Source organism: Ctenopharyngodon idella, chromosome 15 (genome assembly GCF_019924925.1).
Source record: "Ctenopharyngodon idella isolate HZGC_01 chromosome 15, HZGC01, whole genome shotgun sequence".
NCBI classification, from domain to species: domain Eukaryota; kingdom Metazoa; phylum Chordata; class Actinopteri; order Cypriniformes; family Xenocyprididae; genus Ctenopharyngodon; species Ctenopharyngodon idella.
Genome location: NC_067234.1, coordinates 31,463,831 through 31,570,476, shown reverse-complemented (window position 1 = coordinate 31,570,476; position 106,646 = coordinate 31,463,831). Strand labels below are relative to the sequence as shown.

Genomic DNA, 106,646 nt, shown 5'->3' with positions numbered 1-106,646 from the left:
CACAGGCAATCAGACTGCTTAACTCCAACCAATAACACCACAATCGGCACATCCCACCAACCATGCACAGCACTTCATCATTTACACTGGACTCTGACTCAGCATTATTCTGCACCCATTTGCACTAGTGCCTACCGTACCGAACTGCTCACCACGTACATCCTCTACACAGTATCAGCCCACTGACCCTCATTTTAAAACCCTGCCATTCCTGACCTCAGAGGAGAGACAAGAAATCTATGACAGAGTGGTTGCTGAGGTTACAACCCTTCAGGTTGTTACAATATGGATGGGCTGGAGACAGAAGATCACAGATAAGGTATTTATTGAACACAAGCAGAGGTACAGGTGACAACAGGTGAGTATGCAGATGCAGAGGAAGTGATAGATGAATAATGGAATGATAATACTGTCCTTTGTGGTTTGCAGGAATGGTTGCTGGATGATAGCGGTAGCTGAGTAGAGACGAGGCAGACAGACGACACTCACACACGGACTAGAAACACAGGAGGTAACTTGGAGACACAGGATACAGGTAAGTAGTACTGGAAGTCTTTGAGGTAAGCAAAAGGTAAGTTCCTTAATGCGAACGAGACCGGACAATGAGAGTGAGTGCGTGAGTGTCTTATATGCTGGTACTGATTGGTGAGCTGATGAGGTGCAGGTGTGCGTGATCAGTACTCAGGAGATGGAGTGCACTGTGACTGGTGGGTGTTGGAGCCTTGCGTGTCTGTGACAGTGTTGTTGCGTAGAAACCATGAGCGTTCCTCAGGATCGTAACCTTCCCAGTCCACTAGGTATTCGAGCTGACCACCACGGCGCCAGGAGTCCAAGATCTCTCGCACCTCATAAGCAGCTCCGTCGTCAAGTAGAAGTGGAAGGGGGGGCTCGGCTGCAGTCACACCAGGCTCTGTGGAGAGAGAAACAGAAGGGTGGTGAGGTTTGAGAAGAGATACATGGAATGTGGGGTGAATACGATACTCAGGTGGAAGTTGTAGTTTGTAGGTGACCGGGTTGATCTGCTCCAGGATGGTGAATGGGCCAATGAACCTGGTACTCAGCTTACGGCACAGTAGGCGCAGTAGGATGTCTCTGGTGGACAGCCAGACCTTCTGTCCAGGTTGGTAGGCAGGAGCTTCGGAGCGATGAAGGTCTGCTGTCATCCTGCGCCTCCGGAGAGCACGTTGCAGTTGATGGTGTGCTGAGTCCCAGACCCTCTCGCTCTCTCGGAACCAGTAATCCACAGATGGTACATCTGAGGGTTCCCCTGACCAGGGGAACAGTGGGGGTTGGTACCCGAGTACGCACTGGAATGGTGTAAGTCCGGTAGATGGTTGGCGTAGGGAGTTCTGTGCGTACTCGGCCCAACCCAGGTACTAGTTCCAAGAGTCCTGGTGGCCATGACAGAAGGTACAGAGGAAGCGGCCGAACTCTTGGATCTTCCGTTCTGTCTACCCGTTCGATTGTGGATGGTATCCAGGTGACAGGCTGACGGTCACACCTAGGAGCAAGAAGAATGCTTTCCACACTCAAGAGATGAACTGTGGTCCCCTATCCGACACAATGTCCTCCGGGATTCCAAAGTATCAGAATATGTGATTGAACATGAGTTCAGCGGTTTCCATGGCAGTGATAAGTCCTTTCAAATGAATCAGACGACAGGATTTGGAAAATCTGTCTACAACCACAAGTATACAGGTATAGTCATTAGAGGCAGGAAGATCAGTGACGAAGTCTACTCCTAGGTGTGACCATGGTCGGTTGGGAACGGGCAGAGGAAGGAGCTTGCCGGATGGTAGATGGCGCATTCCCTGCATCCCTGCACATACTTTCTGACACAGACATGTTGGGCCACCAGAAGCGATCCTTCAGCAACGAGAGGGTCTCATTGACCCCCGGGTGGCCAGTGCCAAGTGAAGTGTGCGCAGAGTGAATGAGTGGAGTGCGCCGTGTCCGGATGATGTACTGCAAGCCAGGTGGACAACCCGGCGGAGTGTTGGTGGAGGCATTGGAGGAGGGCAAGGTCTCGGTAGACCAGGTGATGGGACTGACGATGACCTCTACTGGGAGTATGGGTTCAGATTCCTCTGTATTCTCTTCTGGAGTGTGAAGCCTTGACAGTGCATCAGCCTTGACGTTACGGGATCCAGGTCGGTAGGAGATAGTGAAGTTAAAGCGTGTGAAGAACAAAGCCCAGCGGGCTTGTCTGGGATTGAGTCTTTTAGCTGCTCGGAGATACTCAAGGTTTTTATGATCTGTTAAGACCAGGAAGGGATGTCTGGCTCCCTCCAGCCAATGCCTCCACTCCTCGAGGGCCAACTTGACAGCAAGAAGTTCTCGGTTACCGATGTCGTAGTTCACCTCCACGATGAAGGGTTTGTCCGGGTCTGGATGGACCAGGAGAGGAGCGGTGGTGAAGGCTTCTTTGAGGGTGTTGAATGCTTCTGTGGCGGCTGGAGTCCAGGACAGAGACTTGGGCTTGTTACGGAGGAGGCTTGTGAGCAGGCTGGTGATGGAGCTGTAACTTTGGATGAACCGTCTGTAGAAGTTGGCGAAGCCAAGGAAACGTTGGAGTTCCTTAACAGTAGTGGGTGTGGGCCAGTTCCTGATGGCTTCCACCTTCCCCTAGTCCATTCGGATGCCACTGCTGGCGATGTTATACCCAAGGAACTGCACTGAGGATTGATGGAAGGAGCATTTTTCGGCTTTGAGGAAGAGCTGGAATTCTCTCAGGCATTTCAGGATCTCCGCAACGTGACAGCGATGTTCGGCCATGCTCCGGGAGTAAATCAGGATATCGTCTATATAGACCAGAACGAACTTGTGGAGAAACTCCCGGAGCACCTCGTGTATGAAGTCCTGGAATACGGAGGAGGCGTTGACCAGGCCATACGGCATTACAAGGTATTCGTAGTGTCCAGTGGGCGTGACGAAGGCGGTCTTCCACTCGTCCCCCTCACGTATCCGGATGAGGTTATGCACGCTGCGGAGGTCCAACTTGGTGAAGACAGTGGCACCACGGAGATGTTCCAGGGCCGCTGGGACGAGAGGAAGTGGGTACCTGAACTTGACGGTGATGGAGTTTAATGCCTGATAGTCTATACAAGGCCGCAAGCCTCCATCCTTTTTCGCCACGAAGAAGAAGCTGGATGCAGCAGGGGAAGTCGATGGACGGATGTAGCCTTGAGCCAGAGCCTCCTTGCTGTACTCCTCCATGGCCTTCTCCTCCGGGATGGACAGGGGATAGATCTTTCCCCTGGGCACTGACTCACCCGGAAGCAGATCGATGGCGCAGTCCCATGGCCGGTGTGGAGGCAGCTTGGAAGCTCTTTTAGGACAGAAAACGTCGCTGAAGGGGGCGTAACACAAAGGAATGTCCACTGAACGTCTCTCCATGGGACTCTCGATGGATGTGGTACAGACAGGAAGATGATTGGAGCTTGGAGAGCGTGGAACAGGCAATGCAGAGAAACAGTCTGGGAAGCATGTGTCGCCCCACTTCAGGACTTCACCAGTCTTCCATGAGATGATGGGATTGTGCTGCTCCCTCCAGAACCAGCAAATGAATGTTCTCCACATGAAGTATTCCGACTTGAAGCAGTAGTGGTCCAACACTACGATTAACATGTCTTCTGCTGACAGGTTTTCTGGTTATTGAGTGGATCTGGTAGGTTGATGGCGTTGTCTTGGTCTTGAGGTTGAGCTGATGGCAGAGGGTGCCAGAGATTAAATTTCCTGCTGACCCAGAATCGAGGAGTGCGGTAACTGGAATGGAGATATCAGCAGCAGTAAGTTTTACAATAGTGGTGAGTGGTTTCATGGTATTAGAAGAGGGGAAGATGGCACTCACCATGGGACGAGGAGGACGAGTTGGGCATGCGGAGATTACATGCCCAGGAGAACCACAATATAAGCACAGATTCTGGGTCAGCCTTCTCTGCCGTTCTGTGGGAGTCAGACGAGTTGACTCAAGTTGCATGAGTTCGTTGGCTGGTTCTGGAGGGCTGACGGATTCTGGTCGGCAGAGGGAGGTGTTGAGCTGTGACTGACCCTGGTGCTCTTCAAGGCACGACTGCATACAAGTGGCGAAGCGGATGGAAAGCTGGATAAACCGTTCAAAGCCGATGGTATCCTCGTATGCAGCGAGATGCAACCGCACTCGAGGATCCAATCCCTGTCGATACGTTGTTAGTAGCGCTTGTTCGTTCCATCCACTTCTGGCAGCGAGAGTTCTGAATTGCAGAGCATATTCATTCACAGACATTTTTCTTTGCTTCAAATTATAAAGTTTCTCACCAATGGACGACAAAAGGCAGGTTCTCCAAACACTTTCTTGAAGTGGTCAACGAAGCTGGAGTACGACTGGATCACAGGGTTTTTTTGGGACCAAATGGAATCGGCCCATTGAAGCGCTTTACCATTTAATTGTGAAATTAAAAACGCTACTTGTGTTCGGTGGGGAATAAGTGTGGTTGCATCTCCAGGGCCAGCGAGCATTGCAGGAGGAATCTGTTGCAATCCTCCGCCGAACCAGAAGTGCTGGTTGGTGGTGGCTGTGACGGGTGAACGGGGAATGTGCGACGCAAAGCGTCAACCAGGTTCTGGAACGGATCGGGATGGCTCATGCTTGTGTTCCGCTGTTATGGTCCGGTCTTCTGTTACAGTATGGACGGGCCGGAGACAGATGATCACAGATAAGGTATTTATTGAACACAAGCAGAGGTACAGGTGACAACATGTGAGTATGCAGATGCAGAGGAAGTGATAGATGAATGATGGAATGATAATACTGTTCTTTGTGGTTTGCAGGAATGGTTGCTGGATGATAGCGGTAGCTGAGTAGAGACGAGGCAGACAGACAGACGACACTCACACATGGACTGGAAACACAGGAGGTAACTTGGAGACACAGGATACAGGTAAGTAGTACTGGACGTCCTAGAGGTAAGCAAGAGGTAAGTTCCTTGATGCGAATGAGACCGGACAATGAGAGTGAGTGTGTGAGTGTCTTATACGCTGGTACTGATTGGTGAGCTGATGAGGTGCAGGTGTGCGTGATCAGTACTCAGGAGATGGAGTGCACTGTGACTGGTGGGTGTTGGAGCCTGGCGTGTCTGTGACACAGATAAAGAAAAAAAATTAATAATATTGGCAGAATATATTCTAATCCACTTACGAAATACCATTGCTCTTCTAACATTGTAGTCATATTGGTAAGGATTCATTTAAAATGAACAAAATTAACTATTATTTATTATTTACCAAAGATCAATAATAGACACACCTTTTTGCTGCATAATTAAATATTTATTAAACATTTATTATCTCCCTCTGTGTGTGTATTCTACAGGAAAAAATGAGGCAACAGACCATCTCTGAGGAAGCTCAGGAACATCAGGAGGAACAAGGCTGTGCTGAGGAGGAACCCAAAACCCCTGTCACACCAGCCAAGAAGCCACAAAGTCATATGGGCTAACAGACTTGCTTGGTCATACTTATAGTAATGTTGAAGCCTTACCAAAATCATTATCTTCCATAGTTGAGGAGGAGATAAAAAGATACAAGGAATTCACACCATTGGCACTCACAGAAGACCCACTAAGCTGGTGAAAATCACATGACCAACTCTATCCTTTCCTGGCCAAGCTGGAAGAAATATGCCTAATATACCTATCCCAGGTACTCAACAGCTTTTCAACGGCTGGAGACATTGTCACAGCACAAAGAAACACTCTGCCTTCAAAAGCATGTTGATCAGTGTCACGAATGTGGCTCCCTCGCCTCCTCCTCCGCACCACCGGAGGGAGCCATCACCCGAATATTGACTGTTCCCATTCGGACTACGTTTCCCATAGGCCCTCATTCCTGGGACTGATTGCGCACACACCTGCACCCCATCACGCTCACACTATTTAAGCCACACACACACACTCACCGCGAAGTCTTGATTTGCCCCGGTGATCATTTCTGAGCGTTTTCTTGTGGACTGTTTATTCTGTTACTGTTGGACTGTTTACCCGTTGTGATTCTCTGCTGCCTGCCCTGAACCTTGCCTGTATACTGGACTGTGTTTGCTTGCCGCCTGCCCTGATCTCCGCATGTGACCCGATACTGTTTGTCTGCCGCCTGCCTCGACCATTGCCTGTTCCTGTTTATGTCTTTGCCTTTGCCCCTGTCTGCCTTGGTATTTAATCTAAATAAAGCTGCAAATGGATCCCCATTCTGCCGACCCTTCATTACAGAAGACTTCGCCAAACAGCGATCCAGCAGCAATCATGCAGATCTCCACCGAGCTGTCCGCCCAGGCCAACCAGCTCGCGGTACATCAACACCAACTGAATCGATTGACTTCTCTTACCGAGGAGCTGGTGAGAACTCTACAGAGTCTTCGATTCGTCGCCGCCGAGGCCGCCACGCCGCTGCCAGCGACTCCCGCCAGCCAGGCCTTCACGGCCGTTCCCGCCGTAAATCCACGCCTCGCACTCCCAGAAAAGTTTGACGGAACCCCCGCGAGATGTAAGGGTTTTCTTCTACAATGCTCGCTGTTCATCAATCAACAACCCACTCTCTATCCCACCGAGTCCAGTCGGATTTCCTTGATCTGCTCTCTGTTGACGGGACGAGCGCTGGATTGGGCCACGGCCGTATGGAGAGAGGATGGATCTGTATTTCCCACCTTCTCGGCTTTCCTGCAAAACTTCAAAGAGGTCTTCAACCATCCTGAGGGAGGCAAGAGCGCGGGAGATCAACTGCTGTCGCTGTGTCAAGGTAAAAACACAGCCGCCGAATACGCTCTCAGCTTCCGAACCCTCGCCGCACAAACAAACTGGGTTGAAGACACGCTGAAACTGTTGTTTCGCAAGGGACTGTCACTAGAGCTTCAAGCCGAGCTCGCGTGCCGCGACGAGGGAAAATCACTCAACAACTTCATTGAGCTGGCCATTCACATCGATAATCTCCTCCGGTCTCGTCGCTCAGCCCGTCTGCCCACTCTGACCACTCCCACGTCTGAACCCATGCAACTCGGATACACCCCGCTTCGTCCAGAGGAGAGGGAGAGGAGACGACAGCTTCATTTGTGTTTGTATTGCGGCCAAGCAGGCCACGTCAAGATCAACTGCCCCATCCGACCCAATCCATCCAACCCGAAAGCGATGAGTCCTCCACTCTCCACCGACTATCCCATCAACTGCCTCAAAATACCCATTCAAGTAACAGTGAATGATCTATGTATAACTACGCACGCACTTTTGGACTCCGGGGCTGCGGGTAACTTCATGTCAGACACATTCATCCGTGAACACAACATCGCATTAACGGACTGCAATTCTCCATTGACAGTGGAGGCGCTAGATGGGAGACCCATCGGAGGAGGAAGGATAGCGCACATCACCGCTGAACTCACACTGCAAGTGGGAGTACTTCACCAAGAACGCATCCGATTCTACGTAATTCACTCACCCAACAATCCAGTTATCCTTGGTCTCCCGTGGCTCAGAACTCATAACCCGCTCATTTCCTGGAAGGAGGGCCAGATCGTTCAGTGGGACGCCATCTGTCACGAGCGCTGTCTGAAACAGCTCACTCCCATACCAGTCCAGGCCGTCTCAGTTCACGAGCCCAACCCTGACGAGCCCGACATTCCCGCTGAGTATGCCGATCTGGCGGTTGCTTTCAGCAAAAGCAAGTCGACCGAATTACCTCCTCATCGTTCCAGTGACTGCGCCATCGATCTGCTTCCAGGTACCACGCCCCCCAAGGGCAGAATATTTCCCCTGTCTCAACCAGAATCAGCAGCTATGAAAGCATACATTGAGGAGGAACTGGCCAAGGGGTTCATCCGACCCTCGACATCTCCGGCAGCATCTGGCTTCTTCTTTGTCAAAAAGAAGGATGGCAGTCTTCGACCCTGCATAGACTACCGTGGACTGAACGATATCACCGTTAAGTTTCGTTACCCTCTGCCATTGGTCCCCGCAGCCCTGGAACAGCTAAGGCAAGCCAAGCACTTCATTAAACTAGATCTCCGGTGCGCTTACAACCTGATTCGCATCAGAGAGGGTGACGAATGGAAGACGGCCTTCTCCACTGCCACCGGCCACTATGAGACTCTTGTTATGCCGTTCGGGCTGTCCAACAGTCCCTCCGTCTTCCAATCATTCATCAATGACGTCTTTCGGGATATGCTTAATCGCTGGGTCATCGTCTACATCGACGACATCCTCATATACTCCAAAACCTTCGAGGAACACGTCCAACATGTCCGGGCCGTTCTGCAGCGGCTCATCCAGCACAAATTGTATGCCAAAGCGGAGAAATGTGAGTTCCATCGTACTTCTACTTCATTTCTGGGCTATGTCATCAGTCAGGAGGGGGTGGCGATGGACGACAGCAAAGTAAGGGTGGTGCTGGAGTGGCCGCAACCACACACACTGAAAGAACTGCAACGATTCCTGGGGTTCACCAACTTCTACAGGCGATTCATTCGAAACTTCAGTGGTATTGCGGCGCCTCTAACTTCCATGACTAAGCGACAAACCACACGCCTCTCCTGGACCCACGAAGCAGTGCACGCTTTTCAAGCTCTGAAGGAGCGGTTCACCTCTGCACCCATTCTCCGCCACCCAGACCCAGAACTCCCATTCGTGGTCGAGGTCGACGCCTCCAGCACGGGCATCGGGGCTATGCTCTCACAGCGCCAAGGTAATCCAGCAAAAATGTACCCGTGTGCGTTCTACTCCAGAAAGTTGTCGGCAGCAGAGCGCAATTATGATGTAGGCAACCGGGAGCTTCTGGCCATGAAGGCGGCGTTGGAGGAGTGGCGCCACTGGCTGGAGGGAGCACAACACCCATTCACCATACTCACAGATCACAAAAACCTAGAATACCTCCGGTCTGCTAAGCGTCTGAATCCTCGGCAGGCAAGATGGGCCATGTTTTTCACCTATTTCCAGTTCACAGTAACTTACAGACCCGGCTCAAAGAACGCCAAAGCAGACGCATTATCTCGCCAGGCAGAGGTGGTGGAGCGGACGGAGAGTGAAGAGAGCATCATCCCTGCAAAACTGCTGCTCGCCCCAGTCCAGTGGGACATCATGACCGAAATCTCACAGGCCAACGAACACACCGCTCCACCACCAACCAGTCCACCTAACCGCACTTTTGTCTCTGTGCACCTCCGCAATAAACTGCTTCATCAAGTTCATGATTTCCCCAGCTCAGGCCATCCAGGCATTACTGCCACCCTACACCTATTACAGAACCGGTTCTGGTGGGACACCATGGTAGCAGACACCACCCAATTCATCAACCAGTGCACAGACTGTCAAACTTCCAAAACTCCACACCAAGCCCCAGCAGGGCTATTACAACCGTTGCCCATTCCACAACGTCCCTGGTCCCACATAGCCATCGACTTCATCACTGACCTCCCTGAATCCCGTGGCCACACCACGATCCTCACAGTAATCGACCGTTTCTCCAAGGCATGCCGACTCATACCACTGCCCAAGCTGCCCACGGCGTTCGAGACAGCAGAGACCCTATGCAACTTCGTCTTCCGTTTCTACGGTCTGCCAGAGGACATCGTGTCTGACAGGGGTCCACAGTTCACATCCCGGGTATGGACAGCCTTCTTTAAACAGTTAAACATCAACTTCAGCCTCACCTCAGGATACCACCCAGAATCCAACGGACAGACCGAACACATGAATCAAGAACTCACCAGATTCTTACGCACATACTGTCAGCGGAATCAATCAGAGTGGAGCCGTTACCTGTTGTGGGCCGAGTATGCTCAAAACTCCCTGCGGAAACCGGCCACTGGTGTTACACCCTTCCAGTGCGTCCTGGGCTTTCAACCGCCTCTCTTTCCCTGGTCCGGGGAACCGTCCAACCTGCCATCGGTAACCGAGTGGTTGCAGCGAAGCGAGGAGACCTGGGACCTGGCCCATCATCACCTTCAACGTGCTGTGAGAAGACAAGAAATACAGGCCAATCAACCCTGAATACGCCGTGGGGCAGTGGGTCTGGCTGTCAACGAGGGATCTGCGCCTAAGACTCCCATGCAAAAAACTCAGTCCCAGGTTTGTAGGGCCTTTCCAAATTACTAAACAAATTACCCCTGTATCTTTTCGTCTTGACTTACCTGCTAACTACCGTTTTTCTCCCACTTTCCATGTGTCGCTGCTGAAACCCTCTGGTGGTCCGAGAGGAGAGCCGGAGGGAGCCGAGGCCCACGACCCCCCGCCCTTGATGATCGAAGGCGAGGAAGCCTATCAGGTTCGAGAGTTACTCGATTCCCGGCGCCGGGGTAGAAGACTACAATACCTAGTCGACTGGGAGGGGTACGGCCTGGAGGAGCGATCCTGGGTCAATGCGGATGACATCCTGGACCCATCACTCGTGGACGAGTTTCACCGAGCGCATCCGGAGAGACCGGCCCCTCTACCACGTGGTAGACCCCGGCGCCCGCTTCCTCGCGTCTGGAGCCGCTCGCGGGGGGGGGGCTCTGTCACGAATGTGGCTCCCTCGCCTCCTCCTCCGCACCACCGGAGGGAGCCATCACCCGAATATTGACTGTTCCCATTCAGACTACGTTTCCCATAGGCCCTCATTCCTGGGACTGATTGCGCACACACCTGCACCCCATCACGCTCACACTATTTAAGCCACACACACACACACACACTCACCGCGAAGTCTTGATTTGCCCCGGTGATCATTTCTGAGCGTTTTCTTGTGGACTGTTTATTCTGTTACTGTTGGACTGTTTACCTGTTATGATTCTCTGCTGCCTGACTTTGAACTTTTGAAGCCAGGAGTAAACAGTAGGACATTTTATTTACTTTAATTTAAGAATATTTTTTTTTATTATTATTATTTCAATGTAACATTTTTTATTTTAATTTGAAACTACATGTGTTAGATTTCACTTTAACATGCAATTTACTTTCAAATCTGAATGGGGCTGCATAACTTTTTTTGTTATAAGTTGCATTGTTCTAAATACCTGTAATAGTACAGTAGTCCATAAATGTTTGCATTCAGTTAAGCTGAACTAGACTGTAATACAAACAATTCAGTTTCAGTCAGTTTAGTCAATCAGGTGCTTGCAACATTTATGACAGTGTTGGTCAGTATATCTGCTTGACAATACCATTTTGTTGCAATAAAAAATTAAGGGAGATGAACAGATTGAGAACTGTATCTCATTAGATAAACCAGATGAAGTGAAAGTGACGTGACATGAAGGTAAAGTATAGTAACCCACACTCGGAATTTGTCCTTTGCATTTAACCCATTCATGTTGGTGCACACATATTAGGAGCAATGAGTAGTGAACACACACACTGCAAACCTCATTCGCTGACATTGAGTGTGGAAGAAAGCTGATTCATTCCCTCACCCACATTTTCCTGCTGGTATTGAGAATCATACCCACGACCTTCGGGTTATAAGTCTGACTGTTTAACCATTAGGCAACAACTGCCAATGTGGTCAAAGTTTTCCTTTGGGGACATTTCCATCACAATAAATCGCAATGTGTTATCACAATACTTAGCATATCACAAAAAGTTTAAAAACGCAATATTATCGCATTGTTGGGCCTCTGGTGATTCCCACCCATTGTTTTCCCCATGTGTTCCTTTGACTTGTTTTTCATTTAATCATTGTTTTCACTTGCATCTCTATTCAATTGTTTTACATTGTTCTTACTGATATACAGTATATTTCTTCTAAAGCCTTAACTGGGATTTTGTTTTTTTCTCAGCAAGAATGTTCTTTTAAAAGCTTTGTTATACTACCAAAGCTACTGGGCAGCCTTGAAAGACCTCAACCTTTCATTACTCAGCATCACAATAAACAACCAAGTTATAATTTTAATGTTATTTTAACAATAGTTATACAGTGACGGAAAATAAAACATCAAATGAAAGAATGAAAATAACATTCAAAGAATGTAAGGAATAAGCTACTAAATGATTTGTGTCAATTAACAGAAATGTCTTAAAATTTGCCTGACCTGTCAAAAAAAAAAAAAAAAAAAAAAAAAAAATCAATAAATGAATGAATGAATAAATAAATAAAGATGATAAAAATACAAAAACTAAACTGAATTTTAGCAAATTTACAAAAAACAGCAATACCATATAAAAGATAAATTAGATTTGCTCACTCACGGTTGAGAACAAGCAGTATGATGCAAAGAATAGCCGTAATCAACAACACACTGGTTGACACCATTATTGTTCCATGGCCACCCAGCTGTTTTCTTAAAGTCATCAAACAGTCATTTACCACACTGTGACCTTTTATAAAGGACAAGACATTAAGATAAAAATATAGTAAATTTAATACATAGATTAGATTCACTGCAACATTTAAAGACGCTTAAATATTTACATATTACTAGTGCCTTATAAACTGCCGTATTTGTTCTAAGAACATTCTACATTAAACATCCTAAAATGATTGGGGGTCTAAGTATGAACACTTACCTGCAGCTAGCTTTTTAGTAGGTTCAAGGTAAATGTCAATTTTGAAATTTCCTTTGTTTTCCTCATTTTCTTCATCAGGCTCGAAAACTGGGTTGCAGAAAACATTCTATGAAAGTTAAAACAAAGGATTAGTTTAGAAGCAGAACTGAATATTGAATAAATAACAAATACATACTACCATGGCTACTACTACTACTACTTTCAATAATAATAATTTACCTCATATGCACCTTGGCTCTCAGTTGAAATGTCAGAGTCCATCATCTTTGAGTTTTGAGAAACCATTTACATATGTTTAGTTATCTGAAATCCTGAGGTAGGCTATTAATTCAGTCCATTTGGTTGTGATAATGAGTGAACTTATCCATAAAAGACAATACCTGGACATGTTTTAAAATGTAAATAAAAAAAAGTTGTTTTTAAATCCATTGAGTGTGTAGATTGTTTTTTGTTTGTTTTTTTGTTTTTTAATTTATCAAATCAATTTATTTTAGTTTCTTTGTAATGCTGTAATACTATGGTCCAACATCCTGTGTTAATGAAAGAAAGTGGTGTGGTATTCAGAACTTTCTTCCCAAATATTCCTAAAGCCAAGTCAGCTGAGAGGATTGAGCTCCGTAATAATCCTCTATTTTCTACACACATCTACACACATGCCCAATCCCCACCACCACCATCACCACCAAACACCCACCCTCCCAGATTCGCTGGCTTCCCCCTGCTCTGCCCTGGCTCCCCGCTCTGCCTACTCTGCCCTGGCTAAGCCATGGCTCCTTGTTCTGCCTCAGTCTCCAGACCCACATTCACCTCACGGGCCTGGTCCTCCATCCCTTCCCCTGGTATGTCTATGCTCCACCACCCACCCAGACTTTTCTGCTGTGGAGTGCCTGGAAGCCACTTTTAAGGGCTCTGTTTTATGTTCCTAGGCTGCATTCCACTCCAAATTTTGGTGCCCTACACTCACAAACTTCCCTCCGTCTTGTGGACTGGGACGTGCGTCATTGCTTATGTTGCATGAGTGCCCACTACATAAGGAACTTGTACATAAGGTTTAAATGGAACTCACTAAGCCCTAAGATCACTTGGAATTCACTATGGAGCTGATTTATTATTTAAACCCCTTTTTTACTTATGAATTTGTTGTATGCATCATTCTATGCATATAAGTTGTTGGAGAAAAAACTAAAATCCTATAAGCTGTTAGAGAAAAATAAAATTACACACAAAAAAAAAAAAATTAAAAAGTATATTCGATTGTTGTGGAATAAACAGAAGTTCAAAAAAATATTTATTTTTGTAAATCGTGAAAATGTATGTAAAAAAAATGTGTCCCACATTTTCATGTCACTACCGAAATAGTGTATGTTTTAGTCCATTGGCTGAGACTGATTTTAACCACACTTCTACATTTTTGATCAGGAAATATTCCTCTCATATCCTCTCTTTCATAGTAAATAGGTCCATCATTTTGAGTTAAATGTGTTCAGAAGTCTGAAAATCTGTGTCTAACTTTAAGGAATGTCACTACCAAACAAATTTTTTCTGCAATTAAGCAAACTTTTTTGGGTGTTATTACATAAAATTTAGTTTTATGTGTGTACAACTGTTCAGAACTGTGTTAGGTAACCATGTGCTGATTAGCATCTTTGAGCTAGGCTCAAAAGTACCTAAAATTGTCACTACTGAAACATGTGGTGAAGTTTTGGCTGTGACATCATTGTTTTGGGAGTGACAAAATAAAATAATCCTTTATTTAGGGGGAAAAAAACAAAATTTTATTACAGTTATGTAAATCATTAGAATTTTAGTATGTTTTAGTATGTGAGAGTTAAAATTCTGTAATATAATGTGGTCACTACCAAAACATTATTGTCAGTACCAAAAATGTGCAGTCACAACCGAAACATTGGATGTTTTGTCAAAAATAAAGCAGCGGTGTAGTCTACGTGATAAGCAGGTATACGCCGTATATGTAACCATCCAATAAATCACAATAAGCTTTGTTGCTTTTGACATGAAACAAAGTCTCATATGTCAAATTCTGCCCATTTTACTATGAAAAAAAAAAAAAAAAAAAAAAACCATAAATACAGTTTTGGCGCTCTTCAAAGTGGCGTGCTGTAGATCCTCAGTTCAAGAGAAGCTGCAGCATTAAGTGCACGTGAACTGATCATCTCCTCTGTTTAAATACAGAGTGAAATAAACATGAATGAACATCTGAAGGTATGTTAAAAGATACAGTACAACCTACCGAAATCTGTATCATGCCTTGTGTAATCACTCAATCAGTGTTTCAACCGTGGAAAGACATTAATAAAACAGCTTGTAAACAAACAAACGTAACGTCACATTTATCTCAGAGCAAACATATTCAGTGACCATAAACTAATTAGTCAGCTAGAAAAATGAACTCTAGAGAGAAGCATTTAGTTAAATATATGCACCATATTACATATTAATTAAAATTTTTAATGTTCTTCAATAGCCTATATAATGCATGTTTGAATAAATCTGTCAGATTCAAATTGACAGCCACCATTTAAATGTTTATATTTCAAAACGAATTGGAGTAGCAATCATTTTAAAGTTAGTAGGCCTATTATAACTTTATTATTATAAAACATTCCATTAAGTGTAATTTAAGTTTGTATACAAATCAGTTCATTTTAACCTTCAATATTTATGTAGTACCAACTGATTCCCTTATATTTTACAGCATTAGTTTTTTTTTTTCTTGATAAAATTTGCCATGAACTGTACCTGATATACAGTATATCCAAAATAACTGATATCGAATCGAATTGCAAGCTTGTGAATCAAAATGCATAACTATGATGACAGACTGGCAGGAAATGGTGCAAAACAGAAAACAAAGTCAAACAGGATGATACTGTGACATCATACCCTGTCAACCCTCCTGTTTTTGCCGGGAGTCTCCCGTATTCCACACCCATCTCCCGCCCCCCTCCCGTTTTGTTATTTCTCCGGGAAACTCCCGTAATTTGTATGGCCCAAACCTCGTTATATGAATAATCACATATATTCCAAGGTTATTCCAATCAAGGCAAGCATCACAATAAACCTCACAAGAATTGAAAATGGGCTACTTTCCCATAAACTGGAGTGAGATCATAGACATCACGGCTCTATCGCGATCTTTCCTGGCGTTCTGTGTTGCGTGAAAGTGCCATCAGTTCAAGCAGAGTGCACAAACTGATCATCTCTTCCACTTTACTAGTTACAACATGAAATAAACATGAATGAACATCTGAAGGTATGTTGAAAGATACAGTACAACTTAACAAGTCCATATCACATCTCATGTAATCGCTCAATGAGTGTTTCAACCGCGGAAAGACGTCAATAAAACAGATTGTGAAAAAACATTTACCGTACCATTTACCTTCGAAAATCTGTACAGTGTCCAAAAACTTGTTAGTCAGCTACAAAAATGAACTTAGAGAGGAGCATTTTGCTAAATATATGCATTATAGGCTATTGCATATCCCTTATATTTGTACTTGACATGTTCTTCAATATTGAATGTATGTTTGAATAAATCCGTTTTATGACAGCCACCATTTAAATGTTAAAAAACCAGTAGAAACATAATGAAGTCATTAAAAATGTATTATAATGTTGTTTTTAAAACTTCTTTATGTTCTTTATATAGCTTACAAATCGATTAATTTTAACCTTCAATAATATAATGATGTACCAACTGTTGCTCCTGTATAGTTTACAGCATTAGTTGAGATATATTTTTTTCTTTGAGGAAATTTGCCATGTACTTAACCTTATAGGCCCCAAATTAATCAATATTAAATCGAAGGAAATCAAATCAAAATCAAATCGCAAGCTCCTTAATCGAAATCAAATCCAATTGTGAAATTTGTGTCAATGCCCAGCCCTAGTGTCTATATATATATATTTTTTTTTTTTTTTCTTCTAAAATGAACATTTTTATTAAGCTTGTATGTTTATGTTAAGTTATTTAACTTTAATGGCAATGAAAGGGACCTATTAATTAATTTTAAAAGAGAAATTACTGAACCTAAACATACAAGCTTGATAAAAATGTTCATTTTAGAAGAAAATTTCAGATGGCACTTAGAGGCTTTTTTTTATAACTTGAATCAAATGTTGTTTTTCCCATTTATTTTCTTGTCAGAGTGCACCAAAATGCTTCGTTTACATGTTAAAATCACAAAATTTTCTCACGGGGGACAATTCCCCCAGACCCCCCTACAATTATTTAGTTTGTCACCTTTTTCACCTCTTCTGAGTTTGCAGGTCTGATTTTTACCTAGGAAAGTTGTATTTACGATAATTCCAAGAGCACGTGAAGGCAGCATAAATCACAAACGGCACAGAGGGGCACACCGGCCATTTCGACCTTCAGTGTAATGTTAATGTATGTGTAATGTATTTACCCAACACCCCCCAAAATCTGTTAAATATTAAAAACACAAAACAGATAATCAAAATCTGCTATGTCAAATAAACTTAGTAGTAGCCTAATTCATAGTAGCCTACATGGCTCAACTTTTTAAGCACCTTCTCAAAACTGTTCTGAAGCAGTCTTTTTGTTTATGTTTGTTGACAGCAGAGATGTTCACGAGTCTTTTATCTGGAGTCCGAGTCAAGTCTGAAGTCTTTAAGCTGGAGTCCGAGTCAAGTCTGAAGTCTTTTGTCATGAGTCCGAGTCGAGTCTCGAGTCATTAGGGGAAAAAAAAAAAAAAAAAAAAATCTCATACTCAAATCCTATTTTTTTATCCCAGTTGTATTATATAGACAAAACAATATGATCTTTCTATCATCTGTTTTGTTTGTAATAAAGGTCCTAAGATGTAAGGGATAATGTACATCTAGCTTAATAATAAAAACAATCGCCCTGGCAACACGAGTAGTCATTTTCAATACAGTCGCTAAGCGGACGCAAGATGGCGCCACCGAGTCGGTTTGTTATACAGCAGTTTGCTATGCAGCTTCGTTGTTATTGACGACAGTCATTATCAGAAAATATCAAACCTCGGAATGTTTAAGAATGTCAATAGAAAACTGTATGCTGTTTGTGATACCTTAAAATATGAGCTTTAAGTAATAAATGGATTAACATCTCTTTCTCTCTCTCTCTTATGGACACATTAAGAAAGAGAAAAGATGCATATACGAAAAGATTAATAAAACGTTAGGTTTAAAAGCTAGATTTTTATTTATTTTTATTTTTGTTCATATTTTAACAGGCTGGCAATCCAAATTAGCCATGCAGCTTCACCACAGTATATAGTTAGCTGTTTGAGTTAATGTGACTACCTTTGTCGATGCGATGTCTCATATAATTTGATGTCGTCGTTCCGGTGTCTTTAATTGTTTTCCCGCATTCTGTGCATCTAGCCGATCTGACATGATAATAAACCCAAAACAAAAGAACATAAGGCACGGTGGCTCCCGTCATGGTTCATGGGACTCTTAAGACATTTCGGAGTTTACGCGCAATACACGGACATACGTAATCAGATTCTATGACAAGAGTCCGATCTACCACGACACGTAGGGAAATATCTGTGACGCAGGTATTAAAAAAATATTCAAACACAACACAAATTCTTGATTTATTATATCAGTAAGGGCAAAAGACTTGAGTTGTTTTTAAAATATGACGACAAAATATGAGTCTTTTGTGTCGAGTCGAGTGAAGTCAGAAGTCATTTCAGGTCGAGTCCGAGTCAAGTCTGAGTCTTTTAAAATGTGACTCGAGTGCGACTCGAGTCCGAGTCACTAACTTGAGTGCCCATCTCTGGTTGATAGATACTGCTATAAGTCAAATGGCCATAATCTAAGTGATAACAAAAATAAAAGAGATCACCCATTACACAGCCTGCTGCTCATTCTGCATAAGAGTCCACTGGCCACTGACAATGATGTCGTGGAGGCTATGTCGGACCCACAGACACATTTAATGAGGAAAATTAACATGCACGTTTTAGCCATAAGTTTCGTCTGAATTGTACGTGTTTCAACTTTCACATGTAAATGACTTGTTGCACTTATGATAAGCATGATCGGCATCAATTCTAGTAGGCTACAACGTAATTACACATTCGAAACAGTTTGTTTGCTTTGCGTTGTTCCGTCTCACATGCAACCTCAGAGGGAGAGAAATTCTCTGGTAACGAACAGAAAAAGAATCGATAACGTCAGAGCTTATCTTATGCAGGCTAATATAATAATTTAGCCGCTGGGCTCGTTACCAGGATTTGGTACCAGTGCCTACCTGTAGCCTAAACTACAGCTGGTTGAAGGCTCACACCCTGTTCGCGTGCAGGTTGATCCGCGTAAAGCCCCGGGTATACTTAACTTTCCGCGCCTGGACGTGTCTCGCGTATCTTTCAAAGTATAGTAAACCACGGATGCGCGCGGATGACCGAGTTCGACACATGAGCAGTACAATTTTTCTATACTCTTTTTCTATTTACCAGACATCGTGTCATCAATGGGACATTCGCTGGGCAGGATCGGAGAAGAAAAATAGTGCATCCACCATTGCAACATAGTTCAGAAGATACACCAAGAGAACGGGAATCAAAAACAATGGAGAAGGCATGCTTCTGAGTTTACTCGTCTTGTTTTTGAATCGCTCCTTACACACTCTTCTTCTACAACTGTGCGTATTGACACCTAGTGGACTCTTCTGTCCTGCTTGCGCATGCGCCGTCCGCACGGTCTCGAAATTTGGGCTGCACGCGGACGGGGTGTCCGGCCAGCAGTGAGCCCTCCGCATAACGTAATTTTCGTCGAACGAACACGGACGGCCAAAGTATACCTGGGGCTTAAAACAGGACATGTCCGAGTGACTTGCGCGCTTGAAAACAGCAGTCCACTAGATAGTGCACACGTGCCAAATGCTTTTTTCTGAGCTCACGGCCAAAGGAGTATATTTTGAAAGGCTCGCACGCTCAACTGTGTGCGAGATGCAGCGGAACGCCGAAAATGAAGTATACCTGGGCCTTTATGCCGGATGAATGGGAATCTGCTTGCCGCAAGAGGCAGCGTCACGTGTTCACAACAATGCTTACCTGCTCGCAGATGTGCCTGCCTATTAATTGGCAGCACAATTGGCCGATTAATTAAAAAAAGTCAAAAATCGGCCGGCCGGCCGATCAACAGGTCTACCTCTAGTCTACACTATCATACTAAACAGCATTTGAGTGTGTTGAAAGTTATAATGTTATTCTATGTTTTAGTTTGTTGGCTGTATGAGACTAGCAGTAAGCTAGATCAACATTAGAATATACTGATGATAACATTTATCGTGTTGAGTTACATAACATTGATTCGTTTTATGTACATTTGCTCACCATCTAATAAAGCACATTCAAGAGCGGTGTTTCTGTTAAGTCAAAGATTTGTCGTAAAGCTCTCGCCATCTCGAAAACGCCATGTCGATATTGATCCTTGTTTTACTTCTCCTTTTGTCTCAAACTCTGCTTGCCATGGTCCATAATGTTTGAACGAAACAACAACAGCGTGCCGCTAGACATTACGCAGTTGTTCACGTCTGTTGCTATGTTTACTATGGCAGTACAAGCGGAAACCAGGAATTACACAGATATTACGTCACTGACAGATGACAAGTGACAAGGGATGGACACTATTTAAAATTGTGAATTGCTCTGAATTTAAAAATCTTGGAAACATTTAGGATAATTTAAGTACACAATTGAACAAAATATATAATACTGTGTAAGTGGTTTTTGGATATTTTAATACAAAAAATCTTACATATTGTACCTTTAAATGTGCATTGAAGATGCCAGCTAATAAAACCTATGCTCCAGGGACCATATTCAGATAATATCTAAGGCTAAATGTAAATCTTAACTGGCTGAGTTAGATGACAATTGACACTAAACAGTAGAAAATCAGTCATTCTCATTCTCAAATGTCATATAATAAATTGACATGTTGATAACACACACATGAGCAGTCTATCAGAATGCTCTCAATTACATGTAGCCTAGATCAGATGCATACTATATGCATTAGTGAGTGTGGTGGTGCTTATGGGGTGTCACTCTGGGACGGCTGAGTATGAGGCTGGGAGGGAAAAATCACAGTATACTCACTACAAAAAACTAGACTACACTGAAATAAAGTATATTGACATAGAACCTGGAAGTGCTGAACAAAAACAGTGTATGAAAATGACACAGAAGTGAGGATATTGTTGAAAAAAAGTTATTTTTGTTTTGTCTTTGCGCATAAAAAGTATTCTCATTGCTTCATAACATTAAGGATGAACCACTGCAGTAACATCGACTATTTTAACAATGTCTTTACTACCTTTCTGGACCTTGAAAGTGGTGGGTAAATTGCTGTCAATGGACAAGTCATATACTGTACCTCTCAGATTTCAACAAAAATATCTTAATTTGTGTTCCGAAGATGAACGAAGGTCTTACGGGTGTGGAACGACATGAGGGTGAGTAATTAATGACAGAAATTTCATTTATGGGTACACTAACCCTTTAACTGCACAATTACTAGGAATGTGTGCCTTGGATATTATACAATTTGCATACATAGAAAATTTGTGGGGGAAAAACACATTTTTCCAAGATGTTTCCGACTCTGGCTTTGAACCAGTTATGTAGAATGGCCCATATATAGCACTTGTGTTTCCCTTGTTCTTTGTCAGTCATTGGGTGTATGTGTTTGGAGATATTGCTTCAGTTACTCATGTTCTCCATGTTCCCTTGTTTTGGTTTGCTTTTGGCTTTGTTTTCATTAAAGGTGCAATATGTAAAATTTCTGTCCGCTAGAGGTTGCTAGAGGCCTATTCAAAACAAAGGCGTAGCTTGATGATGGCAAGTTTGAGCGCGGAATCTTGGGACATGTGGTCTTCACCTCACAGCCGGTGGAAACAATCGGGATAGGACTCGGAAAGAAATCATGTTCATGGATGCGATTATTAACGTTACTGTAGTATGAAGCAGAGCAGGACCAAGTGTTGTGGGAGCTGAACGAGGCCGCTGGAGCGACTGCGCAACACACGCCTCACGAGCAGCAGAACTTCTATTATGCCACAGTCACCGCCGCTGCTTCCGCTTTTCCAGTCATGAGTATGAGGTAACACAGCTCTGTCTATCATATTAGATACATTTGAGAGTGTTGAAAATGATGTTATAACGTTACTCTGCGCGTTCACTCGTCAGCTGCTGTGAGACACTTGTTTGTGACACACTGCAGTGAGCTAGATCGATTTTAGAATATCATATTAAATACTAGATGGCTTGTGTTGATAAATGGCATGCAATTAATTTTAAAACATATTGTATGATGGAGAAAATTCTGTATTACTGTTACTAAAAATAAAGCTGCATCTGATTATGCTATGTTAGCTACTTGACAAAATAGTGTTTTTCTCTGAGGCATGGTAAAGCATGGTACTCGCAAAAAATCAAGAAAATTAGATTTAAACCATAAGACTAAACGTGTTGAGCTATATAACAATAATTAGTTTTCTGTCTATAAATGTAACCAAACAGTTGTTCCCATGCCTATTAAAACATGTAATATATTAAAGCGTCTTTGGTGTTTCCATGGTTTTTACAAAATAAAACCGGAAACCGATGGTAACGCGGGTATGACGCAATTGACAGGCGACTCCTCACACGTCCTAGAGCCTTGGTTAAAATTACAATTTACTAACGATTTACAAATAGTTGGAAACATGTGGGATATTGTAAGTACTCAAGTGAACAAAATATATAACACTGGCCTAGTGGTTTTTGGATATTTTACTGCAAAATTCTTACATATTGCACCTTTAAACTACTACTCCTGCACTTAAATCCTCCGTTTCTGTCTGCCATCCTTGCTCCCCTGTATAATAGTATACATTACTGTACTACTGTAACAATTTTAACAATATAAGTGTAATACTGACAATGCAAAATGTATATAAACCTACTGATGGGATTCCTAGAAGTGTTTTGTGTTGAGCACATCTCTGTGTTGTTGGTTGGTAGACATATCTCTTCATTTGACTTGTGTAAACAATTGGGAAAAAATTATTTCTATTGATGAGCTGAATCAAATGCACACAGTACACTTTTTTAATGACCGAAAGCCAGTAAAAAATAATTACCTGTTATACCGCACATTTAAAGCCTGTTCAAAAATTATTGGACTTCTTATTAGGACTCTTTCTACTATAAGTGAACAGCAAATGCTGAGGTTGGCTGGCAGGATTTTACAAGACCCTTCACATGTCTTGTTCTCTGTCTTTGAGTGGCTCCCTTCAGGGCAACGGCTTAGCTGCCCAGACTGTAGGACACAAAGGAGAAGGCAACATTCGTTCCTAAAGTGGAGCAGCTTTCAAATTCTCAATCTCAATCTCTGACCGCCATGCTTACCATGTCATGATTTTTTTTTTCATAGTATTATACTTTTAACTGCACATAGTTATATACATATATATATATATACACTATATTGCCAAAAGTTTTGGGACGCCTGCCTTTACGTGCACATGAACTTTAATGACATCCCATTCTTAATCTGTAGGGTTTAATATGGAATTGGCCCAACCTTTGCAGCTATAAGAGCCTCAACTCTTCTGGGAAGGCTTTCCACAAGGTTTAGGAGTGTGTTTATGGGAATTTTTGACCACTCTTCTAGAAGAGCATTTGTGAGGTCAGGCAGTGATGTTGGCGAGAAGGCCTGGCTCGCAGTCTCCGTTCTAATTCAGCCCAAAGGTGTTCTATTGGGTTGAGGTCAGGACTCTGTGCAGACCAGTCAAGTTCCTCCACGCCAAACTCGCTCATCCATGTCTTTATGGACCTTGCTTTGTGCACTGGTGCACAGTCATGTTGGAACAGGAAGGGGCCATCCCCAAACTGTTCCCACAAAGTTGGGAGCATGTTGTCCAAAATGTCTTGGTAAACCGAAGCATTAAGAGTTCCTTTCACTGGAACTAAGGGGCCAAGCCCAACCCCTGAAAAGCAACCCCACACCATAATCCCCCCTCCACCAAACTTTACACTTGGCACAATGCAGTCAGGCAAGTACCGTTCTCCTGGCAACCGCCAAACCCAGACTCGTCCATCGGATTGCCAGACAGAGAAGCGTGATTCGTCACTCCAGAGAACACATCTCCACTGCTCTAGAGTCCAGTGGCGGCGTGCTTTACACCACTGCATCTGACGCTTTGCATTGCACTTGGTGATGTAAGGCTTGGATGCAGCTGCCCGGCCATGTGCTCGCTCTGTGATTTTACATGGCCTACCACTTCATGGCTGAGTTGCTGTAGTTCCCAATTGCTTCCACTTTGTTATAATACCACTAACAGTTGACACTGAATATTTAGTAGTGAGGAAATTTCACGAATGGACTTATTGCACAGGTGGCAACCTATCACAGTACCATGCTTGAATTCACTGAGCTCCTGAGAGCGACCTATCCTTTCACAAATGTTTGTAGAAGCAGTCTGCATGCCTAGGTGCTTGATTTTATACACCTGTGGCCATGGAAGTGATTGGAACACCTGAATTCAATTATTTGGAGAGGTGTCCTAATACTTTTGGCAATATAGTGTGTCTGTGTGTTTATATATATATATATATATATGTGTGTGTGTGTGTGTGTGTATATATATATATATATATATATATATATATACACACACACACACACATATTTATTAATTTCCTTATTTTATATATGGTAAGGACTTGCATTTTAGATATTCGCTTGTTGTAGAATATATGTGTTTATTTAATGTGTGGTGCTTTTGACATATATTGTTTATCTTACTCTACGTGACCTTGTGAATTGCCCTTCAGGGACAAATAAAGTGTTTGAAATTGAAATTCTCAATCTACTGATTAAGGTGGCCACAGAGAATCTTCTCAAATTGGGTTGTACTCTTTGTTCTGCTTGCCTTATTGTCTTTCTATGAACAAGAACATGGTCTATCAAAGTTTCCCAAATTTCATCTTTCATCATGAAATTACATCTGAAGACCATTTTTATTTCAGAAATTATGTTCCCTGGGACAGAAATTACACACTTCGCCTTTAAGACTTACCGAAATTGATTATTTTATAGTATTTCCCGGAATTGCATTAAAAATGTTAATGTTTAATCACTGCTCAAATACACGTTACAAAGGTTCATATTGGTATTTCACCCATATCTGAGAGTTAAAAGGAGTTAGCACTGATCATGTCAGTCATGCACTACACTACTGCATGTATCATCACTTTTTTCTTGTACATCTCTGTATCTGAAGGTAAGTCCCCTATAAGAGCATTTTTCATGCAAAGTTTGACAATGATAATGTGTTCATCCATGTCAGAAATATGAAGAAGGCCTGTAGCTGAAACATCTGTTTTTGGCACTTTGTGGCTGTTATTATGTATTAAAGGGTTAGTTCACCAAAAAATAAAAATTCTGTCATTAATGGACGATTTCAAAACACTGCTTCATGAAACTTCGAAGCTTTACGAATCTTTTGTTTCGAATCAGTGGTTTGGACCGTGTATCAAACTGCCAAATTCACGTGATTTCAGTAAACGACGCTTCGTTACGTCATAAGTGTTTCAAAATCCATGGTTCACGTGACTTTGGCAGTTTGATACACGCTCCGAACCACTGATTCGAAACAAAAGATTCGTAAGGCTTCGAAGCTTCATGAAGCAGTGTTTTGAAATGACCCATCACTAGATATTGTTGAATAAAGTCGTTATTTTGTTTTTTTGGCACACAAAAAGTAATCTTGTCGCTTTATAACATTAAAGGGTACCTATTATGTACCCTTTTACAAGATGTAAAATAAGCCTCTGATGTCCCCAGAGTGTGTATGTGAAGTTTTAGCTCAAAATACCCCACAGATCATTTTTTATAGCATGTTAAAATTGCCAATTTTTGGGGGTGAGCAAAAATGCGCCGTTTCAGTGTGTGCCCTTTAAATGCAAATGAGCTGCTGCACTCAGCCTAAGAGGGCGGAGCTCCAAGAGCTCGTTTTCCAGTGTCAGGAGTCAGTCAGGACGCACTATAATGTCAAAAACTGCAAATATATGCTGCATGGAGATAGAACAGGTATAGTTTCGTTTAATTACGGTTATAACTTATATTGTCTTCTTGTTTTTATCCACTATATTAGTACAAGCCTGTTTACTGATGAGTTGTATAATGTTTATTGTACTTCACACAAAATATGAAGCGTCTGTTTTCACTCTGGAAAATCACTGTAAGAGCTTAATAAAACAGTGCAAGTGTGCATTAAAATATTATCCATACACTCTCTCTCTCTCTCCCTTGCATTATCATCAACATACATAGCGAAGTACAAAGAAACACTCGTTACAACTAACAGTAAACAAATATATAAAGGCCTTTTCGGGTAAAGAAGCCTTTAAAGGCTAAATAAACTGGTAAACTTTATATCCATAAATCAACTCCAATGAACTGTAATAAAGTGCTCTCACCTTCATTACTGCCGTATCCAGTATCACTCTGGAGGCTGTAAATTGGATCACAAACAGTTTGTACTGATCTATCCTTGAGTAACAAATTTTTAGCACAACCTCTGTTTTGTATTGTCCCTTTGTATTGACATTCGTTCACAAAGCAGTCCGGTGTGAAATGATTTGCGCAGACATAAACGAATTTCGGTAGAGTTAAGGGAGTATTTTCTTCGAAAACAAAATGAATCCACCTCGTCTTCAGCGGCTCAGATTTCGGGAGTAAATGGAGGGAGCTATGTGGATTATTACATCCAGCTACAGAACACCTAAAAAGCTTGGGAGACATTCTTGTCAGTGCAGCAATGGGGGACTGCGTGCAACTGGCTGTGAACTCACTCAGGGCGGTTCTATGTTAAAACGGCAGCGTCTGTCAACATTCGTGGGCAGGCCTGTGGCTAATGTGACGTCACTTTGCCAGGAACCTGCAAATGGCTTGTTCTGAGACACTGCTTATGATTTATGGGGATTAAAAAAAGGAATGGTTGGATTTTTATCATTATAGGGTGGTTGTGTGCACACACTGCCAACACACATTTATGTCCAAACACCATGCAAAAGTGAATTTTGCATAATAGGTCCCCTTTAAGGTTTTTAGCAATGTTCTCACATGAACTGTTTTAAATATGTCTTTGGTAGTTTTCTGGGCATTTGAAAGTGTTAATTATCTTGCTGTCAATGGAGGCCTCACTGAGCCATTGGATTTTATCAAAAATATCCTAATTTGTGTTCTGAAGTTGAACAAAGGTCTTTTGAGTGTGGAACGACATGAGGGTGAGTAATAAATGAAATAATTTTCAATATGTAATCAATGACAGAATTTTCATTTTTGGGTGGACTAACCCTTTAAGAAGTATTTATGTAAAAAAATTCCCAGAGTTTTTTTTTTTGTTGTTTTTTTTCCAGATGATGTCAAAACTCAATTAACAATTTGGTTGGTTGGCATAACTTTCATATATTTACATATTTCTGAAATGATGCACAAGTGGAAAGATGCACAAGTGGAAAAGTGCAAGTTCTATGTCAAAGACTACATTTACATGCACACCATAAAGTGGTTTAAAACCTGAATGTTTGCGTTTTCATGCACTGTGTTAGCAGAGTACTCTTAGGGCAGGGACACACCAAACCAACGCTAAAAAACTAGCACTGATAAAAGCCGACTGTGTTGTCGCCTTGCGTTTTGTTAGTTGTTAGACTTAGAAGTGTTGGATTATCAGATAATGTAGTTCTGTGGTTAAATACTTATTTAAAGGGAAGAAATCCAGTGTGTACAGATTGAAGGTATTCAGTCAGATTTAATGGACGTTGTGGGGAGTCCCCCAAGGATCTGTGCCAGGACCGTTATTATTTACTTTATATATAAATTGTCTTGGTTTTAATATTGTTAATGCAAGGTGTTATTTATTGTACGGCCCCTTCCAAGCAGCAATTTTTGGGCTGTTTACAATCTGCCTTTGACATTATTCAAGCAAGATTTTGTGCTTTGAAGCTGTTCTAAATGTTGAAAATCTTTATGATATAAATGCTGCAGTCACTGTAATTTCTTCAACAAGAACATGTTATCAAGACATGCAGAGTCAGAGCGAGGGTTTAAACTTTTATTTTGAAACCGCGGTGAACATTTAGAAACAAGTATTCTCATATGTTAGCGTAGGTTTATATATGATCGCACTATGTTATGCTATATTATCATCTTTTAAATTGTTTAATATATCGTGAAGCCTTAGAAAACGGTCTAATTATGATTTTACTTTTTATTTAATATTTTGGCGAAATCAAGCACTCAAAATTAATTGAGGAATCGTGAAATCTGGCTACAAGTATCTTTACCATGGTTCAAAATCCAATGCATATATTAAAATATTGAAATTATAGCTATGAAAAAAATGAATTAGTATCAAATCAGGCAGATGCGTTGGTGGTGGTAAATCCTTAACGTCGTTAAACACGTTTAATTAATCTCACCCATTAACTACAGTAGTCAAAAATATAAAGTTGATGTTTGTGAAAATACCTAAAAATGATGCACGTAATTAATCTTGTTTTCTTTTTCGCTTCTCGGCGCCAGAGTGCTGTTGTCAGTGTGAGGTGGGGGCGGGGCGAAGCGGGAATGGCGTGTTGCCTACAGAATATTAGTTTATTTATATATTTAGACTTTTTTTTTTTTTTTTTTTTTTTTTTTTGAGCAAAGGCGGTGCTCAATATTTAACAATATAACAATATTCAATATTTCTCTGTTTCAGTGCAATCAGAATATGACTATGACTATGACTTAAAAGAGTCCAAAAACTGCACCACATCTGAATCCATCATCGGAGGAACAGTGGAGTATTCAAATGGCGGTGTTGTGGGTAGTCTGCTAATTTATCACTGCAGGGATGGATTTGAACCTTATCCAATCACCCAAAAAGTCTGCAGCTCTGATGGAGAATGGGAGCCTAGGGTATCCAGGGTCAAATGTGAAGGTAAACTTTAAAGAGTGAATATGTTTATTTACTATATCCCATACAAGTAAATTATTGGATACAAGCTTGATGAAATATGTGTGGGCTTTGAGACTGAAAACATGAGGTTTGTTACTTTCATAGCACCAACTTTTGCCCAAATTGCATCAAACTTTAAATGCATAAGAATTGTGCCAAAAAAAAAAAAAAAAAATCAGAAATGGTATTTACATTTTTCTTTGTTTTCTTTACACATCACATATCTCATATTTCAAGCATGATTTTCACTGACACAGTTGTCTCTCTGGTTGCAAACTATAGTGAGTTTTAAAAAACGTATTAATTTATTACTTAAATTCTTAATTGTGGTGTAAATAAAGCCACAACTATGGGTTTTTTTTTTTTATCATCTATGATCACTTAAATTTCTCAATTGATGTGGCCAGAGAGCAAGGAACATCATCCTCATTTGTATTGTACACCTGAAACTAAACTGGACAGCATAATCAAGCCGACATTGACAATGGTAATAAAGGGAACAATGTCATGACTGTATTGTAGTTAGACCTAGTCTACATTGTAAAAAGATACTATGTATACCTTCAATAAAAAAAAAATAAAATAAAAAAAACAAACATATTTTTCAGTTCCGTTTTCATATTGCACTGAACTAAAAAATTAGCTTCCAGTGTCATTTAATTCTAGGATTACTATGAATTGAATCTGTGTATTTTAGAAACCAGTGATTATGGAGATTATGAGGAACCACAGAAGAACTGCTCTTTGGAAGTGTCCATAAAGGGAGGAAGTGTGTCCTACTCCAATGAGGGTTTGGAGGGAAGCGTGCTGACCTATCACTGCAAGGCAGGACACTACCCTTTTCCGGCAATGCAAAGAGTCTGTGACAGAGATGGCCACTGGTCAGCCATGAGACTCCCAAATGGAAAGAGAACACACAATGCCGTGTGCAAGGGTACATATATACACATATGCACTTTTTTTACTCTTTGCTTAACCCTGGGTCATCATTCTTTTTAACACTCTGAGTAAAAACAAAGTTTCAGACTTTTATTATGTATTTTAATTGGGGGTTAACACCACTAATGCTGGGGTATAAAACCAAGCTCTAAAGCATAGGATCAGAAATATATCTGTCCAACTCATGTGCAAGAGTCATTAATTAAATAGTCTGCATGCTCTCTTTGTCCAATCAATAATACTGATAAATTTGCAAATATGAATTTTATGCTGGAATTTACAAATGTACAGTTTTTAACCACAGTATATATGACTCTCACCCACAGGTGTTAAACTCTAATCAATTAAGTTCACTTTACATGTGATGATTGGCCTTTAGCGATAACACTTGCTGTTAATGAACATGAGTCTACTGAAGGAGAGAGGAAGAATATGGACAGAAAAAGAAAACAAGATTGAAGCAGACTTACAGCCACACTTAGGCTGGCCACACACTAGACGATTTCCAATTTTTAACCGATTTTAAAACTGTGGGAGACCACAGACATAAGGGCAGTTTCAACCGATTTCTAGCATTTTAATCCTCCGAATGCACACACTAGAAGATCCGTCCGAACCGCGAGACCACACACCTGTTGACTGTTGTAACATTTTCACAGTGAGACAAGATCTCACGGAGACTTGCGAGATCAAACGTGACTTGAGAAGAAAAGCAAATGGAGGACAATCGACATCTTCAGCTGGTTCTCCTGACGAATATGGGTGATCTTCTTTCTCAATACTCCACTTACATGGTATGTTTGTGGCTGGAAAGTTTCATCTAGAAGCACACAACATCTGGTTTGTGAAGTTTGCTCACTCTCATTGGCTATCGCGGATATCACGTCAGAGGCAGCCTGATCAAGACAAGATTTGGGATCGTGCGGGCTCCGACGTGTTCGGGAGCAGTAAAGTAATAGTAATGACACCACACAATTGAGGATTTTTTGGACAAAAAGTCAGTTGTGAGAAGCCTCGAATCAGGCCAGAACATTTGGTGTTGCAAATCAGGCCCAAAATCGGGCTTAAAATTTTCAAGTGTGTGGCCAGCCTTAGATGGAAATCAACTGCAAATAAAATACACTTTAGATGTAACTAATTAAAACTCTTAATTTCTCTGAATATGATTAGTAGAGGTTTAGCTTTATTGAGCGTTGCTAATGTTGTTTCATTGAACATTTCATTTGACATCACCATTATGGTGATTAGTGTTACATTTCATTGAGTACCTTGATTTTGATTAATAGTGCGAGTCTCAGTACTGGCAGGAAATCATTACCCACAACGAAGTAGAGATGGGAAGTCTGGTTCTTTTTCATGAACCGGTTCTTTCGGACAGTTCGTTTCAATGAACCGGCTTAAAAAAAACCTATCACCGGTTCTTTTACGTCCTCATGTAATGACGTCATTTCTATCTTTCAGGTGCATGAAAATGCATTCAAACACATTCAAATAAATAATGTGTAATCATAACTTCAGTTAAATAATAATAATCATCATTGTTATCTTGGATAAGTATCTTGCATTTATGTTTTGCAAAAGCACACAATATACAGGCACATGGTGTGGCTTAAAGATATAAAGATATATGTCTTAAAGATATAAAGTAAATAAACTAATCTTCATCAACTTTTTACAGAAACCATCCAGCTCATAAAGCTTAAAATATACTGTAACGTGCATACTGTCCCGTGGCTCCTCCTCCCGGCCGCCGGAGGGAGCCGTCACCTGAGTTTTGAGCTACTTCCCTCTGGACTACGTTACCCATAGGCCCTCATTCCTGGGACTGATTGCGCACACCTGCACTGCATCACACTCACACTATTTAAGACGCACACACGCATCCATACACTGCGAAGTCTTGATTTGCCCCGGTGATCATTACTGAGCGGTTTCCTGTGGCTTGTTACGCTGTTATTGTTTGGACTGCTTATCTCCTGTGAACCTCTGCCGCCTGCCCTGAACCTTGCTTGTTTCCTGGATTGTGTTTGCCTGCCGCCTGCCCTGAACTCTGCCTGTAGTAAGACCCTGAATCTCTGCCGCCTGTCTCGACCTAAGCCTATCCCTGTTTACGATACTATCTTGCCCTTGTCTGCTTTGTGCTTTGTTCTTGCAATAAAGAAACTGCAAATGGATCCTCACGCAGTTGGCCCATCATTACACATACACAATAGTAAATAGTAAAATTAATTTGTTTTGACTGAACAGTTGCATGTTCATGTTAAAATGTTGTTTAATAAAACTAGTTGCATTTGCATTTTCCAGTGCGTTTTATTTGTTATTAAATAAACGTATATTTTGCCAAATTTACCCCCTCATTCAAGTCCTCGGCCCCCCTGTGCTCATAGTATCAGCACAGAATCAGTTATCCAAATGCAGTGCTACCACATATGCTCGGTATCTCCAACTCATTGGTTCTCAGTATCGAACATGTCCGAAAGTTTGGTTCAGACTCAGAGATGGTGCTATCAGAGATCGTATTATTATAGGGAGATGAGAGGGTCTGTATCTCTTACCATTGGAGAAAGCGTAACGGCTAACTTAATCACGTGCGGCACCTCTCAGCCTATTGTGTCGCCGTTTGTGTTCTGAGCTCAGAACTGCTGTTGACAAAACTAAAGTCAAAGCATGTATCAAGTATATTTAATATGTTTCTACTGTTTTGATTAACACATTATAAACATTTTAAACACCTTGGCAAAAGTTTATGGATTTATTTAATCTTAGAAATTAAATAAACTGTTCCTGAAAATATCATGCATTATTGATAAAACATATAAATGTATGGTTTGACAGTTTTACAGTCCATTCATTGTGTTTCCAATCTTTAAAATAATAGGCCTACAGTAATTGTGAGGTAAACATGTTTCCAACATGGTTTATATTGTTACACTTTATGTTCATCCTTCTGAAGAGATTACATGCATACATAGCTCATCGGTTCATCGGTTCTCAGTATCGAACGTGTCCGAAAGAAGCAGTTCTCAGTTCTGTACTGGTAATCGAGAACCGTACATTCGGTTGTACAGGCATGCTCAGTATCAGCTGCTCGTTCTCATCAGTTCTCTCAGCACAGCATGTCTGTTCATGCTGTGTGTTTGAGTTACTGGAGTAACTATATAATCCGGGATATTAGTTTATTTACTCACATATACGCACTGTTGTGTGTGTGCACTTGGATGGGTGAAATGCAAAGCACGGGTTCCGAGTGTGGGACACCATACTTGGCCACACGTCACATTTAACTTTTTTTCAATTTTGACTATTAACTAAATATTAACTATGACTTTTGCCTCAATAAACTCCCAATTACTGCTTCTTAATAGTTAGTAAGGTGGTTTTTACATTTAGGTATTGGGTAGGATTGTAGATGTAGAATATGGTCATGCAGAATAAGGCATTAATGGGTTAGTTCACCCAAAAATTAAAACTCTGTCATCAATTACTCACCCTCATGTTGTTCCATGCCTGTAAGATTTTTGTTCATCTTCAGAACACAAATTAATATATTTCTGATAAAATCCATTGGCTCAGTGATGCTTCCATTGCCAGCAAGATAATTAACACTTTCAAATGCCCAGAAAGCTACTAAAGACATATTTACAACAGTTCATGTGACTACAGTGGTTCAACCTTAATGTTATGGAGCGACGAGAATACTTTTTTGTGCGCCAAAAACAAAATAACGACTTTATTCAATAATATCTAGTGATGGATGATTTTAAAACACTGCTTCATGAAGCTTCAAAGCTTTATGAATCTTTTGTTTCGAATCAGTGGTTCAGAGTGTGTATCAAACTGCCAAAGTCACGTGATTTCAGTAAACAAGGCTTCATAACATTAAGGTTGAACCACTGTAGTCACATGAACTGTTTTAAATATGTCTTTAGTAGCTTTTCTAGCTTTCCAAGTTTTCTAAGAACGTTTGAACGGGGCAATTTTTTTTCTTTCTTTTTTTTTTCTTGTCGACTATATATAAACATTTTTTATGTAAAATATCTTACTCAGGACAGTACTAAATAAAAAATAACATGCATTTTCTTATTTTGTTCAAATAATTCACATTTTCACAGATTCTGCAAGTGGTTCACATACTTTTTCTTGCAACTGTATATATATTATAAATTTGTAGATATTTTTAATTAAACATTTGTATAATTAAAAAGAAGAGTTTAAATTAATACTTTCTTTTTGGCCTGATTAACCAAGCTCTTCATTAAAGTCCTACAATTTAATAAAATAACATATTATACAGACACTTCATATTTAATGATGATTTGTTAATTGCATTTAATAGATTACACTTTCAGTAATACAGTTGCATTTGTTTTGACCAGGAGGCATCATCTGTGGGGCATTCGAAACAATCATTTTGAGATTCAAAGTTTCAAAAAACTTAATTTCTCTCATGAATAGTTGTGATGAAGTGGGCAAATACTGCTTCTAATGTATATATCGTTTTGCCGGATTTTTGCTTAGACATCAGCACTTGTTATACAAAACCTAACAATGTTTGTAGACAAATCAAAAGATCCATGCCACAATTCATGCTGGATGCCATTGTTGAGTTTGGCACTATGCTGGTACCCAGCATGCATATTGTGTTTGTTAAAACAGTTGCAGTGGCTGAACTAAAAATATTTCACCATAAATCAATGTCCAAGTGCCCTACTGAAGGGAACACTGATCACCAAATGGTGACTTCACATTTTAAACATTCCATATTAACTCTAGCTAGATTTAAACCTCAAACTCTAAACAGCTTTTACACCCAGACTTGCTTTTAATAGGTGTCACTGTAGTATTAGGTTCTATACGGTAACATAATATTGCATTAACCAGGTGTGGAACTGATATTGGGTGTGTTACGGTATTGTGGGAAGTTGAATAAAGAAGTCATCAGAAGTTATGGCTGGCTGTTGCATCGTCCTCCATTAGAAAGGTTGTCGTTGTACCTATTAAACAACAGAACAATCACTAATGGCCAATCATCACTTGTAATGTAACTTGCCTGGATAATTCAACATTTAGCACTACAAAGAGTAGATCAAGTGTTAGTTTTTAACACCTCTGTGTGAGACTCATATTTACACCATGGGTGATCATTTAACACAGCTGATTTTGCTGTGCATGAATCCTGAAAACCTAAGATTAATTCCTCACCCAGGGTAAAGATTAAACTGTGTGAAACATGGAAAAAAAGATAACCTAAGATTCTGTTAAGCCAGGGTTAACAATTTTAAGCATGAAAAGCTCTACAGACTGCTTGTTTGGCTTCCACTTTAAGCACCCATGTTTCTGTCTCACTCTTAGAGATTCTTTGCCCTGCTCAACTTCAGCTTGACAACGGGCAGTTCTGGCCGAGGAAACAGTGGTTCAAGTTTGGAGAAAAACAGACCTTTTCATGTCATGTAGGATTTGATTTGATTGGATCTGCTGAGCGGAACTGCACTCAGTGGGGTGGATGGACTGGTGCAACACCAGTGTGTGATGACCAGTGTAAGCATTTATATTCTTTTGGATCCAAACATATGCAGAACATGCTAATCAAGTTGTATGTTGTATTACAATTATTTTTTGTCATTTACTCTTATTTGAAACATTAAATGGTCCCTTTTATGCTCATTTACAGGTTCATTTTGGCACACTTTGGCTTTGTAACTCTGCATATTGTTTACATGCACAAACAGCTATATTACTCACTAAAAGAAAGGTAGAATTAAAAAAAGAGCAATAGGTCCCATTTAAATAGGTATCATTTGTGATTTTTCATCCTTATTGAAAAAAAAATGTAGTATATAAATTATAAATGTATGTTTCATGTGTTTCTTGTTCCAGCTGAAGACTGCAAAAACCCAGGCGTTCCTCCAGGGGCCTCACGTTCTGGGGAACGCTTCCGTATTGGAGACAGAGTGCGGTATCTGTGTCAGTTAGGTCTGGATATGCTTGGCCCATCTGAAAGAAATTGTTTAGATTCAAGGGAATGGAGTGGAACAGAACCACGCTGCTATGGTCAGTCAAGGAAACCAACATTTTATTTACACAATGCAGTGGGAGTGATTCAATGTAAACATATATATATATATATTTTTTTTTTTTTTCTCAGCCCAGTACTCATTTGATCAACCAGATATTGTTGCTCAGGCTTTAGGAGGATCTCTGACTGCAGTTATGGATGTGTCACACCCTGACTTCAAAAAGAAAGGTGAAAAGAGAAATTTTTGAAAACATAATATTCTTGAACACAAGTAAGGAACATTAAAGGGATAGTTCACCCAAAAATGAAAATTTAATGTTTATCTGCTTACACCCAGGGCATCCAAGATGTAGGTGACTTTGTTTCTTCAGTAGAACACAAATGATGATTTTTAACTACAACTGTTGCGGTCTGTCAGTCGTATAATGCTTGTCAATGGGAACTCCATCTATAAGAGTAAAAAAAAAACATGCACAGACAAATCCAAATTAAACCCTGCGGCTCGTGACGACACATTGATGTCCTAAGACACGAAACGATCGGTTTGTGCAAGAAACCGAACAGGGTTTAATTTGGATTTGTCTGTGCATGTTTTTTTGACTCTTATAGATGGAGTTACCATTGACATGCATTATACGACTGACAGACCGCAACGGTTGGAGTTAAAAATCTTCATTTGTGTTCTACTGAAGAAACAAAGTCACCTACATCTTGGATGCCCTGGGGGTAAGCAGATAAACATTCATTTTTGGGTGAACTATCCCTTTAACCTTTGTTTGTTGTTTGTTTGTTTTTATTGCACACTAGGACAATATTTGGGTAGGACTGTTAGGGTTGAAGAAGGTCGGCTGAATGTTTTCATCCTTTTGGACACATCAGGAAGCATTTCACAGGAGAGTTTTAATAAAGCAAAAACTGCCATTACTGAACTTGTCCGTAAGGTTTGTATTTGTAAAATTGTATTTTTTTTTTTTTTTTTTTTGCAAACTGTACAATTACAAAAAGCTGTAAATTAAACAGCTGTAAATTAAACATGTTAATATACTTATTTAAAATAACATGATAACTCATTTAATAGGTATGTGTTCTCTAAAACAGCTAGATGTAAATGGACAATAACCATGGGCCCATGCCATAGTGGTTGCTGAACAAACTCAGGGTTACGGGATTAGTTTCGAGTTGACAAAACTCAGGCTTTGTGCTGCCTTAACATGCTATCAGAATTATCATAAATATAAAAGTTTCCTAGTCAAGAATTGGACATCAATGCCCTCTCAAGTTGTATTTACTATTGGCAACGATTGTTGCTGTGACTGGTATTCTTTATTCGTTTTTTCCACAACAGCAACATAGACTTGTCTTGTCGTTAAAGTAGTGCATATTTACATATATGAATAACCATTTGAAGTGCAATGTATGTTTCATACATAGCAAAAATAGCATATAACTGAAATTCCAGCAAGCTGATTATCTAGATGGCGCTGTGAATGTTTATATGGTGGACAAGAATGGGATGCTACATTTTATTAAAACATAAATACGTATCTTCAATAATTTTTGGCTTTAATAAGATTTCACCAATAAATAGGCAAGAATAAATCTGGTGTCCTCCATGTTTCTTGTTCTTTCCAACAACAAAGCATATGAACGCGACAAGCTTGTAATCATGACTTAAGAAGTGGGGAGTCGAAAATTTCAAATAGCATGTGAAGGCAGCATTAATCCTGAATGGAGCGTGTGCACATGAAAGTGCAAAAAGCTAATTCACTTATTGTGAGATTGTTCTGATATGTATATATATATATATATATAGTTTGTCAAGGTGGGTTTTGTCACTCCTTTTGTGCATCTCCTCTCCTGTATAGAGAATGCACAGACGGTCCTCGCTAACCCAGCTGATGCCTGGATTATAACCTTATTCTCATCAAGTATTCGAGAGGGTTAAGTAGATTCTTAGAAATATCAAATAAATCGACTGCCTATCGGTATCAGCAAATCGACACTACCTGTCTTCTGTGTTCTCTCAGCTTGGCCATCCACATAAACCAATCACATTTTGATGATGCAGAAGACACAAGCCTATGGGCTTCAGCATCACCACCAGAGTGATAGATTCAGAAGTGTCAAGAAACTATGAAACAGTGTATATCAAAATAAGTATAACATGGAGGACCAGGTTGTAAATCAGTGAACCTCATTCAGCAGTTAAAGGATTAGTTCACTTCAAAATTAAAATTTACTGATAATTTACTCATGCCCATGTCATCCAAGATGTTTGTCTTTCGCATGACCTTCCCAACATGATTACGTAATGTGTGGCGCATCGCAGAGCTAGGGCAAGATGAGCATTTGTGGTTAAAAAGAATATCATTTTTAATTTTTTTTAGAAAATGACCGATGGTTTCACTAGATAAGAATCTTATTCCTCGTCTGGGATCGTGTAGAGCTCTTTGAAGCTGCACTGAAACTGACATTTGGACCTTCAACCCGTTGAACCCCAGTGAAGTCCACTATATGGAGAAAAATCCTGAAATGTTTTCCTCAAAAACCTTTATTTCTTTTCGACTGTAGAAAGAAATGCATAAACACCTTGGATGATATGGAGGTGAGTAAATTATCAGGAAATTTGAATTCTGAAGTGAACTAATCCTTTAACACAGATATGAGAGCTATGCAAAAGTCTTATAACCTGTGGAGTCTCTCTCAGGTTTTGGTAAAATAATATTTATACAGGTTAAAGTAGGGTACAATCCTCAGAGTGTTTATTAAACCTCAGTTCCCTGAAATTAGGGAATGAATGAGACATTGCATCAGTAGCTGACGCTGTAAGAAACACCTTTCTCTGAAAACACTGAAGCCTTTCTGAAATACAGAAGTGTAAAAGAGTACCTCAGGGATGACGTGTTTTTGTATGCAAAACGCGGAAGCGAGTTAGCATTTTAGGACTTCTGGTTCCATTGCTCTAAAGTCTATGGGTTTTTTGAATGGGTTTTTGCTAAATCGCCTGAAATAAAGTCTGTGGTTAACAAAGCCTCTAAATATTTTCACGTTTTGATCTATGACAAAAACACACCAGTTATAACCTGCTTGTGATTTTTTAAACCTTTATTGTGTCTTAAAAACGGCGGTTGCTGACAAGTTGCTAAAAGGGACTACTTCCTTTGGTGGCGACTTTAGACGTCATCATGACAAACAGGACATTTGGACAGCATTTCTCATGAAAAAGTGGAGAAGTATTCATACACAGTGCAGATCATAATCAGCAAGCATGTTTTTAAATAAAATTGTTTTTTAAATAAAGTTTGAGGAAGCTTGGTGGTAGTGACGTTGATCCGCGACCATGGTGTGCTGTAGTCCGTTTATAGCCTACTGTTAGCTTTTTATATCTGACGACTTTATTTAGGCTTCAAAATGTTGTGTTAACTTGTAAAGATTATCTTGATAGACAAAACGTGTAAGTGTCATAACCCTTTGTTAAACACAGAGCTTATTTTTTGCGATTTTCCAAAAGTCTATGGGAAAAATGCATTGGCTTTCGATCGAGGGAACCCGTGCGCCGCTAACTTCCGGGTTGGCCTACAAAAACACGTCATCTCTGAAGTATTCTATACACTGGCCATGGCATTTGAGAGTGCCAGCATAGGCTGGACATTGAAATGAACCAAATGAAATGAGTTTATTTCACTCAAATATTACTGAAGGTTCATTGTGCTCAACTCTTTTCCCGCCATTGACAGAATTTTCCAGCAATCCATGTTTTTACTGTTATACAGTAGGGGGCGCTATTACGCATCTTCTGAAAGAGTACAGAATCTCTGGTTCAAAACACAGGTGAAGAAAAAGCTGAAATAAGCAATAGAAGCATTGCTGACGCACATGTAAACTGTCTAATGTTACTGAATGAAATGTTGAGCCCATGAAGAGATACAGGACTGTGAAGGTTTGGGGTATTGATGGACTCGATCTACTTTTGATCATCATTCTGAATCCATTCTGGATGAAGCAAATGACAAAAACTTTGTTTTTGTTCAAAATGTTGATTTTTTTATGAAACATACCCACATTCAAGTGTTGGTTAAAAAAAAAAAAAGTGTTTTTGCAAAAGATTAATATAGGGAGAGATGTGTTAGCATTTAATCGAAATAGTAAATGTACACAAATCGAGGGAACAAATTAGTAAATTGTGCGCACGATTAATCTTTTTTTTTTTTCTTGCATGTCATGTGCGGGGCTCCGTAACATCAAAATAACAGTTAAGGATTATTTATATCTCAGTCTTTGAAAAGGACTGCACTATTTTTTAATAAAACTTGACACTCAGATTTTCCATAGTGTGGGATGAGTGTTTGAACAGTAATAGTGCACTTATAAAATTTCAAATTCATATTATAGGTAAATAGTCTAAGAGAAATAACTGCCGATTTCACATGGGCCACAAAAAAATGCCTGTACATTTGTTCTGTGCGCTACTAATTGAATAGGCCTGCTCTGCATCACTGCTTCTTATACACACATATATAAATAATTCTTTAATTTCCCACCTCTAATTCTAAAGCATAAAACAGCCATTATGTGTTTGAATCAAAATAAACTTTTGTGCAAAAATAACATTTTGTTCCTCTTCCAGCTGGATAGCTATGAAGTCCAAATGAAGTTTGACATCATCTCATATGCCAGTGAGCCCAAAGAAATAGTGTCCATTACAAGCATGGAGAGTCATGATATGCATTACATCTTGAAGAAATTAAACGAGTTTAGCTACCAAAGTATGTTTGTTGTAAAAATGTTTGTTTTTAAAATTTTGAACCATGTGCATTACTATCTTTATTGTAGCTTTCTTACTCCAGTTTCATGAATTTTATATTTCATTTCAGGCCATGGGAATAAGAAAGGCACCAATCTGTATAAAGCCCTTGAAAGGGTGTACAGTCAGCTGGTTTTCCTCAGGGAGACCAAGAGAAATCAATTCAATGAGACTCAGAACGTCATAATCATCGCAACTGATGGTAAGACTGACCAATATATACATATATAAGACGGAACAATATATACATCAGTGTAGATGCGGCATGTGGATACATTTCTGTAGATGTGGCAGTCTTGTTTCTCAAGAACAAGATTGCCACATCTTGGTTTAGGGATACATAGGGATACATAGAATAATGCAGTGTTGGGGGTCCTCCAGGACCAGGGCTACATAGTGTATGTCATCAAGGATGCCTCATTTCAGAAAAGTAACTATTTCATTACAGTGTAAGAAAGAAATGAAAGAAATTAGGTCTCACTAGGAATAACAATAAATTTTATAATGGTTACTTTTCTGAAATGAGACATCCTTAATGATGTATGTGGCTGACACATGTGACCTCAATCTGCCTTAAAAGGGTAGTTTACCCCCCACAAAATGTAAAAATCATGTCATCTTTTACTTATTCCCCTGTTGTTTTAAACCTGTATGACTCTCTTACTCACGTGGAACATAAAAAAACATGGGAATCCAAACATCATTGGACTCCACTGACTTTTATTGTATGAATGAGACATTTTTCAAAATATCTCCTTTTTTGTTTCACAAATTATGCACAAAATATGTAAATGATAACAGAATTTTCATTTTAAATTTACTATATAACATTACATATACTGTAAAAACACTCAATGTTCCTAAATATGAGCTCATCATGATTGCAGATTTTGTATGTTAAAGTAATAGCCAGCATTTTAAGCTCAAAAGTTGTGAGTAATTTGAAAGCTCATTGAATGATGTACTTCTTTTGCTTTTGTTTTTGTGTATATCCAGGCCACTCAAATATGGGACTCAACCCACAAAACATTTTAGCTAAGATCCGGAACTTATTGGGCTACAAACCCAGCAGTGTAGACCACACTCAAGAGGAGCTCCTGGGTTCGTCTTACTCTATCAGACTAATTTGATATTAACCCTGTTTTTCTTCTCATGTAATATTGCTCAAATTTCAGTTTATTTTGAATCATTATAACTAGACAAATATCTTGTTGTCTGAAGAGGTTTCACCACTCATGTTGGTGTTTAAATGGTACAAGGTGGACCTTAACCATTCACAGTGTATCTTGGTGAACCTTACCTCCCAGCAAGCAATAACCGTCATTTCATCATCTCGGTTAACTATAGACCCGATGTAGTCCGGCTATGAGTAATCTAACCAAAATAACCTTGAATTTGGTTACATGTCGTTTTTGCCAAAATAACTCGCGAGATGTATCATATTCCATCATGTAAGCAAAGTCAACAGTGATTACGAGGTGTTTGGTTTCATATCTTTGACATGTTCTATGCGTAGCCTGTGCATCTATTCTTGGGCTATGGTTAGACATCTATTAAATTTTTACTGACAGCCCAAATTTTGCCTGGTTTTAGCCTGGATGTCAGGGCTGTGTTTGGATGACAATTAGACATCTTTTAAACGCAAAATTGCTTGCTGGGCTTAGAGGTCTGTGCGGGATGTATTTTTCAGTTCCACTCCTACAAGATTATGTCCTGCTCCCATCCACTTCTCCAAAAGTACGTTAGAATTTGTCTGCTCACGCCTGCAACTTTCACATTTTTTCCAGCTCCCACCCAGAAAATGCAGCATGTACAGGTCTACATAGATATTTAATTTCTGCTCTTGTAGGATTCTGTCCTATTCCAGTGCCATAGGCTATTTTTTTTTTTGTTTTTTTTTTTTCAAAAACTCTGATTTAATGGAAAAGTCAATTATCCTGTGACATTGACACAATGAAGATTTTAAACCCTGAAAACAAAAATAGCACAAAGCTCAAAATTAACAAGTCCTAAAATTTACAGTTGCTAACATTGGTTTCTGTGATGTGCAACACAAACATCTCTGTTAAAATCTCACAAGTTTGTAGTTTAGTGTTTCATGTTCATTTAACTCACCTTTACCCTTCCCTTTGTTTCCCTTCATTTCAATTTGATTTGTAGCATTTCTGATTCTGTTTATATGAACTCTAAAATTTGCAATCCGACTCACATTTGCAAATGCATTTATATGTCCTTAACAAAACATAAGCACATATGCAGTGTCCAGTCGCCACGTTCAGAGAAATAAAGTCACAGTTAGTATAATTGTCATTTTTGCCATGAAGATACCTTAAAGGAAAGCTGAAAGCTGTCAGAGGAGTTTTTTTTTTTTTTTTTTTTTATCAAATAAACAGTTCAGTCTCCTCCACTGACCAATTTGTAAGATGTAAATAAACACATGCATGTTTAAAAGTATGCACTGTAAAAAAAATAAAAATAAAAAATAAAAAAATTGGCGAGCCAGAAAATGTCTGTTTAAAAACAGAAAAATACTGTCAGAAAAAAACAAACTGTAAAAAAAACCCAGCAATTCTTATCCTATAATTACTGTTTATTACTGTAATTCTACACAAAATCTCCCTATAATCACATAAAATCTTTTTCTTTTACATACATTAATTGTTAGAATACAGTCATACACCTCTAAAACACATCACTGTAAAAAAAAAAAAAAAAAAAAGGCAGCTGTGGTTGCCAGAAATTTACTGTAAAAAAATATGGTAGCAACATTTAAGTTTTACAGATTTAACTTAAATTTACAGGGGGAAAAATTTCATTAACTATATATAATGTTAATTTACCAGGTACTAACATCTGTTTTGTACCTTTATAACACACTGACAACCACCAATATCAAATGGTGATGAGAAAGTGATGAATCAAAGCTCATCACAAGCAGCTTTTCCACAAGCTGAGAAGGACAATATTAATATATAGAAGGTGCACACAGTGTCATTCACACACACACTAAACACCATCATGGTAACACACGACAATAAAAAATGCAATAAACATTAATTTAACAACATTCGACATAATATAAAACCCTAATGTACATAATTAGAAAAAACTATTAGAAAAACTAAGAAGAAACAGAGTTGTTTGGGAATCATTGGGAATGCCAATTTTACATTTTTTTTTAACTGTAAATTAAACAATGACTTGTTCTTTTTCACTTCCAAAAACTGTAAATTTAACAGCATTTTACTGTAAAATTACATTAAACGTTCTGTTAACAAATGAACAGTCTTTTACCATTAAAAACACAATAATTTTTTTTACAGTGTATGTATACTATTATTTAACCTTTAAAAACCCTCACTTTAACCAACACATTATCCTTAATGCTAAGAAAAACATGTTGAATGACTGCAGATTTCTGTAGTTATAGATTAATTTCCATTTTTCTATTTTTACAGAAAAAAAAATCTGTAAAATATTAATCAACATTTTATATAAAATTATACATTATTCTGTAAAAACACAGAAAAATTCCTTTTAAAAAACAGAAATTTGATGCCAAAATACAAGCAATTTTATGTCAATTAAAATTATAGCAAATATCTGTAAAACAACAGGCATTTCATTGACAAAACGGGAAAATTCTTTTAAAAAAATACAGACCATTACCTGTAAAATGACATTTATTTTTAACAGCGTGTAAACAGAGATCTTGTTATAAAAGTCCTCTGGTAAACACACATCACAGCACTGTGTATGTGTGCAAGCTATTTTTGAATATTTTTGAAGATCGTGATATTCACATGCTAAGCTTTTGTCCTGTTGATCAGATTATTTAAGGATTACACCACCGAATTTCGAAATTTCATTCGAATCAGTCTTAATCAGATCAGTTGAGGTGTTTACGTGAAGGCTTTTCTATCCGATTGAGCAATCAATCTGATCAGCAGATTATTTGGGAGCATGTGAATTATTTGAGCTACATTATTTCCTTGTGGGTGTATTTTGTGTAGCAGTGTGGTTGTGAAGGCCTTGATCTAATGTTTCAGAAAATACAGTCTAATATTTTGTTTTTCTTTTTTTCCCCTTAGTTTTACCAGTTGTGTGCATTTATATGTTTCACAGATGTGTATGTGTTTGCTGTCGGAGGAGAAGTTAACAGGAAAGATCTCACAAGCATTGCCTCTTCCAAGAAAGATGAGCAGCATATTTTTGTTTTGATGGACTATACACAGCTCGGATCTGTGTTCAACCGAATGATCAGTGAGTAATCAGATATCAGAGAACCTCTAGGGTCCCCCAGTTGAAATCGTTGTCCGGCGACTCTGGACAATTAATATGTTTATTTTCAGTTTCAATCTGAATATCTTTTCTCCAGATATATTGTCCCAAAGCAGCTTTACTAATAATAGTGCCTTACTGTACAAATCAGGTGATTCTGCTGTGACGAAGTGTGGAGTGGCACAAGAGGAAGCGGAAGAGGAAGAGTCTAAAAACACTTACACCAGACCTTGGCACGTCAATCTTCACTGGGTTGGTAAATTCATATCAAGAGTTTAACATTTTAATAAAACTTGAGATAAAGACTAAAGTGCTTTTTTTTGTCATCCAGGGACCTAAAACATGCAGAGGGTCTATAGTGACTAAGAGCATGGTATTGACAGCTGCACACTGCTTAATGAAGGTGAATGCAGATGAATCTGTATCAGTTGCCAGTGCTGCTGACATAACAGTTCATCATGGTAAGAACTGTTGTTTTTGCCAACAATTTTATGAAATAATTCAAGGTAACTAATGCTACTCAAAGAGAATCTCTTATAAAGTCAGCTTAAAATAAAAGTCAATTTGAAGAAAGTTTTAAAAAGTTTTTTTTTTTAATGACGTTCAGTAATGAATTTGACCAGGAACAGTACATTTGGTCAACTCTGAATTTATGTTGATTTTACCTTGTCATGCACAGGAGCTAAACTTCATTTACTATGCTTCAATTCTCTTACAAAGGTAATGGTGAAGTTAAAGCCATGGACTTGATACTTCATCCACAGTATAATGTGAAAGGCCTTAAGGACAAGAATGTAAATGAGTTTTATGATTACGACATTGCTCTGATTAGGATGAGGAAAAACATTACAATATCATCGCAGGCAAGGTATGATTCAACTTCTCTTTCCCTTGGATATATATTTAGATGCTTGCAGCACTTAAAACCTGTTCTGATGTTTAAAAAAGGGATGTGGAGAACAAAAATATACTGTCATTTCACAGTAAAATGTTTAATAATACACTAGTGTAGTGTGATTTTTATCATGTGTGCTATAAATAAATAATGTAGAGACTCGAACCAGAAACAGTATTCAATGTCATGGCTTAACAAGCAGACTGCTTTGGAGTTCTGCCTTGCCAATTAAAGGATTAGTTCACTTCAGAATTAAAATTTTCTGATAATTTACTCACCTCCATGTCATTCAAGATGTTCATGTCTTTCTTTCTTCAGTCGAAAAGAAATGAAGATTTTTGAGAAAAACATTCCAGGATTTTTCTCCATATAGTGGACTTCACTGGGGTTCAATGGGTTGAAGGTCCAAATGTCAGTTTCAGTGCAGCTTCAAAGAGCTCTACATGATCTCAGACGAGGAATAAGAGTCTTATCTAGAGAAACAATCGGTCATTTTCTAAAAAAATAAAAAATTCTATACTTTTTAACCATAAATGCTTGTCTTGCTCTGTGATGCGCCACACATTACGCAATCACGTTGGAAAGGTCAGAAGTAGGCAGAAGTACCGCGGTAGGGTGAAAAACTCCATCTCATTTTCTCCTCCAACTTCAAAATCGTCCGACATCGCTGTTTTACCTTTTTTTGTAAAGGCCGTTTGACAGTGTCTTTGCTCGTTCGCTTTGTAGACACTGGATCGGTACTTCCAGCTACGTCACGCGCGACCTTTCCAACGTGATTACGTAATGCGTGGCGCATCGCAGAGCAGTGCAAAACAAGCATTTGTGGTTAAAAAGTATAAAAATTTTTTTTTTTTTTTTAGAAAATGACCGATTGTTTCTCTAGATAAGACTCTTATTGCCTCGTCTGGGATCGTGTAGAGCTCTTTGAAGCTGCACTGAAACTGACATTTGGACCTTCAACCCATTGAACCCCAGTGAAGTCCACTATATGGAGAAAAATCCTGGAATGTTTTCCTCAAAAACCTTCATTTCTTTTCGACTGAAGAAAGAAAGACATGAACATCTTGGATGACATGGGGGTGAGTAAATTATCAAGAAATTTTAATTCTGAAGTGAACTAATCCTTTAATAAATTACATCTATACACAGGCCCATTTGTTTGCCTTGTACCAAATCATCAAACCGGGCTCTCAGAATGGATCCAGACGCGACATGTGATCAGCACAGTGAGTATTCATAAAATTCAATTAATATATTGTTATGAAGACATTTATAGTGAATAATATTGAATTTCAAAACACACTAAAACTCATCATCTTTAGCTAAAAGATAAAAAAAAATTCTATGATAAAATGAATGTTTTGTGTGCATGACCAGAGAGTACCCTGCTCCATCTGGAAGAGACTCCGGCTCACTTCATCAGACAGGGAACTGAACGATCAGACACCCACATACATGGTGGTGCAAAAGTGAGTGCTGTCCTTACAAAATCACAACACTTTAATGTTTTTGTGCCTTTATTAGATAATGCAGTGTAGATGAGTCAGAAAACAACAGGGAGGGGAAGGGGGGAGGACCTTGAGCCGGGACTCACAGTTACAGCTTCTTTATACACTTACTGGCCACTTCATTAGGTACTCTTTGCTAGTACCGGGTGTACACAAATAAACTACCAAGATTCCTCACAGATTCAGAAGATGTATTACTCTTATCTGTATGACCAAAAATGATGGAGTATTTTAAGTGCAAGTGATTGCACCGGCGCCTCCATGTTAGCTGTCATGCAGTAATCTTTTTCACTCGCACAAACACTTGAATATTGCACATTTTTCTAGGTTAACATTAGAGCGAGTGGCCATGTAAAGTTGCAACCACTTACATGTTTCAAATGATAAGCCATATTTGAGGTCAATGAATGAGCAGCTGTTAACGATCTGTCACAGACTTCGTGACTTTGCCACTTCCTGTGGATTTTTTTCCCCCTGCGACTAATAAAATTTTTGGTCGACTAATCCTCTTCTCAATGACTAATGGTTAGAGTGATTTTACCTGACTTGTACTCATTCAAACTTTCTCATGAGCTATTGGTATGATTAGTGAAATGATGTTAGCTGGTCATTTTGTTCCAGGGCCAAAAAAAAAAAAAAAACAGTGAAATTTGGGTTTTTGTGATAAAGTGAAGCTTTTTGCAGTTATTTAAAATGCACCTAATCACTTCGCACAATAATTTAGAAACAATGTGAATCAACACCACAAAAATTGAAGCAGCAAGCGTTTCTTTGCACAGAATTTGTCACAAAACTTTTGGCTATGGCTGTACATAGACCAGCAGTTAAAAATTGCACAGCCAGGAAGTAAGAACACATCCACATATTATCAAACTGGCAAAATAAGTTTCTATGGACTGTAGGACAGTGACAGACTTATGTTCAATAACATGGAAATAAAACAATAAATTCACTTGTTATGCAATTACTTGTGATCCATTTGATTAATTAATCAGTGCATCCTATAATTTAGTAAATTATATGAGCAATATCACACTTGTAGCCGTGCAATACGGCTGTATATCAGCACGCTGTGATTACCTACTCAACTGTGCTATGGGTTCAAGTGTACTACAAGTGGTAACTAAACACATTTTTTAATACAAAGATAGTATGTTAAAAGCACATTTTAGTTCATATTCATGGTGTCTCAAAAAAGCACAGTTGAGTACACTTAGATGTTCTTAAGATTATCTTATGAAGAATTTTTAGTATATTAAGTTCAAAATTAGTGTGCAAAAATAGAGCACTTTAAGTACATTATGAAAGTAAAATTGTTTACAAAAGTCCCTTTCAATTTAAAAGTCTCTTGCGACTGACTCATTCACTTGTAAAGTTTCCCGCCATCTAATGGCGTATTAATGTAACTTTCACTCAATCCGTATTATGCACTAATGGACGCTTTCTCAATACAAATATTGTTTATATAAAATAATATTTATTGAACAACCATATTTAAATTAACAACAATAGCTATTATAAATGACAATAGGAAATAAACACAATTGTACAATTCAGTCAAATGTACAAAAATATAGCCTTAAAATTAAATTATCAAATTTAACATAGCACAATTCGATTTGCTCTGGAACAAGTAATAGATTAATAAGACCAAAGATTGCCCGTTTTATGTACCCAAAATCTCACGTTTAACTACTATAAGAGACATCGCCAAATCCATGAAGCACTGGCCGAGATGAAGCTGTTCTCGGCGGGTATACGAGCACTGAACGACCACTGATGGCCTGGAGCTCACATCTCCGAAAGCGTCAAAACAAATTGTAAAATAGGTGCTATGATTAAATATGAACCACATATTTCAGGTGTAAACAACTTCAATCTTGCATAAAACTCTTAAAACTACAGTTTGTGGTACAACAAGTGTAGTATTTATAAAAAATATAGTGGATTTGCTCGGCCGCCATGACAGTCGCTTCAAGCAGAGTGATACAAACGGTGGAAAGGTAGGAGTGCTGTTATCACTAGAATATCGCACGGCTCTCAGCCAATCAGATTCGAGAACCAGAAAGAGCTGTTGTATAATTATGTACATCATAATATAAAACTTTATTCCACAGAGAGGTGAATGCATAAAGAAAGCAAGATCCACCTTCCCTGAAAACAGCAGCGCATCTCTGTCAGAAGTGATCACAGACAGGTTCATGTGCACTGGAGGAACAGAGAATAACAGACATAAAATGACTTGCAAAGGTTTGGTTGAAGAAATTAAATATATATTCATATCTACACACCAAGATGACACATAATGAGTGTAATTCTTTGCAGGGGATTCTGGAGGATCTCTCTTTCTACGTAAGAGGATGCGATATTTCCAAGTGAGTTCTTTGTAGTTTATTTTCAGATTTCATTTGTCTTGATAAAAAGAGAGCCCAGAGGTGGAAGTTAAAGTGCACTGCAAAACTTTTTGTCTTAATAATACATTTAATTGAGAAGCAAAAATTATGTAAGATAATATTACTTGTTTTTAAAGAATATCTTGATATCACTGGCAAATAATAAGAAATTTCTAGGATGATTTTCCATTTCATTCTGACTTTAAGCATAGACAATTGTGTTAGATTTATGTTTGAATCAAGGGAAAATATTTATCACCAGGATAAGTGAATTATATAGACGTAAGTGTCTTTAAGTGTGAATATGTACATGGCCTAAAGTGATGTCTGGCGGGGGTATTTGTTTTTAATGACCCTACAAGTTCAATTAAACCATCAAAATATGAGGAAAATATTTTATATATTTTTAAAAATATTTTAAATGAGGGAAGAACAAAACACTAAACTTGGTTAAGGTATTTATCTGACAAAATAATTTGTCAAAAAAGCAAACTACAGCTACAGGTTTATATTACTATGCAAAAAAAAAAATGCATAGAAAAACTGGAAGAGACTGGAAAGAGCATACATAGACTACAGCATAATCAGTTATTAATATTTCTTTGGTTGTCACTTGTTTTTGCATGTGTTTATAATTTCTTTGTATGATAGCCTGGTTAAAAATTACGTCTGCACAATTTGGCATTTTTAATTGCATTATCATCACAAATAAAACAACTGTTTCCAAGCACAACTATGCAATATGCTGATGTTATAAAGTTATTTTAATGGAAAGTGTGAAAAACAACTCACTTTTGGGGCCAGCGGTTTAGACATTAATGGCTGTGTGTTGAGTTATTTTGAGGGGACAGCAAATTGACACTGTAATACAAGCTGTACACTCACTACTTTACATTGTAGCAAAGTGTCATTTCTTCAGTGTTGTCACATGAAAAGATATTTTTAAAAATATCTTTTATATTTTAAAATATTTACAAAAATGTGAGGGGTGTACTCACTTCTGTGAGATACTGTAGGTATTACAAGGAGAGGGTGACTTATGAGGACATTACATGTCCCCATTTTTCAAAAGGCTTATAAATCATACAGAATGAGTTTTTGTGAAAAAAAGTACAAATGTGTACAGTTTTCTGGTTTAGGGGTAGGTGTAGTGTAGGGCGATAGAAAATATGGCTTGTACAGTATAAAAACCATTACGCCTATGGCATGTCCCCACAATTCACAAAAACAAACGTGTGTGTGTGTGTGTGTGTGTGTGTGTGCAACGGACGAAGGCCAGTATGAGCTGTGTGTAAGCCTCACTCCCCTGATCTTAAGAGGCACTCTAGCGACTAATGCTAAAGACTGTGGTCTTTAGCCTCCTTGTTAGAGCCCCCGACTCCCATGCCAGAGGACCCGGGTTCGAGTCCCGCTTAGATTGGGCGGTTTGAAGAGGAGGGGTTACATGTGCATATGTATGGATACTGTTTATAATGAGATTTGCTGAACATTTTTTTTTTTTTTTTTCAGTAAAATTTAGCACAGCACACAGCATTGTATTCATGTGTTCAGTAAGCTCCATCACAAAAAAAAAAAAGGCATAAAAGCCTCTCTTTTTGTATCTTTGTGTTCATTCTTAAAAATGACAGTGTAAACACCAAGGGAAGGATTAAGTGTATCTTTTTTTTTTTCGGTCCGGACCAAAAGAACCAAACAAACTCTGGTGCGATTAGACTGAAATATGAATGCAACACGGACATCTAAGGCCCTACCAAATGGTACCCTAAACCCTCACGGTCTTCCTCTTACTCTGCACTTTCGTGACATAATGCCACATTGACTGCTGGGTAAAGTCTCCAGCGTAGCTCGCAAACTTGTGGGCTCAGCTGAAGTGCACATCGAGGGCGCATAGCGGCCACAAAGGGGGCGCTCGCGAGCACCCTTCTGAAACCTAAAATGGACTGAACAGACACGCACACACGGCAGCCATAAGACCGAAAGTGCATAGAAGCGTGCCATTTGAGATTCAGCCTAAACAAACCAAAAACAGGACGGGATGTCACAAGATGTGACCCTAAAAAGGCCAGAATGCTCCAGTATATCTGGGCAGCATCCGAAATTGCATACTTATTTTGAATAAGTACTTACTGTGTGACTATGAAAAAAGTATGTTCTATATATGAATGTGTGTAGTATGAATGTAGTCCAGACGTACTACATTCGACATGTTGTCAATATCATGTGATCTACCAGCGTCAGTTGCGTCGCTTCACTGCCATTCACAAATCCACTCCCGTGGCCTCAATCTCACTGGAAGTAGTGGGTCATCCGGTATTTTTGCCTACTCTTTTATGAGTACTGTGATTTCTGACATTCTTCTTTTGTCACATACAATTTTTCGCTTACTATGTAGTAGGGAAGTATGTGATTTTGGACACAGCCCTGTTTTTCCTCATCATAGGAGCTATGTTGCCCATTACAGTTCAGTACAGGTGTTTAAACCGCATCTTCTTGAAGGAGGTCTTTGTTTGAGTGTGACGGAGGAATTCCTGCCTTCTTTTTCACTCTTTTGCACATTTTCTAAGCTCTTCACATGTTTTCAGCTGGTAAAAATATGAGCGCATATAGCCTAGCACACAGCATTGTTTTGGATGTTTCGATAAGTTCAGTTGTAAAATGTCATAAAAGCTGTTTCTTTTTGTTTTGTATTTTTAGGGTCGGCGTTAAAAATGGCAGTGTGAATGCTAAGAGAACCAAGACTATATGTTTACTTTTTGTGCGGGGTCCAGACCTAAAGAACAAAGGGAACCAAACTACAAGTGTGAACAAGAGACTTCTCAAGTCATTTGTCTTCTGTTATTCTCTCACAGGTGGGAGTCATTAGCTGGGGCACTAAGCAGACATGTGACTCGAGGACGGCTGTCAGAGATGACCGGCCTCTAGACGCCCGGGACTTCCACATCAGTGTGTTCTCTGTGATGCCCTGGCTTAAGCAACACCTTTACAAGGAGCTGGAATTTCAAGCTTAGCATAGCGGTGCCGACTGAAACACAGGAATGCGTAAGAAACTATGCAGATTTGACTGAATGTTTTCAAAGTGCATGGTCTATGAGTGAGCTAATTTGATTTATTAATAAATAAAAACAGATAATTATCTCATTTATGGTGGCATTTTTTTTTTTTTTTCATAATCCCGTTTGGAAGATTGTATTAGGTAATTGCTTGACCAGAGACAATACAAAATCTAATATTCTGTCAGGACTGTTACCATCAAAGATGATAAAGAATTAGCATACAGTTTGGGTTGGTGGTGTAGATCTGTTCTGGGCAAGAACTTCCTGTCCATCAATGTGGTGTAGAATGGATAAGATATAACTGCTAAACAGAACCGAAGCAACAAAATGTATTATAGATATCATTTGAGTTTTTGATGACAATAATGTAATGAAATTAAGGAATGTCAGAGGCCAAGTACTGAATAAAAGTTAAAATATTAGCATCAATTTTCTTTGCATTTTTTGAGGTCTGAAAACATGGCCTTTTTTATTGTATTAAAAAACTTACCAGTTGTCATTTTCTGCAAATAAATGCTCTAAATGACAATAGAGTAATAGAATAAAACAAAAATGTTTATTTTACTCAAACACAAACATATAAATAGTAATTCTTGCTAATTGTGCAGTGGTCTCTTAAATGCCAGCGTTTATTTATTTATTTTTTTTAAGTTTCTAGCCATTGCCCCCAGAATGTTGTATGAATATCTGAACATACAATATGTCAAAAAATGAACAGAGTAGGGGTGGGAGAAAAAAAATCAATCCATCGATGCATCGCGATTCTCTCTCCAACGATTCTGGATTGATTCTGAGAATTTCAGAATCGATTCTGAGCTTAGTTTTTATTCAGATGCACAATGACGCTGAGTGTGCTTTAGAAACACCCGGATTCTGCTTGCTTCCAATTCCTTACACACATACACCGCTCGAACCTTCCGTAAAATAATCTTTCATAAAGTTCGGAAAGACTAAAGCGAATTAAAGCGACATTCGCAGTCTTCACTGCGCAGGATGCGCTGCACAGGTCTCACCCGTCGGTAGTTTCCTTACAAATGCTCTACAAATGTATCATTTGTGTGATTTGGAATGCAGTGGTCTTATATTTAAAATATGAATCTCTCTTACAGAAGGCTGCTTTCAATTTCAAATGCTGACGCTTTGTGAAGAGTGCTCGCGCATGTAGCTCTGCGCGACTCCATGTACTTGCGTCTCAAAATGGTTTTATGACGCAAAAAGAATGTAGCCTAAACACAGCCAGTTTTGTCTTAAGGGATTAAATGGACTGGATAAACCGCATTACTTATTGTATTTCAAAAGAGATCCGTGCGTGAATGCAACTTATTAGATCTCCTGCTGTCTATGATGTAACAATCAAAGGACAGTAAACACGAGAAAGAAAACGTTCAGATAATCTTAAATACTGAAAGCACTCTTTGTTTATTGCTTGCAATATGTTTCGTTGCTCCTCTTTATTACTTGCTACTTGCTTGGATGTTTTGATATTAGTTTCAAATTCTTAATTGTTTTAATTATTTTTTTTTTTTAAATTTGTAATTATTTTAAAAAGTATGCCTACTTATAATTTCTTATGTAAGAATATGTAAATGTAAGGATTTTAAGGTTTTTAAGTCAGTAAAGTAATTAATTAATTAATTAATGGAAAAAAAAAAAAAACAGATCAAGAATCGTTTTGGAATCGGATCGTGACTCCCACAATCGGAATCGGAATCAGATCGGATCGTGAGGTGACTAAAGATTCCCACCCCTAGGAGCCTCTGCTTTTAAACAAAAAGAAAACAGTTTATTCTCGCTTCACGCATTCTTTTTTTATCAACAATTGAATGGGGGTAAGTTTCAGAAAAAACATTTTGAACAAAAAGCTGAGAAAATTGCAAAAAACAAATAAAAATCAAAAACTACAATGTGCATAAGCAATGCTTCTATCATGTTTCTGCTTTTTCTTTACCTGTGTTTTGATCTAGAGATTCTGTACTCTTTCAGAAGATGTGTAATAGCACCCGCTACCATATAACAGGGAAAACATGGATTCCTGGAAAATTCCATCTATGGCGGGGAAAAAGTTAATATAAGCCTTGTTAACCACCGAAATTACCTGGAACAATTTGTCCCAGGAACTTTTTTCCCCCCAGACCTGTTGCTGTCTGCTTTTCCATCGCCAAGACTTTCCAGTTCCCGCTGGATTTTGTCCTCCGTATATAAGCTTAATGAAGTCTGAACCTCATCGTTGGTCCATCAGTTATAATTTTTAAACTCCATTGTTGGTTTGAATAGCAAACAACTCTTACTGCACGCACTGCAACAGACTTAAAAAAAAATGGTGGTTGAAATAAAATGCTGAGTGGAGTCAACCAATCAGCATGTTCAGTGCCCAAGTCCTACCCCCTAATGTTCTGGAACTTTGAAAAAGTACTGCCTAAAGAGCAGGGACTTTCTGAGGGGGAAATTTTTACCCGGAACTTCATTTAGACCCTGGTCCCTGCGGTCGAAACACCCCGAGTACCACCCCAAAGTCTCCCTAATTCATGGAAAAAGTTCCTGCAGTGGAAACATGGCTATAAATAGATAGATAGATAGTGTAGAGGAATTTTTATTGTTTATCATTTATTTTCTTGATCTATAAAATTATGCATTGAAATTTGTTTTCTCTCTGTCTTATGTGACATTTAAAACAGCTTGTTCAGTGGGAAATTACTGCTTATGCTGTTGTATTTTAAGAAGCACTTCTGAAACTAACAAAGGAAGCGAGGCAAAGGTGCAAATGTGTTTATCTAGACAGCTTGGAGTTCAATGATGCATCTGCTAAGTTTTAGACCACTTTCTTTTTTCTTATTCTTCTGATCCGTATATGGTAACATGCGTTATGATTGGTTTGTGGTAACAAGGAACAATAATAGGTGTATATAAGACAGCCAGCACTGTGTGAGGGTGTTCTTCTCTGTAGAACTCTGTATCTGCATTGAACAACCTTCTTGCAAGAATAAAATCAACAAAGACATTTCCTGAGTGTTTGGTTCATTACATTCTCACCACTAAAGGAATAAAGAATTTTTCCACAACAATAGATAGATAGATAGATAGATAGATAGATAGATAGATTCAAATTCACACCCATAATTTAAAAGGAGACAGCTTTTCAATTCTTGTGAATTTTACGGTTACACATACAATCAGCAGACAAAGCAGCACTCCCAGATTCTTTTCCTCTTCTTTGACCCACTTCTTTGTTGTTTGTTGTGTGGAAGGTGGTCGATTAGCTCATACAGTGTGAAGATGCAGAAGGAAATCTCATCATAAGCCGTCTTTGTGCCGTTCTCAAAAAGGCAGGCAAAGACAGCAACCGCTGTGGCATCAGCAGACATCAGCTCAACATAGGCCAAGTCTGAGTATGCACTAGGGCCTTCATATATGATCCACGGTCCTGACCAACTGTCTGAGTCTCGAGGCAGAAGACTGAGGTAAACACCCAGGTCACGGCGGGCATTCAAGCATGTAGGGTGAGTATATACCACCCATGTTGGAGGGAGGAAGTTCTGTGAAGAGCTCAGAGCTGGGGATATGCTGACTGCCAGTGGGCTGTAGATGGACCTCAACTGTCTCAGAAAGTGTTGGGATTGGCTGAGCTGGTAGACTGGGGCTGGAAATCCAATCACACTGCCATGGCACCCATTTTTTGGCTCCACCAGTTTCGGCACCAGCTGGCCGTCGTGAAAAACAGTTCCATTATCAAAACTAATGGCCTGCACCCGGCAACCTGATACACTTCGGGCATTGCAGTACAAAATGTTGACTCCATCTTCCTGATCTACCGACACCATCTGACACTCCACGCTCTCTGGCGCAGACAGCGCCTCTCCAAAATGCCACACATTTCCATGCGTGTCACTATAAAAACAAAACGAGTGTGACGAAGTCTTGCACTTCCTGCCGAAGCAATTTCTGCAGTCAATATGGTAGGTGTAGGCAGGGATTATTAGCCTTCCAGATTTTAATTGGGTTCCGTGACCTGGACCCACAGCAAAAGTGGCCCACTCTGCCAGCAATAAAACACACACAATGGTTTCTAAATTATTTTAAAACCTGACATCACGTTAGTGCAAAATATCAAACAAAGTAGTGTAAATGTGATAATTAAAGGCCAATTCACACTGCACCGACTCTGTTGGGTTTTGTCGGATCAGTGTGTTACCCCTGTCAGATTCTAATGGCGTCTGTCAGAGCTTGTTTTCGCCAATTGAACACGCTGAATCTGCGTTAGGATGTCTGGGAAGTGACGTGCTGTAATCTGGTGACTGTCGCATTGGTCTGCGTCTGTCAGTGCAGTGTGAATTGACCATATGCGCGGTTACTAGGGATGCACCGATCCGATATTCAGATTGGTATCGGCTTCGATACTGCCATTTTTGCCGAATCGGGTATCGTCCAGTATCCAAATCCGATACTGTGCGTGTACTATTCTGTGTTATTGTTAAGCTCCACAAAAGGCACAAAAACATTAAAAAGCACCATAAAGTTTCTGTGCACTATATTCCAAGTGTTCTGAAGCCATTCCACAGTTTAATTTGAGGTACAGATAAATATTTAAGTCGTTAAATTAAAGTTCACGTAAATGCCTCCCTCCGCTGCGGCTGTCAGTCATTCTCCATTCAGCATTCAGACTGTGTGTCGCATTCGGTTATGACAGTCAACACACTGAAACTCTTCAAGATTAATCAATGTTTCTATTATTATATTTAATCAAGATACCGGTAATACAATACGCATCAATATATCTTCACTTTTTGCTTTGAACTTTTCAATGCGAAGCGCTGCCGCTGCGTGATGTGACTCCATGGTGCTTCTAGCGCATCATTCTGTACACGGGATGCGCATAAGCACTTTGTGCCGCTCAGTATGTGAGCCGTTCATATTATAATACTTTTGCACAATGAAAGATTGTTAATAGCATTTGTTTTGTTCTGTCCTATCTATCATATGTTGCTGAATCATTTTAATTTTTATATTTTAATTATAAGACATTTAATAGCTTCTGATTTCGTCCACTTTCATGTTTATTCACAAACTTACAGGATAAACAAATAGGCCTAGGCTATGCATTTATTTATATTATGAACAGAAAGTATTATGAAAAAAAAAGTTAAACAAAGTCTGCGTCACTTTTCAGTTTTCATCTTTCATCTCATCTCAACACTTTTTGAGGATCGTGAGTGAACACGATCATCTCTTCCTCTTTACTACTTTACAGAAGTAAATAAACATAAATGAATATCAAAAAAATATGTTGAAAGATACAGTAGCTTACCGAATCTGTATCACGCCAGTTCAATCAGTGTTGTAAACAATATCACGTATACCTCAGAAAAGCCATTGGTTGACCATAAACTTATAGTCAGCAGCAAGAAAAATAAAACAAACTTTTTAAAACAAAATGGATTAGAAACTTAATTATGTAAGCATAAGTATTATAATATAATATATAATAAAATGAACAAACTGGGTGTGTGTAATCAAACGATCGTTTTCATTTTATTCTGGAGACTGAACTCGCGCTCTGCTTCCACACTGGAGCGCACTCACCACCAACTGGACAGGGGTGGGAATTACAGTTACAAGTTACATAATCTGTCAAAATGACGGACAGGCTGCAGATTTTTTTCCGTCACTGCTAAAAAAAAATTCCATCAATGACGGAAAATTTTCGGTTAACGCGACCTTTGAGATTATATATTATATACACGCCATACTACCGCCGGTGACACTCCACGACCGCGGTGGCGCGGTTGTCATGCCGACCGTCACAGCCCTAAGTGAGGCATACAGTTTATTAGGTAATACTGAATCCCAGGTATCGGAGTCGGTATCGGAAGCGAAAAAGGCGGATCGGTGCATCCCTAACGGTTACTTCCTGGTTTTTGTTAAGCCAGCTTGGGCATTTCCGGTGAACTGTACTCGCTGTACATCGACACAAAATCATCAATGGATGACTTTTAATGCTGTATTTATATTTTAATGCAGTTATCACACTTGCCTAATTTGCCAATAAACCTGTTTTATTGATTGCAATAAAGATTAAGCTAATGAATACGTTTGAATAGGAGGTAACACTTTACAATAATGTTCATTAGTTAAACATTAGTTAATGTATCAACTAACATGAACTAACCATGAGCAATCCGCTTGTTAAGTCGTGACGTAAGGAACACTGTTTCCGGGTCCAAGCCTCGACTCGTTTCACTTAAGAATGTCATCTCGATGGCCGGTTATGAGCGCTATTTATTCATAATAAACATTTAACATTTTAAAAAGTTAAAAATGTAAAATACTTACAGTCTACACAACAGTCTCCGTGCTCACAGCATCACCGACATTAATATTTTAACAATTTACAAAAGATGAATCACTGTCTGGCCATCTGGGATTTTGTTATGGAGATAAATGTTATGATTATAATTTTTTGTTAGTATTACACCACATCGTGTGTGTATATTAGCACCGTTTGTTGTTTTCTTGTAGTATGAGATAGAGCGTTTGGACCCGGAAGCGCTGCCGCGTGACGTCAGACTTAACAACTGAATACATTTGTTGCTGTATTTGTTAATGTTTGTTAACAAAATACAGAAGTTCATTATTTGTTCATGTTAGTTCACAGAGCATTAACTAATGTTAACAATTTTTTTATAATGTATTAGTTATGTTGAAATCAACATTAACAAAGATTAATAAATGCTGTATAAGTGCAGTTCATTATTAGTTGAATGAAAAATGAATGAAAAATGTTTATTTCGGTTGCATAACATATGAATATATGATTTACTTACATAAAAATATAAACAGAATCAACCGAAAAGGTGTAGGCTGAAGCTAATGTACTTAACTAATGTTAATGTACTTAGCTAATGTTAACTAATGTTAACACTTAAAAAAGACATTTAATACCACTATAACCAGCAGGTGGCGGCAGAGTAGCATTTATTTGTGTATATATTTGCCATTTCCTGTAATAGTTTTTCACTCAGTTTCACTTTTGAATAAATATTAAACATTATAAAATCACTAGGTTTAAAAATAAAGATCAAGGTGAAGTATGAAGAACTCACAAAATCTCATGAAAAACAATAACTGTTCTTGTGAATTACACAGAGAGCACCGCGCTTCTCTTTATAATCACCGAAGCTGTCAGTCAGTGCAGCGCAAGATCAGTGATTTCAGCACACTTGTGAAAACTCACATTTTATTCAATGAATTTAACTAAAGTGCACAATAAATATTTAATTTACAGTTTGTTGACACTTTTTTCACTCAAAAGAGTGAACGTGTGAAAACTGATGGTCACATTGAATTTTGCTGAGGAGGAACACTGAGGTATGTCTTTTTTTGTCGTCTTATGTTTGAATAACTAAATTATTTTCTTCACCACTGGCATCACCAGAAGAAATTTAAAAAAAAAAAAATTCAAAACAACATTTCACTGTTTACAATCTCACCAAGGTAAATTTCACCCAAAAATGAAGATGTGAAGCATTAATTGAACCAAAATGTATAGCCATTGTGTTGAATTCATCCAACATGACATTTATTGAATTACGCCCAGTTGTGTTACACAGAAAGACTGAAATTTCATTTTTGGGTGAACTATACCTTTTAATCTGGGATATTTTAATATTGGCTTTCAAACACACACATAATCTTTACGTATCTGGACAGAGGAATATGATCAGACTTTACCTTTGATGGTGTCCCCTATGAGTGTCCTGGTAAGGTCTGTAACAGAGCTCCAGGTGTCCCCTTGGTCACTGCTAGACACATAGCAAAGACGTGTCACGTTCTTCCCTGTAATTAACTGGTAAGACTCAGAGGTGTGACCCAGAACAGCGATGAAAAACAAGAAGACGGTGCCCGTAAACTCATCATAAACGGGGCAAGGGTTCATCGAGCGGTAGCCCTCCAGTCGAGCACTACTCAACACCTCCATGTCTTTCCACTGAGGAGAGAAATAAGATGCTTTTTTTGATTATGAAAAAACATATTCTATACATTTAATAGTTATAACAGTGTTGACATATGTTAGAGCGCATCTTACTTCCACATAGTTTTTATAAAAAGTGCCTTTGCGCATGACCAGCAGATGTGCTTGAGCGTCTGCCGGAGTCAGTCTCTCCTCACAGAAGGCCAAGAAACAGCTGGAACGAGGAATGTAGATCAAAGCAGGCACACGGTACGTAACTCCACTCGGCTCCTTTTGGAAAAGCACGGATCGTGCTGGGAAGTACTGAGACCCCATAGCCTCAAATAACTAAAAATAAAAAATTAGTTCAGGTCAGTACCCTTTTTCATCCACCAATTCAAACTTGAATGCAACATGACTAAAAGCGAACAGTGAAGTGTCACATGAGTCATGAATAATCACATCACGAATATGCAGAAGCTACAACGGCGAAGGAAAAGATGTTCAGTGCATGGTGGCTTACACTTGCTTTTTTGTGCTTGACAGCTCCTGCTTGCCATCTGATTTTCATAATGTGGAAATGAGCAGCTAGGACATTCTGCTGAAAATCTCCTGTTTCACTAATGACCTGAAGTCATACAGTCATTCATTTAAAACCAAGAAAAAGCCTTCCTAAAGTCTTCCAACTTTTAAGGAAGTAAAGTTACTTGGTGATAAAGAAAAGTGCACACACACACAAAATACATGCAGAAAGTGTGACAGTCAGTGAGGACTATTGTGTTAAAAGAAAGACAGTTGGACAGTGCAACAGAAAGCCCGGTTCACGTCAGCATTTTTACAAAACGCTTATTCTGGCTTTTAACTCAACTCACAGCTGAAAAGCGAAGCCTGCCAAGCTTTGTAATGGTTCTTTCTTCACAACAGTTTGTTCATTACAACCATAGTTAGTATGAAATATACAAACACAACATTCCATAAGAACGAGATGTTCACTTACTGTGATAATTCTTAATATTGCTGTAATAATTCCAATAAATATACAGAAAATGACTGTCTCTTATTATGAGGACAAAAACACACTCATGTCTGCAAAATCCACTTTCTGGTGTGGACGAGCACAAGCTGTTTCACAGACTTTTTCTTCGGTAATTGTGTTAAACATTCAATTTCTCAAAAACAAACCATTTAGCTAAAAGAAATCAATAAATACCAGAGGACAAAAAGGGTACTTACAGCAAACAGGCAGGATACACGAGAGCAGCGTCGTGAGATGATAAGGGTTAGATACGAGGACGTGTGAGATCAAGTGCAAGTGTGTGAAAGTGAGCGTGTTAGTTTGTGACAAGTGCACTATATAGCACAGACTTGTCTATTACATGGTGATCCATTCAGTGCCATGTTCGCTGTTTGTGCACTGACCTAGAAGTGGGCTTGACTTGTCAGCAGAGTGAAGCAGACAGAATGAAAAATAAAAGCCAATCCAAGATTGCATCTGTACATTTATTCAGCCTGGGATGATTTGTTTTATTTGGGGGAGATGGGTTGGTTAGCTATAGGGCCACATTCACAACGCTGGTTGTCAGTTTCTTGTCACCTTATCACTTCATTTATATAGCACCATATATTTACAAAATTGTTCAAAGGTGCTTTACAATAATACAATGAAATTAATTACAAACATAATAACAATAATGTTATAGTCCCCCTGTGGTGAAAATGTTTTTAATGTTGTTTATATGTGGTGTTTTTAATATGCTTTAAGACAAACCATGTGCAAATTCATAGGTCAACACCATTTCTGAGTATTTTCTCCTTAAAACTGCAGTAAACCAAAGACAGTCTCAAACCTGCGGTTTGTGACATCACAAACTACCTTGTAACCAATCACGTGAACGTGCCGGCGGGTTTTAGCATATCATTAATAGTGAACTAGCATGGGAGTCTCGAGAGAAGCCAGGTTATCCCAGTATTTTCTATTGATCTGAAAAATCTTGTAGATTTAGCAATATAACGGGTGAATGATGTATATTACGATGTTATGATGAACTATATGCCTTTCTCCACTGATGTTCTGAGTTGTTCAAAGCATTTGTAAGGATACAGATTGTTAGAAGGCAGCTGTCTGACTATGGTGAACGGGAACATGGTTTATGTAACATTAGCAACACATTATTAGCTGTTTGATAACATAGTCAAGCAAAAGGCTAATCATATTAATTACCGTCATGTGTTCGATATTTTAAAGAGCAATACCATTGTGCAGTGTTTACCTCAGTAAGTTGACCGAGTGGATCTCTTGAGCTTGTGTGAGTGAGTGGAGGTGGAGCTAATTTGCATATTCATTGATCCACATATATTAAATGCGGCAAGGGTGTAGAGTTACATTCAAGCTATTTTAAGGCATGAAGATTTTTTTTCACAGGAAAAAAATGTTGAAATATGCCATTTTGGTGATCAAAGATGAGTTTTAAGGGATAAAATTATTGACTACAGTGGGACTTTAAAAAAATCAACAATTCACATAGCATCACATGATACTGCAAATTTAAACTATAAAATAACCTGACCAACAAAGAAAATGCCAGGAAGAATTTTTTGAGTTTAGACTTAAAAATAGATGGAGTGGGTGCTAATCTAATGTGTAGCGGTAGATTGGGATTTTTCAGTCTGGCTCCTGGACGGAGTGATTAAAGGGTTGGTTCACCCAAAAATGAAAATTCTGTCATTAATTACTCACCCTCATGTCGTTCTACACCCGTAAGACCTTCATTCATCTTCAGAACACAAATTAAGATATTTTGATGAAATCTGAGAGGTTTTTTTATCCTTTCTTGAAAGCAACAAAATTAGCACATTCAAGGTCCAGAAAGGTACTAAAGACATTGTTAAAACAGTCAACATGACTGCAGTGGTTCAACCTTAATGTTATGAAGCAACAAGAATACTTTTTGTGCAAAAACAAAACAAAAATAATGACTTTATTCAACAAATGTGTCTCTCCGTCTCTCTCTGCTACGCTATTTTCATTGCAGCTACGTCTGAATGGCAGTATTGGTCGACGCCTCTTCACGTGAGCAGCACGAGACATGCGTGTGATACTGATGCAGGAGCTGACCAATAATGAGCCGGCGTTCGGACGTAAACATGGAAATGCAGCACTGCACCAACTGCTTAACAGACTGACAAGGAAGAGTAAAAATCATTGAATAAAGTCTTTTTTTTTCTTTTTTTTTACACACAAAAAGTATTCTCGTCACTTCATAACATTCAGGTTGAACCACTGCAGTCACGTCGACTGTTTTAATGATGTCTTTACTACCTTTCTGGACCTTGAAAGTGGTAATTGTGTTGCTAAAAAAAATAGGAGTAAAAAAATATATCTTAATTTGTGTTCCGAAGATGAACGAAGGTCTTACGGGTGTGGAACAACATGAGGGTGAGTAATTAATTATGGAAATTTCATTTTTGGGTGAACTAACACTTTAAGACCGAAATAAAGTGAATTGCAATAGTCTGGTTAAGTTGCTGCTTAATTCTGTTATGTTCACAAACAAATGTTCAATGCAAGAGCTGTATGCTCTATGAGCAGTCATTTACGCCGTCATCACCCGGGTGTTGATAACGCGCGAGCACGTCTCACGTTGCTATCTGTTTAAACTAAACTCATTTAAACCTTGCCAATTTAAACATTCAACCTTAAGACGCAAAAGAGAAGATTTGGAGATTTGTGTGTACTCATCCGAAGCGCGTACACGGAGAGCTGCGTCACAGCTGTATTTTGTAAACTATCTGAAGACATAGTTGGGATCGTTACTTTTTGATACAGCGTTTGCACTATTTTTTACCATTTGTTCCATGGGACAAGAGTGTTGAATGTAACTACCTAACTGGTGGTAGCATGTTCCACATACGTATTTTATTTACATTCTAAGGGGCCGTTCACACAGAACGCGTTTTTCTATTCCAATGCGCTACTTTCCCATTGTTTTCCTATGTAAACACGCGCTTGACGGACGTGCATGACCGTTACGCTCGCGTCTCGCGTCTTTTGCAGCGCCTCGCATGAGCGCCGCGTTTTTAAGACGCCGTGTCAAGTTAAAAGAATTTCAACTTTTACACGCAGTGTCGCTCATCACTGTCAGTTCCAAAACAGTGGACCAATCAGAAGAACTCGGAGGCGGGGCAAGCGATGCCAGCTTCTGTTTACAGTAGCAAGTTGGCATGACAACATGGCGGAGGAGGCGCTCATTATTATCTTATTTTCTTTTTCCATGTCAAAACTTGTATCTGTCAATTCTGCTATTTGCCTATTTCTATTATTTCCGTTATTGTTGTTATTGCATCACGTCTCAAAGGCGCGTCTCGAGACTCTCGCGTTCTACGCTGCGCTTTTTTTAAAAACCCTTCCTGAGCGCTGCGTCTCGCGTTTTTAGACGCAAAGACGCGTTCTTTGTGAACGGCCCCTAAGAGTGTGTTATTGACTGTTTCACACTCAACTTCTTTACTTTATAAGGTTACTTTAACATGTTTGTTACGTTATCAGGATTTATTTGCAGTTGTACTCTGTTGTAATTGTGAAACATGAAGACATGGTTGGTGATTGTTACTTTTGCTGTTTGCACTATTTTTGCCACTGTTTGCACCATGAGAGTATAAATAAATACAGAATATGTGTTTACATTTTAAACTTGTAATTGATTTTAATTATTATTGTGTAATTGTTGTTGTGTGATGTTTTTCAGCACAGTCACTGGAACACAACTTAAACATAACATAATCTGCTATTTTACAGAAAAAAAATAGTTTATAATAATATATATATATATATATATATATATATATATATATATATATATATATATATAAATATATATATATATATTTATAATATTATTTATAAACAATATTATCGTTCTAATCACACCGGTGTGATCGTACGCATCAAAGGGTTAACGGAGTACATGTGCAAGCCTGGTGCCAAAAAAACCTGAACATTATGCACTCGCACCAATGCAACCATGTTAAATTTTAACTCGCACATTTTAAAAAATGATCGCATTTGCAACCATTTTGGCCGCAGTCTTGCTGTTTGAGCATAAACAACATCTGTAAATTTACAACGCTCAAAGTTCAATGCAAAGGGTGATATTTTCTTTTAACTACAACAAACGGTTGGTAGGTATTACATTGAGCTTCTTCCTGGATTTGTGACATCACTAAGCCTAAAATTTACATAAACGACGCCCCCGATAACACGCAACAAAGGGGGTGAGTCCATGTTGGGCTGCTTTAGAGAAGAGGAAGAGTTGTTTTAGTAGAGTGTCATGCCGTCATTTTAACCTTAACTGCTTCACAAACGAGGGTCAATCCAATGCTGGATTTGCACAAAAGATTAACATGCGGCACATGCTAGTCAACTCCACAGAAACTACATAAATTCTATTTTCTATTTCAGATAAATGCTGTTCTTTTGAACTTTCTATTTATCAAATAATCCTGGAAAAATGTTTTCAACATTGACAATAATAAGAAATGTTTCTTGAGCAGCAAATCAGCATATTAGAATGATTTCTGAAGGATCATGTGACACTGAAGACTGGAGTAATGATGCTGAAAATTCAGCTTTGATCACAAGAATAAATTACATTTTACAATATATTAACATAGAAAACTGTTATTTTAAATTTGTAAAAATATTTCACAATATTACTGTTTTTGCTGTATTTTGGATCAAATAAATGAAGCCTTGGTGAGCAAAAGAGATTATTTTAAAACATTAAATAATCTTACTGTTCTAATAATTTTGGTCACCATGTATACACATACAGTGCAATATATATATGTATATATATATATATATATATATATATATTGCACTGTATGTGTATACATGGTTTACACACACACACACACACACACATATATATATATGTGTGTGTGTGTGTGTGTGTTAGTGTTAGTGTGTTAGTGTTAGTGTTACAAGGCGCATGATATGACGCCCTCGCGACGTCATCAGCAGGCGACAAGTGAAAACTGCTCAGGAGCGACGTGAAATCATAACAGGTCTGTTAAGATTAATAATCGATGTTTGAATGGAGCAAAAGAAAACAATCTAATGACGACAAACAATAATATGAGAGCAGAGCTGATTTAATTCGCTATTTAGTATTCAGGTAATAGTCAAAAGACGATTCGATCAATAGTTAAGCCACGAAAATACAGGTGTTGTAACGAAATCTGACTCCAGTGTACAGGAATATATTTGAACGCTATATAAAGCCTACCTTCGTGTAAAAAGATTAAATAGTATTAAATATTATTAATATTAAATATTATTTTAATGACATTCATGTGCAAGTGCAATAATGATTAATGTAAATTTGTTGATTAATGTAATTCAGTAAGAAATGGGTCTTCATGCATGATATTCATTTCAATGTAAACTTAACAGTTCTGCTTTGACAGCTGGTAGCTTTATTCCTTACCCTGTCGAAGCCTAGACAGTTTACAGTTATTTGAATCGATCTGTCATGTTTTTCGCATCCTTTATCCACACTAGCTCAATTCTGCTTATTTATTTAAGTGTTGACAAAGCTTCCATGTATGTTTTGGGTGCTTGCTGTGTGAAAATCGATCGATAAACAGATATGCTAGATAGCTCGTAATAATGTGTGAGGCCCACATTTTTTCCTTTAGTCATTCCTTTAGTTGTTTTTGGAGAACATTACATGAATGGTTTCACTTTCACCTTACAAAATATAATGTATGGGATAACCAGTGATTGTTGTGTTTTATTTGATTTGATTAATAACATTATATTATTCAATTGGTAAAAACAGTGTTTTGTGTGTGAAGGTCAGGATGTCCCGCGTGTGGACCGGCGGTCACTCCTCACCGTTGCTGTGTGCTGCAGTCTCCTGTGAATCCCAGCACATGGTGGCGACCGGAGCTGAAGGAGGTGAACTGACCCTGTGGAACCACGACGGCTCGCCGCTCTCCACGCTGCACGTGAGCATGGACGATGACGTCACGAGCCTGGCCTTCTCGCCGTCGGCACCCTGCGTGCTGTACGCCTCTCACGGATGCGCTGTTAGCGTGCTAGACTGCAGAAACCTGAAGACGGCGGTGGGTGAGCTGACAGACGTGGCTGAGGAGGAGATCAACTGTCTGTCTGTGAACGAGACTGGCCGTGAGCTCGCTGCGGCCGATGACTCCGGAGCCGTGACACTCATTGATCTACAGCAGGAGAAAGTCATCAGGACACTGCGCAAACACGACAACATCTGCTCGTCCGTGACCTTCCGACCTCGCAGGCCTCAGAGTCTGGTGTCTGCAGGACTCGACATGCAGGTACGACACTGATTGATGAATGACGGTTTGCCTGGCGAGAGCTGAAGGCTTTCGCATCAAGTAGTGATGTGCACAGTTGTACTCGGTGCTGTGTGTATTCTGAATGTCGGACAAACAGAAAAACTTGTCTGCCAATGCTGGTAATTAAAAAAAAAAAAAAGGCCTTTCAGAAGGCCTTTATTACCAAGAGTCTGAAGTGGATGTTGGTCAAGAAAAAGACATCGGAAATAATATACACACTTCACAACTTATTCAGAGAAATGATGCTGACTGCGTATGGATTTAAAGACATGAAGCTTTATTTGCAAGCATTTATACTGTCGCTCCGAGATGATGCATTCTTAACCTTTTTAATATATTATAGTGCAATTTAGTAATAGGGATTGCATATTTTTTAATTTTCAATGTGTATATACAAATCAATTCCTGCTAATAATCCCAGGTATATATTCCTGCTTAGTATTTCCTGCATAATTACTGTTGTGGCAAAAATCAACACACTCTTACTGCATAAGAGACAAACACGTCCAATTGTCTTTCAAAAGTTTTATTTCTTGCAAGAAAGGTCAAACAGTCAACAGAAACACCAGTAGCTGCAGAGTGTAAGACAAAGAATGAAAGCTTCCCTTCACTTTTATATCTCTGATTTACGTTATTACATCACATTTATACTCTTCATCTCTGATTTTCATATAAACAACTAATTGAGGTACATCGCCCAAATCATAGAACTAATGATAGCATCCTTCATTTTACAGACATATAGCATGTACCATCTTAGTTGTATAATATCTTTTCGCAACAGATCTATTTTGTAGCCCAAGATGTGTCATTGTCGAACCTTGGTGGTGATTTGGAATTCCTTGAGCTGATTTCACCTGTACACAAACCTTAGACAGGATAGAAGACATTTCTTTGCAATAGTTCAACATGTCATGTTCACACAATTCGGTTGATGTCACTCGTTGTTTAGCCCCTTCCATTCCCAAAAATGGGGTCTTCCAACCTAATTTAAAAAAATGTTCTCTGCCTCTGAACATGCCTCTGAAAATCAAGGTTATTTTCAGATAACAGATTACACACAATCTTCTGTGTCTGCTCCAGCACTTCCTACAGAAACAGAGACTTATTACATTAGTTTGTCAGCACAAACAGGAATTCAAACCACATCACCTCAAAAATCGTCTACCACCCTGAACCAATAACGGGCGTCTGTGTAGATAGTCACAATTTTGTCAGTCATCAGTTTACCCGCTCCAGTGAGGGTCACAAGCTCATCTGCTTATGCCGAATAATTAGAGGACAGCGGCCCTCTTCACATTCCATGGTCACAACGTATCCTTCGCAATTCAGGCCTGTTGTTTTGTCTCTGAAGGCAGAGCCATCTACAAACAACACGTTCTCACAGTTATCAAGTGGTTTGTCTCGCAGGTCAGGTCATGGTGTACAGACCTGATCAAGGATGGTCAAACAACACTGATGTTTCTTTCCCATCCTCCTTTGTTCTCCCACCAGTCCTTCATACTGTGAATGTTACTGGGCTCTCTGGATAATTTTTATTGCCAGTGTGTCACTGTTTCTCTGCCATCAAGTCTACAACATTTTACATTTATCATTGTGACCACACAAAGCTGAGAGTGTTTAAATTCAGACCCTCAGTTGAAGTTAGACAAGGGGTTTTAACCCATGGACGGCAATCTTCAATTTTCCAATTCCAATTTACATAAATGCTTAAACATACTAATCCAGAGAGTAACTCAAATCAACTTAGACTAGGAGCATTTTTAAAATTATCTTTAGGTTAAATGCTGAATTCACTTAACTTTCTTTTGAATCTGCAAAATCAGTCTTCATCTCTTCATTCCCCACCATGTCTTGGAATTATCCTCTGCCATGTCTAATGACCTGCAGGAGTAAAACTATGATAGAGACATATTAGTTCAAAATCAACACAGCCTCATGAATTCAGGGATTCATCATAATGCTGAATCCTAAACTTCTATACCGGTTTTTGCCCATAAGACAACCAACATCATGTTACTAAATTTTACTATGGTCTCCCCAAAAATGACGGACAATCACCCCATGGTCTCAGTCGGCTCTTGAAAGCTCATTCCCATCAGCTCTTTATCATTATTCTTTTCTCTCAGGGTGTCCCCTGCACATGCAGGGACATCGGCCCTGCACATGGTGGCGACAAAGATCAGACAAAAAGTTGCTGGTCATAGAGGAAATTCATCAAAATAGTCACTTCTATCATTCAAGGTCTGTATTACTAATTTAAAGACCTCTTTACACTCACTGAGTTTTACTTTGACACATTTAACAACTAATTGCCCTTTTCATGGCAATCATTTCTTTTAACATCTCTGTGTCCATGATTTTCAACTGAGACACTGTACTTCACTATAAATCACTTATGACACAGGCTCAGATAACAGCATTTAGCTGACTTTGAATGAGAGAGACTCTGAGGATTTCAGGACTAGTACACTGTCTTTTTATAACTTTTAACATCAAACTTTATCTACTACCTTTTGACTGGCCCAGCTTAAGACTTTGCCAGAATTGACATTCGTTTTCAAATAAACAACTGTGTTTATATTTGTCTTTTACTCACACATCAGAGAATTAGAAATTACACATTTCCAATCAGGTTGAGTCTCTGTTACAACTGGCATTCTCATTTTTGCCATTTAAACTCCCTTCATTTTGACCATCAAAAACCAAACATTTAGAAATGTAAGGTCCTAAATCATTTTAGTTATTTTACACTGTGATAGCGATCCGCTCATCACATAAAAAAATAAAAATAAATAAATAAATACTTGAGACTGTTCAAATATTTTTCCATAAGGTGAAACATTTCAGAATTTTCATTTTAATAACATTAATTTTGCTGCTATATTTCCCTTCATTATAGCCACTTATCCCGCTATCAAATAGTTAGTCTGCAGATGCAAAACATATTATTACTGTGGTTTCTACTGTTTTGCAGAACCACAATGTTATTTTACTCATATCTCAACTACAGCCTTATAGCTGCTTTCTCCTTCAAACATTATTATATAAATTGTAATTCTCTCGACATCTAATGTCATGCATCCATTTAATGGATGCATAAACAAAACTTTTTTGTAAGTTACATTCAGTCTTCCTTCCCTACATGCCCATTCTTTCTGCATCAACCTTCTTTTCCCTTCTGTCTGCTTCCTCCACCCAACAATATCTTGTCTGCTTACATTTCACACACACGCCGCTTTCACACAACATCCCCACATCGCAGTTCTCTTCTTCTCATTCCCTTAAGTCTTATGACACTCAACATTACTTCTCTCTAAAAATCATAATATTTGACTAATTTTCCTACATCTAGCATGCATTTTTGGCCATACAATCTTCTCATTTAACAAAACACTGGTGTATCATATTTTCTACAAGCTTACTCTAGGATTTCCCTATATTGGATCTCCCGACTCTCGTGGATTTACCTTTTCGATGCGCACCTAATAATCTGTTGGACGTCTCCTACAGATCTGACCTTTAACCCAAAGTCGGACAGTTTGAGCTAGGGCTGCATGATTATGACAAAAATCATAATTGTCGATTATTCCCTTGAAATTGTAATTGCGATAATTACGATTATCACAATTTACATTGAATGATGTATTGAATAGCTTTATACCATTGTTTGAAGCAACTGCATGCCATATTTTTGTATAAAAATAAAAAACAATCTGAAAACGCAAGTTTTTCTATAGCATTAAACCTCAAATGTCAACTATATATTGGTTTGGTTTCTTCTTTAAATAATAATAATAAAAAAGTCAACATATGCATGGTATAATAATAGGGGATTTTGCCACCAGTGTGGCTCCCTGAGAACTAATGTTCCCCTAGGGCCTGAAATGACGTAAACTGCGCTTGTTGTTACTTTTTTGACGCCGCTGAGAACAGTTCAGACAGAGCCTGAGCACACAGTACTCGCATTCTCCATCTTCATTAGTTTACGATCTGTTTAACAGTCCTGTCTAATACGTTATTAGATAGATTTGTTATACAAAGAAAGAAGACAGTATATGAAAAAGTATTAGCTTTTGCCGTGTGGTTGATGCCCAATGTCGCTAGTTTAGCATAAATACATAATCATGTTTCGCTTGGTCTGCTCAAAGTCGCGCTGGATTTTCTCCATTGTGTACGGTTGAGAGGTCCATCTATCACTGTTTTCCATGTTTGTAGTTAGTTTGTGGAGTAAATACGTAGGCTGTGGACACGGCTTTTTAAAAATGGCGGTTGCTGGTGTTTCGCGTGCGTTCGATATATCAGTGTACACCTACGTCACTGTTAGCTCCTTTTATGCTGGGTTAGACATTTTACACTCTGTAGTGGTCGTGAACTCGTGATTCGCCTCTCACAACATGACATTCTCATAACACACCTCTAAAACACGCAGAATAATGTAAGTGTATTTTTTTTTCCTTGTAATCGCGCCTTTGAACGATTACGAAATCTTGGCATCCGTAATCGTAATCGCGATTAGAAATTCGATAAATTGTGCAGCCCTAGTTTGAGCCTCAATGCTCCCGATCTTTTTAACACAAAACCTCCAGCTCCAGCTTAAGACATTTAAGCTGTGTCACCCTTTCACAGATTTGTTCTCTGCGGTACCCTGACTGCAGCTGGGCACAATCCCAAAAATTTGCTTCAGTATGTGACCCAGCCTAGATTTCTCAGAAACCTCCCTCCATGGAAACGTCTTTACTGTCCCAACGTGATGCAGTTTCCGGGAACGTCTTGATCGTGCTGCCTCTGCCCAGAGTTTTGTCTAAATTTTGTCATACAGCCTAAGTTCCCTGACTTACAAATTTATTCCTGCAGCACCCTCACTGCAGCTGGGCTCAATCCCAAAAAATTTGCTTCAGCTGTATGACGCAGTTCAAATTTCCCCTTTAAAAATTACCTTCTGCATGCGCGACCTCGATTCCCCTTAGAAACCCCTTGACCACGACCACAGAGCCAGCCAGAGCCACCAATATGGTTTGTCCCGTTTCCTAATCTTTTTACCCAATTCTCCAAATCACAAATTTTCAATTTGTCCTGTTTCCTAATCTTCCAAATTTTACCAAACCTCCATTTTTTTTTTTTTTTTTTTTTTTTTTTTCAATTTTCTTTTTCTCCCTTAATCACTCTTAATCACAAAATTTCAAAACTTCAATCTCCCATAAAAATTTATAATTTATCTCTTACCAGAGAGTCGTGATGCCACCTGGGTTCGTTTACTGATTCCAGTGGTGTCCCCTTCTGGACCCTGGCAGTCGGCCCCTCATCCCTCAATCTATTCGGAGTAGGGCTGAGACTACTAAATCCAGGATGGTTAGTCACCGTCCGCTCTCGGGTCCAAAAGGCACATCCAAGGAATCCCACTTTCTGACACCAAATTGTTGTGGCAAAAATCAACAGGACTCTTACTGCATAAGAGCTAAACACGTCCAATTGTTTTTTGAAAGTTTTATTTCTTGCAAGAAAGGTCAAAAAGTCAATAGAAACACCAGTAGCTGCAGAGTGTAAGACAAAGAATGAAAGCTTCCCTTCACTTTTATATCTCTGACCTCCAAGGCTGAAGCCTCTGTCCTTTTACCATATTGGGAACATGTTTACCACTTCAGTGTTTTTCCACTTGTCACCCAAAGAATGCATACTTAAACACTTCTGAGAATAACAAAACCATTTAACCATAAGCATATAAGTAAAATCATATGGAAATTATACAGAAACACAAAATTTCCCCCACATTACGTACATAAAGAAGTCTGTCTTGTGTTAGTTGAGTTGCTTGTGTCGGCAGTGTGAAGTAGACTCACCCATCTTAACGATTTCAATATATCACTTATCCTGCCTGAAAAGACCATAAACAGGATAACGTTTGAAGTATCAGTTAATGTACCTACATTTATCTTAAAAACTGTTTATGTGCAACTGACACGTTGCAGATCGGGTGATTTTAGGTCGATGTTTTGGATGTAGGTCAGTAATGCTGTTTGTCGGTAGGGAATAGTAAGATGGCCGTTTAAACACTTCAGTTGGCTTCATCAGAATGCAGTGAGCAATCCAGATCAGTGATCAGACTGATATTAGTAGCCTATAGTCTCTAATTTGAAATAAATGCACATTAGACTTTTGTTTCTTTTTAAATAATTGCCATTGGTTCAGGTCTAATTTTATCGGCTTTGTCTCGGGTCGAGTTTTTCTTTTTCAAAAAAATGAGTTTCTACATGATGGGTTGAGGTAAGAAGTATCAGATGGCTCCATCTGATACTTAGGATCCCAAAAGACCTGGTTTGGATCAGATCCAGTCCTGTTAACACGTGATAATAACAGGCAGACAGGTTGTGACTGAACTCAAGGAACAGGACTGGACTCAAAAGTGAGGGAAAAGACTTGAAAAGAACTGATCTTGCTGGGGTGCTTTCATAGTTTTACATGATTTACAGATTCACAAACTCGGATTGGTGAAGTTGCATACACTGATTTTGCAGCCAAATTTTCCACAATATGGTTTCTTTTCTTTTTCTTTTTTTTTTGGTTTGTAATATTTTGAAATTCTATATACTGTCCCATCCTTAGTACTGAATTTTCACCAGCTATATGTTGATGATGCAAAGCAAAACTTTAAATCTTCCCCCGCCAAACACGGAATTTTCAGAGTTTCCGTGTTTTCACTGTTGTACGGTAGGGGGGCGCTATTAAACATCTTCTGAAAGAGAACCGAATCAAAACACAGGCAAAGAAGAAGCAGAAACAAGCGATAGCATATGTAATCAGATGCATATGTAAAATAATGTGATCATCAACATTCTACAGAATGTAAATCAAAAACACCTAACGTTACTGAATGAAATGTCAACCCATGACGAGCTATAGGACTGTGAAGCTTTGGGGGTGTTGATGGACTTGATCTAATACATCTGTGTTTTGATCATCGCTCTGAATCTGATCTGGATGTAGTCTTTGAAAAAAAAAAAAAAAGCACAATTTTTTCAGCTTTTTGCTCAAAATGTTGCTTTTTTATGAAACTTACCCATATACAAGTGTTGATAAAAAAAAGAATGCTTGAAGATAGAATAAAACGTATATTGCATGTTCAGATATTCATACAGCAAAATATTCTGGGGGCCATGAAATTTTTGTGAAAATGATCAGAAATGCTGGCAGTGACTGGCAACTTTTACAAAAATTACTGGCAAGGAAAGAGTTAAGGTTAAAAAAAAACATGTTGCATATGGAAACTTGTGAAGCGACAGAACTAGGTAGACCTGAATGTAATGATGAGTTTGATTTGCGTCTCTCACGCTGCAGGTTTTGCTGTGGAACCTGCCGAAGCCGCGTCCGCTCTGGAGCTGCAGTCTGCAGGACACGCAGGAGGAAGATGCTCGTCAGATGTTCAACCCTCCTCTCGCACACTGCGTTGGTGTGGCGTCCTGCGGCAACGTGTTTGCCTGTGCGGCCGAGGACGGCTGCGTCCATCTGCTGCGGGTGTCTGAAGACGGCAGGCTCCGGGAGCGAGGGACGCTCCAGGCTCACAGTCAGGGAGCGTCGCAGTCTCACTTCATCAGCTTCCTCTCACACCCGTACTGGCTGGCCACCGGAGGGAACGATGGCCTCGTGGCTCTCTGGGACCTCAGTCAACATCCACTGGTGGAAAATGGCAGGAAGGCTAAAGGCCACAAAAAGAGAACTAAAGCCAGAGCCAAGAAACGTGACAAAAACCAGAAACAACAGGAAGAGGAGGCCGGCAGTGCTTGCTCTAGTTCAGAGACACATGGAAATATCGGGCCCAGACAGTGTTTTCAGCACGGAGAGAAGGTGAACTGGGTGTGTCCGGCTGTGCTGGAGGGAAAGCCCAGTCTTCTGGTGATGGATCAGAGTTCCTGCCCATCTGTGTATTTGTTGGATCAACTATAATATACATCTGAATTGGCCTGTAAAAATCCTTTACATGTATTAAAGTTATGTAAGCTTCATGCAAGATCTGAAGCTTAAATGATGCCTTTTTATTGCTTTTATTGCATTTATTGCTCCTCTGTTGATCTGATTTGGGCATTTTTCAGGGCTTCACACTGTGACTAAGTGGTTGCATTTCACTGAGCTTTTCTCCTGCTTGTGTGACAGTTTTGTTTGAACTGGTGACACTTTAAAGTTAGTCAGCTCTTATAGAGATTATTCAAGATAATATGCATGGCCATTTCTGTTGCATATAAGAACAATCAAACAGCAAACACTTCTCATATAAGTAAGATTTCACAACAATTAACTTTATAATTCTAATCAGTGACCCACCTCTGATAACCATTAGAAGTTATGGTCATTGTTGAATGAATAATACTTACCTTGCACAACTCCAGGTGTGAACACCAGTTGCATGGCTACTGTTAAGCTGATGTGCAGCTCACGCTTAAGTCTGAAACAGACACAAGGACTCAAATGGCAGCAGACATTTTAGACGCCTTGCATGAATCTAATATATATACTCTTCCCTGGCTGTTTACATTCACCTAAGACAATCAAATACTCACCAAGACAAGGCATTTTGGATTAATTTTGTGTGTATTTGACCATTCAAGTGCAATAAGTTGCGAAATATAACTCTGTTTGGTACTTGCATCCAGACCAGGTTTCAGAAGGGTGCTCGTGGGCGCCTCGTTTTGCTGCTGATATGCTCCCTTAAGGCTGATATATGCTTCTGCGTCAGACCTACGCCGGAGCCTCTGCGCCGTAGGCTGTTTTCATTTATACTTCTGCGTCGTTGTTCTCGTCGACGTGCATGCAGACCACTAGTAGGCAGTGTCCGAGGTCATGTTGAGTATCAAGGCAAAAGCCAAAGAAGCAGCAGCTTGTCATGTACGTTGTCAGAGAAGCTTCAGCAGTGATGGCGGCAAAAGGAAATTACTTTTGCAGTTTGTCAGTGCATGTCCCCTGAAATACGTTTTTCATTCCTATGGAAGTTGAATATGCTCGCTCTTCTCCGCTTGCTCTGTGCCAGTTTTTTTTTTTTTTGGCCTGAGGGAGGGGTTCTAGCAGACCAATCACAGCACTTACGGTCCACATAGAATTGACACGTTGTTTTTGAAGAGGTGCATGTCAGGCTATGCCACAGGATACGGGTGCTATACAGTGGCGTAGCCACGGGGGGGGACCTAAGGGGGCCTAGGCCCTCTCATTAACATGTAGGCCCCCCAGATTTCTGATCGATTTGTTATTCTCACGTTGATTTGTTACACTGACGCATGCTGCGCGGTAAAATGCAACAGCTGTTTTTAGACTTATTGGTTTGATTATTTCACGTGTTGCGCGTAGCCTCTGTTGTTATTATCTTTGCGCGTGAGAGTTCATTATTATGCGATGAGTGACAATGTGAAGCGGCACCCGAGGCTTCCCGTTTCCAGGACGCGCATCTCAATGCAGTGAAATCCGGTGGGTGCTCGGGCTCACTAGATACTCTCCATTCATTTTAACCAATAAAAAGTCGTAAGAGAATCAAGAACCTCTGACTGCAGCGCACACAGCTTTCTTCTCATCGCTATAGTTCATTTGAGGCAGTTTCCGTGGCGTTATTTGCTCTCGCTCAGATATTGCGTGTGCGGCTGTGCGTGCTCAAACTTTGTTCCATGTAAATCAAACATGCTTTTTTCTCTAGAATTGTCTTCTCTCCTGGATTCAATGTTGCTAGAAGCTATCAACCATCAAACTTACATAACCGACTGTTAAAATAACACCTATAAATTGTAAAGAAATTAAGTATCTTTTTATACAATAACTCCATGTAGCTACAAATTATATAATTTCCAAACTTAGCCTACTTTAGTCAGCCAGCTCTCTAGATATTTTTTATTACCTATTTAATATATATTTTTTTAAAGTTAAGTGCTTATTGTAGCCTAAATAGATGCTTATTGAATTATTATATTTAGCGAACCACTACTGATCATCAAATAGGACTATATCAGCATGATAAAACTGTTATAGATGAGATAAATCTTTTATCATTATTAATTTAAAGAATTCATCATGAAAAAAAAAAAAAAAAAAAAATTTAATTAATGAAGGAAATACATTTTAACAGTCACTGGTCGACACCTACTGGCATAACAATATAACAGATACAATGTTTATTTAAAGCTTAGTTTCAAAGGTCGTCTACTCTTTTTCATCGCGGCTACCGCAGTTTACTTTCACATAAAAATACAGATAAAAATTATATACATATACATATATATATAGAGGCCCCCTCATTTTTAGATGCCCCCCGCCCCCCCCCCCCCCCCCCCCCAAATAAATAAAATAAAATTCTGGCTACGCCACTGGTGCTACACACAGTCGTGTGTGTAGCACCAGTACACTGTAGCTGTGGCGTGCGCTGACGCAGAAGTATAAATCAGCCTTTAATGTGCACTTTTGCTGAGCCACACTGAAGTGAGCTCTGCAGCAGACTTCAACCAAACAGACAAAGCGTCTGTTACGTCACATTACGCATAAAGCATTACGTCACAAAAGTGTGGACCTGGAGAAAGACCTCAAGGGCTTTACTGTAGACAGTGTTTGTTGTACAACTCTGACAGCAATTCTAATGAATCTTTGGCTTTATCTAACCTGGAGTCCCTAACCCAGGGGGAGCCTGGAAGGTTAGCAAACAAAAGTGTAACACTGCACTACAGTGGCAAGGACAACAGTTTTTTTTTTTTAAATGGATGTCAATGGTGCAGAGGCTTATTTTGAAATTTACAGCAAAAAAAAAAAAAAAAAAGTTGTTGTTTCATAAGAGAAGTCACACACAGTTTTGTGGGGGGAGCCAGAATGGTGACTGAGTAACATCCTTGTACTGGGACTCTGCATTCATTTGTGTTACTTCATCTGAGTTAGTCTTTTTTTTTCTTTTTTTTTTCTTTTCCTTCCAACTTTTCAATGAGTGTAATGGAAGAAGATATTTTCTTGTATTTTCATAAGCAGATGCTTTTGGCCTGGTCTCTAATATACAAACAACTTTTCTCTGGACAGATATTAATTATAGAGTAACAAAGATAATCTCTACAGAAATGAATTGCCTTTCTTTGATAACTGATTCAAAAACATTCTTCTAGTTTGACAACTTCTTAATCCACTTGGCAGACTTTATAGCTATTCAGTTTTTATTTATTTATTTATTTTTATTTTTTAAACAGAAGTACAAAATCCCTATATTCTTCTTGGCGTATTCCTTGTGTCCGAAGATGAATGAGAAAGATTTTGTCTAAGGCGGCAAGCTCTCATGTGACTGCAAAGGCCTATCTTAGACTTGCAGATTCCTGAGCACAGGGAAAGGTCTGGTCGCAGTCATTGGGTGCTTGAGCAGCCAGTTCTTTCATGCTTCGCTTGGGCAGTTTTCACTGTGTTTCACTCAAATTCCCTAGCAGCCTTCGATGTGATGGCTGAGTCTCACAGTTCCATATTTTCCAACTGTTTTTGTGACAGAAGTGACATTTGGACAGAAATTTGTTACAGGAAAATTCAATGCAATGTGCTGTCACGTGCTGTCAGTAGCTTCAGTCATCAAGTCTAACTAGGCAGTGTACATTGCGTTCACATTTGTAGTTCGGTTCTTTAGTTCATTTGGTCCGGATCAAAAAAGAAAAGAAAAAAACATTTAGTCCTGGTCCGATTAGCATTCAGATTGGCAATTTTATCACCGAACCAAAAGATACCGAACCTAAAGGCATAGGGATACATTCACAACCTGATTGGTCGGATTTTATGACGTATTGCCTATTTTGAGACAGAACTTACGAACATCCAAAACAATGCTGAGGTGAATGCGCTCGTTGTGTGTGCGTAGCCTGCATGTGATGGTATTTTGGCCAGCTGGGAATTCGTGAAAATGTGTTTTATAAGCTCTCAGCTTATAAAATGTGTAAAGGAGTCGAAACAGCGGCGGGAATCCGTCCGTCACACTCACAAACGATCAGCTACGTGGAGACACGCGCCTGATGCCTGTGATGGGCCCGTGTTCCGGCGGGAAAGTGACGGCAATGCATACCCTCTATACCCCGCATTTTGAAAGCGGCCCCCTGATGTTATAAACTAAGAAAGAACAGTAATTCTACAGCATTTATTAATTTTAATGTTAAATCATTAAGGTCTGAAGAGACTGAAATCATACAGGACAGAAACCAGTTAGTTGGGTTTGTGACAAAACCTTTTACAGTGCTTGAGTATTGTTTTCTTTTACTGCATGTGATAATTCATATTAAGACAGTGACTTGCTAACATACTGCTAAGCTGAACTGACAGACCCAGTGAAGCAATGAATTAATCGTTTCTGTTTCTCATTATTTGACCTTGCATTGCAGTTTTTTTCTTATTCTAAATATGATAAATGTCGCTTAAGTTGATGTGTTAGGGAATTTGGCTATTATCATGTAACATTTTAATTATATTCTGCTGAAATGAACGAAATGATTTGAAAAAAAAAAAAAAGATTCGTTCGTTTTAATGAACGAGATTCAAAGATCCGAGTCAGTAAAATGATGCGAACTTCCCATCACGGGCGTGGCTTCTGACGTCTCACCGCAGGCTGCAGCGAGCCCCCTCTCCTCTGTCTGCTCTCTGCTCTCATGCTAGCGACACAGAAAGAACCTTCTGAACAAAATGGAACAAACAGGTATATATTTCTCTTATACATCGTCTTTAATTAACTATTGAGACCAGGCTTTCTCAAGCCAACATCATTTTATCTTGTTTAACTGCATTTTTATCAGACTTACAATTACAATAACTTCACAGCAGACCTATCATAAGCTGTGAGGTTGTTAAAGGTATTTTTGTACTTCTGTAGTCAGACTCCTAGTTCAGCTTCATGATTCATCTTAAATTAGATTTTTAAAATTTAAGGCCATAAAAAGTCTTAAGGTCTTATTTTGTACTTATGAGAGGTCTTAAATTTTAGATGAAACTTTGACTTAAACAAATCTAAATCATTTACCGAATTAAAACTGTCTAATTAGTGTACATATTTGTTTTCTGTGGATTTGCTTGTTCACGTGACAATTCTGGGCCCTCGCGGCATTTAGGACAGCCTACTGTCTCCTGCACGCGAAAGGAAGAGAAAGCAGAAGAAAATGGGTAAATGTCAGTTTAGTAACAGTTGTAAGTTCATTCTTTATGTGCTTAGAGATGTGTGATAAGTATCGTCTATGATGATATCGTAATTACCCTATTGTTTTAACGATGTGCGAGCTGACATTGAGTTTGTCACTCACGCTTTCACTGCGTGATGTAGGCAGTTAAGGCTGATTTATACTTATGCGTCGGACCTACTCCGGAGCATGTGCCGTAGGCTATGCGTCTGTTTTCATTTATACTTCTGCGTCGTTGTCCGCGTCGACGTGCATGCAGACCACTCGTAGGCAGTGTCCGCGGTAATGTGGAGTATCAAAGCAAAAGCCGAAGAAGAAGTAGCTTGTCATGTACGGCCCTGTCCCAATGGCACACTTCTATGCACTTTTGGTCTTGTGGACTTACAATGGCTGTCGCGTGCGCGTGTCCGTTAAGTCCACGAGACTGTAGGGTGTCCCATTTGTCAATTTTAGGCTTCAGAAGGGTGCTCGCGAGCGCCCCCTTTGCGGCCGATATGCGCCCTCGAAAAAGGGTGTTGTTTCATAAGAGAAGTCACACACAGTTTTGTGGGGGGAGCCAGAATGGTGACTGAATAACATCCTTGTACTGGGACTCTGCATTCATTTGTGTTACTTCATCTGAGTTAGTCTTTCTTTTTTTTTCTTTTCCTTCCAACTTTTCAATGAGTGTGATGGAAGAAGATATTTTCTTGTATTTTCATAAGCAGATGCTTTTGACGATTCGCACTTTTGCTAAGCCCGCACTGGTGCGAGCTCCGTGGCAGACTTCTTCCCGATAGTCAAAGCGACGTTATGTCACGAAAGTGCGGACTCGTAGGAAGGCCGTGAGTGTTTAGGGTGCCATTTGGGACAGGGCCTAAGTTGTCAGAGAAGCCAAAGAGTATAGAACTCCGGAAGCGCGGCCGCCATTATGGGGTGAAAATACTAACTGGTCCATAGAATCCTTCACATCTTACGCACCTAAAATAGGCGAATTTTACTGCCAAATCAGAAGCGCAAAAGAACATTTTTCAAATGAAATCATCAGTAAATTTTATGGCACCTACAGTAAATGTTGTATTGTCTTATATATGTTTTATTTTACCAGTTGTGGAATCCAACCATTCAACCATCTGAGGTAACGTAGTTAGCCTACTTTATTGAGTATTTCCATTTTATGCAACTTTACACATTTATTAATAGTAAATTAATAATTAATAAATATAAGATCATCATGTTTGCAGCGAACAATATATTTCAGACCTAGTGGATTAATAGTAATAATAGTATCACTCCACTAGGTTTGAACTGAAATAGGCTATATTGTACATTTTAATGGATCACGCTAAAAACATAACGATCTTATAATACATGATGCATTGCTGTGAGGGCTGGCGCAAAATGCGGCATCGGCATCTTGCAGCGGCACTTCCGGCGGCATCTCCAACAGCCAGGGACTTCTTCGGCAGCTCTCGCTACAGCGGCATCTCCAACCATAGACATTATAATAAACAGTAGACGCATTATTGGCCTCTTTGGACTGTTGCTGCAATACGTCAACGAGTCCGCCATATTGTGCGGGGCAAGACTGCGCTGTTAACAAATGCAAGTAAACGGGCGAGCTGTGGTTTTTCTGGATAAAAACAAAAATAACGTTTACATTTATCAACCGATTTCAGTGGTTTATAATGTACGTGGAGTACAAAAAGTTCTAGTTACTTAAAATCTCTATAGTTAGACATATAAAATATTTATTTTAATAAGAAATAGTCAAAGCTCAGGCTTGTCATGTATTTGGCTGCTTTATTCTTGGATAAGAATTGTGAAGACGCCCATACTGAGATATAATTTAATTTTCACATTAAATGAAATAAAGTTTTCTTATTGTGGAAAAGGCATTTTCTGTCTTTAACCCAATTTTAGCTTTTCTTGAGCTTAGAACTGACCACCATTGATAAAATGAAACAAATCATCAAATACAAATCACACAGGCTGCTTTCTATATTTTTATATCAGATACTCCAAAACATACAACAAAGATAACTGATGGATCCTTTATGGTAATACATATGATATGGTACAACTACAGTGCTATGCAAATAGTAAATATAAGATAAAGTGAGAATAGTAAATAGTTTGTTATATACTATATAAGAAATAGTTTATGTAGTATATAATATAATAATATAGTCAATAACAAAGTATATAATATTGTCAATAAACAACCAGTTTACAGCAAATAAAATAGTAATGAATAGTACAATTATATAATAGTAATATAGCTGCAAGCAGCAATTCGGGGCCAAGCCCCAGAAGGGGCAGTAGCACAATACGGAGCAGGAAGAGCAAAAACAGCGGAAATTGAACGTACATGCAAAACAACTGGTTCAGAAGCACAGCTGGGAATGAACTCAAAATTAATAGAAGCTCAGATGAGAATGAACACAGAATGAACTAAAAACACTTGTATCTAATCCAAGAATTAGTACAATGCTTATTTAGATAATAAGGGAATCAAAATGACTCAATACACACAATTGTACAAAGCTGTCCCACACAGGATTCAAACCCACAATCTCTGGGTCATGTGTCTGTCACTCCTCCAGTTGCACCACTGGGGAGATGTGTTTACACACTTGCTGTAGTTCACTAGTTCATGTGAAAATTAACTAAAAATGAAGAATTTTTATAAAAATGCACCGCATGTTATATTTAATAACTTTAGTTTAGATCATTCAACAGCTCGTAATGCTGTAGCGCAATGCGGAGCAGGAAGAGGAAAAACAGCAGAAATTAAACGAACATGAAAGACAGCTGGTTCAGAAGTACAGTTGAGAATGAACATAAAATGAACAAACGGTCAGATGAGAACGAACACAGAATGAACAAAAAACTCTTGTGTCTAATTTAAGAGGAATAAAGATTAGTACAATTCTTATTTGGATAATAAAGAAATCAAAATGACTCATTACACACAATTGTATAAAGTCACCCCACACAGGATTCAAACCCACAACCTCTGGAGTTGATGTTCATTTCTCATCTCATTTTACTACTGAGCAGGTGAACATTCACCCAGCTGCCAAAGTTCAGTAGTTCATGTGAAAATGAGCTCAAAATGAAGAATTATTATAAAAATGCACTGCATGTTATATTTAATAACTTTACTTTAGATCATTCTGCAGCTCATCATGCTGTAGCGCAATACGGAGCAGGAAGAGCAAAAACAGCAGAAACTGAACGAACATGAAAAACAGTTATTTCAGAAATACGGGTGAGAATGAACTCAGAATATACAGAAGCTTAGATGAAAATGAACACAGCATGAATAAAAAACATTTATTTCTATTCCAAGAGGCAATAAAGCAATCAAAACACACAATTTCATAAAACCACTTCACCCTGGATTCAAACCCACTATCTTTGGGTGAGATGCTCATCAGGCATCTGGCTTTACACATTGAGCTACTTGAGGATGCACATTCAACAGGCTGTTGAAGAGAACTTTTAGTGTGAGAAAAAAATATACAAAAAAGCATTACTTAGCATGTTAACCAGATTAGCATGCTAAGCTAACTTAATGCTAATGAAGCCTATGGTTAACCTGATAGCTGAAGAGCCATATTAGAAAGGATGACAACTGGTTAGCATGCTAAGCTAATTAGCATAAGACAACAAACACAGGCAGGGTCACATTCAGAGACAAATATCTCAGGAACGGTAGTGAATATCAAAAATCCGTTCAGTCATTTCTGTGCGGCTCGGTCCAAAGATCATCTGAGCCAATTTTGAACAAAATTGGACAAAATTTCTAGGAGGAGTAGTAAAAAAACTGTTTTCATTTACTTTAATATGGCGGACAGGTACATTTAAGGAAAATGACAAATGACACATCGTCGGAATCGGCATAAACCAGGGAATAAAATGATAAAGCATACACATTTTGGACAATGTTTTCAAAAGTTATAAGCATTTTTGCAAAAATCGATATATCTCTGGAACACTAGGTGGTGCTGTGTTCAAACTTCTCAGATATCTTCAGGACCTTCTGGTGATGATACGTACCAATTTTTGTGAAGATATGTCAAATTGTTTAAAAGATATTGCAATTTATGTCAAAATTCAAAATGGCGGACACGTGGTTCATCCGATGTTGACAAAATCGGTATCCTCGGATTCGGCATGGCCCAAGGAATCCACAGACACCGAGATCTCTTTTCTGACAAACTGTTCAAAAGTTATTGGCCAAAATATCCATTTTCCAGATCTCATGACCTGTAGGTGGCGCTGTTCCGAAATTTGGCATGAACCCTCAGATCATGGTACCGATGAAGCGTACCAATTTTTGTTTCAATTGCTCAAAGTTTGGCCGAGATACAGCATCTGAACCAATTTTGGGTCGACCTCGTTAAGTTTGTGACATCATAACTTTTTTTTACCAGTAGAAAAAAAAATTCTGTTCAGTCATTTCTGTGCGGCTCAGTCCAAAGATCATCTGATCAAGGTTTGGACAAAAAAAAAAACTGCATAATGTACTTTTCAAAATGGCCGCTACTGTAATTGGCAGAGACTTAATGTAAGATGTTGAATGGAATCAGCATGAAGAGACGAATCAGATGTACTAAGTTTCATTTTTCTAGAGCAAATGGTTCAGAAGTTATAACCTTTAGAAGAGTGAATTTTTGAACTGGTGGTGGCACTATAGAGTTGGTTCTAGAGACTCCAAATTTGGTCCAATCACTATTCATGAGCATCTCTGCAATTGTGCCAAATTTCATCATTTTCTCATGTTCTGTTGATAGGGCTGCCATAGACTCCCATTGGGGAAACATAATAAAACTGACAATTACAAGAGGGGCTTAGTCCCTTCAGGGCTTGCCCCCTAATAAGTACAATAATATAATATCATAATAATATATTGATAATAGCATATAGTATAATAATTCTATAATAATAGCAATAGAATATGTAGTATCATTTACAGAATATAGACAATAATATAACAGCATAACTATAATAGATTGATAATCTCAAGTGGTATAATATAATAGTATTGGTATAATAATAATAATAATAATAATAGCAAATACAATGTAATATCAATTGCAGAATAATATAGACTTTTATAAAAATAGTAAATTAAATAGTGACTAGTACATTAATAATATAGTATTGGTATAATAATAATATTAATAATAATAACAACAAAAGGCTATATATCTTCCATCAATCATCTAAAGTCACTAATCCTTTGTAGGGTCAGGGGGAGTTAGAGCTAAAAGCCGTTGAACAGAACTGCTCTGCAGAGCTTTTTTCTTGAGTTGTCACTCTAGTGTGTTCAGTTTGGCAATGTGGTGCATCCTCAGTTTGTGAAAGACAGACACAACTAATGACAAGAGAGAAAAATGATGGTTGTCAATTCCAAACTGTGTTTCCTGAATGTGCTCCTTGAGAAAAAAACAAAAACAAAAAAAAAACACATCTTCCGAATTAATCTCAGCTCGGACAAACTGACTGATCTAAGAAACTCTGATGGCTTTCCCGGAGGATGACTGTCGAATGAACCGCTCAGCTGATCTGACCAATTTTACTGTACCTTCAGAAGGAATCATCAGCCCTCCACTGTTTTTCAGAGTAAGTAGTGCAAGTTCTGGTCAAATAAACCAGGTACAGCATCTGCCACCAAGCTAGCACGGCACACACCACAGGGAAGCTTTCTCAAAATCTGACGCACCACAAAACCAGAAATGTCCACAAGGCTACCAGAGCAGGTTGGCAGGTAGCTGTGGTCACACACAAGTGCAGAAACATTCACAAAAGGGGATGGAAGCTCCTCAGACTCTACTGCTAGAGATGACATTTCAACAGCTGATAGTGACACAGTCTCATCCTGTGGTGCCACATTCCCTGAAGTGCTTGGAGAGACACCGTACTGGACCATGAGATGCCGGAAAATGCCCTAAAGGATTGTTATTCCATCCCCCTAAAAACCAAACACTCACACAGGTTTGACATTCCATAGACATAATGGTTTTAAAAACGTGCACACACACACACACAATCTCGAGTTGTGTTCAGATAAACAATGAAAGTCATACTCATCTGTGATGGAATTAGACAAAATTATGACAAATTTTCTATTTGTTTTCATCAAAATTTCATTTTCGGTGAGAGAGAGGTTTGAATATGACCAAGGCCATAATGCTCACCGCAGTTCTGAATTTAACTAGAACAAATACTCACAGCATTAGGCAGAGGAGGATCAGTCTCTTGGAAATGGTGAGAACAGTCCACTGACAGGCTCTACTCAGCTTTCCTTGAGGCTTGTGTAGCCCTGGTTGCAACGGGCTAAAAAGGAAATAACTTTGTAGATGAGTCGGGAAACTTCCCTTCTTATAGCTACTTCCCACTGTCTCCTCAACTCTTTGTGGAAACCTTAAATGTGTGAGAAGCTAGCCAACTAACTAACTAACTAACATTACAGTAAGATTCACAAAATGTCAGTCACCTAGCCGAAACGAGTACTTGTCATAAAAGTTGGTTTTAAGAAAATAAAGATGCATATTTAAACTTCAGGAAATTTAGTTTATAAAATAAGATATAATATAAGCTAAAACTATATTAGAAAACATGTAAACTCATGGCTCAACTTTCACAGCTAACTAGCGACATCGCTAGCTATTTTAGTCTGACTGACTCCGGTGGCCAACTACTATCAATATAATTATATAATGACCAAATACAACCAGAAACAAATGTTCAGTCTTACCTGTGAAAGGTCATTCCCCGAGACCTGTTTTCAATTGTGCAGCGAATTGTACAGCCCCAAGCAGCACACGAAGCAGTGTAGTACGAGCAGTATTGCTTGCATTGATGCTCTTTTATTCCAGTGTTTGAAATAGTTGAATGAATGTGATAACTGCCGATGTTAAATATTTAATTAATTGTAAAGAATAACGCAATGACAGCGCAACTTTGAATATTAGGATTTTTGGCATAAATGTGTGAATTACATACAAGTGATTGTCATTTAAAAAAATGGCACAGAATAGTGACTAAAATATTATGTTTATTCTGATCTTATTCATCACGTCTCACACGGCAGCGTCGTGATCACTAGTAGAGCGCTGACACCCTGTGGTGAAAGAATTGCTTATGTTGGATTAAAACTTAAAGTTCCGTTGAGTTTGGAAAGGTCTGTACACGGTAAGCATCAGAATATCTCTTCTCCTGTCTCTGAATATGTCTGGAATTTAAAATCATCCCGAGGACTCTCATTTTAAGAGGGGTTTATTTAGCTATGTGATAACGGCGCATTGAAAACATATACAACCGGAAACAACTGAGCCGTAATATTTCAAACCGGATGTGCGTCACGAGGCTCAGTGCAAGTAGTCCATTGCGGCATCTCCAGGAGGGGTCACAAGATGGCGTCCTTCTAGTCAGACATGCTTTTTCTCTGTCCTTAGTAGACTTGGAGTTTGCAGCTGGAAACTACGTCCTAGCTTTTCTTTTATTTCATTTAATATTAAGACCTCTCGCATATTAATGATATTGAAGAAATAGACATTTTGGATGGGCAAAAGGAGAAAACACTCCTCTCCTCACAACGCTGATGCTAACGAGATGAAACTTGCTCATGAGTCCATTATGGAGCCCCGTTGCCTGGCCGATTTCCCTAGTCTGCCTAAAACACCCCAAAAAACTTCTCCGGCTAAAAAAAAAAAAGGAATCGAGTCGGTGCGAAACTTCTGAGAACACTTCGGAAGTGCTTGAAGCTATTCATGCACTTGGCTTGAAACTCAGTCAAATGCATTTAAAGGATTCGGTGACAGAAAACTACGGAGCTCACTTCGGCCAAGGTGGACAGTTTAGCAACTTCTGTGCAACAGCTCATCGTCGAAGTTAACTCTCACGACGAACGGTTATCCCTGATGGAGAAAGAAATGCAAGCTCTAAAGGATGAAAATGCGACTTTGAAGTCTAATATAGCAGAGGCTCAACGACGATGGTCCCCCAAATTACATGGCTTGAAGGAGGATGATGGTGAAAATGTCAGACGGATAACTATCGATGCTCTTGCGAAAGTTGCTCCAGATGTTCAAGACCAGCTTGATCCGGTGGTGGACGTAATTCATCGTCTTGGTCGTAAATCAACACCACCAAATGCTATACATAAGCGGCCCATTGTCATTCTCTTCTCGATGCGCGCTACCATGACGAGATTTGGAGGGCAGCCAAAAACGTTTTACTGGACAACGCGCTAAGCATCTCCGAGTTGCTATCACCTGAAGACAAAGCGGCAAGAGAGAAATTCTGGCCAAGAGTGAAGAAGGCTAGAGAGGAAGGTAAACGGGCTGTATTTCGTGGTCCATATGCATACATTGAGAGGAAAAGGACTGACACTAATGACTGGTTGAATCCTGATGGAAAAACTATAAGAGGCATCTTCAAACTTGCTTACATGCTGGGCGTTTTTTTATTTTATTTTCACTGAATGTTTACTGCCTGCTGCATCTCCGAGTTTTCACATTTAACCCAGTAAATTTCAGCTTCAAGACATTAGGTCTTGAAGCTTGGTAATTTGTGAATTAAACAATTTTATTGTTTTTCTTTTCTTTTCTTTTTTATTGTTGTTCAGATTCTAGTTCTTTTTCGGTATGGACTTTAAGTTTAATTCTTTGAGCATAGCATCTTTGAATGTAAGGGGCATTCGAGAAATTACGAAGCGAAAGGCTTTATTTTTTTTTAAAACGGACTGATGCTGACATTATTTTTTGTCAAGAGACACATTCTACGGACTTGGATGAAAAATTTTGGAAATCTCAGTGGGGAAAATCTATTTTTTTCAGTCACGGCACTTCGCATTCAGCGGGAGTTATGGTTTTGATGAACAGATTTAAAGGAGACTCTGTTACGTGTGAAAACGAAGATGGGTTATTCTGACTGTGAAATTGGACAATACTAGTATACCTTGTAATATTTATGGTCATAATTCCAATCCATTGAACAAGGCCTTATTTGCAAAGGTTTCTGATATTATTCAATGCAAATTTGATGCATTCCAAGCTTCATATGTTATATTTTCAGGCGATTTTAATGAATGCTTGGATAATTTGAGTGATAGGCATCCTCCTCGTTCTTCTCAACGTGACGCACAATCAAACTTAGCCTCTCTATGTGCCAACTTATCACTTACTGATACTTGGCGATTCTACAACCCCGGGATATCAGAATATACATGGTCTAACAAAGACAATCCTTGCAATCTAGAATTGACATGTTCTTTATTTCTATCTCTGCTTTGCAATATGTCAAGGAAATTGTTCATAATTATGCCCCTTTAACTGATCATAAGCTTATTTCTTTAACGCTTATAGGTACAAAAGAGAAATCTAGTCTTAAGGCAGGAACACACCAAGCCGACGGTCGGCCGTCGGGCAGTTTTTGTTCGTCGGCCGACTAAGTTTTCTCAGTGTGTGCCGCACCGTCTGCTTTTTTTCGGCCGATTTGACATGTTGAATCGGTGTCGGAGCTCGTCGGTCCGTCTGGCCATCTGATCATTCTGGGGTGCGTTTCCCAAAAGCATCGTTAGCCAACGAACATCGCAAGTTCCGTCGTTACTTACATAGCTCAACGATTTGGTGTTTCCCGAAACCATAGTTCAAACGAACATTCGCAAACTGCATCACAAACTTGTGTGGTTGGAACGACAGCTCGAGCTGTAGTTATAGCATAGTTTCTTGTTTTTATGACATGTGGACTTAATAAATCGTTATCTTGAGCAAAATAAGCAAGCTGACATTAAGTACAATGTATATCTTTTATTTCGAATATATACAAATGTCATTTATATATTTTAGTTTGTCAAGAGATTTAAAGCACTGTTTTTGGACTGCGCATGTGCATATGTGCTCTAGTAGTTGATTTGTTCAACGATGCATTGTACTATGGTAGTTCAGCAGCGAGTTACATCGTTGTTCGGGAAACGCACCCCAGATTGGCTGTTCAGCTACTGCCACCTGCTGGTATGAAAAGGCATTTCACCTTACTTAGACGCAGAACGGACGTGCTACTAGGCCGTCGGCTGTCGAACATTGGTTTGGTGTGTCAGGTCAACTTTGGACACAGATGCTGCCGACGTGAGCCAACCCCACAGTCTGCTTTCGTCGCCACTAGTTCGTCGGCGTCGGCTTGGTGTGTTCCTGCCTTTAGAGGGTATTGAAAATTTAATAATCTTCTTAAAAATGAGTAGCCTACTTTAATAACAGTGTTAAAAAAAAAAAAAAAAAAAATTGCCAATGATATTTTGGGAGGTGTAAAAGAAGGATTTATAAGTAAATGGGAATTTTTCAAATATAACTTTAGAAAGATTGCAGTTAAACGTAGTAAAGAATTAAAAAAAAAAAAAAAAAATATCAATAGACTAAATGAGTTAGAATTAATTGATAAATTAGGGAAATTGGAACAGAAGCAAAATCTTGAGGAAGAAGCTGAATTGGTCTCAATGCAATCCCATCAATTCAATGCATCGTTGAACAAATCGACTAGCTAGTCACGACTGTTTCCCGAAACCGTATTGTCGCAAGCCTGTCGTTCAACCACGTTGGTGAATGACGTCACGCAGGTGGTGAGTAATAACTTCTTTAAATGAATCCGTTTGAGATCGAATTAATGCTAGATTTTTTGCTATAAATTACGGACATGGCCTTAGAGGACTAATTCTCATTTTCCTCAGTTATTTTGCTTTATTTCCAGATTAGATCAAATGCTTGTTCTGACGTACTAGAGCACGTACGCACATGCGCACTCTCCAAAAACAGTGCTTTAAATCTCTTGACAAACAAATATATAAATGACATTTGTATATATTCGAAATAAAAGATATACATTGTACTTAATGTCAGCTTGCTTATTTTGCTCAAGATAACGATTTATTAAGTCCACATGTCATAAAAACAAGAAACTAGGCTATGCTTCTAACTACAGCTCGAGAGCTGTCATTCCAACCACACAAGATTGCGATGCAGTTTGCGAATGTTCATTTGAACTATGGTTTCGGGAAACACCATATCGTTGAACTAAGTAAGTAACGACGGAACTTGTGATGTTAGTTGGCTAACGATGCTTTTGGGAAACGCACCCCAGGGGCCTGTACCATGAAGCCGGGTTAGCTGGCTAGCCAGTTAAGTTTCAGATTAGTTTGTGCCAATCCTGGGTTTTAGGTACCATGAAAGTGACTTGGCTTTTAGCGGTGTTCATCGCTATAGTAACTTACGCTCCACAGCTAACCTGCTCCAGGGCAGGTTATGTTCTGGGTAAGAGATCTCAAACCGAAATTGGACCAATCAGATGTGAGCAAAGTGACACTGACATCCAACGCAATAAAGTCCCTCCCCCAGTTTCTCTTCCTCCAAATTAAAGGTCACTATATAGTAAAAACAAATATTTAATGATGAAATTGTCTTGCTTTAATGATTTATAGAATTATTTTATGATTTATATATGATTTAAATAATTATTATATGATCTATTTTATTATTAATCCATTTCACACAAGCAATTTTAGTTTAACAGTTAAGCATTTATTTTAAATAAATGTTAATATATACAGATCATATGTAAGCTGTAGAATCAACAGATAACTCTTTAAAAATGACTACATAACCTTACATGTTTGAGTCTCTATTGCTGTATATAATAAACTATATAAACACTTGACAATTTTCACTTGCTCTGTGTAATGATGGGTCGACAGAATGTGGATCCATTTGCAGCTATTTTATTAAAAGGACTTACAGAGCAGACAGGGCAAAGGCAGAGGCATAAACAGGAACAGGCAATGGTCGAGGCAGGCGGCAGACAAACAGAATCAGGGTACAGGCAAGGATCAGGGCAGGCAGCAAACAATCACAGTCCAGGAAACAGGCAAAGATCAGGGTAGGCAGCAAAGGGTCGCAGGGAATAAACAGTCCAATCGATAACAGGTAAACAGTCCACAGAAAAACACTCAGAAATGATCACCAAGGCAAATCAAGACTTCGCAGTGTGTGTGTGAGTGTGTCTTAAATAGTGTGAGTGTGATGCGGTGCAGGTGTGTGTGCAATCAGTCCCAGGAATGAGGGCCCATGGGAAACGTAGTCCGAATGAGAGCTGATCAGTATTCCGGTGATGGCTCCCTCCGGCGGTCCGGAGGAAGGGCCGAGGGAGCCACATTCGCGACACTCTGATAGAGCAAGACAATTTCTTTTATTTGTCCTTTTTCATGGACAAGTTTCTTCTTTAGTGTAAATGCGTTTAAATTCTTCATTTTCTTCAGCAAAAGAGTTTTGAATCGCGTTGACTCTCTCGCGAGAAGTAAATCACAGTTTCTTTCTGTTGCAAGGCATGTGATTGGCTGTTTGCCACTGATGTCACGCATTCATGTGCACGCGCTCCACAAACTCAGGATAAAAGCCTGAGTTGACAGAGAAAGTTGATGATCAGCATCATGGTACCAACAAAGCCGGATTGGAGTGGCTTGGTTTTTTCACCTTGAAACTAATCCTATAACCCTGAGTTTGTTCAACTACCATCATTGTACAGGCCCCAGATCTATTTAGACTTGGCTAAAGGTGCTTTTATTCGTTCTAGGGCGAAATGGCTTGAAGAGGGTGAAAAAAATAAATAAAGTTATTTTTTCGCACTTGAGAAAAGAAATTTTAAAAGAAATGCTTTAACTGCTTTAAATATTAATGGGAATCATTGCATGGATCCAAAAAAAAAAAAAAATCAATTTGTGAATCCAATTCTGTGAATCATTCAAATTTCATTCAAATAGTCCATCAACATATTATTGATAAAGAATTTCAAGACTTCTGTGAATCCAATATAACTTCTTCTGAGATCAAAGATGCCCTGATTAGAATGAAAAAAAGGGAAAGCACCAGGTATAGATGGGTTGACTGTAGAATTTTACTTACATTTTTGGGAACTGATCAAAATTCCTCTTTATAACATGTATAATGAATATATTAACAGTGGCGAAATGACTACTACTATGAAACAAAGTAGCATTTCATTAATTGCTAAACCGGATAAAGATCCACACTTGATAGAAAACTGGAGACCAATCTCTCTTCTAACAATTGATTATAAATTAATTACTTTATTATTTGATAATAGATTACGAGAAGGTTTAAATAAAATTATTAGTGAATACCAATCAGGTTTTTTAAAAGGTCGACACATAACTAACAATATTAGACTTGTGCTTCACCTTTTGGATTATGCTGAGAATGTTGATGAAAGAGCAGTTATTTTTTTTCTGGACTTTTATAAAGTGTTTGATACAATTAAACATGAATTCTTATTTAAAACTATAACGCTTTTTGGAAATAAATTTTTGAATGTAGTTAAAATGTTTTACATTGATATTAATAGTTCTGTAATACTTAACACTTCCACCTCTAAAAGATTTAACATTAACCGTGAAGTATGTCAAGGTTGTCCAATTTCCCCCTTTTTATTTATGTTGGTAGCTGTCTCCAAATTTTTGGTAAAGAAATTAAAATATCACAATTGGCAGATGACACAACTTTATTTTTAAAGAGCTTATCTCTTATTCCCAATGCTATCTCCTTCATCAATATTTACTAAGACTTCTGGTTTAACTCTAAATTTATCTAAATGTGAAATCCCTTTACACAATTTAAATGATAAATGTATTAATAACATTCCAGTGAAGACCTCTGTCAAATACCTAGGAATTCCTGTAACAAAGGATGTTGACAAAACTTAAATTTCTCCTCTAGATTAAAAAAAGACAAAAGTGTTATTAACGTTGGTTACAACGTGATCTCTCTGTTTATGGTCGTGTCCTATTATCTAAAGCAGAAGGCTTATCTCGATTTGTCTATCCCTCCCTATCTTGTTTGTTAAAGATTCTTATTGTAAAGATATCAATAATTTGTTTTATTCTTTTATTTGGAAAAACAAATCCCAAAGACTTAAGAAAAGGGTTCTTACTAATAAGAAAGCTGAAGGGGGCTTGGAAATACTTTATTTTGAAGATGTTAATAGAACTTTTAAAGTCAATTGGATTAAAAAATGTTTGATTAATCGTAACTCCCTTTGGAACCACATCCCACAGTCTCTTTAACCAAATAGGTGGCTTAGAATTTCTGTTAACTTGTGACTTTTCTAAACTCCCTCTTAAATTGTCCAAATTCCACCAGCAAGTGCTTTTAGCCTGGAAAATTTGCTACTCGCACAATTTCTCTCCTACTCGCTACTCACACAATTTCTGCCAATAAATCTTTATTTTTAAGGAATTGGTTTAACAGGGATATTACTCATCTTATGAATATGTTTGATAATCATGGGAATCTTTTAACTTATGAACAATGCATGCAAATCCACAGTTTCCCTGTGCATTTTAAGGAATTTAATTAACTCTTGTTCATGTTGTTAAAAGTCATATTCATAATAACTCTACAATAATGACAAAACCAAAATTAATTTTAAACGGTCTTGAACTGATTGATAAAAAATACAACAACATATTTATACTATTTTCCAAAAACAAAATAAAATAACACCTAGAGGAAAATTCTTTTGGAACTCTATTATTGATAATATTAATTGGAAGTCTGCTTGGTTAATCCCCTTTAAATATTGTATCAATAACAAAACTAAAGAAATACATTTTAAAATTTTGCATACCATCTACCCTGTTAAATCAATCATTTCAAGATACTCTGATACTGATAATTTATGCTCCTTTTGTAAAAATGAGAAAGAAGTGTTAATACATTTGTTTTTTGATTGTAAAATTACCCAAAATTTTTGGAATTTATTTTTAATTTAGTAAAGGATAAATACTGTTTTTCTTTAAAGGATATTATTGTGTACTATGAAAACAATGTTAACAAAGGTCTTGAATACATTGTTAATTTATTCATATTGCTGACAAAATTTTATATACATAAACAAAAATACTTAAATTAATTTTTAGTGGAATTTGATTGTTTTATATCTTCTCTGAAATTGTTAAAAAAAACAAAAAGTCATTAACATGTTTAAAATATTATTACCCTGTTACTAATTATGTCACACTTTGTATTGCACTGCCTTATGCAATGCTCTGTTTGTAAATTGTTCTATTTTCATTTAAAAAAAAAAAAAATGCGGCATCTCCAGAACTCTGGCAGCTGTCTGTTTGTGGCACCTGCCGCTGGCCAATTACATTAATTCGATGTAATATTTTCACTTTAAAAACTACATTTGAACAAAATTTTTTAAGGCTATATACACATGACTGTCATTAGACATTATAGCCTACCACAAGACTGCCATATAGGCTACAAGCGCAGTAATTTCAGCTTTCTCTGATGTAGGCTACTGCAGCGTCAGATAATACCTATTAACATAATTTATGAAAAATGCTTACATGACAGTCCTGTGGTATATAATGTTATTTTGTTCAAATGCAGCTTTTTAAAATAAGAAAGTCCGTGGCTGCTGGAGATGCCACCTGAAGTGCCGCTACGAAATGCCGAAATTTCAGCTTTGTGCAGCATATCAGAAATTAATTTCTGTATTAACTGAATGTCAGTTTATATTCATATGTAGTAACATTTCAAAGCAATAAATACTGCATTTTTATTTTATCAAGACGTGATTTACTAATTTCGTTGGCACTGAAACACAACTGATATTGACACTTATTGCTGGATATCCTAAATAGCCTACACACACGCAACAATTTCAGCTTTCTCTTATGTAGTGGAGCATCAGAACGTTATTAACAAAATTTATGATAAATGCTTACAAATGATAGCCCTTTGATATATAATGTTATTTTGATGAAATGTAGTTTTTAAAATAAAAAAAAAAATATATATATATTACATCGAATTATATTGACCAGCGGCAGTTGCTGCCGAAGAAGTCCCTGGCTGCTGCCGAAAGATGCCGATGCCGCATTTTGCGCCAGCCCCTGCTGGGTTTTTGACGGTGAAAGTTTCGTTTGTGCTGCTTCCGTTTTTAAAATATTAGACTTTGAATTATAGGCGATGACGTCAGATATTTTCAATTGTGAGATCTGAGTCATAATACCCAAATATAATATTTCACATATGTACTGAGTCGAGTCGGGAGGAGGAAAAATGCTGTTGCTTGTTCCACGACAGCATGAACTTCTGTCACGGTCCCCAAAACTGAATCATGAACAGTTTTTAAAAGCCGTTCGACCAAGAATGATTAATTCTCGAATCTGGCGTTGCTAGTTTTGATTTTAAACATCTGAAAACAACAACAACATGATTGTCAAAATCCGCACTGTCAAGGATTTATCAGCTATATTTTACTTTGTCACACCAGTTTAGCGACGCCCCTGCGTAGTTGCAATCAATTCCAATGTATGAAGTTTGAAACAGAAAATAGTGTTTTTCATCTTGCCACTTTCTTGGTAAAGAAAACACACTTTTACTCAAATTAATCCAAATGGATTTATAGCGTTTTGGAACCAAGCTCTTCATCTGATTCTTCTGAGACCGAATTTTAAACAGTTTCTTATCCTCAAGCGTTTAATTGTATGACCACTAATTAAGCATAGACTCCCAGGATGTATTGACTCGGTATGCTATATCTTAACCAATCCGACTTTCTGATTTTCATAGACTTTGAGGTAACACTTTATAATAACGTTCAGTTATAAGTCACTTATAAATTATTAGTTAATGATAAACTAATCATTTACAAAACATAAATTATTAATAAGTGATATACTAACATTTTATGAATGTTTTATTAATTCAGTTATAAGTCATAAATTATTAGTTAATGATGAACTAATCATTTACAAAACATGACTATATATTCATAAATTATTAATAAGTGATATACTAATATTTTATGAATGTCTTGTTAATTCAGTTATAAGTCATTTACAAATTATTAGTTAATGATGAACAAATCATTTGCAAAACATGAATATACGTTCATAAATGATTAATAAGTGTAAATGCTAATGATTTGGAAACGTGTTGTAAGTTATCTTAAAAAATGTGTAGATCATAAAATAAATCAAATTGATCATTAGTAGATTGTTTATAAGTTATTAGTTGATACATTATTTATCACTTATAAATCATTTAAGTATTTATGACAAAATTAGTATCATCTCAATAAACAATTGTTAATCATTAACAAATGATGAACAAACCATTAGCAAATGATCAGTATATGATTTATTGATGAAGTTGTAAGCTGCTCTGTGTTCAAAAGCACAAACATGCATGTATGCTAAAGCACTATTTTTAAGAAGAGTAATATATTTGTTTTGAAGAGGATAAACATTTATAAATGCCTTACAGTCAGGTGATTCCAGTGGGTTATGTTAAATCCTTTCACTCATCAGCACAGACTCGTGTTCTGTGTGGAGTGTGTGGGATCTAGTGATAAAGTCAACCTCTGAACCGGTTTTACCTTCCACTGAAGCTCACATTAGGTGTACAGAGTTAAAGAATCCATGTGTGTCAGAGAAGACAGCTGTCTATACCCTCACCAGTCAGCACTCACACTGCAGTAGACACTACAAAGTGTTCAACACCTGTTATAGATGATGTGTAAATGCATGAATAAATCATTTACAAAGCCTTCTGCATCCCCTAATCTAAAGTGTAAACTATTCATCACTTGTAAATGTGTTACATATCATTTGCAGATCTTTATAAATTATGTACAAACTGCAATTTGCATAACACTTATTAATCATTTATGAATGTATAGTCATGTTTTGTAAGTGATTAGTTTATCATTAACTAACAATTTATAAGTGACTTAAAACTGAACTTTATTATAAATTGTTACCGACTTTGATTGAGAAGAAATTTGTGAAATCATATCTCTGGATCAGAAAACCTTGTGTGGATACAATATTTCACAGTGGAATAACTGGCCACAGGAACATGTTGGTTTAATTAGGTTTAATTAGAATTAAAATGGTAACTCTCTAGTCAAAATCAGAAACACATTAAAACAGCTGTTTGTCTTGGCTGAAAACTTGTAATCAGATCAACCATGATTAATGTCATTAACAGGTGTAAGCACAGAACAAAGAGAAGGCCATGAAAGAGAGAAGGACGAGGTGAAGAAGATCTGCACAGAAACACATGATTCAGTTCAGGTGAGTGTTCTGAGAAAACTGGAGAGCACTGGATTCATACATTAGTATAAAATCACATTTAGGAAATCTGATAATATCTTTATAATCTGCAGTTAATAATCTTGACAGAATGCACAGAAAGCAAGGCTTTGATTTTTTGAAATATGGGTTTGCCAATGACTTTTCTGTTCATCTATATTTATTATGAATAAAATGTCAAAAAAAGAAAAAAAGAAAAAAATTAAATGACAGCTCTGTTTAAATCAGTACTGAAAACAATGGATAAAATAAATGTTGTATTGTTTTGCCTATTAAACAGAGGGATGATGAAAAAGAAGGAGCAGGAGGAGCAGATCAACACCTACAGCAGGAAGAGAATGAAAGAGAACAAATAAAGCATCTATTTCACAGACTTCATCTTGATGGCAGGCGCCACAATAAACTGAGAGCTGCAGATGTTCTTCAGATAACTGAACATTCACTGTCCCATGAATCTTGTGCTGAAGAGGAGCTGGTTCACACTTTCCTACAAAAACTACTGATGATGGACTACAGAGCAAGATACATCAACGTTAAAGATACCAATGAACAGGATCAGATACAACAAAGAGATACTGTCTCATCTGAAAATGAAGATGATATTTTTGATTATGTTTCCTCTTTGTCAAACAAAGGAACAAGCCAATCGGACCATGTTCACCCGATGGATGTTCAGATGGCTGTGTTTCATTGTGCTGATGGTTCCCTGAAGCAGCTGATGGTCACTAAACTGTCCCAGTGTCAGTACGCTCTGCCTCTGCTTGTTCCTGATCCATTCACACAACAGATTGAGTTTCCTCTCTGGACATTCAGACAAATCAACAAGAGCTGGAAGATGAGAAACAACGACAATGAGATCATCAGTCAAACCCAGCCAATCTACAAGGCAGAAACTCCAATGGTGTTTTTCTTCAGGTTTGGCTCTGTGTCCTCATCCAAGTCTCAGCTGATGAACAGTGTGATCAATGAGAAACACAACACGTTCTTCCACAGGAACTGCCCAGGCAGCAGCAGAACCAGAGTCCTGATGGATGGAGTGGTGGAGATCGCCTGGTTCTGCCCCTCTGGGAAAAACACAGATAAATTCACTGACTGTGTTGCGTTCTGTAATCTACACGGTGATGCAGGAGACCATGAGAAACAGCTGCAGATCCTCACTGAAATGGCCTCAGTCAATGTTGTTCTTCTTCCACGAATGGACAGAAATGACAGAAATGCCACTAAGATGCAAAACCTGTTTAAAATCAGAAAGCCACTTATTTGTCTTTTTACTGAAGATGAATCTTCTGTAATTGAGATGAAGAAAGAGAAATTCAAAATAGGTTTGAAAGACAGAAATCAGTCAGAAGTATCTGAAGAACTCAGAAGAAATATAAACAATTGTCTCTCAAAATCATCTTTGACTTTCAGACTTTCAGAAGATGTGTCCAAACACTTAGACATCAGAGTAGATGAGGAAGATGATGAAGACTGCAGGAGAGGAAGAGAAGCAGCACAGCAGATGATGAGTTTACTGGAGAAGAAAAATCTGACAGAAATCAAAGAATCATTTCTGCCTCATCAGGGGAAACTGTGGCATCAGTGGAGTCAGAAGAACAAAGAACTACACCGACCTCGAGCAGATGAGACAAAAATGGACATCAGTAGAAAACAAACAGAGATGAAGAAAATCCGCAAACAGCAGCATAAATATGACATCAGTGAGTTTATGAAGCTCTTTAATTATCATCTGTTCTCACAAACTGAAAATGAAAAGATGTTTTTCCTTAAATGGCTCCAAGTCTTCTTGGATGAATACACCTCAACTGACCTTTCTGCTCTACATCATAAGTATGATGAAAAGTGGTCAACAGTAGTAAAAGTGAAAAAGAACAACGGTAAACCTGAACAACTCAAAGCTGAACAAGCAGAACTTAAGAGAATAACTAAGGAACTTGAAGCTGCAACCTTTGGTTTGGAGCACATCATGAGGGAGGTTGGCCAAATCTATGAATCATGTTCATCTGTGCAGAGGAACAAGAAAGACCTGCAGTTTGACTTCTCTTCTCTCCCGAGTCTTGCAGCAGAGATGATGATCTCTGGATTTCCACTGGAGCTGATGGATGGAGATGCTGCTCATGTTCCTGTGATCTGGATCTCTGCTGTTCTAGATGATCTCATCCAGAAACTGGGAGACCAGAGAGTCTTTGTGCTGTCAGTTTTAGGGATCCAGAGCTCTGGGAAATCCACCATGCTGAATGCCATGTTTGGACTCCAGTTTGCCGTCAGTGCTGGCAGGTGCACCAGAGGAGCTTTCATGCAGCTGATCAGAGTATCAGACGAGATGAAAACACAGATGAACTTTGACTATATTCTGGTTGTTGATACGGAGGGTCTTCGTGCTCTAGAACTGGCTGGAAGGTCAACAAGACACCATGACAATGAACTGGCCACATTTGTTGAAGGACTTGGAAATCTAACCTTGATCAACATCTTTGGAGAAAACCCTTCTGAGATGCAGGACATTCTTCAAATTGTTGTTCAGGCCTTCCTGAGGATGAAGAAGGTCAGACTGAATCCCAGCTGTGTGTTTGTGCATCAGAATGTTTCAGACGTCACAGCTGGAGATAAAAACATGGAGGGAAGGAGACGACTGCAGGAGAAACTGGATGAGATGACAAAACTCGCTGCTAAAGAGGAAGTCTACGAAGCAGAATGTTTCAGTGATGTCATTGGATTTGATGTTGATAATGATGTGAAGTATTTCGCTCAGCTCTGGGAGGGCAGCCCACCAATGGCCCCACCAAACCCAAACTACTGTGACAATATTCAAGAACTAAAGGAATCTATTATGTCTCATGCCTCAAAATCACATGGAATGATGCTGACACATATAAAAGCTCGTGTTAAAGATCTATGGGAGGCTTTGCTGAATGAACGATTCGTCTTCAGCTTCAGAAATTCTCTGGAGATTTCAGCTTACAGGAAACTGCAGACTGAATACAGCAAGTGGTCCTGGAGCCTTCGCAGTGCCATGATGGAAACTGAGAACAAACTACACAACAAAATAGAGAATGAAGCAATTCACGAGGTTAAGGAAACTGATCTTCAAAGAGAACTGAAGACTACAAGTGAAGAAGTGAAAAAATCAATGTCTGAATTCTTTAAGAAAGACAGTGATAAAGATACACTGATTCAGTGGAAAACATCTTTTGAAATCAAAATCAAAGAGCTTCAGGAGAACATTGTGAAAGAAACAAATAGGAAATTAAATGAGATTCTTCAGCAGCGAGACCTGAAGAATAAGATTGATGCGCAGAGGAAACATCATGAAAACACTCTCTATGAAAAGAGCAAACAACTTGCCTTAAATCTCAAAGACAAAGCAAATGATGATGAAACACTGAAGAAAGAGTTTGATTTGTTCTGGGAACAGAGTGTGAAGAAGATCATCACAGACACTCCTGCAATCAGAGACATTGACATAATGAGAGATGTGAGGGAGATTCTCAGTGACGTCTATGAAAGTGTTCCTGTAGACCACTGGAAGAGCAGGGATATATTTACTGTGTCGAGTTATTTAGATTATGTACAGGTTAAAAAATCCAGTGGATTTATAGAAAAAGTTAAAGATTCTGTCAAAAAGGTATTTGGTCATGTATCTAAAGAGGAGGAGGAAGCTCAAATAAGTTTGTTAGTCACAGATGTTAAAGAGCAGACAGACACAATGATTCAGTCATTTAACATTTCAAAGATGGGCTACAACAAAAGCTTCATTCAACAGCTCATAGATTACATCAAAGCAAGAGTAACTGAACATCAGGATGGACGAGTGAAATATGTGTTCAAGAATGAATTCTTCATGGATTTGGTTCTTTCTGTCTGTAAGAGAGCAAACAAGATGATCACTGACCAACACAGACTGTTCAGAGAAGCAAATGATCCTGAAATATATGTTAAGAGAAAGAGAGAAGAGTACTATAGTATTTTCCAAAAATACTGTCATGGAGCAACATCAGCTGCTATTTATGGGGAGATCATCTGTCAGAAACTGAAAGAGCCCATTGAGCAGAGCGTCTACAAGAAGACTGCCAGAGAATTAGCAAATGAAATCAGATCAAACTGTCCATCACTGAATGAAAACAGATCAAATATGGAGAAGCACATCCTGAAGACACTGGCAGAAGAGGAAGATTTTGACAAATACATGAACTACATTAAAACTCCCAGAGATCACTTCAAGAGTTTCATCAGAGATGAAGTCAAGCGGTACATCACTGATAAGTTCAGTGTCAGTGTTTTACCCAAGATGAAGGAGAACATTGAACTCCTGCAGCAGAAGATCCTGGAAGCAGCACATGAATCCACTGAACATGTTCAAGAGAACAGAGGAGATGTTGGTTTGTGGTTGAAGAGTTTCACACGGCAGATTTCAGATGACCTGATCTTCTCTGTAAAAGACCTCAGTGGAGTGAAACATGATGATGTTGATGATTTCAACCTCCTAGAAGATGTGATAAGACAAGAACTTACTGATATAATGTCTGCCATCAGATGTGGATTCAAAATAAAGACATTTGCAGTAAAACTGCACAATAATTTCAGGCCAGATGAGTATCTGATTGATCACTTCTGTCAGTGCTGTTGGGTTCGGTGTCCGTTCTGTGGAGCCATCTGCACCAACACCATAGAAAACCATGATGAAGATCACAATGTTCCTTTCCACAGAGTGGATGGAATTAAAGGATGGAAGTACTATAAAACAGGGAATCTCAGTGCAGATTTTTGCACAACTTTAGTGACAAGTAATACATTTTTTTGTGTGTCAGGTGAGTGGTTTCCATGCAATGATTACAGAAGAGCAGGAGGAGTTTATGCAGATTGGAGCATCACCCCTGACCTCTCTGAGCTGCCCTACTGGAAGTGGTTTGTGTGCAGATTCCAGAAAGATCTGGAAACGCATTATAATAAAACATTCCAGGGTGATGGTGAGATTCCAGATGATTGGAGAAAGCACAGAAAAGAAGATGCTATTCAGAGTTTGGAACACTTTTAATAATTAACTGACATATTAACACACTTTTAATAATTAATGAATAATTAATTATTAATTAACCACTTTTAACCACTTAATGGCAGAACAGTCTAAAATCTAAACAGTTGCTCCTACATAAATAGTCTCTACAACAGCATCTGAAATCAGTCACTTGTTTACACATTTTATTGTCTTATTTACACCTGCTTTACACCTGAATTGAATTTTGTTGCATCATTGATCATTACCTACCTGTTCCTATTTTTATTTTCTCTATGGTGGATGGAACATAGTGCACTCTAGAAGTGATAGTGAACAGTTCAGACTGTAAATGTACTTTCCATTGGGATGATTGAAATCTTGTTTTGCGTCAGTGTTGCGTGAACAACCATAGCGTACACACAGTGTGCTCCGGTCCCAGGAAACTACAGCACAGAGTGGATCGCATCTGCGAGTCAGTGTGGACCACAAAACATATCTGACCCATTTGAATTCTACACAGAATTCTGTATTTTAAAGCGCATAAAACATCACAAATGCTTAGACAGCCTCAAGTTTTTCTACTACAAATCTTCACCTTTAAAGGGTTACTTCACCCAAAAATAAAGGTACTAAAAACATACTTAAATCAGTTCATGTGAGTACAGTGGTGATTCATTACGCTCCGAATCTTCCTGAAGCAGTGTTTTGAAATCGGCCATCACTAAATAAGCCATTATTTTGTTTTTTTTGGCGCACCAAAAATATTCTCGTCACTTTATAATATTAATATTGAACCACTCACATGAACTGATTTAAATATGTTTTTAGTACCTTTATGGATCTTGAGAGAGGAAATGTCATTGCTCCCTATGTAGGCCGCACGGAGCCATCGGATTTCAACAAAAATATCTTAATTTGTGTTCCGAAGATCAACGAAGGTCTTATGGGTGTGGAACGACATGAGGGTGAGTAATAAATGACAGAATTTTCATTTTTGGGTGAACTAACCCTTTAATAAAAATGATCACTGTTTATTTCTGTAGTAAGAATTTCATAAAATGAGGTTATCACAAGCTGTCAAATGCATTTTTTTGTGATGTAAACAAAATGCTACTGGCTTCTTTTTTTCTTTTTCTTTTTTTTTTAAAGGGACAAGCTCTTCGATATGCCCTGTTCTGACTCCCTGTTTCATAAGTAAAAGCTTTGAGTAAAACTGTGCTCATCAAGCAACTTCATAGTAATTTTAAGTGGTAAAAACAGCAAAGCATTTTATTGATTTAGCAAAAATATTAGGCAAGGCAAGTTTATTTACGTAGCACATTTCATACACAATGGTAAAAATAAGTGCTTTACATAGAAAAGGAGTTAAAATAATCATAAAATTATAAAATATCATGCCTGGGAAATAAAAATAACAATCATATTTAACTAAAGGCTGCCTGAATTAATCTCTATCTCTAACTGCCTGAATCACTAAGTTGGGCGCCCCTGTCTGAATGTAAGAGTCAGAGAGCTTCGGTTCATGAAACACTCTAGTAGCAACTTCCTGGCTTATAGTGTCATTCCTACACCTTCATGGGATGGAGTATCCCCACACAGTCTGCCTCTGATGGCTTCCAGTGCTACACCCACCTGTGACCTGGTGTCTTACATTCACATCTGAGTGTGTAAACCCTCTGTCTCTCTTCCCAATTCTCTCAACTCTTCCAATCTGACAGGCCTAACCAAAATAAATAAATAAATAAATAAAAACAAGGATAATTAAAACAGTTTTATAAAAAATAAATAGAGTAATAAAGAAAAAAATAAAAGAATGGACGAAAAAAAAAAGAATTAAAAGAGTAAAAAGATTATACACAGATCAAATAAATTAAAGTTAAACATTTAAGCATCTGTTATCGAATACCTAAACCATTATCTGCATCTGCATTATACTACTTCTTTATATAAGCTTGTTTCCACCAGCTCCATGTAAACTCACAATTGCAAAAAATAAAATAAAATAATAATAAATAAAGAATTGTGAGATAAAAAGTTGCAAATACCTTTTTATTTTATTCCATGGTGGAAACATGGCTTTCTGAAACTCTGCTTGCTTAATTGTGCAGTTTATCTGTCTAACATTTCTGAATAATATAACCACAGTAAGTAACCGTTATCTGATTGCTGTCTGTTGAGTCATCATTCCTATTGCATGTATAACTCTGAAATCTCTACAAGTACAGTAATAAAGTACATTTCAACTCAAATGTTTCACTTCCATTGATTTATTTGGCAAGAACTCTTGTATTGTGATGTGATGGTGTGATAATGATCAGTGATATCACTTGTAAAGGGATAGCTCACCCAAAAACATCAATTCTGTCAGTTACTCTTCCTCATGCTATTTCAAAACTGTATGACTAGCTTCTGTGAAACACAAAAGAAGATATTTTGAAGAATATTGAGGTGCAAACAGCATTGGAGCCCACTGACAAAAAAACACTGTGATATGTCCAACATGATACTTTATATGCTGTATTTAAAATGTTTTATTGTATTATAACATTTAAATCAATAATATAAAATAAGAGAGTGAAAGAGAAAGAGCTTATGCTATATATCTACAACCCGAAT

The 106,646-nt window shown here is 38.6% G+C and overlaps 4 protein-coding genes across 4 annotated transcripts; 3 read left to right on the top strand and 1 right to left on the bottom strand.

Annotated features, from left to right (window-relative positions):
• Window positions 1-24,662: 24,662 nt before the first annotated feature.
• On the top strand, window positions 24,663-52,829 carry si:ch1073-280e3.1 (complement factor B). Its single transcript, XM_051861579.1, has 19 exons — window positions 24,663-24,798; window positions 28,279-28,500; window positions 29,216-29,452; window positions 34,810-34,995; window positions 35,335-35,508; window positions 35,603-35,701; window positions 36,281-36,414; window positions 40,101-40,239; window positions 40,348-40,479; window positions 41,274-41,378; window positions 44,403-44,540; window positions 44,710-44,810; window positions 44,890-45,019; window positions 45,279-45,426; window positions 46,603-46,679; window positions 46,831-46,922; window positions 49,079-49,211; window positions 49,287-49,336; window positions 52,204-52,829. The coding sequence occupies exons 1-19, from the start codon at window positions 24,732-24,734 to the stop codon at window positions 52,360-52,362; spliced, it is 2,523 nt and encodes an 840-aa protein (XP_051717539.1). The 5' UTR covers window positions 24,663-24,731; the 3' UTR covers window positions 52,363-52,829.
• neu4 (sialidase 4) lies at window positions 52,538-61,845 on the bottom strand. The gene is made up of 4 exons (XM_051861591.1): window positions 61,586-61,845; window positions 60,488-60,700; window positions 60,133-60,388; window positions 52,538-56,440 (listed from the first exon to the last, which is right to left on the bottom strand). Exons 2-4 carry the CDS (start codon window positions 60,686-60,688, stop codon window positions 55,578-55,580), a joined length of 1,320 nt encoding a protein of 439 aa, XP_051717551.1. The 5' UTR covers window positions 60,689-60,700; window positions 61,586-61,845; the 3' UTR covers window positions 52,538-55,577.
• A 4,470-nt stretch (window positions 61,846-66,315) lies between these two features.
• wdr53 (WD repeat domain 53) lies at window positions 66,316-75,746 on the top strand. The gene is made up of 3 exons (XM_051861594.1): window positions 66,316-66,415; window positions 67,208-67,702; window positions 75,059-75,746. Exons 2-3 carry the CDS (start codon window positions 67,214-67,216, stop codon window positions 75,662-75,664), a joined length of 1,095 nt encoding a protein of 364 aa, XP_051717554.1. The 5' UTR covers window positions 66,316-66,415; window positions 67,208-67,213; the 3' UTR covers window positions 75,665-75,746.
• A 4,174-nt stretch (window positions 75,747-79,920) lies between these two features.
• Window positions 79,921-106,279, top strand: LOC127495107 (interferon-induced very large GTPase 1-like). The gene is made up of 3 exons (XM_051861561.1): window positions 79,921-80,393; window positions 98,931-99,016; window positions 99,315-106,279. Exons 1-3 carry the CDS (start codon window positions 80,381-80,383, stop codon window positions 104,067-104,069), a joined length of 4,854 nt encoding a protein of 1,617 aa, XP_051717521.1. The 5' UTR covers window positions 79,921-80,380; the 3' UTR covers window positions 104,070-106,279.
• Window positions 106,280-106,646: the final 367 nt, after the last annotated feature.

Coding starts and splice junctions, on each gene's coding strand:
- si:ch1073-280e3.1 (XM_051861579.1), top strand. CDS start 24,732: ATGTCAGTCATGCACTACACTACTGCATGTATCATCACTTTTTTCTTG. Junction 28,501..29,215: donor ATCCAGGGTCAAATGTGAAG/GTAAACTTTAAA, acceptor TGTGTATTTTAG/AAACCAGTGATTATGGAGAT. Junction 34,996..35,334: donor ACCAGTGTGTGATGACCAGT/GTAAGCATTTAT, acceptor TTCTTGTTCCAG/CTGAAGACTGCAAAAACCCA.
- neu4 (XM_051861591.1), bottom strand. CDS start 60,688: ATGGGGTCTCAGTACTTCCCAGCACGATCCGTGCTTTTCCAAAAGGAG. Junction 60,389..60,487: donor TTTATAAAAACTATGTGGAA/GTAAGATGCGCT, acceptor TTCTCTCCTCAG/TGGAAAGACATGGAGGTGTT. Junction 56,441..60,132: donor CATAGGGGACACCATCAAAG/GTAAAGTCTGAT, acceptor TATTGCTGGCAG/AGTGGGCCACTTTTGCTGTG.
- wdr53 (XM_051861594.1), top strand. CDS start 67,214: ATGTCCCGCGTGTGGACCGGCGGTCACTCCTCACCGTTGCTGTGTGCT. Junction 67,703..75,058: donor CTGCAGGACTCGACATGCAG/GTACGACACTGA, acceptor CTCACGCTGCAG/GTTTTGCTGTGGAACCTGCC.
- LOC127495107 (XM_051861561.1), top strand. Junction 99,017..99,314: donor AAACACATGATTCAGTTCAG/GTGAGTGTTCTG, acceptor CCTATTAAACAG/AGGGATGATGAAAAAGAAGG.